The sequence below is a fragment of the Condylostylus longicornis genome, unplaced genomic scaffold (genome assembly GCF_029603195.1).
Source record: "Condylostylus longicornis isolate FDR11 unplaced genomic scaffold, ASM2960319v2 ptg000034l, whole genome shotgun sequence".
In the NCBI taxonomy this organism is placed as follows: domain Eukaryota; kingdom Metazoa; phylum Arthropoda; class Insecta; order Diptera; family Dolichopodidae; genus Condylostylus; species Condylostylus longicornis.
Genome location: NW_026578003.1, coordinates 1,882,400 through 2,026,578, shown reverse-complemented (window position 1 = coordinate 2,026,578; position 144,179 = coordinate 1,882,400). Strand labels below are relative to the sequence as shown.

The 144,179-nt window shown below is 23.7% G+C and overlaps 6 protein-coding genes across 8 annotated transcripts; 5 read left to right on the top strand and 1 right to left on the bottom strand.

The window, feature by feature from the left end:
- Positions 1-33,477: 33,477 nt before the first annotated feature.
- LOC129608728 (cadherin-related tumor suppressor) lies at positions 33,478-52,855 on the top strand. The gene is made up of 8 exons (XM_055520403.1): positions 33,478-33,671; positions 38,332-38,565; positions 38,692-38,893; positions 38,970-39,157; positions 39,216-39,835; positions 40,025-40,335; positions 44,474-49,892; positions 49,960-52,855. Exons 1-8 carry the CDS (start codon positions 33,516-33,518, stop codon positions 52,691-52,693), a joined length of 9,864 nt encoding a protein of 3,287 aa, XP_055376378.1. The 5' UTR covers positions 33,478-33,515; the 3' UTR covers positions 52,694-52,855.
- A 9,966-nt stretch (positions 52,856-62,821) lies between these two features.
- Positions 62,822-94,727, top strand: LOC129608746 (uncharacterized). The gene is made up of 12 exons (XM_055520422.1): positions 62,822-63,068; positions 63,135-64,492; positions 64,631-64,942; positions 76,723-77,070; positions 77,125-77,672; positions 77,923-77,992; positions 80,844-80,910; positions 81,654-81,786; positions 81,872-81,903; positions 82,105-82,210; positions 88,723-88,950; positions 92,808-94,727. Exons 1-12 carry the CDS (start codon positions 62,822-62,824, stop codon positions 94,720-94,722), a joined length of 5,364 nt encoding a protein of 1,787 aa, XP_055376397.1. The 3' UTR covers positions 94,723-94,727.
- A 1,067-nt stretch (positions 94,728-95,794) lies between these two features.
- LOC129608712 (RNA-binding protein 7) lies at positions 95,795-96,779 on the top strand. Its single transcript, XM_055520379.1, has 2 exons — positions 95,795-95,993; positions 96,047-96,779. Exons 1-2 carry the CDS (start codon positions 95,859-95,861, stop codon positions 96,611-96,613), a joined length of 702 nt encoding a protein of 233 aa, XP_055376354.1. The 5' UTR covers positions 95,795-95,858; the 3' UTR covers positions 96,614-96,779.
- A 98-nt stretch (positions 96,780-96,877) lies between these two features.
- On the bottom strand, positions 96,878-99,939 carry LOC129608711 (transmembrane 9 superfamily member 2). The gene is made up of 5 exons (XM_055520378.1): positions 99,663-99,939; positions 98,871-99,065; positions 97,817-98,814; positions 97,596-97,755; positions 96,878-97,531 (listed from the first exon to the last, which is right to left on the bottom strand). The coding sequence occupies exons 1-5, from the start codon at positions 99,795-99,797 to the stop codon at positions 97,028-97,030; spliced, it is 1,992 nt and encodes a 663-aa protein (XP_055376353.1). The 5' UTR covers positions 99,798-99,939; the 3' UTR covers positions 96,878-97,027.
- A 1,231-nt stretch (positions 99,940-101,170) lies between these two features.
- Positions 101,171-111,345, top strand: LOC129608751 (chondroitin sulfate proteoglycan 4). Of its 2 annotated transcripts, XM_055520445.1 has the most exons (15): positions 101,171-101,306; positions 102,336-102,532; positions 102,598-102,831; positions 102,950-103,131; positions 104,064-104,470; positions 104,541-104,692; positions 104,764-105,792; positions 105,861-106,109; positions 106,161-107,296; positions 107,356-107,509; positions 107,578-107,878; positions 107,941-108,303; positions 108,366-109,272; positions 109,375-110,038; positions 110,138-111,345. In XM_055520445.1, the coding sequence occupies exons 1-15, from the start codon at positions 101,243-101,245 to the stop codon at positions 111,077-111,079; spliced, it is 6,981 nt and encodes a 2,326-aa protein (XP_055376420.1). In that variant the 5' UTR covers positions 101,171-101,242; the 3' UTR covers positions 111,080-111,345. The 2 variants fall into 2 exon arrangements, with proteins under 2 accessions (XP_055376420.1, XP_055376421.1); XM_055520446.1 differs by lacking the exons at positions 101,171-101,306; positions 102,336-102,532; positions 102,598-102,831 and adding an exon at positions 103,888-103,921 and having other exon boundaries at positions 103,024-103,131.
- A 5,053-nt stretch (positions 111,346-116,398) lies between these two features.
- LOC129608720 (sarcoplasmic calcium-binding protein, alpha chain) lies at positions 116,399-143,057 on the top strand. 2 transcript variants are annotated; one of them, XM_055520390.1, is made up of 5 exons: positions 116,399-116,621; positions 138,861-139,027; positions 141,834-141,914; positions 142,042-142,194; positions 142,564-143,057. In XM_055520390.1, the coding sequence occupies exons 1-5, from the start codon at positions 116,570-116,572 to the stop codon at positions 142,684-142,686; spliced, it is 576 nt and encodes a 191-aa protein (XP_055376365.1). In that variant the 5' UTR covers positions 116,399-116,569; the 3' UTR covers positions 142,687-143,057. The 2 variants fall into 2 exon arrangements, with proteins under 2 accessions (XP_055376365.1, XP_055376364.1); XM_055520389.1 differs by lacking the exon at positions 116,399-116,621 and adding an exon at positions 130,147-130,259.
- The last annotated feature ends 1,122 nt before the right edge of the window (positions 143,058-144,179 follow it).

The following is a 144,179-nucleotide window of genomic DNA, read 5'->3' as shown; positions in this document are numbered from 1 at the left end:
TTGCAATTATTAAAATTTTCGAAAAAAAATTTTTAAAACTCAATCATAGAAAACAAATATATAGGAACATAAAATTCCATTCAAATTTATTATTTGTCAAAGCAAAACAATCAATGAAAACAGTTAAAAATGTCATTTCTTCTTGTAGTTAGATAATGTAATGAAACTCGAGTGACTCATACTCACATAGTACATATTTGCCTATAACTCACAAATGTTTGCCGAATTCAGTTATGTTTGATTAAATATTTGTTTAAGCCATAATTTATGCAATTTACGATAATAAAAATATTGATATTAGCAGAAACAAAGATACACTGTACAAATGTGCAAAAGATATGGAAAAAACATGTTAATATGAAATTTTAATCACAGGCGAAATAATAATAGGCAAAATCATTTTCTATATCGTAATTGATTAGAACTAAAGGTTTTTACTATTGTTTCCTATTGTATTCAATAATTTTAGTATTATTAGTCATTGATTAAAATCTATTTTTAAGAATAGGATATGAACAAATCAAATTAATTTAAAATTGAAAATTTTAACATTTTTAATTAAATTCATTTTACGATACTTTCCAAATATGACCGTATATCAAATTTTAATTTTGTTATAAATCTAAATGGCTTGTTTTAGATTAATAACAAAATAATTTCGAATCTTGAATTTTTCACTTACAATTTCTTTAAAATTACAGAATTCTTCTGTTTCTCCAGTTTTTTTTTTATTATAAATTTTTGGTTTACTGGAAATTATGATATAATGTAATTGGTTTAATCTGGTTTACTATTTACTTATTCAAAGAGTACTAACCTAATATATCTCTCTATTAACATTAATATGACCTTATTCATATGTGTATTAGTAGATTTATCATGAATGATCATAAAAAGAAAACAACAACAACAGAAAATAATAATTCGATTTTTCCGTCTTTTTTTCACTTGTTTTTATTATTAACCTTTTGTTTTCTTTTTATTATTCTGTCTTTTTTTGCTTTTTATCATTTTTGCTCATGATACTAAATGAAATCGGAAAATAAAATGAAAAAAAAAAATATCCACGGTCATCATTGGTAAAAAGGTTATTAATTCAATAAATACTCCTCGAACCACAAAATTCAAAACAAAAAAAAAAATCAAAATAAAATAAATAAGAATAAAAAAGTATAAAAACAATAAGAACAATACAAAAAAAAAAATATTGAAAAGCAGAACAAAATTTGAACTCGAAAATAATGAAAGAAAAAACAAAAAAAAACAAAAAAGTAAGACAAGAATTAAAAAAGTTTGCAGGGAGTTGGGAGTTCTTAATCACGACTTTCTTTTAATTTTCCTCTTTTATGGTTATTTTTTGTTTTTCTCTTTTTGTTTTGTTTTTATTTTTGCTCTTTTTTTCAACTCTTTGTAGTACTTTTGTTCATCTGATTTAGGAACGTTTTTTTTTCTTTTCTTGTTTTCTGTTTTTTTTTAGATTTTTTTCGTTACTAAATGCGTGTACATTACAAATTATAAAAATTGAAAAAAAAAAAAATTTTTTTTTAAAGGTTTTTTTGGATTTTTTTTTTGTTTTTGTGATCAGTTTTTGAAAAATAAAAAAATAAAACAATAAAAATGAACAAAAAAACAAACAAACAAATATTAAAAAGAAAAAAACACCATTTACATCCAATTGATGAAATGAGCTAAAGTTTTTGAGCTCATGGAACACGATTATTAATGTACAAACAATATGATGAGAGAAAAACACAAAATGAGGACCTTTAAAATACAAAAGTAAAAAATAAAAAAAAATCGAAAATAAAAACGTTTTTCAATTCATTTCATGAATATAATTTTTCATGAATTTATTTATATATTCTCTCTTATATACATATACAAACAAGCATACACAATAAATATATATATATATATATATATATATATATATATATATATATATATATATATATATATACATATACATATATAGAAAAAATAAATAATAAATGCGAATATCAACCAACATTTTTATTTATATAGTGATTATGTCCCGGGTCTTAGAGAAGAAAATTCCTCTGAGGCTTTTGCAATATAAATACGATTTCGAAAAAAAAAAAAAATATATAAAGTGGGTCAAAAGAAAAAAAAATTTTTATTTTCCTGTTTTTTATTTTATTAAAATTGCAAATAAATAATGAAATAATCGTATATGTATGAATTAAAAAAGAACTACCAAAATAAAAAAAAAATTAAGAATATTTTTAAATACCTACATTATTTGTGAGTTAATGGTTGTCCAAACGGAACTGAATTCTATTCATATAATGAATAATTTCTTATAAAATTATTGAATATTTTATAGCCGAAATTTTAAGCTAAATGTGAAATAGACTAAAACGATTAAAAGAAATTGTACTTGATTCTATAATTTTTAGGCCAAAATACAATTATTAACATGAATTGAATTAAATTTTTAAATCTAATAATTTTATTCACAATCAACAGTTATTATCCTTATGATCGTAGACTATGACTTGAAATTTAATTAAAATGACTGTGCAAAGAGCTATCATATTGCTTCCATAACACAATATCAACGAATAACTTTGGTAAATCATCATGAATAGTCTCATAATTATGAATAATTTTAAGCAATTTTCGTGTCCGATTCTTAAAATTTAAAGCCAACTTTTAATTTTTATTTCTATCGTTGAAAACAAGCTTCTCATTTGATAAAATTCAACGATAAGATTCATATTTCTCTTAATAATATTGTTAATAATAAAACTAGTTTTATTAGAAGAGAAAAAGTCACAAGAAACCCAACGGATTTTGTTATATTCAAAAAAAAATGCATATTTTTCTATGATTTACAGTGTTGCATCACCGAACATAATTTCTCGATGCGGTCCAATCAATTTTTTTTTTGAAACTGTAAATTAATCTTTATTTAAGTAATTTATAAAGATGAGATGTGGCTCTAAAAAATTCATGCAACTTGCTATCAAACGACTTACTCTACCCAAATATTTCTTGTATAAAAGATATTGAATCCCATTTTATGCATATTGTCATTGCAATTTATTGCATAACATTAATAGATACAAAATTCGAATATAATTTTTTATTTCTTTTGGACTTATGATCCATCACCCACTATACTTTATGTTTATATAATCTATAAATCTATATTATGTAATTATAATATGTACTTATATATATTTATCAAAAGGATACATAAATTTACAATGAGATTTCGTGTACTTTTAATATATTGATGAATATATAAAAATTTACGTGCTCAAAAAGAAACCAAACAAAAAAATTAAGAAAATATATTCTAGAAAAAAACAATATAGAATGACTGTGTGTGTGTGTGTATTTATAAAAACAAATTTAATCCTATTGTTTTTTCTAATTATTATTATTTTATCTGCTTACATTTTACATAAAATTTATTCTAATAATAATAAAAATATTTTTACAAAACAATAAATTGTGTTTGTAATAAAGAATTGCAATCGATGACAATTACAATTATTTAATTGCATAAAATTGTTGGCACAAAAAAAACAAATATTATTCAATTGTATTGTATTTTTATTATGCATTTTATGTAACTTCTTCTAACTGAATCACCTGATTAACTGATTGTATTCTATAAATGTTTAGAAAACAATTACTTAAGAGATTTTTTATGACCACAACATTTCTATATAATTGCGAATAGCAGTTTTCTTTATTATATAAAGGAGGAAATATTTTTAGACAACAATTGGACGGTTGCTAAAACAGTAAACATAATGAAAATTTTTTTTCGTACATATTAAAGTACTCGTACAATACCATGTTTTAAGATTAATCGAAATATGATTTAAGCGATTATACAAAAAAAAATTTATTCAAGAAATCATGTAAATTTCATGAAATGTGGGAAAAATGTAATGTTCAATGCAAAAAATTAAAAATTGGAGAAGTTAAAAAATTCATGTAATTTTTGTCAAATACCCGGTTTTTCGACAATTCGCTTTGTTGAAACTTTATAAGTCTAACATAAAACTCTTTTTTGCCTTTTTACGGGATTAAAAATGCAAAATTTATAGTACATGACTTTAAGCTTAAATCTAAATACAAAATTTTTGAATTTTAATTCCAAAAATTTTTGGAAACTGGTGCTATCATATCAAGGTCGTTAAAATAAAGAAATAATAATTGCATACATATAGGTTTTAAATGGAAAACTTGTATATTCCTTTATAGTAAAAAATTATGAGTAGATTTGCTCTTACCATTAATTTTTTTATAAAAACATGCTGTTTTTTAATTTTCTTTTATTTTGAATTCGAACTATAGATATTTTATCTCCAGTGATTTTTTTTCAATTCGAGTTTTTTTCGAATTTAAAGCCGTTCTAATAAATAAAAATAACATTGTTTAAAATATTATGAAAGTACCATGTGAATTGAACAATCCTGAAAAATTCGCTAATATCTCATTAGAAGCACTCCGCATCACAAATTAAGAAGACTTTTTTTAATAACTATTCAAAATTAATAAAAATATACAAAGTATATTCTTACCTAATATATTAAAATATTGTGCTAGAATCTTGAAATAGAATTTAAAATGTTGGGAACCGGAACGAAACTATATGACTCTATCACAATTTAAAACATAAAAAATTTTATAATGTATTCATTACATAACATTTTTATAATATATGTAATATATATATGTATGTATGTACCTACTTACACAAATCTGAAATGTTTATATAATATGAATTTCTAAATATTTTATTTAAACTTCCGAGTATGTTAATCTTCCATACATATATGTTATTTTAAGATGACAATTAACTTTTATGTTCCATATGTCATCTTATAGAATATGCAAGCGTAAAAACAAAAAACAAACTAAATAACTAAATAAAAAATGTAATAAAAACGTGAAAATTTTATTCACATACAATAAACTTGCATTTTCATTCCATTTCTATATAGGGTGAACTTGTAATGCGGTATAATCTCTCGGGCGCGGAAAGATGGGATAATTTTAGGAAAAAAGTCGTTCCTCGAGATGCGAGGCGGTAAATAGATATTACAACCAAAATCCCAGTTGAAAATTTTTAGATTCGACACGACGGTGTATCAACTTAAATGGCTATAATTTCCATAATTTATTAACCGATTTATTAAAATTTATATGCAATGGAAAACGTCGCTATTTAATTAAAAAAAGAAGAATGTGTCATTTGAGGTATTTCTCAAAAAGTTATTGAGAAAATAAGTCAAACAAAAAAAGAAAATGTCAAATTTTTCACAATGTAACCAATTACTAAAAAATTTACCCTATTAAATTTTTTTTTTTTCATAATTTAAAAAATTTTGAGTTGGCCTTTTTTTTGTGCTATGCCTCGTTTCTGAGATAACTCAATTGAAAACTGAACGATTTCTAGAAAAAACAATTTTTAAGGAATATCGTTCAGTTTACAAATCCTTCTTGTTGAAACCAAAAATTGTCAACTAAAATTTTTGGGGTTAAATATTAATTTCCATTCCCTCCGCGGCCCCCTCCAAGCCCTGGACTCACACCCGACCCCACACCCGGCCCCACACCCGGCCCCACACCCGACCTCCACGCCACCCCTCAACCAAAGGAACGATTTTTCCGTAAAATTGTCTCATATTTCTGTCCTCGAAAGATTATATCTTCGTTACAGATTCACCCTGTATTCACTTCAAAACAAAACAAATTTTCTTCCTCCATTTGTTTGTTTTTCTTTTTTCACTTAAATTTCAAAAAAATAACAAATCTAATATGATATACATAAAGTGTTGACTTTTATGATGAAGGTGTAATGTACATGGCGTCAAAATTAGCATAATTTACAATATAATATAGTTGCCATAATGTATACAAAAAAAAAAAAAAAAAGAATAAAAATCAACATTAATTGCGGAAATAATTTTTGAAAATAAATTTAAAGAAAAAACATAAAAATTAATTTTCCCTTTATACAAGGAAAAAACTATGAATTTTGTATAGTAAGAAAGCATTGCAAGAAAAAAATACCACCTAAAAATTCACCATTTTCCACCTTTCTTAAACTTCATAAATAATTCAAAAAAAAAAAAAATATTCTTTAACTTCATTTTTTAAATTTTTGTTTGTTTGTTTTTTTTTTCTTTTTCCTCTTTATGTTGCAATTCATCACAAGAAAATTTTCATAATTTTATTATTCCAATATACATATGCATATGTATATATATGAATATACGTATGTTAAAATGTGTGTAGTACAAATTTTCTATGAAATTTAGGAAAAGTGTCATAGGTATTTTTCACCTATTTCATTTGTTTTCTGTTTGTTTGTTTTTATTTTAATTTGAGTGTCTCTTTTGAAAAATATAACTCAACTATTTTTATTATGCATGTATGGTTACACCTTCTATAATTTCTTTAAGATAAAGAAAGAAATAATATTTAAAAAGAAATTTATAAAAAACCAAGGCACTTGATTTACTTACACATATCAGAGGCGCATAGAAATTTGTTTCTAATTTTTTTTTTTTTGGTTATTTCTTTCCAACTTGTAACACAACACTTCACCGGGAGGTCCTAACCTAACACCTTAAAATTTGTTTTATATATTTTAAATTTGTTGTTTTTTGTTTTTCTTTATTTTTGTATTTTAAACATACAAAAATTTTCCCATATTTGTATAAATACAAAAACACAAAAAAAAAAAAATAAAAAGAGAAATGAAGGTAAATAAAAATCAAATAAAAAAATAAATTTTGGTTTTTACCTTAAATTTTTTATTTTTTGACCAAAATTTTAAAATTTTAATTTTTTAAATAAAAAACAGTATAGATATAGACTATTTTATTTTACTCTCTAGCTTTAGATTATAAGGTTATGTTTTATGTCAACTCTATATAGATAAATGCAAAAATGGTGGAATAAAATTTGTTCAATTTGAATTATTTATAAAAAAAAAAATGGAATACCTATATGAGAGATATTATCAAGTAAATAAAGAAAAAAAAAATTATTTATTTAAAATAGTAAAGCATGAGAAGTAACTGAATTAATAAATTTAATAATATTTTTCTTTTATTATTCTAGGCTAAGCTTATTATAAAAATTTTGAAAAAATATTTAACTTTTTTTTTTACCTTTCAAAATAACACTATAGCTATGTGGAACTGATTTCCCGTCAATTCGTCTCTTTCTTTTCTTTCCTATTTATTCTTTCCTATATTTGATATTTTGAATGCGATCGTCACGTATCTCTAGCGTCTATAAATAATATTTAAAGAGAATTTTGTTATTCTATTCAGAAACGCAAAAAAAAAATACTACAGTTGCATACAAATTTTTTTTTTATATGTATAGTCGATTAAAATATAATTCCATAATTTTTTGATTTTTAATATTTTAATAATAAAATATTTTTCTTTTAATATTTCTCTGTTACTGACATTCATAAATCAAATGCCAATATACTTTATTACTCACCGCAAAACTATTTCATCTCTTTAGAGAGAAAGAGAGAGAGAGAGAGAGAGAGTATTTTGACATTTTGACTTAGAATTCCTTTAAAATTCAAATTGAAATTAATATAAAATTAAAAGTATAATAAATATTACGGACTCAGGACTATCTATTGTTTTATTCTATAATTTTAATTTAATTAAAACCCCCCAGAAATCATATGAAATTAAATTGAAAAAAAAAAAACAGTAATTTTATTATGAATATAGTTTTAAAATTAAATAAACTATTAGTTAGGAACCGTTATATTATCGTGTCTTATTTCAAATTATGCTCCTCACTCTCAAGTCTATGATTTTAATTAAAACTGTTATTTTTAGCTATTAAGAGTTTTAAAACATGACCGTTGAAAGCTCATATCATTTCATTTTTATCAAGTTTTTGTCAATTAATCTAGTTTTTTATTTTAAATTTTAATGTCATATTTACATTATGAATTTAATGTAAAATTATGCCGTATATACAAAATTAATTATTTTTTTGGTTATCAACAGCATGCTTTCATGTCAACATTTAACAAAATTTTTATTAAACTTTAAACATAAAACTCTCAAATTTTTTTTAAATGTTTGAAATGACAGCGTTATTCTATAGATGCAAAATGTGTGCGTAAATGTAATAAAAATATTTTATATTATATCTTAGTACACTGTTGCATATTTAGTACATATAAACACAAGGTATATACTATATAAGTAAATGCATTCGCTTCTGTTTCATTTTATAATAATTTCCGACATTAACGATAATATAATTTTTTATTTAACCAATATTATTATAAAATGTATAATATTATATTATAAAAATATGCAAAAATTATTATAAAATGTAAAAAAAGAACTAAAAAAAAAGAATGACTAAATTGATGGTGATAACAATCGACGGCAAAGACACCCAGATTGAGAATTTTATTTACTGCAATATAATGGATTTTTTTTTTTTTTTTGCTTTTTCATAAAAAATTTTTCATCAAAATTAAAAGAAAAACAAAATATTTTAATATTTAATGTAATAATATACTCTTACATACATTTATACAAATAGATATACACACCATATATATTCATTATACGTTAGTTTCCGTGTAAGTTCGCAATAGAGTGAAATTATATTAAAAGCTATAAATACAAAAAAAAAAACAGTTAAATGAATTTTAGCACTTTTAAAAGACATATTTTATAAATTATTATTGTACGTACACTCCATTTTGAAAATAATGTCAAAATTAAGATATTCTTACCACTTATACGTAACTGGTTTATTCTTTTTAATTCTGGATGTCATAAAAATTATTTTTATATTTTTAAGGTATAAAAATAAATAAAAAGAAAAAGAAAGAAAGATTGTAATTTTATTGAAAAAAAAACTGTTTTTAAAAATTTGTATAATAAATGAAATGTCATTCAAAAGAGAGAGATAGAGGCGTTTACAAAAATGTACTCTAGGTTTTCTACGACAAAAAAGTCTGTCATGATTCCGGTAAATAAGAGACAAATCAGAGAAATTTAAAACACATTTTTAATAGATTAGAAAAGTTTTACTTTGTATGAGATTGCAAAAATTTAAATACGATGACACCCTACCAAATTCAAAATTAAAGAGAGGAGAAAATTGGAAATGATCTTTCATCTTAAAGTTTTGCCGTATAGAAGTTATGTAAATATACGTTTTAATCTCTTATAATAGAGAACACTGAATCTGTAATTTGAATATTTCTATTCAATATTAAAGGGGTGAGCAAATTCTATTCTACAATTAAACGCTATAAGTGTATAACACTTTCAACTGTTTTAACAGTACAAAAGAAAAATTGAATTAAGAAGACCAATTATGTACATTCATAATCATCATCAAAAGATGACTTAATAATTTTAGACGAAAAATAAATGCATAATTCTCTTCTTACTACTGTATAACAGAATTTCAATACAAAAAGAAAGTCATTGCATTTATTTATTATTATATTTTTTTTATTATAAATTATTATCTTTTATTTAATATTGATTAAGAATAATTAAACTTCTTATTCTCAATCAATAATGTTACTCAATTGTTATATATTAGTATAACAATAAAAATGTATATACACTATATTATATATGTATATGTATATTATAAAAATCGAATTATGTTAAAAGCAGGTCAATTTTTCTACTTTAATTACATTAACATATTTAATGATCATATAACGAATTTCCTTTAAAAATCAACTATAATAAAGATTCCCACGAAAATGGTATATGTATAACAACTCTATAATATTATTTACATGATAAAATAATAAAACACCAGAATAAACTGAATCGAATATCGTTTAGTGAACGTTTTTTATTAACGAAAACCAAACAGAAAAAAAAAAAAATTATTGTAAAACAAAATGCATTTTTTACATTTCATATTGAAATTTTTTTTCAAAAAAAAAAAAACAAAAAATAATTTTTCCTCTCTTATTTTCTTTATTTTTATAATTGTTTCTTAGCCAGAAGCTCTCCGGTGTTTATTCGCTTATTCTCAATATGAAATTCTATATTTTATTAAATGGCACCTATACACGAATATATTTGTAATATTGTTAAAATTCTCTTTTAAATAATATGGAAGCTTAAACGTTTTATCCAAAAAAAAATTTGAATAAAATTTTTTTAACATCAATATTAAATGAAAAAAAAAAAAACACTGCACTGTTAAACTTAGTTTTCATGTATAAATGTTATAGAAATTTTTGTTATGCTTCTTTTATTTTTTGTTTTTTGTATTAAAACTATATTTGATGATGAAAAATCATGTCAGTTTTAGAAGAAAAAAAAAATATATATACTAAGTATATATGAAGAAACCATAAAAAAAACATATTGCGAATTTCAAAGGAAAACGCACATTCTCTGATCTCCTCGTGATTCTTTTGAAATGTTTAACTTTCAAAACGCTTTTAAATTTAGTTTTAAATCGAACTCTTTAGTATAAACAAAGGGTTTTTCAATAATATTGGAATGTTTGAATTTTTTGTTTTTGTCTTAAAGAAACTAGGTCTTCATTTTTCAATATTTCGTTGTGCATTTTGTTTTTTCTTTTTTGGCTTTGATTGTGATTTTCGATTAAATTTCATAATATTAATGATTGTAAAATAAAATCTTCATAAATATAAAATATAAAATTGTATTGAAAATTTTTCATACTGCTATTCAATTGTATTAGAAAGCTGTAACAAAATGAATGAATAATTATGTTATGTTTAAAATTAATTTTGATAAGTTGCACGCGATCAATGCAATTATTAGTTTTTGTCTTTTTTTTTTCAAAACTTATCTATAATCAATAAATGCTATGGTAAACTGACAACAATGTTAAATATTTATGATGAAAATATTCATGACAAAAAACTTAAAGATATCAAAATTTTTAAAATATTTTATTATAGGCAGATATAATTGACCTTATTTTGGCTCTTTCATTTTCCCTATATTTGGCTTTATTTTTAAACGTGGCACCATAAGATGGAAGTATGCTTTTTGAATGGCTAAGAAAGCAAAAAAAAATTATTAAAATTAAATTGCATATTATTTGTTTGTAAGAACTTTTATTTAATTGAACCTTATACATAACGCTTAAGTTCTTCGCCAGAATATTCAAGACTCCGAAATTCACGTACAGTAGTTAGGAATAGTTCGCAAAAGGAATATTGTTTTGTTTGCAAATTTTTTTCTACTGAAATATAGAGGTTGGCGACTCGTTTTCCATATATTAAACCAGAATAAATTTACTCCTTTCAATTACTGTCCTTTATACGGCAGAACAAGTAATGAAAAATAATACAAACAAATACATATTACATATCGTACCTACATATATAAATAGTAACACTATGATGCAATACGAAATACGATAAAAATTCCAGCTTCAATATGCTTTATATTAAGCTAATCATTGAGATTTTTATAACAAATTAGTGGATGTCATTAAACGATTTGTATAATTAACTTGTATATTGTAATTTATTATGTTACAAAAGTAAACTATAATTTAATTAAGATATTGAAATAATACTCAGCAATTTTAAATTATTAGCAATCATTTTGGAAAATTAACATTCTAAAAATGATTTGTTTTAAGTAATAGAAGAACCCTCTTGTAAAATATAGCGATTTCCTTATGTCATAAAAATTAATAATTAATTTTTAAAACCGGAAATCTTTTATCACAAAACCAATTTAAAACAAAATTATAAAAAATAAATTTATAAGAGAGCAAATTTATAAAGGAGATAGCCATTTAATTTAATTAAAATTTTGAGAGAGAATACATAATATTTAATAGTAAAAGAGGGCAATGTAAAATTAAAATTTTACGCAATGCAAATGTGTTTTAAACTAAAATTAAAATTATTATACAATGCTGTATACATTTTATATACATAATATATATATAATATAAAGATCGAATGTCAAATAGTAAAATACTAAATTAAAATAATAAAATAATCTAACCTAAAAAAAAAATTCTATTTGACAAGAAAATATTCCAAATGTCATAGTTTTTAGATCCTATTGAAATACTGTCAATATTTAGTTATATATACTTATATATTCTACTATACAATATGTATACGTACATAATATGCTCGTAAATAAACACTGAAAAAAAATAATACGAGTAACACAATTTTTTAACAAAAAAAAAATTTCATCGCAGAAAATTTGAAAACTTTGACAGTATATAAAATTTTTGTTTCCTTAAAAAATAATGCTTTAGATTAAATATTTTTGCATGAAAGATAAAATTACACTTCTGATTTAAAAAAAAAATTATCAGCATCAGTCCTTCCGGTAATGTAAATCACGTCAATAATTTTCATTTGCCAATAAAATGAAGCTCATAATAAGTTAAAATGTTCATTCTTAAAAATTATTTTTACAGATATCACATAAAAGAGTAAAAAAAATGATTCAATAATTAGAAACCACTAGACTATAGTTGTTAGAACTGGAAGTCATCACACTACCGTCAAACATTTTCCAATTATCTGCAAATGACATTCTGGAGAAACGCAAAATTTTGTTTAAAATCGTTCAGATCATTTAAATTTTTGTTTTCTGATTTTAATAAAATTTTTACTTGAGTTAATTTCAATTATTTCACTTCATTAAATTAAAATTGTATAGCCTAATTGCTTATAATTACAATAAAATAATTTTTTTTCAGTGTATTAAAAATTTTACATTAGTATAAAAATGTATGAATTTTATATAACAAAATTCCATATTATATGCGTTTTATAATTTTATTTTATGCAAGTATTTTTTTTTGAAACTTCTGTTATTGTCAACTATAAATCATGTATTGGTGCATAATATACACATGCATACGTACATATATACATTATAATGTGCTTATTTAGCTAACGGGCATTATAAGCCTAAAAATATGGAATATTTTTACCCAAATATAGCATCAATTTAAAGCTTATATGTACATATACATACTAACTATTTTATTATCCATACATAAAAATATATAAAAAAAAATTATACTCTCGCAGTTGGAAGAAAAATCAGAAATGGAAAAAGAATAAATCTACCTCTTTCTTCTATAACCGAGAGAGAAAGAAAAAAAAGAAAATGGTTCGCTTTTTCTGTAAATTTTCTTTTTCTTGTTTTTCCATGAAGTTTAAATCAAAAAGATTCAATTTTTTTTGCCTTTTGTTTTTTTTTTTTGTCCACATTTAGCGCATATTGTAAGTCATTATAATCACGAAAACCTATATATGTACAATATTATTTGAAAATCATAAAATCATAATCGGATAAATGCACACAAACCTTTTGAACTATAAATATTAAAAATGTTCATGAAAACAAATATATATATAAAATACATATGTATAGATATTTTAATATAAAAATGTTGATGCGTATTTAAAAATAATAAATATATTTATGCACACATACATATATAAAAATTTTATGTATGGACATACCCACATACAATTTTTAAGATTACATTCATATTTATATTAAAAATCATATTGAAGCATATTGACAGGTTTAATCATTATCGAATAAAAAATATACACGTATGTATGTATGTATATGTATATTTTATATTAGCATGCGTATACTATAAACGGTAAATAGCTCCTGCGGACATCACGAATTTCTCTTTTGCATATGCTTTTTTTTTTTTATTTTTAGTTCTTTTCTTTCTTATTTTTTTTTTTTGACATTCTATAATAAATATCCTTTTATATTTTAATATACAAACGTTTACACATAAATATAGTATTGCGAGCATAATATAGAAAGAATTTGCATGAAAATTTTGTAAGTATTTATACATATGTGTATTTTCTTAAATGATTGCGCATTCTAAAAAATAATATTATAAATATTGCCATAATTTCCTTATGAAAAATTAAAAAAAAAAAAAAAGCAAAAAAACACAAAAACAAAAATTAATACAAAATTTTAAGAATATTGAATTTTTCACTTGCCAATTTGAACTTTCATAATAATATCATATGTGAATATATGTATGTACATAGGTTTGTACATTGATGCACTTATATAGATTATACAAACATTCATACATAGTTATTTATAAGATACAGGTATAAAAATTTCCACATTTTTTTCTTTCTTTTCATATTTTCGCTTTTTGTCACTATATGAAATTTGAATGGAGAAAATTTCATACATAATATTAAGAAACCTCTATAATGTGCAGATTATAGGAAAAACACAAAATTATTATAACTGAAAAATTCTAAAAATTTTCATCACGTCTTATTACACTAAATTATCCTTCAACAAAAACAAAAAAAAAGTTAAAATAAAATATTTTTGCTTTTAGCAAAATTTTTATCAAAAAAAAAAAAAAAATTTTTTTTTAACCTTAAGATTAACTTAAAACTTATATTTTTCATATAATTATTAAAATATATTTAAATATATACTTAAAAATATTATAATTTATTTGGTTTTTTTTTTAGAATTTGGCGGTAAAGGTTATTATAATTGTATACCACATGTAAATATCCGAAATTTACATTGGTCAACTTATTGAAAGTTTTATACTTAATTCCATTGACTTTTTCATATAAATTCAAAAAGAAAGAAAAAGAGAGAGAGAGAAGAGAAAATGATTATAGAAAAAATAGTTTGGAATGAAAAAATGTTACTTTACTACTGACTTGACCGAAGACTCTAATTCATTAAAAAGAAGCTATATAAGCCAAACGACTAAGAACCAAGCAATCAGCCATCCAACTTAGAACCATAAATTCTGCTCCAATTTATTTTTAGCACAATAATGTATTTTTAGTGTGCTTATTGCTTCAAATAAAAATCACTTACTCATAATTGAGCGGGTGCTCTTTGTAGTCATACAATAGATACAAAATTTTCATAAAAGGTTTCTTGATTTTTAATTTCATTTTGAATCCTAAGAATTGTTGTTTTAACTGGGAATTCGATTCAAATATTTCAATAGTTTTCAATGAATATTATTATGTACGTGTAGTAGTGACGCCATTTATTTTGAGCAGATTGACTCTTTATTGTACACAGTATACTCATTTAGATTCATTTGCATTATGCTCTGTTGCATCAAATGCAATCTCACTATATTAACGAATGTTACCTTTGTCACAAAATTCAAAAAGAGGATTTAAAATACTAAAAATATGCGTTTAGCTTAATAATAAAATTATTATATTTCAAATTAATTGGGAGTAATTTAAGAGCACCATGGCGATTATACTCGTCTTATTTTAATGAAAACCTCACTCTGTATATACTATAATGTCATAATGTTAAATTTTAAAATAAAACTCTAAATATAAAAAAAAAATAACATTTTTTAAAATAATTAAAAATCTTATAATCTCTATATCATAATTATTATAACATTATTAATCCCGCATCTTAAAATTCCTATATATTTATTAAAAGCAAATGTTTAATTTTTCTTAAGTCAATTATTTCATTTTTTCTTTTCTTTTTTTTTTTTTTTGAAATAATTAAAAAAATTAAATGAAAATCATTAATAAACGAACATTTTCAGTATAAAATTATATACATACATATATACATTGTTTTTTCTATATATATAATATAAGCTTAGCAATTACACCTTGCTACAAATTATAAATTGAACAATGTTAGAGAAAGTAACATTACACTGCCGTTCTATATACAATATACATTATTACTAATACATAATATTCATTATACATAAATATATTCATACATACATATTTCTACTGTACAAGATTTATTGTATTCCATAATAATTTGGAATTTTCGAATAAAATGCTTGCCACTGGAGGTCGATTTTATTTGACCTCTTGTTATGAATATGAAAAATGTAATAAAATTGTTATGAAAATGATTAATGATTCAAATTGAAGAGAAACAGAGAGAGAAAATATAAAAATTTAAAAAAAAAAAAAACAAGCACAGTAAAACTAAATTTTGATTTATTTAAAAATTATTTTAGATTTTCCTTATTGGAATTCCTTTTTGAAGTGTAATGGGTACATGAATTTTTTTCTTATTTTTTTATTTAAAAAATTAAAATAAAAAATTTTAGTAATATAATAACAGAAATTCAATTAAATCCTTACAATTGAATATTTTATTGTTAGTTTATGTGTGCACATAATCAAATCTTGCATATCTGGCATTCTTATAATGTTGTTGTTATAAAACTAATCAATTTATTATTTAAATAGTGTTATTTTTAAAATTATAATTAAATTTAATTAGTTTTGACGGTAGATTTGAAATTAAATATAAAGCACTACTAAATACAATAAAAAACTCTCTTAAATTATTTTAAAATTTATTAAATTTTATATGAATAATGAAAATTCAAAATGGAATTTGAAAAAAAATATCAAAGCATATTTTTGCTTTAAAACATATTTGGGGAAAAATAATTTCTAATGCTGAAGGTTATTTGAAAATTAAATTGTTATTTGAAAGTTTTGAATAATTTTTATAATCAAAATATTTTAAATTTTATTTAAATTTACGAGAGTAAAAATAATTTACATAGTATGCAAATATTTTTCATTCTCTTAAACTCAAACAGAAGCACATATAATGCAAATACAAAAGAAAAATGAATGAGAAGTAAAGGTGTCACGTGTCAGTTGTCATGGTTGACAAAATTCCAGTCTATGCAAATTAAAATTAGTGAAATGTAAAACAATTTTTATTTTATATCGAAATTAAAGTGATTTCAAAAAATTAATTAAAAATTTGCAATAGTCTTATATTTTGATAATCCAGTATAATTTTAGAAAAGTAACTTTTATCGCTTCTTATGAGCCGAGTTTTAACAATTTAATTTAAAACAAAAGCCCAAAATAATTCTATACTTGAGTTTTAAATTTCTTCGTAGATCGAATACATCGCAATCGTGTACCTCTTCCGAAGAAACATAAGACATTTTAATTGAAAATACACTTTAATTGTAAGTTACACCGCAAATAGGGGTAACATAAAAATTTATTAGCCTTCTAGTAATAGTAATAGATTAAAATTAGTAAAATTTTTTTTAATTTTCTTTAATATATTATATTTTTTAACACCAATAGTTATGAATCGAAAAAATAAAATCTCTTGAATAGAAAATCCTTAATATATAAATTTTTCCATTATCCTTTCTTAATATTTAAACAATTATTTTAATTTGTTATTGATCAAAATTCCTCTGAAGCTCAAAATGAATTAAATTTTTATAAATTTCAGGAATAACCAAATTATTTCAGATTTTTTTTTATACAACAATGTCTTTTACAAATTACAAATTACTACTCTCTTCTCTTTCAAAATATTCTATAAATCTCTTAATATTAAAATTGGCTAATAAAAAAAGATAATAAAAAAGAAATTAACTTTCTTATTAAATCAACCAGAACCAATGAATTCCAGCAATAAAAAAAAGAAAATGATTTCATAATTTTTAGGTCATTTAAGAACAAAAACACAAAAGAAAAACAGAAAAAAAATAACAAGAACAGAATATGTTACGCAATTTTTTAATTAAATTGCATAAAAATTGCAAGAGAGAAAAAAAAAAAGTAGTGACTACATTTTAGAACCCGTCATTACGCTTTAATGAGTTTTTTCTCATTGAATAATTAAAAAAAATATTATTTTCTCCACTTTTCTCTTTATTTTCTTTGTTTTTATTTTAATTTCTAACAGTTTTCATACTTAAAAACCAGCTCAATGCTTTTACATACATCCTGTCTGACATAACAGAAGAGAAGTTACACTTTATCATAATATGCAAGTGTTAAAATTGAATATTTTATTTAAGAGAAAACCGAAAAAAAAATAAAAAAAAAAATAAAATGAAAAATTTTTATTAGGTAAATTTTTTTTTATAACGTTCCGAAAATAACAAATTTCTTAAAGGAAATTATTCTTCAAAAAAATTTTTTTTTAACTTTTTTAACATTATAATAAATTTTGAACAGGAAATTCTTTAGAAGAAAAATAAAGAAAAACAAAACAGAAAAAAAAGGTGGCACATTTGTTTTGCGTTTTTGCTTTTTTCGTATACGCGCATTTTGGTATGAGTAGCATATTAATTAGTAATAAAAATAAAAATTCAAAAAAAAAAAAAAATGATTTTTTTCATTTCAGATTTTTTTTTTTTTCTTAATTTATTAAGAAGAGTTTTGAAAAATCAGATTAAAAGGAGCAGTTTTTTTTTTTTTAATTAAATCTTATATATGTAGAGCAATGCGTCCTACAAAATTTAATTAAATCGTTTTATTTTTTATTAATTAGGACAGTGTAGCATATTAACATAAGAATTTATAAGTATTAATACAAGAGTATATGACAAAATACTGTTATGCTGTTATAGAATTTTAATATTGCATATTGTTTGTATGTATATTAGTGTATATTTTTGTTTTTGGGTGCAAAAATTGTAAAATTATAAATTTAAAATTTAATTTGTGTTATTTTCGAATTTTTATTATATAACTTGTATTTGTGTTTAAACCAATTTTTCTATGAGCATTTTTTAATTGAAATATGTTCTCATCTCTGTATTATATAACAAGTTTAGAATTGGAAAAAAATATTAGATTTATCAATTCTTGTACATTTATAGAATATCAACAATAATTTTCTAATTTCATATCGTTTATTTCTTCGACTAAAATCAGCGCTAGTTTTGAGTATATTTTATGTCAAAATATTGTGAATTGCATTTGATAAATTTTCTAAATTTTCACAATGCATTTTAACAATATTGTAAATTGTACAGATAATATAACAGTACATACGGCGACAAAATCGATTAATTTGAAAGGTCTGGCAGACCACAGCTCCACCGGAGATATTTCGATAATATTTTGACATAAAAATTAGAAAACTACCAGTATATTTTTCTTTTATATTATAGAATTAAAATATCAAAAGAGTCTTAAGCTCTTAATACACTCCCTTTGTTTTTGTTTTTCTTCAATTTACAAATAAATAAATAAGTTCGGAATGATTCCCTTTCTGTCTATATAGTCTAAATTTTTGTTTTACTCAATTTACTGTTATATAATATAAAATGTCAATTTTGCCATATTAGTCATACTTTTTCGAAAATTCAATTCATATATAAAAATTATTATTTCTCTATTTTTTAAATAATATTTTTTTCATTTCATTTCGATAAACTTAAAAATTTATCCGTTTCCTTGAACTTCAAAAAATTCTAAACGCACAATTTGAGTTGATATATTTTGACATATAAAATGAAAAAAAAAATTAAAATAAAAGCAATCCAAAATTTATACTCATAAAATATTTTTTCACTCAAAATAAAATCATAAAAACTAATGAGTTATTTTAAGCTTTCATTTTATAATTTCTCATTTGTTTACATACACATTTAGGCAATATAACATTAATAAACATTTGACATTTTAAATTATTATTTACATTACAAAATAATTCTTTTTTTTTTATATTTTAATAATTGAGTAATGTGTGTATATATGCATATAATATACTATACAATGAATGATGCCCTATGGAAACAACTCATTTTTCTTTTTAACAAAAATTTAATATTATTTATTTATTAACTCATATACATATGTATATAATATATTAAGTGAAGTATATAATATGTACATATACAATAATTAAATATTTTTTTATAAAAAAAAAATATTTCTGAAATAAGAAAACGTACAATTTTACTAAATACCATTTATCTTGTTATTTACATACTTTTCGATATATTATATCAAATATATATACCTATTATATACGAGTATATTGAGACATACTTATATATATTATTGTCAACATTACAACAAAAATACAAAATTATATGAAATTAAAGAAAAAAAAAAAAGTAGCCCCTAGGGCAGAAAAAAAAATTTTTCTTTAAACTGCATTTTTGTTCTTCTCAACATTATTATTTTAATTCAAAAAAACAAAAGAAAACCCGAAAAAAAAAAACAAAAATATATGGAGCATTTTCCGCATTTAATGGCATAAAATTTTATAATTACAAACTAAAAGAGCATGAACGTATATATAAAGATATATGCATGTATGTAAGCAAATAAATAAATCAAAAATTTAAAAGTTCTTCGTTTTTATTTTACGATCAAAAAATAAAAACCAGTAGCAAATTCTAAAAAAAATAAAAAAAAAAGCGAAAAATAAAAAAAAAAACTAATTTATAGGTGCAAACATGACCGATTCTTTCATAAGTTAACACAATTATTAACATAAAATTAACACACATCAATGCAAATTTTTCAAAGAATTAAAAAGTAAAAATAATTTCATGTACACAATCATGCACACACACAGCATATACAGAGTAATTTATACACTTTGTGAAAATTAAAAAATTTTCTTTTGTTTTTTTTACTTTTTAACTTTCGTAAATTACAAACGTTTAAATTACATTCAAATTAAATATTTTGTCATATAAAATATTTGCAACCAATTTTTAATTTTTTATTTTATTTTTTTTTTTAATATTGTAATATGTTAATTTTTCTGTTCTCCTTACCATCGTTTTATTAGCTATATAGCAAACAAAAACCACATTAATTCTTCTTTGGAAAATTAAAATTATTGAAATCTAAAATGTGAAAAATAAATAAAATTAACATTTAAAATAAATACAAAAAAAAATCAATAACAAACATAAAAAAATAAATATTTTTATAAAGGATTTTCTTCAAATAGTATAAAAATAAAAATAATTACGCGATCCAACCATCATCATTATATAAGTATTTTAAAGTAACAAAAAAAAAAAAACAACAATAAAGAAAAAAATTCAAACTTAAAAAGAGGAAAAAATTAAAATAAAAAAAAAAAGCAAAACAGAAAAGCATAAAATAACAAAACACATTATGCTCCGGGGACGACTTTTAATTGATTTATGGAATAATTAAGATTTAATATCACCACAAATGCTTCTGTATGTTACCATATGTATACATACATCTCTCATATATATATATACATATATAGATATAGTTTTAACTAAGTTAGCGGTCTTGTAACGTCGTCATCATCGCAGGACTTGTATACATACATACATGTACAAATATAAAAGGCTTGAATATGTATCTATAAAAAACTAAAAAAAATAAAACAAAATAAATAAAAAAAAGAAAAGAAAAAAAAAACAAAAAAGTTTCACATAATATGGGTGAAAAAATTTCATTATAATTTCTATTATAGGATATTTTATGGCAATATAATTTTATACATTTGATTTCGTTCATATTTAAAATTATGTTAATAAGAGATGCAGATTTCCTAAGTAATATTATAAAAGTTATAAACTTACTTGACTAAGAAATTGTGAGCACGGTGATCCCCACAAGATTTTCTTTCTGTTAATTTTAAATTCACCAAGAAAATGGATCCCGAAGAAGTTATTTTATCAGAATATTTGAAAGTAGAATTTAAGAGGATGATATAAAATAAGTAGATTATTTTATTCGGTTGAAGTATTTTGTGATTCAAATTTCTAAATCGGCAAATAAAAAATCTATTTGCCTAAATTAAAATACTATTATCTCAATTAAAATATACCTGTACAATTAATGGTGCTAATTTTAAAATTGAAACAAAATTTATTAAACAATATTAAAGTAATTTTTTCAAGTTTATTATACTAATTATAATTTTAAAGTTTTCGTGTATGAGGATAAAATTTTTGTGGCTTGTTATAAATTTTCGGTTGCAAACATTTCAATTTCACATGTTATTATTGCATATCTGTAAAAAAAAAAAAACAGACACATTTGTTTGATTGTTCTATTACAATGCATTGGTAAGCAGGGAGTCGGATCCACATTTTTAAATAATTTTACTATTACAATCTTCAAAGTTGACATATTGCATATTTTTAGGGGAACAAAAAACAATTCTCTTTTAAATTTTAACTAACTTCATTCAGAAACCATTTTTCTGCATTATTATTATCTGTTCATAATAAACAAATATGCCACAATTCTAGTTGTTATAATATTGTTATTAGAATTGTTATCACACAATATTGCATAATTTTAGGGATATTAAAATATTTTATTTTTTTACATGCAAAACTCATAATTATAAGCAATTTTTTTTCAATTCTTTGTCTAAAATCTAATTTTCAAACAAGTCTGTCGGTTCAATTAAATGTTTCACCGACTCATAAAATAAATAAAGCTAAAGAAAATTTTTTTATAAATCATAATCTTCATATTTATGTGGATGACATACTATACAATTTTTAGAAATATTTTTAAACACATTCAAATTCAACAAGAATAAACAAACAGAATGCAACATTGTTGAATTTGATTTTGTTTTTCGATATCTTAATAAAAATTCTCATTATATTATAACAAGATATTATGACATTATAAAGGGTACAAGTAGTGAAACTTTTCCAAAAGCAAATTATAATTTAATTTTAAACTATACAAATAATTTGAAATTCTAATTTTATTTTGAAACAAAATACATTGCTTATTATATAGTTACACTGACATAAAATGATTTCAAGTTTTATAATATAATTTATTTTTTTTTGGATTCAATTTCATTATTTCTTAAAAATTGGAGAAACCAATAAATAAATTGTGTTTGTTATAATGTAAATCATTTTTATATTTAAATCATATTATTTACTTAATATGTGTATTTATACATATGGTTAATTAAGTATATACAGAAAAAAAAAACATTTTCATTCGTAATTATAAATTATAATACACATACAAAATTCTTTTCGAATAAAAAACAAAATTTTCGAAAAACAAACGCAAAAATCTCGTGCAAAAATTAATCGAAAACGAACACAGAGAACTAAAAATGCATTTAAAACCTAAACGAAACGGAGAAAAATGAAAAAAATTTCCTCACTTATTTTTTAAAAATCTGAACATTTCTCATTTCGGGATTGAATTTTTTTTTTGTTTGTTTTCATTCTTATAATTTTTATTTTTTTAAATTATTGCTATCAAAATATTTAAGAATATCTTTTTTTTTCTCTTCCTTTAATGTTGTTGTAAATTGAAAGAGAGTACCTATGAAGGTATGTATGTATGTATAGTAGAGTGTATAGTAGAGTGGTGTGCCTTCAATGCATATAAAAAAATAAAATCTTGATTTTTTCTTTTTCGTTTTTTCTTGCCATTCTGTTTTTTTTGTTTTTCCGTTAATGTTTTAGTATCCTAAACCATCTTCAGTTAAGCTGGAAGTTCGATTTTCAATTTTTGTTTTTTTAATTTTTCTTTTATTTTATTATTTTTTAACAGGTAATTAAATATTCATGGAGCGTATTTATTAAAATGAAAATTAACAAAAATGTTGCGAGTATTTTCTCGCAACACTTCAAATAAAACAAAAACTAAAAAATATCGAAATAAAAAAAACAAAACAAAAAATTACTTAAAATAAAAATTAAATAAAATTAAAACAAAAAAAAAATAAATAAAATAAATATAAGAAAAATATTTATAACAAAAAACAAAAACAAAAAATTGAAAAACAAACGCAATTTAAATATTCGACACGTATTTCATTTAAAAAGTCACAAAGTGTACGTTTTATTATGAAAAACAACAACACTATACAATCATACTATACAACAACAACAATAACAACAGCAACAACAGAAAAATGAGAAATAACAGAATTATATTTTATTTTTTTTTTTTCTGTTTTTTTCTTCTTATTATTATTATTATTTATTTTTTAATTTTTAAATACCTTTTCTTTTACCTGTTGATTTATTGTACCAATAAATGGTAATTGAAAAACTCTGTTTAATTAATCACATTTTAAATGAAAAGAGATAGTTATATAGAAATAATAATAATATGAGAAAAAGAGAGAGGGATACAATATAATTGTACATAATATGTATGTATGTACAAGTAGAGTAACTTAACTGTACATATATGCATATAGATATAGAAGGATTGTATAATATTTGCTTTTATTGAAAAGTAGCTGCAATACTCTTAAGAATGACAAAAGTAAATGAAATTGCAATATAACAAAAATAACAACAACAATTCGAATTTACATTTAAACGGCGAATCTGCATTTCTTTTTTAAGGTTTCTGATTTTTTTGTTTTTTTTTTTTTTGTTTTTCTCCTTTTATAAATGTTTTTATTGTTTTATGTTTTTTTTTTTTGTAAATTATACAAGAAGAAGAACAAAATACAAATACAAAAAATGAAATATAAGTAAGCAAAAAAAACATTGTAACGCGTTTTTAATTAAGTCACAATAATCGGCTTTCCAATGAAACAACAGTCACACACGGCAATTATTATCATTTTTGTATTTTTACATATATATATGTATATATTAATGTATAAATGAATGTGAATCTTTATACAATGTTTGTGTAAGTATTTTACATACTATATTATTTTATATAGTATACGAATATGTATATAAGTATATTAGGGTTGTCAATTGTTTTTTATTTTAAAATTTTAATTATCTAGAAATGCTACTATATTAATGGTTACAATTTGGCACGTATAAATAATTGAAAACTATATTAGAATATTTAAAAAAAGGTAGTAAAAGACACAATTGCATTCTTAATTCAACATTTAATGTTTTTTTACATATGCAAATTTTCATAAAATGCAGTTAATACCAAACAAATATTTTCATTAATAATTCGGAAACCACGTGATAATCTACTATTATTTTTGGTTATCATTTTTACTTTTTCATTAAGAGTAAAAACTTTATATCGTAATTTTTTAAGCACAAATATTAAAAACAATTTGTATAATAAATAATATTATAATTAAATATTATAAGGAAATTATGTGCATTGTCATTAATTTCAAAAAATTCAGAATTTCATTTTTCGATTCAAAATACAATAGCATTTTCGGAAATTTTGAAATTTTCCAATCAAAATCTCAGTTTGGAGATTAAATTGTCAAATAACCTTAGAATTTTCAAAGAAATTAAAAAAAAAAAATTTATACTATATTTATACTATTTACAATTTTAATATAACATATTTTTGACAGTTTTTAAATTTCTTTATAATCAAACGATTTAGTAATTGAATATATAAATACTATATGTTCTTGCTATTACGATTAATCGACTACCCTTTAATATAGGCTTTAAAATGTGCATATAAAATGAAATATGCTACCAAAAACGGAATTCGTATAATAACTAAAATAACTATAATATTTTTTTTTTTATTACTTGTACATACATTTTTAATGTCCATTAGTAATTCATATGCATATTATAAATACTCGTATATACCTATACCTATTATACAACGTAAATAAGTTTTATAGCCATGCGCTTCATATAAACACTACACGTTCACTTCATAAATATAAATCCGTACAATAATATTTTATATCCATATAAATAATAATGATATAAAGCAATATACACATATTTAAAGTGATTTCAAATGCAAATTAATAAATTGGTTTAAATAATTTTCATTTAATAAAATAAATAAAAGAAAAATAAAATAAAAGATTTACAGATGGATATAACAAAAAAAAACAAAAATTGTGATAATTACAACATAGATGTGTACATAAAATATATATAAATATCGATATGCATTCATATTGTGTACATATTTATACAGTTGAACCTGAATAAGAGAAATTCGAAAGCATCAAGATTATTAGTCGCACTATAACTTGAAGTACAATCGCAAACGGAAATTTCTTCTGCTGTAGATAGCAACATTCTATATTGTTAGGTAGATTTATAGTCAAAAAATGTTTTGCCAAGCCATTTGAAGCAATCTCTCCGTACTTTCTTCTGTTGTAGGGAGCAGCATGTTGTTGTAAGGTAGATTTATAATCAAATACTGTTTTGACGAGCCATTTGAAGCAATCTCTCCGGGCTTAATTTCTTCTGCTGTAGGGAGCAGCCTTCTGTTGTAAGTTAGATTTATAGTCAAATACTGTTTTAAAGTAATCTCTTGAAATAAAGTCAGTTTAAAATGCTACGATAAGCTAGTAGCGGAGAGAAGAATATACTCAGCGAATCGAACCGGTTAATGTAAAAATTAATCGCAATTGCAAGGACGGATGAAAATTTCGTTGAGCCTGAGTCTTTTTTTTTGTTTTTTTTTTTGTATTCCTACTTCGGAGCATAGGGTTGATGCACGGTATTGTAGATAACCATGAATACTAGTTTCTTACGTCATGGAGTTTACTAGGTTGGTGATGAGCCTACCGTAGTTTTTATATTAAATATTTAAGGTTATTGATATTTATTATTTTATTCTCCTGGTATTTTTAATGTTGGATATGTAATGTGTATAAAGTTATACTACATGTACTTCAGAAGATACATCTGATTTAAAGGGAATGCACAATCAGCCGCTTTAAATAGTAGTAGTACAAACCGATTCAGTTCTATCTTTTGTCTAATGACAAATAAAGAATGTTGCCAGTAGTCATCGCAAACATAATTATCCGCACCCATATTGTATGCGCTTGTTAAGATCTCTACTTGACATTAATACATTTTATCCAGATGCTACTGTACGTGAATGAAATATTTTAATAAATAAACAAAATATACATAAATTTAAAGGAAAAGCAAAATAATAAAATATCATTGTGAAATTAATTTATTAACTTTGTAGGTGCAGTTCTTGTTTTAGGCCTTCTTTTCTTTTAATCTTTAGAAATTTTTTCCTTATATTTTTCGATTTATTTTGAATTTTATTATTATTGATTTTTTTTTTTCTAGAATTAATTTTCTACTCCGCTTACGTTTTTATTAATATTTAAATAAATAACTGATAAACTTTTCTTATTTTAATTTTAAAAAGTCATGAAATAATGTTTTATTATAATCCTTTTTAAATAAACATGTACACATATTATATACATATATACTTATGCATACATAATATTATATTATGTTATAATATTTTTATATACGTTTATTTATTTTATCATTTGATTATTATCTATAAAAGAAAAGGATTTAACATAAAACGCTTTTAATAAATTAAAAAATAACATTAACAAAATGCATGATATTTTTATTTAAATACCTACATACAATGTAAGCATGATAAAAGAATTATTTTTATCGAACTTTTAGAATCGAATATTTCAATACATACATACATATATATACGTATATATGATATATGGATTTTTCAAATGTAAATGTTTGGTTTTTTTTTTTTTTTTGTTAAGAAATTCTTTAACATCAAATTTAAGATTTTTAACAAAAATTATTCTCTCAATATAAAATAATTTTATGTAGCTAGTGAATAAAAATATGATAAAGTACAAAAGAATTAAAAATATGTATGCATGTATGTATATGTATTGTGCATATACATACCTACCTCGATTACTTATAGTGTGCTATAAAGTAAATCTAGTAAAAATTCACGTGACTTTCAAAATATTTTCTATAATATACAATAGAATTTAAAGAGATTTAAATGCCCAAATACAAGTTTTATTAAAAAAATGAAAGAAAAAAAAAAAGAGTTTTATTTAAATTTATAGAAAATTATTTTTACCTACATGATTTGGCTTAAAAATTTTTGATCTTATCTTCTGGAATTTATACTTTTTTCTACACTTATAAAATATGTACGTATGTATTAATATGAAAATTGTATATTTTGATTATAATTACGCATAATATTTATAGGCACGCACTATTAATAACAATAATAGCAATAATAAATTCTGATATAGAAAATTTATTAGAAAAAAAAATTTTTTAATTTTATAATCATAAAACTGTAAATGCACAACTTGCAGTTTTCTCAATAATTCTCAAAATACAATTATACAGATTTAGATTAATATCATTTATAATATTTTAACTGCATATACACAAGAGTCATTGACATTATAAGTAAAATGTAAAATATTTCTAATAAAGTTTTAATTTTGCGTTTATTGTATAAAATAATAAATTTAATAATATTTTAATTTTATTTAAACAAACATGTAATTAGTTATGCAAAAATTTTAATTTACAAAATATTTAGTGCATTCTTATTTTTGCTCTCGGAATGATACGAAATGATCGTTTTTATATTAAAAATCAGTCAAAAAATAGATCCGTGTACGCTTTTTTATCTCAGGCGTTCAAAACAAAAAAATTCGCTCTTTCTTTTACGATCAAAGCATTCTTAGATCTTTATGTACGCACCCGAAAAAATTTTTTCATTTCAAAATTTCACACAGTTCATATATTATTTTGACGTCTCATATTTGACAAACTATAGATTGACAGAATAAGCTGTGTCGTGTTCTCTTTTCAAATCAAATCTTTCAAATTACTATTTTTGTTTTTTTTTTTTATCAAAACGTGCTCTTACATTTCTAAATCTGATCAGGTTTTAACATGCCAGTTAAAAAAACAAAAACGTTCAATATGTCAAAATTTCAAAAAATTTTTAATGTTTTGTCATTAAAAAAATTATTATATCCCTTCAAGAAAGCTTTGTAAACAAATACTAATAATATTTTTTTATAACATAATTTATAATTAATTTTATTAAATCAATAACTATTATTAGTTAAGTTATGTAAATGAAAATGTACATAACAAATAGAATATACGGGAACGACCTTAAAATAATAAAGGCTTCCCGCTAATGACAAACAAACATACTAACAATATATTATAGTCTATGCCATTGTTGCCTTATATAGTCTATGCCATTTTAGATATAATCAAATTATAACAATATATTTACAAATAATATTGTTATACTTGTATACACGAATCAATTTTGAAATTAGCTTTAAAATTCTCTATTACTTTATGCATTTGGATAGATAAAAAAAAAATTATAAAATTATAATATTTCCATTAATTAAAAAACTATAACAACACAATTGACCACAAGAAAAAATATTTATAATACTTTGGCATTCAAAGCAAAAGTAAATTTGACAATAAAATAAGATTGTAAAATGAGCAATGAAAACCCTCGTATTTTTTTTTTGTGAAAGTCATAATTTTAATTATCGAAAGTGATTAAATTTTAAGTAATTTATTCCCTAAACGAAAAAATTTCTTAATTTTAAATTAATTTTCAAAAATAATTTGAATTTTTTAAATAAAAAAATATTCATAGTAACTTTACTTTCATAACACGTGTATGAACATACATATTTATATATGTACATTATATAGAGCTATGTTTATATAAAAAACAAATCTAGCAATATTAAAAAGTTCAACAATTCAAAAAAAAAAAAAAATATTTTTTGTCTTCTTCTTTATCATAAAATTTCTCATGAATTTTAAATTTATAAAATAATAAAAAACCAAACCAACCAAACTAAAAAAACAAAATTAAAAATTTCACACGTTATTTGCATAATAATGATGAAAATTCTGATATCGACATTTTTACATTAAATTAAAAACAAAAACAAAATTTATAAAAAATAAAAACAAAATGAATGAGAGAAAAAGGACAATCATTATAAAAAATAATCGTAAATTACTTATATAAATAAACATTTATTTTCAAAGATAATTTTAACGGTTAATTTTCGACAGTTATTTTTATCGCTTTATTAAACCTAACTGATTATCAGTTAAGTTTGTTTTATACAATTTTTTTTTTATTTTTTTTTTCAATTTTATATTTTTTATTTCATTTTATTATACGTGTGCCTTCAAAATATATTATTTCTGGTTTAAATGAAGACAACAATTATTTTCGATTTTAAAAAAAATATATATATATGTGTATCAAAAGGTATAAAATAAAAAATAAAAATAAAAAATTTTAAAATTTTAGCCAACTTATCTACCAAACCAACCAACCAACCAGCTATAGTAATAATAATCATAAAAAAAGGAAACAAAAAAAAAACTGAAAAAAAATGATAATTTCACATCCATTGTCGCTAATTTAATTAATAAGAAATTCATTAATAAAATCAAAATCGAAACTAAAAAACAAAAAAACGAAATAAAAAATAACAAATTAAAAGAATAACCAGAAAAATCAAAGCTCAATGCTGATAATAAAAATGAAAAACAAGAAAAAATAAAATTAAAAATGTAAAAAAATGCAAAGGATAATCACAAAATAACATTCGAAAAGAAAAGGAAAAACAAAACGCACGAGAAAACTGTAAGGTGCCGGCCGTTTTAATTTTAATAATTTCATATTTATTGTATGTTTTTATGCCATCTCTGCAGCATACAATTTTTTCAATTCAATGATTTTTTTTTTTTTTTGTTGAAACCTTAAGTACCCTACATTCTTGTATAATTTTTTGTAAAGTTCATCGATGCACAGAAAATCAAAACGAAATAAATATCTAAAAAATCTTAATACACTAATTTTAAATTTTATTTTTTTTTTTTGCTTCTTAACTTAAAAGCTAATGGAATGAAAAAATAAAATTTATAATAAAAATACGCCAAAAAAAAAAGTTCAACAATAATCACTAAAAAAAACTACAACAACAACAAAAGAGTCATGATATAAGTAAAAATATAAAAAAAAAACGCTTAAAAAATAAAACAAAAATACTAAAAAAAAAAAACCATTATGAAGACAATAATAAAAATGTAATTTTTATTTCACGGCTTTAAAATGATGTTTATGGCTCATGATGTCAATTTAATTATGACTAAAGAGTTTTGTTTTTCAATTTGTAAATTACTTAACTTAATAAATTACTTTTTTTTTTCCATATACACAACTTACATTATCCGCTATAAGTATTTACATATACAGTAGAGTCTCGGTTAGTATCACATCGCATAAAATTCTCAAAATTTAGTGATGTTAATCGAGTTGTGAAAATAAAAACAAATGATCCGTTTTTATATCACATTTTGTGAAAATAGATGAAGTTTTTTTTAAGAGCCTGATCGTGTTATCTCATTATTTTACTCACTAAATGAGAAGACAGTGAATATACAAAATTTATTCATTTTGTTTTCAAAAGTGAGACGTTTATTTCATAATTTGAGAAAAAATGCAAATATCCAATTAAAGAAATAACTTACGTTATTGGGAAAATTAAATATGTGTTACGATTAGGGCCTAATTTTCCAATACTTAAAAAAATTAATTGGAGTCAAAATAATTTTTACAATTATTATTCATATATACAATAAATTTTATATTTTATAATATAACTTGAGTTTATTAAATATTTGGCTGAAAAGAAAAGAAATGGATACTGAACATAAATGTAGTCTAAAGAGTTGACATTAAATTAAATATGACAATATATATTAAAATTGAGATTACATAGAAAAAAGAAAAATGCAGATAAAATTATTTGATTGGCAAAAATATTAAAATTATTTAACAATTTTCAATAAATATGATTTTAAACGACAACGACATTTTACTCTAAACAAAAAAAATTGAACATTTCCAAAAAAAAGAATCAACGATTTTAGGCGAATTTGTAAAAATAAAAGAGTTACCATTATCCGATTACAAACAAATATAGCACTATATATAGAAATTTTTGAGTCATGACATTTATTTAAAAATGAGCGGATTGTGATGCTAGTCGATGTAATTTTATGCGGATTCTACTGTTTGTGTATGTATACATATTAAAGATAAAGAAATAATAAACAAGAAAGCAAATTGGTATAGGCAAACAAATAATCAAAATAAAGAAAAAATAGTAATAACGAAAACAACAATAAAAAAAAAATTGTCAAAAATAAAATTGTATAAAAATAAAAAATACCATGTAAGCAAACATACTCGCGCACACGACATTTATAATTTTCTAATAAAGCGGTTGGTAATTTTTGTTTACCATATTTTTATGTACTTATATTTAAAATAAAAAAGATTAAAGCTTTTAACTGATTTGTAACATTTTGCTTACAAAAAAAAAATTTTAGTTTATGATAATTGAAATTTTTTTTTACAATACAAATAATTTCCATTTAAAAATTCATAACGGTTTAAAAAAATTTGCAATTAGGTTATAAATGGAACGTTAATTTTTTAATACTTCAAGGAAAAAAAATTAGAGCCATCTATCGGTCGGTATAAATAAATTCATTGTTATTGCATATATGCATTGATATTTTGCATAAATGTCAAATAAACTTTTCCGTATCAGCATTATATAAATTCCCAATTTTTTATAGAAAATATTAACGAAAGGATGAAATTATTCTTTCGTATCATTCTATGATTTAGATTATACATTACTCTGTCTTTATGATTCGGTGATAGCAATAAGTTTCAGTATTGATACGAGCGATACTGTAGTAAAATTTTTGGAATACAATAAGATTGTATTGCAAACTCTTAAAATCTCTATATATCCGTGTCTATTATTCGAAATTATTCAAATTTAAAACTGTATGACGTTAAGCATTGAATTAATTTTCCGAATTTTGACGTATTCGTTTCAAAAAAATGAACATTTCTGATGTTTGTTAGCTGTAGGGTTATATTGGCCATATATTCCCTAAATGTATTAACTAAAAGGTTAATTTCATATTAAAATTAAATTAATAATATCAGTATCATTTCATTTTAGTGTTACGCCGTTTGGTAACACAAGAATATTTCGTTACGAAATAAGGAAATGGAAAAAAAAAATCATTTTCTGACATAAAAAACAATGTATAACCTTAAATTTACGATTTGTAACGCTAATAATGCACAAATATACATACATACATACATTATGGGCTAACAAATAAGTGTGTATAAATTGAAAACTTATTTTGGCCCAAAAACGGCGTCCAAATTCTTTTTTAAAATTTCAAAAAAAAAAAAAATTATTTTTACGTTAAATTTCCATTTAGCAAATTTTTTCGATTTCTTTTCTTATCAATGAAAAGGAAAAAATAAATTTATTTTTATTTTTTTTTTTTTGTTAGTCATTTGCAAAGAATTTTATATTTATTTGATTAAGAATGAATAAAAGATAAATTCAAATTTTTGATTGCGAAAATTATATTCCCTTTTAAACATGACGTGTACAAATGAAAGAAATTCGACAACGACTCGACAATGAAACAACAGAATGTTAAAGAACGTTATAAAGAAATTATTTCAGCTTTATAATAAAATTGTAGAATATATTGCAGCCTATGAACTTAAAATTAAGCATTAGAAGTATCTACAATTTGTAGTTATCTAGTAGTAGGGAGTTCCAATGAAAAAATTATCTACCGTTTAGGCAATTAATTTTATGTAATTCATTATTTTCTGTGTTGGAATATATTAATTTTTTTACAAAATCAAATAAAATCATAGCTAAATTTAATTAATTTTTTCTTTTATTATTTTTCAGGTAAAAGTCACTGTTTTAGATAAAAATGATAGTCCACCAATTTTTCGTGATATACCATTGATTTATAATGTTAGTGAAGATTCTGGTGTTGGACATTCAGTTGCAACAATAAGAGCATATGATCCAGATATTAAAGGAACTTTAACATATACAATGATTGATGGAGATGATGGAAAATTTATTTTAGAACCAGATACTGGAAAATTAATATTACGTGATGCATTAGATAGAGAATCAAAAGAAATTTATAAAATAAAAATTCGTGTAACAGATGGTATTCAAAGTTCTGAAACAATAGTTAATGTTCAGGTAATTAAATTATTAATTAGAAACTATTATTAAAGTATTAATTAAGTACCCATTTCATTTTGCATATTTATTTGTTATTATTTATGAAAGTTCCTGACCAAAAAAAATTTTATTTGAATAAAATTTCTAAATATTTTGAATATGCTCAATCAAAGAATAGCTAATCAAGACTCTAAAAATTTCAATTATTGACAGTAAACCATGCTACTAAAACTATAAAGAGTTTTTGAATTACACATGGTAAATTATTTTTTTTTAATTACTTAAATTTTTCTTCTTTTATTAATTTCCCAAAAATAAATTGATCAAAAGTAAATAATTTTATGTAATAAAATCTGTACATTTTTTAATGTTGTGAATTTCTCACTCAAATTACAGAAGCAAGATATGCCATTTCACAAATCGTTGCTATGATCGATTGTAAAGTTTTGTAACAAAAGATGTCCACGCACTAATTTTTGTAAGAGAGAAAATTAACGCTCAAAAAACAAGAGTTTCTTTGTTTAAATTCTCTTCTTTTAAAATTAAGTTTAAATTCTCTTCTTTTAAAATAAGTTTTCATTCGATATTGTTTAACAAATATACCTTTTCAGACTGAATCATACCCTATATTACAAGTTCATCCCCTAACATCTTCTGATATTAAAGATTTTTCGTAGATTTTTTAATAATCTTTTGTTGACAGGCCAATTAACTACTGGAGAAAGCCAGGCTACCCATGTAAACGTCTAGAATAAAATTACAAAGCTACGCTTAATTTTCTAAAAAATTGATTTAAATTTTATTCTTTCAATTTTTTTTTTAAAATAAAATTCATACTAAATGAAGAATTCATTATTTTTGAAAAGCATTGCCAAAAAAAAAACGCATTCTCATCAATGCAATAAAAAATCTTTAGAAAACGTCAACTTACATAAAGTTTTTTTTTATTTTTATCAGATATTTTGTATCTCTGTACTTTTATCCTTTAGCAAAATTGAAATTATTCTCCTTAATCGGTATAATATCAAAAATCCAAGAAATTTACATATTTAAAACGTTATTTTTAATTTATTTTTTATGTAAATTTTTTTTTTTTTTTGCTTATTATTTTCAATGTAAAATAATTTTTATTAAGTACTTTTAATGTAAACTTACAAAATATGTTTTTTGTAAAATCAAATTTGTTGGACATATACAAAATTCTAAACACGTTTAAACGATTTTCTTTTCTTATCTTAATATCCCTAGTATTATCAAAAAAAAAATTAATGCTCAATTTCCTTGTATGCATATTATCAACAACAAAAAAAAAATTTATTTAATATCTTATAAATATAATTAATAACGTTAATTTAAGAATGAATGATGAAAAAATAAAAAATTATTTGCATATATGGTACATTCCCAAAAAAAAAAAAATTTAAAGAAAAATGTGTCTATTAGTTTTACTCTGTTTGTTTGCCTGTACATCTTTTCATGAATCTTTAGAAAGATTAAATTACAAATACATTTAATGAATCTTCCGTGTTACAGCTTTTAAAAATTATGGAATTGCAAATTTTTGACAAACTACTTTGTTTAAAGCTAAAGAAATTTAAATATTCTGTATGAAAATCAAAAATTATGTGTAATTTTTCTATTAAAATTTACTATAAGGAAATGTCACATTTTCTTATTGACACTCAAAATTAACCGTTATCTCAAACAGATTTTTCGATAATTTCTTGAGCAATGTTTCTCTTACTCAGCAACTTAGATGTTTCTAAAATTTCAACAGCTTTTAGATATCAAATCCATCAATATTATATTAGAACAAAATTGCTTTACATCTTCGAAATTTATACAAAATTATACGGTAAGAAGAGAATTATTTCAATAGATTCTCTTCAATACATATGTAGCTCTAAAGCTATGCAAAAATACAATTTCTAAACTGAAATTTTCAAAAGCAAATGTGCTAGTTTACAAATCATGGGTTTGATTGACTATACATTTTTTATTTTCTTTCTTACTTTTTAAATTAGCTACACATATGTTTAATAAAGATTCTTAAATTTCATTCATATAAATCTGTTAAATTATAAATTATATACAAAATATTTATAAAATATATTGAGAAAAAATATGAAAGAAAAAACAAAATAATTTTTCTTCTTCTTCTTTTTTTGTTCTCTCTCTTAAATCTAATACAGATCCCTAATTTTGATAAATTAAACATGTTTATTAATTATATATTTTATAAATTTTCTTTTCAACTGACTTAAGGGTAACAATTTAACAAAGATCTTTATAATAAATAATTGTACACCAATATAACTCTAATATATTTTTTATATATACCCATCATACAGATATGTATAAGTTTGTATAAAATGTTTATATATAGTTACATTTTGATTGACTCGTTTAAGCTTCAGCTCTTTTCTTTTTTATTTTTTAAATTCTTATGTTATTTTCATTTTAAAGCTTTAGGCGATTAATAATGGTTTTTAAGAAAAAACATTTTTTTTTTTTTATAAAAATTTCTATACATTATTTTACATAAACTCTACAGTATACTTAAATATAATATTTATAGTAATATTTTTAAATGTACATTATCGGACAAAAATAAATGGATATTTTTTGAATAAAAAAAAAAATTGTTAAAATAGCACTGTTAATCAAATTCGTTTTAAATCAATATTGTGAATTGAATAAGCTGCCGATTTCATCAAGAAATCTTTATTGAAACTTTATTAAAATCGGGAATGTGAAAATTTTATATTTAAAATTTATAAAAATTATTCTCCTTTCTTTCAAAAAATTAATTCAAAAATTATATTATAATCATTAATTATTTCAAATCTTCATAATGCCGATTTGAAAATAATATAATGAACTATTGATTTACGACATCTACATTAAAAAATTAAAAATTTGTTAGTACGCTGTTGTTGCGCAAAATATCAGCTAAATTAAAACTTTTTATATAACAAGAAATAATTTTAGATGATTCGCCAATATTATAAATTTTCCATTTGCAAAAAATTCCATTTAAGCTCAAAAAAAATACCATTTTAATTAAATGCAGTAATTTCACCCAGTAAGACAATGTGACCAACAAAATTCAATTTATTTACATAATCTATTTTTGAATTATTAATTAAATTAGTCTCTAAATGATGCTTTTCAGTTTTTATGTTTGAAAAATTCTCCAAATCCTTCAAATATTTCGTAAATTCTCCAAATTCCTTTCGTTGTGATTTTTTTATCACTGAAAATTAATTCTCTCTTTAATTTAATACATATAACACTAGCTAAAGTACTAACTGCGAAGTACAATAAAATTATTCTACTCAAAATTTTGCCTATTATTTTATACAAACTCTTAAATCGCGATTCATGCGTGCAGTTAAAAATAAAATATCAATTAAAATGGAGTGAAACCATCTGGGGCTTTACTGTATGTATTGAATATATTGTCTCTAAATTATAAATATGTCAAAAAAATTTAAATTTACTTTTTCTACTTCTCACTATAAAAATTTTTCAAAAAATTAACTTTACTCCATGTAATTTTATAATTTAATTAAAAATTTTTATTTTATGCAAGTGCATACATAAATATAAAATATAAAGAAGTGCATATAAGAACTGAAACGGAGAATATGTAAATTGTAAAGAAGCATGTATATATATGTAATTATATATGTATGTATAAATGAATGTATATAATAATACTTCATTAAAGTAACATTTTCATCAAAATTTATTTTTTTTTTTTAAAGTTTCTTTGTTCACATATTGCTCTAATTTTCCTTTCAAGACAATATTTTTTATAGCCTTGGGATATGACATTTTTCTTCTTTTAAAATTCAAGAAAAAAAAATAAAATATAAGAAAATGTATAGAATAATCTAATTAATCTTCGAAAGAAGCACTATTGAATTATAACAGATTTAAAAATAAATTTAGTTTTGAAAGAACAGGTTTCTTTAAATTAATTATAGGAAGCTTAACTATACCAAGACCACATAGTTAAGCTTCCAAAACATCATCATATACAGAAAGATGGTTTTTTCACACAAAAAAGAACAGCAACAAACAACAACAACGATAATTTTGCATTCTTTTTAAGTTCCGTTTTGAAAAAAAAATTTCTTTCATGAATATTGATTGATGAGCACTTATGTAAATTTATGTATACGTACAAAAATACATACATATGTATATATACTTTTAAGAATTATAGTTCGATAACATGAATGCAAGAATAAAACAGAAAAGCAGTTTTCTCAACTTATCTTTTATAACAAAAATTTTTATTTTTCACAAACATGAAACTTTAAAATTTTGTAACATGTGTCAAATTCATTTTGGTCTTCTTATAATGCAACAACAACAAAAATGAAAAATGTCAATAAATAATTTTCAGGTCAGCAACAATTATTTTAATTGTTATTGCATTATTGCTATATTCTATATACTTTTATACATACTTATATAATATTGTAATATTCGAAAAACTGGGAAGGACAAAAAACCCAAATGAAATATTTTATAAATCAAAATTCCTCTTAATAAATTAATATTTTAGAATCATATACCCAGTCATAAACCAAAAAAACAGAAAAAAACTTCTGTCAAATTATCATTGTGGTATTAACGCCTTTTTTTTTTGTTATTCAAATTTTAGGTTACAGATACTAACGATAACCCACCAACATTCTCTGAAGCTGTATATTCATTTGATGTACCAGAAAATGCAGTACGTGGTTATCAAGTTGGTAAAATTATTGCAACTGATCGTGATCTTGGTGATAATGCAATTATAACTTATTCTGTAATATCGGATTGGGCTAATGATGTATTCAATTTACATCCTCAAACTGGAGTTTTCACATTAACTGCAAGATTAGACTATGAAGAGGTAATTATTTTTTATGATATTATTATTTAAAATTGTAACTTTAAGAAATATTAATGTAATTATAATGATAAATTAAATTTCTGTTAAGATACAAGCCAATAAAATCAAAAATCATACTGTTTTTAGGTTCAACATTATATTTTAGTAGTTCAAGCACAAGATAATGGTCATCCAAGTTTATCTACGACAATAACAGTTTATTGTAATACAGTTGATTTAAACGATAATGCACCAATTTTTGATCCTATGAGTTATTCGAACGAAATTTTCGAGAACGTTCCGATTGGTACGAATGTTATTACAGTTACTGCAACAGATATTGATTCAGGTATACGATATAAATAATTTAATTTTTGATTTTGTCATCAAATTTTCGCTGTTATTAAATAATGTTTTTTATACAGGCTTTAATGGGCAAATTGAATATTCGATCATTGCGGGTGATGATAAAAATGATTTCGATATCGATCAAAACGGCACAATACGAACAAAACGTACTTTAGATCGGGAAACTAAAAATTCCTATAATATGATAATAGCCGCGAAAGATTGCCCCTTGGAACCACAACAACGTCTTTCTTCTACAGTTCAAGTAAGTTTAATTTTTGTTTTGGCTTGCGAAATTTTCATTAAATTGCAATATTTTATAGGTAACGGTAATAATTAAAGATATTAACGATGAATCACCAGTATTTATTTCATCGAATGAAACAAGTATAATTGAAAATACACCATTAAATACTATAGTTATGGCATTAAAAGCAATCGATCATGATGAAGGACGCAATGGATACATTGAATATCAGTTAGTTAATCCAGAATCTAATATACCATTTAGTTTAGGAGCTGTTGATGGTCTTCTTAGAGTATCAGGACATTTAGATCGTGAATTAAAATCAAAGTATATAATTGATGTTAGAGCAAAAGATCGTGGTGAACCACCAAAATCAACACAAACACAAATCATAATAAAAATTCTTGACGAAAACGATAATAGTCCAGTATTTGATCCAAAATTATATAGTGCATCTGTTGCTGAAAATGCTAGTATTGGAGCAATGGTATTACAAGTTTCAGCAACTGATATAGATGAAGATGCTAACGGACGTGTACGTTTTATGATTGCATCAGGTGATGAAAATCGTGATTTTAGTATAAGTGAAGATTCTGGTGTTATACGTGTTGCAAAAAATTTAAATTATGAAAGAAAATCACGTTATGTATTAACGGTTCGAGCAGAAGATTGTGCAACAGAAGCATTAGAAAATGAATTGAATGCATGGAGTAAAAATGGTGGTAAAAATAATGTTGGTAATAGCAATACAAATAATAAATTAAATAATAAAATTTCAAATAAAAGAAATGAAAATAATAAAATATCAAATAAAAATATTTTACCAAATGGTGAAAATGTTGGTAATAATAATGATAATAATGATAATAATGGTAATATTCTAAGAAGATATGATACTGCAGAATTAACAATTGTTATTACCGATATTAATGATAATCCACCAACATTTTTAGATTCACCATATTTAGCTAAAGTTATGGAAAATATAATACCACCAAATGATGGTTATGTTATAAAAGTTAAAGCATTTGATGCTGATACACCACCATTTAATAATCAAGTTCGATATTTTTTAAAGGAAGGTGATGCTGATCTATTCCGAATTAATTCATCAACTGGTGAAATTTATTTACAAAGATCATTAGATCGTGAAATGCAATCCGAATATATTTTAACTATTGTTGCAATGGATACTGGTAAGTAGAAAAATTATTTTTCATAACATTTATATCTCATACATTACAAAACTTATAGAAAAAAAAACGTAGTACATAATAATAAATTGTGTTGTAAATGTCTTTGACTTGTAGTCTTGTAGTCTATTCATAAACCGGTTTGATTTCTATACATTCAATTTTTGCCAATAAAATTCTCTAATAATTAATTACAAAACTATTATGTTAAAGTAAAATTTTACAGTTATAAACTTATATAAAATTATATGACATTTCCAATGAATTTCAATGAATTTTAGTTTCAAATAATATTTAATAATTATATTGAAATTTAACAAAATACAAATAATTATAAACTAATGTAAAATATTGCATAAAAGTCGGTTTATTCCAAAATAAAATAATAACATTTTGTTAATAATTAAAAATTGTGAATTATATATTATTTTCATTCACGTTAGCATTGTGAACTTCAACTCTTAATGAACTTTAAATGCCTCATATAATTTAAAAAAGAGAATTTTTCGTATAGCTAGCTCGAAAAAAAGCAATTCTTACTTGAATAAAATTTTAAAAAATCAAAAAACAATTAATAATAATTTGACTGATTTTTATCTTAATCGGAAATTAAAGAAATTTTCTCTTTTAATTACAATATTTTAATTTTAATTTTAAATTATTTTAAATACAGATTTTTTTGTGATTAATAAGAAATTACAACAAAAACAAAAGGAGAAATGAAAATTTTATAAGATTTTAAAATTCCATGCTGAGAGTGTCATTCAATTAGTATTTTATATAATTATTATGATAATTTGTATGTCATAACCATTAAATATTATTAATATTTCGAATAATTTATTTTTATTTAATTTAAACAAAAAAAAATTTCTCTTTCAAAATCAAGATTTTCATTATAACTTTTTTTTTATTCTACATTTAATTTTTTTTTTGTTAATTTTTGTTTTTATTTTTACTAATAAATGTAAATTTTTGTTTTAAATAAAATAGAAAGGTAGTTGTGAAATACTCGTAAGCATTTTGTATGAGTATTGCCATGCAGTTACATAAAAATACATGCTAAAACTTAAAATATTTAAATGACAATGTAAAAAATATACTTATGTATTATAAAAAAAAAAGAAAGAAAATTCAAAATTTGAAATTTTTCTTTATTTTTTTTTATTATTCTATAACAATTTGGCTTATCATATCAAAAAGAAAAATTCCTTTCGAATTTAGTAACAACAACAAAAATATAAATGGAAAACCTCATTCTACTGTTGTAATCATTTTTCGTACTGATAATCTTCATTTTCCACTATATGTCCAAAAAGAATTTAGTTTATTTCGACCCGGAAATAAGGCCTATTAATTTTAATTTTAATTTTTTTTTTTTTGTACATTTATTTCTGCTTTCTTTTTTTTTTTTATTACAAACAATAGCAAAAATTTTCCAGCTCTTAACAATTTCTATATAATTTAAAGGTTTCCCACCATTAGAAACGCAAAACTTATGTATACATTTTTGTTCATACATTTTGTATGTATGTTAACAAAAAAAAAAAAAAGCAAAAATAATAAGAAAAAATGCCATAAGCCTAGATAGAAAATATGAAGCGATACAGAAAAAATAAAATAATAAAAAGAAACGGCAAACGCTTCTTTAATACTTTGAACAATACTTGTAATGCATTCCATTGCAAAATGGACCTTACCAATACCATAACACGAAAAAAAAATAAAGAGAAATGAACAAAAAAAAAAGACAAGAAATTGTTACTAAAATGAAATGGCATTATTAATCTCTATTGTTTTAAGTGCAGTTTTTACATAACGCAAAAACAATTTAACGCATTTTTTTTCTCTGTTACAACAAGGGATACCAGATTCACCGTGTTCCAATTGCCATATTAATTCATATGCATAATATCAACCCCAATTTTTTTTTTTTTCATACTTTTTTTCGTATTTTCTTCTTATTTATTTTTAATTTATTTTTCTGTAAAATGCATTCAAGTTTCTATTTATAATCGGTAACTCTTGCAGCTACTTACGGCGATTTATATGGAATCCAATCAACAAATAAACAAAAACAATAGTTTTATGACCATGATTTATTTGACGAACCTGAACATTGAGCTTTTATTTATTTTATAAAATTCTAAAATAATCATGAAAATCACACACAACGACTTTTGTCTTTGAATTAGGAAGTGAAACAAGTATATTGAATCATCGTAGCATTAATTAAAACTAAATTTCCAAATCCCTTGCATTCCTTTTACATGTTATAGTATATTATAACATTGATTGAACACCACACCTTAGCCTTGCTCACTTACTTGATAATTTCAATTTAAAAGAAAATAACACTAATTTTTTTTCTTTTTGAAGAAATCAATCTGGCAACTTTTATAATAATATCGGTAAATTCTTTAACGTTTTTATTTTTGTTTCTCTTTAAATATTTTTATTAATTTTTTTTTTCCTGTTTTTCTGCGATTTTACCAATTTACTTGGGTTTGATCTATACACATAACTAAAAAGACCAGTGGCGCATTGCATCTCATCTCATCTATTTCTTAAAATGTTCTAGAAATAACACCAAAAACATATGTACATATTTTACAAGGCATTGAAATAGTAGCATCCACCTTAACAGCTAAAATACAGTTGTGTTTATCAATGTTGTTGACCAATTCAAAAAAAAAAGAAACTGAAAAAAAAAAACGAAACAACAACAACAAAATAGAATATTCATTTTTTTTTATCTTTTTTTGAATTTGTTTTATTTCTCTTTCTATCTTCCTTTTTATGCTGCATTTGGTATGCACATTATGTACATATATGTGTCTCTTTTCTTCATTTTTGAAGAGTTGATGTTGAAAGTTTTTCGCATTTTCTTCATATTCGTAAAATGTTATCTTGATTACACGCGGTTATATTACATAAAAATAGAAAGAAATGCATAAAAATACAAAAAAAAAGTTTAACAACAGAAACTTTTGCGCACATTTTCTTCTTATTTCATTTCTGTATGCTGCTGTTGCTCACTAACAAGCTAAAAAGATGCTTTTTATAGCGCAAAGTTAACTGAAATCAACTTTCTGTTGTATTTTCTTCTCTGATCATATCAGTTGAACTGAAATTGTCTTTTTGTCTTTTCTACGCGGAAATGAAAAAACTAAACGAACGAAAAAAATAAAATTTATTTCTACTAAAAAAAAATTTAAAAAAAAAAGCAAAAACAAAAAAATTATAGCATTTTTACTTGAACTATAAATTTCAAAAAGAACAAACAACAACTAAAAAATAATAACAGCAATAAGCCAAACCAAAAACAAAATCGTTTGTTTCGCATTCTGCTGTGCACTATTTGATTTTATGCTATGTTATTTCAGAGATAAATCATATACCAATAAATTGTATGTCCACTCTGTTTATATATTATCCTCATCTAAAAAAAAAAATTCTTAAAGGGCGGTAATAGACAACAAAACAAAAACAAAAACCAAAACCTTCATAAGAAAAACAAAAGCCATCACTATCAAAATAAAACAATACAAAAAATTAACAGCAAAATAATAAGATAAAATGCTAGAATAAGAGATAAAAAGCTTAAACATTGTAGGCGCTTTTAACCTCACGAAATTAATGTTATTAACGACAATAAACTCTCATGAAAGTTAAAATTTTGTAGGCGATTTACACGCTTATTAAGAGCTCGTTAATTTCCTAAAAAATGCAATAACAACGACAATATTCTATTATTAGAGATCAGAAATAATGTGAAACCATCATCGCATCAGCGATATGATATGGCGATACTTGAATTTAATATTTCCTTCAAAATTAGTTACAATACATGCGATATACGAACGTTCTTTTACCCATATTTATACAAAAAAAAAAAATAACAATGACTTTAAAGATAATGTCATGTCAAACTTTTAAATAATAACCAACAAAAAAAAAATTTTATTTGCTAGTAAAAGAAAGAACATTCATTATTTTTGTATTTTCCTATTGCACATGGAAAATACAAAAGTACTGATTTAAGATAGCTATTTGCTTTCCTAACATATGCACATACGTAAAGAATATATATATATTGATAAATATAATATAAACCATATTTTTTCTTTTAAAATTTTAGGATCACCCCCATTAACTGGTACTGGAATTGTTAAAATAATTGTGCAAGATATGAATGACCATAGTCCAGAATTCGAGAGACAATCATATTACGTGACAGTACGAGAAAATTCACCTATAAATTTAAAAATTTTGCAACCACTTGCAATTGATAAAGATTCCGGATTAAATGCAAAACTCAAATATTATCTTAAAGGTGATAAAGTTGACCGTTTTAAAATAAATTCAAATACAGGGGAAATAACAACAGCAGCAGTATTGGATCGAGAAGAAAAATCAATATACTATTTAACGTTAATAGCACAAGATAGTTCACCAATTGAACAACGTTCAACATCCATAAATATTACAATTAAAATTGATGATGTTAACGATAATTCACCACAATTTAGCAAGAAGAAATTCGAAATTAATTTACCAGACCGTATAAAGGCGAATGAATTTGTTTTTGGAGCTGAAGCTACAGATATTGATACAGGTGACAATAGTAAAATAACGTACTCAATAAGTGGTCGTGATGCTAACATATTTACAATTAATAAATTAAATGGTGTTATCAAAACAAATATACAACTTTCATCAGATACACTTGGATTTAATTTCAATTTAATGATACATGCTGAAGATCAAGGTATTGAAAGGAAAACAGCAACAGCAGAATTAGCACTTTTATTGCAACCAGCAAATTTATTTCCACGTTTTTCCTATATATCAAATATACAATTTGTTTTATCAGAAGATGTTGTAGAAGGTCACACAATAACAAAAGTTACAGCAACATCACCCAAAACTGGTAGTGCAAGTAACATAAAATATTCGTTTGCTGGTGGTAACGTTGGTAATGCACTAAATATTGACACAAACACAGGTACTGTATCGGTGGGATCAACTGGTTTGGATTATGAAGAAATGCATCAATATGAGATATGGGTACAAGCTGCTGATTCTGATGAGCCTGCCCTAAGAAGTGTTATGTTAATAATTGTAAATGTAACTGATACAAATGACAATCCACCAATAATGGAAAAAATGCTTTACAATACTGAGGTATTAGAAGAAGAAACTCCGCCACAATTTATTATTAAAATAAAAGCATCTGACAAAGATTCTGGAGTTAATAGTGAACTAACTTATCGTTTAATTGATGATCATGAAGGAATTTTCGAAATAGATGCCGATACTGGTGAAATTTATACAACAACAAAATTAGATCGAGAAGATATTGCCATGTATGAACTAGATGTAGAAGCAGTTGATCAAGGAATGCCACAACTAATCGGAAAATCTACTGTTATTGTTAAAGTTTTAGACAAAAATGATAATCCACCGAGATTTACACGATTATTTAGCGTTAACGTTACAGAAAATGCTGAGATTGGTAGTTTTGTTATTAAAGTTACTTCATCCGATCTTGACGTTGGCATAAATGCTAATGTGTCATATACATTTGCTCAAAATCCTGGAAATAAATTTTCTATTGATTCAATATCTGGAAACGTGACTGTTTCTGGAAATCTAGATCGAGAAATACAAGATGAATATATATTGAAAGTTACAGCGTCTGACGGTGCATGGAGAGCAGATACTCCAATAACAATTACAATACAAGATCAAAATGATAACGCACCTGAATTTGAACATAACTATTATAGTTTTAGTTTCCCTGAATTACAAACAGCGACATCATTTGTTGGACAAGTGATCGCAACAGATCGTGATAAACAGGGCCCGAACTCCGTCATATCATACTCTTTTAAACAGCCATCAGATTTCTTTATTATCGATCCGGCAACTGGAGAAATATTTACGAAACGATCAATTCAATTTAAACATTCTCAGATAAAATCATCCCCCGAAAATACATATTCATTGAATGTTTTAGCAACAGATAATGGAAAGCCACCAATGTATTCTGAATGCTTAGTCAATTTAAATGTTGTTGATGCCAACAATAACCAACCAAAATTCACTAAAAATAAATATTTATCACCAGTACCTGAAAACGCTAAAGTTGGTCAAAAAGTTAGCCGTGTTGAAGCTACTGACGACTTAGATTATGGTGTAAATGCTGAAATCGATTATATGATAACTGGTGGAAATGGCTCCTCATGGTTCTCTATTAACAAACATGATGGTTGGATTACCGTTTCCAGAAATATTATTGCAATGGACAATACTCTCTATGTTATCAATGTTCGTGCTACAGATCATGGTGTACCACCCAAATATGATGAAATTTCTGTTGAATTAATTGTTTCTGGAGAAAATTTATATACACCTCAATTTACAGCTCTCAGTTATCAAGTAATAGTTCCAGAAAACGAACCCATAAACTCAACAATATTAACCGTAAGTGCATCAGATCAGGACCACGGCCCTAATGGCATAATACGTTATTCAATATTAAGTGGGAATGAGAAGAAAGAATTCTCAATTAATTCGGAAACTGGAGCAGTTACAATATCACAAGCTTTGGATTATGACACTGTTCAGGAATACCATTTAAATATTACTGCTAAAGATTTAGGATTCCGTCCAAAAGAAGCAATCGCGATGTTGACTGTGATATTGACGGATGTTAATGATAATGCACCACAATTTGACGCAGTTGAATATCATGCATATATAGAAGAAAATAAACCACGAAACAGCTTTGTCTTCAAAGCTAAAGCCACAGATAAAGATTCACCAAAAAATGCAGTAATTCTTTATTCTATAACTGGTGGAACAGGAAGAGATATATTTGCAATAGATTCGAAAACAGGTGTTATCACTTCATTAGTCAGCTTCGATTATGAGGAACAAAAATTGTATTCTTTGCAAATACGAGCAGTTAATCCTGATTCGCCAATGTCGAATTCAACCAAAATAACGGTTCATATAGTTGGTGTAAACGAATATTTTCCCAGATTTATTCAACCCGTTTTTCATTTTGATGTTTCAGAATCTTCTGAAATAGGATCATTTGTTGGAACCATTCAAGCGGTCGACAAAGACGCTGGTGACGACGGCAAAGTATATTACCTTCTAGTGGGCTCTTCCAATGACAAAGGATTCAGCATCAACCCAGTTAGCGGAAAAATTACAGTTTCACGTATTTTAGACAGAGAAACTCAAAGTAGAGTAGTATTAACAGTAATGGCGAAAAATCAAGGTGGAATTCGTGGGAACGACACTGATGAAGCCCAGGTCATTATTACAATTCAAGACGGAAACGATCCGCCAGAATTCACACAACCAGAATACACAGCAAAAGTATCTGAATCTGTGTCGATTGGTACTAAAATTGTACAAGTTAAAGCTATTGACAAAGATATTCGGCCACAAAACAATCAATTCAGTTACTCCATTATCAATGGAAACATAAATCAAGCTTTTAAAATTGAGCCTCAGACAGGCGAAATTGAAACAGCTAATCAATTGGACAGAGAAAAAACCGATACATATAACTTAATTATTGGAGCAATAGATACTGGACTTCCACCGCAAACTGGTACAGCAATGGTAAAAGTACAAGTTCAGGACGTCAACGATAATGGCCCTATTTTTGAACCAAATAATTTAATAGGATATATATCTGAAAATGAACCTACTGGAACATCAGTTATGACTCTTCAGGCTAGTGATCCAGATCTCCCTCCAAATGGTGGCCCATTTACATATTATTTGACCGGAGGTAAACATAGATCGTTTGTGAATGTGGACAAATATACTGGCTTAGTGAGAACTCTACAAAGTGTCGACAGAGAAACAACGCCAAAACTTGAATTTAAAATCGAAGTTGAGGATAATGGCACTCCTAAAATGAGATCTCAACATATAGTTAACGTTAATGTTTTAGATCAAAACGACAACCCATCTTCACCAAGATCCGTAACTGTAATGGTGATGATTTTAAATAGAAATGTTCCAAATACTAAAATTGCAGATATACATCCAAATGATCCTGATATAGTTGGAGATTATAAATGTCGTCTTAATTCAAACAATGGAAGTCCAAATTTTCATAACTATTTTACAATACCAAGTAAATGTGATTTATATTCAACGTCAAAAATAAATCCTGATGTCAGTTATACGTATTCCATTCTTGGAAACGATGGACTACATGGCGATGTTTCATCAACTGTAAGCATAGAATTCAGTTCATTCGACAATGGTACCATTGCAAATTCTGTAACAATTCGTATAGAAAACGTAACAGCTGAGAGTTTTCTATCAATGCATTATCACAATTTCATTGAATTAATTAAATCTTCCTTAGAATATGGGGATCAATTAGTGCTTTACAATATAAGAAAACTTGACAATACCACCAGTTTTGAAGTTTATATAGCTGTAAGAGCAGCCAATTTGAATTATCGCCCCAAATCTTATGTTGTAGAACGACTAAACATTAAGCATGACTCATTGGTAAAATTACTCCAATTGCAACCCGAAAATGTTATCATTGGTTATTCCCCGTGCTCTGGAAAAAGTTCCAACACTTGTAGTAATAATGGTGTGTGTACAGAATCGATGCGTTATAATGACAGTCCCGAAATGTTTTACAACATCATTGATAGCAAAAAATTAATTTTTTCTGCACCGCCAATAGCTCATGATTTTATTTGCAAATGCCCTGAGGGCTTTGTCGGACAACAATGCGAACAAAAGCAAGATCCATGCTCACCAAACCCTTGTCAAGCCAATGCCGAATGCCGTAAGCAAGGAAGAGAATTTCAATGTATATGTCCGGTAAATCGAGAAGGTCGTTATTGCCACCTGGAAAAAGGAGATTTATGTAAACAGAATCCTTGCAAAAACGGCGGGTCATGCCAAGCAAGCCCTGATGGCGTGTCGTACTTTTGTTTGTGCAGACCAGGCTATAGAGGAAATAATTGTGAATACTTAACCGACTCATGCAGACCAAACCCATGCATGCATGATGGTTTATGTGTCAATTTAAAACCTGGTTATAAATGCAACTGCGTCGATGGGCGTTATGGTCGACATTGCGAAAAAACAACATTTGGTTTTCAAGAACTTTCTTATATGAGCTTTCCATCGCTTGATACAGGTACTAATGATATCAGCATTATTTTCGCCACTACAAAACAAGATGCCTTATTGCTGTACAATTATGGTCAACAAAGTGGTGGAAGATCTGACTTTATTGCATTAGAACTAGTGAAGGGAAAAGCAACATTTTCCCTTGGTGGATCGAGAACAGCCATAACTTCTGTTACTATTGGTGATGAAAATCGGAGGTCTGATTGGAATAAAAATTTGGCAGATGGAAGTTGGCATAAAATTACTGCTACGAGAAACGGAAAATTAATTTCGCTCAGCGTTTCAAAATGTATAGAAAACGGTGATGTTTGTCAAGAATGTAAACCAGGAGATAGTCAGTGCTATGCTGATGATATTGGACCTACAGGGTAAGTAAATTGATTACTAATTTAACAATATGGAAAATAGATTTCTACAAAAAAATTTTTGTTTTAGGACTTTAAATTTCAACAAACAGCCTCTTCTAGTTGGAGGTCTCATAACAGCGGATCCTGTATTAGAAAGGCCTGGTCAAATTCATTCAGATGATCTAGTTGGGTGTGTTCATAGTGTTTCAATTAACGGTCGCACCCTTAACTTAAGTAATCCAATTCAATCACGGGGTATTCTTTCTACTTGCAACAGAAAAAATAGTGGAGGCCCTTGTGCACAAGGTCTGCCTGATGATCCAACCCAATCAGTTTGTGGCTCATTCGGAACATGCATTGATCGCTGGAACACAGCTTTATGTCGATGTGGTGCTCATCTATTATCTCCAGATTGTTTTAACTCATTAGAACCAATTTCATTAAGTGACGGAGGATTTTTGGAGTTTAAAATCTCAGAAAAGCATCGAAGAATGCAGCTTTTAGATAATTTATACCATACAAATAATATTTGGTCTTATGATGTAGAAGTGGCTCAGCGTCGTAGGCGTTTTACAATAGATAATAGTAATATTACTGCTTTATCGCAAGTCTACGATCCACCAAAAAGTATGAGTTTACTTTTCAAAACTGTTAGATCAAATGGCTTACTACTTTTCGCTGCTACAAATAAATATTTTACTTCAGTTGAAATTAGAAATGGAAAATTATTCTACAATTCTAAGCAAACAACTGCAGTCAATATGACTATTAATAACCCAGAAACAATATCAGATGGAAAATGGCATAACGTTACTTTATTTGTTGAAAATAGAGTTCTAAGAATTTTAATTGATAACTCAGAAGTTGGCGAAGAATTAGACGCGGCAGGTGTACATGATTTCTTAGACCCATACTTAACAATGCTTTCAATTGGAGGTGTTCGAAGAGAATATATTAACTCAGAAAGTTCTATGGTGCAAACATTTCAAGGTTGTTTAGCTAATTTTACAATTAATAACGAAATTCAACCATTTAATGGATCTGGAAGTGTATTTTTTGAACGATTAACAAGGGGAAGTGTTTTTCAAGGTTGCTTAGACATTGCTGGTGTTGATGTAGCTCAAGTTTCAGATCCCCTAAGCATTGGAATAACTTTAGTTATTGTTTTTTTCATAATATTATTAGTTGCAATTTTAGTTTCTTTTGTGGTTTTTCGTGTTAGAAAACAACAAAAAGAAAAATGTGGTGGACCTGGTGGTGGGCATGTATTACAAGCAAAAACAAGTCACGGTTCAACTCATATAACAAATGGAATTATGTCATCTGGGGTTGACTGTGTCATAACAAGAAATATACACAGTGGTGATGTTAATGTCGGATACCACGTAGAAAATAATGACATCATACGAAGAGGCGGCGAAGGTCATCACTTGGTAGGCCCTGAACTAATATCAAAGAAATTTAAGGAGAGAGATATTAATTCGGGAGAACATCAACGAACTCAACGTCCAGACATAATTGAGAGGGAAGTTGTAAGTAAAAATCCACCTCATAGAGATGAACATCATCAGCCTATACCGCCACCAAATCAACAACTACATCCACGTGATTTACAAAATGGAGCTGTTGATTTAAATTCTGAATATCCAGAACATTATGATCTGGAAAACGCAAGTTCTATAGCTCCTTCGGATATAGATATTGTTTATCACTATAAAGGTTATAGAGAAGGTGGCGGGGTACGTAAATATAAAACAACAACTCCACCGATTGCATCTTTTGCTCACCATAAGCATCAATCAGCAACACAGCAGCAACACCGTCATTCACCACATCATGCTGCTCCATTTGTTCCTAGAGTGCCACCTCAGGGCAATAAATCAGCATCAAGTACACCACGACAACATCAAAGTACACCATTAGCACGATTATCTCCTAGTTCTGAATTAAGTTCACAACAACCTAGAATTTTAACACTGCACGATATATCTGGGAAACCTCTTCAAACCGCTTTATTAGCGACTACATCCAGTTCAGGTGGTGTAGGTAAAGATGTTTTACATAGTAATAGTGAAAGAAGTTTAAATAGTCCCGTAATGTCACAATTATCTGGTCAAAGTTCAAGCGCAAGTCGCAAAAATCCTAGCGTTCCAACTGTAAATTCACAAGAAACAATGGGTTTAACTGCTGACGAAATTGATAGATTAAATGCAAGACCAAGAACATCTAGTTTAGTTTCAACACTTGATGCAGTATCGAGTAGTAGTGAAGCACCACGTGTACCAAATGCTGGACATCATTTATCTTTAAGTGTACATCATTCAACTGTTGATGTAGATGAACATAGTTCAACTTCAACTGATGAAAGCGGTAACGATAGTTTTACATGTTCTGAAATTGAATATGATAATAATAGTTTAAATGGTAATAAATATAATAAAAAAACAACAGAAGATGAACGACGACAAATAAATAGTACAAATGGTTCAAATAAAACACCAATACCACAAGCTCCATCATCATCTTACGGTGGTTTTGATTCATCATTTCGTGGCTCATTAAGTACTCTTGTAGCTAGTGATGATGATATATCAACACATATGGGACGAATATATAATCGTAAACAAAATAATGGTGCACCATCATCTTCAGCAACAACTTTAGGATGGGATTATTTATTAAATTGGGGTCCTAATTATGAAAGTATTGTTGGAGTGTTTAAAGCACAACTACCAGATTCTGTCGTTGATGAACATTTAGCAACATCATTAAGATCACCACCAAATAATGTTACACAGAAACCATCTGAAGAGTATGTTTGAAAAAAATTAATTTTAGGAAATTTATAAAAAAAAATACATATATATACATATATACTAGTACATAAAACAAAAATTTTTTATTTCAATTTTGTTTGAAAAAAAAAAAGATTTCAACAATTGAAATTTTAGTCAATATTTTTGTTAACTTTATAACATAACAAAAAAAAACATAATAATTATATAATATTGTAAATACCATAGTTACTAAAAAATTTTGCATTTTTTTTTTCTTATAAGTTTTATATAAATTTATTTTTTTTCCCATGATTTATATAAATGAAAAAATATGATTTTTATATAAGTAGGATAAAAAATTATTAATACTCAGATAAATTATGATCACCTTGTATCAAGGTTATATTGTTTTTTTTTTTTATATAAACTCTTAAATTAACTTAGCAAAGTAACTAAATTTTACAAGTTTGTAATAAAGTAAATAAAAAAAATAAAAAATTTAAAAATGGTTGATATCTTATGTACAAATAATAATAATTTAATGTTTTCAAAATCATCTCTAAAATATAAAATTATTAGAATTTTGTAGTCTTTTCGCATTCGATTTATTTAAAACACTACTTTGTTATCTAAATTTATATTTATTTTCTATAATTATGTTCTTTACATAAAAGCTCTAAATTATTATAATATTAAATTTATTCTCTTTATAATAATTTTAAATTATACTAATTCTTTATAAATATTTCATCAATTTACTTATTAAATAGCAATTTTATTGTACTTGCAGCAATAAAAATATTACAATTGGTCATTTGAATTTAAGTAAACTTAAAATTATCGGTTTAGATTATGTATTCTAAAAATTTTCTCTAAAAACAATTTTAATTTATCATACATATAATGTACATTAAAAATAACTTGAAACAAATACAATCGTCTAATAAATAGAGCACTGCTTTTTTTTTTGCGAAATGCCAAAGGTGCTTAATTTTTTCATTACCACTTACTTCTTCTATATATGCTACTTTTCAGATATCTATATATTGTAAAAATTTTAATGCTATTTCTTAAAGAATAAGGATAAATTCCTAAATTCAGTAATATTGGTTAGGTATTTAATTTTTCTTCATTTTTAATTACCGAATTTTTCAAATCCTTATTATTAAAATAAAATGTGTTATTAAAGTGAATAGTCTAGACAAAAAAAAATCAATTTATCACAAAGTAAAAGAAAATTTTAAATATTTATGTATTTAAAAAAAAAATTTAGATTATACTTAAAATTAATAAAAAAAAATTATCTAAATTAAAATTATTAATAACAATAAAGAAAAAAATATACAAAAAATGAAGTGAAACTAAATGTATAAAACGAAATCTTTACATAAATGTATTTTGTATTTAATGTTATTTTAAGTAAAAAATTTTCTTATACTTTAATAAAATATTATAATTATATAATTACAAAGAGAACAAAAACAAATATTTTAAAGTGCTATACATACATATATATATATATATATATATATATAATTTACACATATTATGTAAACATAAAAAAAATTATTTTTTCAAAAAAAAAAAAAAACAAAATCCTTTTTCGCCATTACGATAATTTAGTAATGAAAAAAATTAATTTTAACACTACTGAAAATCGTCTTACTTTAAAATAATCTACACTATTACATCAAAAAATAATTATAATGAAAAATTTACAAATTCTTTACATTATCGTACATTAACCTTATATCGTAATTTTAATTCAAAATTGCATTTACCTTTATTATACAAAAGTTTTGTATTAAAAAGTTCATTTTATTAATTAATTTTAATATTAATAAATTGAATTATTTAATACAATTTAATTTTAATTTACTGCCTACGAATATGTATTTTCAAAGAAAACAAAATTGTGACCGTATTTTTTTTATAAGCCTTATATAATTTAAATTAATTAATATCAAAATTATTTCATTTAAAATCATACAATTTAATGGAAATTGCTAAAATGAAAGATATCGTTTAAAAAATGCTATTTTGATTGCTTATAAGCTTATTTCTTGAATACATCCACAATAATTCATTTGCACATTGATTTTTTTCTGAAATATTAACTTCGTTTTATCTTAAACGACTAAAAAATATAAATTTTAATGAGCTAAAAATCATGAGCTTTTCCGTTAAAAATCATGAGCAAAATTTTAAGTTTCTAATTCAAGTTAAATCTATCAAAAGTTTACTTTACCGGCTCCGTATAAAATTATTTGACAAAAACAATAATTCAATAAATAATTTTTTTCATATTTTATTCTTTATCAATACGAGCTCAATTTTATACGTTATAAATACTTGTATACTTCCATAAACGATATTGTAAGTACTACTTGTATAGAAGAGAAATATTTTTACTATATATTACTTATGCAATTATTAAAGGAACGATATATAGGAAAGAATTATCAAATATTTATACAAATTGCTGTTTTTTATAAAAAAAAAAAATATTATAAAGTATAAAAACGAAGCCATAAAAGAATCCGTAAAAACATAAAAAAATATTTTAATTCACTTGCCATATAAAATAAAAGAGGGAAGACTGAATAGTATTAGAATTTTATATAAAAGAATATTAAATGCCCACAATTTCATTTTAATAATTTTAAATTAAATACTGTTTTTGGTTTTCTAGAATATAAATATTCCCCATAAACATAAAAAAGAACTGTAAACAATTTTAATAAAAATAGAATTTTCATAATTAAATTTATATAAAAGGATTTTCAGTAAGTGTATGAATTAAAAGTGAAAAAAAAAAATAATTTAAAATAAAATTTAGTATTTATAAAAAATCGGCTTTTTTCTGTAAAAATCAAATTAAATATTATATTTTAAGTTTTAATTTTGTAAGTAAAATAAATTCATTATTATTAAAAATTATTAAATATTGGCGTTTTTTTTCCAAAATAAGAAAATTATTAAAGTACAACATCAGAACTAAAAATATTTTGATTATTATCCGAAAACTACGATACAGCAATATTGGCAGTGATGAATGAACAAAAAAATTACAGGAAGCAAGTGACAATACGAGTACTAGTAAATGCGAACAAATACATGGAAAATAAGGCTAAATGAAAGTAAATCTGTACATGTAAATTTCACAAACAAAAATTTATTGTAGTAGACATGAAAGATAGGACGCGTCTGGTACAGCATACAAATGTCGAGGCCTCTCAACTTACAGAGGAGAGTTTTTGGACAAAAAGACTGAAACGAACAAGACCTCTCGAGCTAGCCAGAGGATTATGACAGCACTTCCGTGCCTTCCCTCAGTAAATATAGACACAAAATCTCAGATAGGGCACAACTAATGGTTAGTCAATTTGACTAGTTTTGGGAGTTTATGACCAACCACGTGCGTTTTAGGTTGGGTTTAAAGTATATCAACAAACCCATCACTATTGATATGTTTGTTGACAGTTTGGGTAAGCCTATCTTTGTCTTTGGATGATTTTTAATATCTATATTAAGAAAAAAACTATAAAATTCTCCGAAAAAATTAAAAAATCTTATGTAGTCAACCTATAACCGAAGCCAACGTATATCGTCTAGTTTAACGAAAATGTTGCACAATATTATGTCTTGATATTATGACAAAAAATTTTTAAGTTCATTCTGAATTTATATATTAAATTTTAAGAAAATTAATTTGATTATTTCTCTTTATGTGGGCAAAAATATGTAAAATCGACCCGTAACATATCCCGTAATTTGATCAATCTGTTGCACACCCGAAATAAAATTATATATTAAAAATTTCGTCAAAATCATATACGAAATCACCAAATTAAGGTGACCACATAAACTTTCTTATTCAAATGTAATTTTATCGGCAAAAATTTAAAACTTGATTAATTTGCTATATGCTCATTGTATAGACTTGCATATTATTTGCCTTTTTCGTTTATTATATCACAAAACCCCTGATTATAATTTTCTTCTGTGAGCTAGTGTAATAAAACTGATTTTTTCTCAATAAATTTTTATTATTTATACAATTTTAAAAATTAACTAATCTGACCACCCTGTAAAATACAATCACTAAATGATAAATAAATTTAATAAACTACAATTATCTAGTCTATTTAGTTTTTGATATAGATATTCATAGTCGAGGTTTAAATGGGCGTCCTTATAATTCATATAGAATATATGAATTTTTTATACAATTTTATTAAAATACAAAACAATCTCTCTTAAAAACTACTTTAGACTGATTTTAGGTATATTTGCCATTGTAGTTACTTAAAAGAAATTTCTTTACTCGATTTCTCATTCCATTTTCACATATTTTCCGTTCCCAATTTTCCCTAAAAATCTACTTTAAACCATAAGGGTATGGGTACTATTTATTGTATTTTTACTTTTTTTCTTTTGTAACTTTAAAAACATTTTTATTACTTTATCAGCAATTTATTTCAATTTAGGTCATTTTATTTTATCATATATGGTCTTTAACCTATAATATCCTGAAATCACACTATTCCAAATGTATAAACAAGAAACTAAACATAAAAACAAAAAAACGCTAAATAATTTTGAAATTATGACATTTTGCATTACAACTTATTTTATGAAATTCAAAAAACAAAAATATATATAAAAAATTTTTGCCTTATTTTCACTTCTTTTTTTTCTTGTTTTTGAATTTTTCAAATTCTTTTATGTTTTACCCTTCAGTAAGGACTTTAATATTATACACTAAGTTCAATGAAAAGGATATTCTATACTATTAAAACAGAAAGTTTTTTTTTCGCGGTATTTTTGCGTGTAAAAAATTTATGTTTTTCTTTTTCTTTTTTTTTTTTTTTGCTTTAGAACAATGATATTTTTTTCACAATTTTATAATATTTAATATTTTTGTTGTTTTTTGCTCCAATTTGTGTTTTTTTTTTCGACCAATAAAAACTGAAAATATTTGTTTTAATGCATAGTATAGGTTTTTTTCTTTTATAGTTCAAGTAATTACAAGGCATGCAAATGAAATTATTTATGTGTGAAATGTGTTACTTCTTCTATAATACAATTTTATTAACTGAATCTCGATATAAAATATCAAAAACAAAAAAAATTATATTTTAAGTAAATTGTGAAATTTGGCACTTTTATTATAATTATGCATAAAATATTTTTTTATATTAAATAAATTATTTTATTAGAAAATATGAAAAAATTTGAGGCTTTCTTTCCTTAGTCGCCTATATTTGCCTGTGAGTAAAACAAAATTAGGTACATAATATAATAATTTATGATTTATTTCTCTTTGATTTTATAATATAATAAAAACATATTTTAATTAAACATATTATATGAGAATGTTTATTTTTATAGAAAAAATTATTTGACCTGAATTTTTTTAGGAAAGTATGAGAAATTCAAAAATTTTCTTTTTCAAACAGAATTCATTTAGCTAGCTCATAAATGAAATATGGACTACATTTGAGTATTTTGAGTGTATGGGTTTTCGCCCTTTAAAAATTTACAAGTGTTTATTGAAACTAAAGATGTATATTGTACATAAATATCAGTAAAATTTAAAATAATAAGATTACTTTCGACAAACGCAATTTCTGCTCACACCATATTTTCAAAATAATTTCATTTTTTCAATAATTTTCCATTATAATGTTCCTCTATCATTAAAAATCACTGACTTAAATTAAAAATACGTTACCAATTTTTTATACCCATCTACATATCTAATATGTAGGGGACAGATATCAGGGCACCAAATGCTCAAAATTTTCAATTTAAAAAAAATGTTTTTAATAAGAAAGTATTTGTGAACTCATTGCCATCGTCTGTTCGCCTGCTGTGCGTCTTAAAATAGAATAGCTATAATAGACGAACGTTTCAATTTCGGAAAAGGCCAAATTTAATTTTATTTACTTCTTAAAAATTCTAAATGAATAAAATAATAAAAAATCGATTGACTGTTAGTACAAGTTATTTAAAATCTATAACAACAAATTATATCATATTACTATAAAAAAAAATTTGCCATTTATAATGTTTGAATATTGGGTGTCGGTAATGTTCATGTATGTACTTAACTATTATATTATTTTACACATTTACCATTTTAATTATAGTGCATTTTTAATAAATTAAAATGCTCGTAACACTAATTGAAATTTTGCTTAAGAACAAGTGATATAATGAATTTTCAAATTTAATAATAAAAGTAAAACTAACTTTAATTACCTAGAATTCGAGTTAATAAACTTTTATAGAAGACATGCACGTATGTACGTTCCAATTAACTATATGTACTAACAAAATACTCTATATTGTATTAATTCAAATACATATGTATTCGCAATATATTGTATACATGTTTAATTAGTCTAGACATTGTTAAACGATTTATCGTAATTATTAATTGCTTTATAAATTTTTTGTTTCTTGTAATTAACACTTTAATTTATTTATTTCTTTAATCAAAAATCAAATTGCAAAATAATTTAACTCGGATATTAATAAGTCTATTGATCACAATCATTTAGACAAAGCTGATTCCATTTTAACCTAAGAACTGATTCCATTTTTCTTTAACGATAATGAGATAGAATCGAAATCAAATTAAAAGAACATCCTATTTTCTTAAAATAGTAGTGATTTTACTACCATTTGAGAGCGAAATCAAAAGAAAAAAAATCAGAACCACCAATGAATAAGCGTTCGTCTCATTTGGTCGAGAAAATCGTAATATACAATTTTCTATAACTTCAACTAATTCAATCTAATATGTATGAATGTTTTAAATTCTTAAGCATTAAATATCAAATTAAACTTATTTAACCTGCTTTTTTGGGACGCATTATTGTTGCATGTCTAGCTTTTATATATGTACATACATCCTTGCAATATTCATTAATATAACAATTTATTGACAGTTGAGTTCGATTTTCAATTATTTGTCCGACCCCCGCCCCCTCTTCCTTTGTATTATAAAAGACCTGTCGAACGTATGTAGTACAACTCATTGTATAAACTTTGAAACATTAAAAAAAATCAATAAAGTATATATGCATATACTTAGTCAGTTATTTATGAATATTCTTAAAATATACTTTAAAAAAGGAATTTATTTAACTAAAATTTTCTTTTAAAATTGGCATGAAAAGATCCTTACAAATAATTTCTATTAAGTATCGAACAATTAGCATACTGTTCGAAGCTCTAAAATATATACGTATACGTACATATAAGGCTCTCAAATACAAAGTGGTCGATACCAAAAATTTTCGATTTCTAGATAATTACGTAAAACCATTAGGAAGTATGTTAATACATATAGAACGTTTCTATTAGTAAAAATAATCTTAAAAACAAAAGTTTTACACCTTTTTCCTTTTTAAGTCAAGTTAGAACATTTTTAAAAGAAATATTTAGAGAAATCCGCTAAGAAATTTTTAGTAAAATATTTAATAAACGTACCCAATTTGAGCCGGAAAAATATGATCTGACCTTAGTTAGGAGGTATAGATCATATTTTTATATCCATAAAGGACGCTACCTCCGTAAATGTCGTATAACATAAAGTTATATGTCCTTTATACGCTCATAATTATACGGACATGCAAATTATGTTAATGTTCTACTTATAAAATTGTGTTCAAAGGTAGGAATAATGTGTAGGAAAAAATTTTTTCTAAAAATTAAAAATGAATTTGTCTCCAAATGATATTTTTCGAATTGGACAACTTTGCTTTTGAATGTTTCATGAATATTATACCCAATATTATACCCACACGAACGTATATTCGGACGGTATACTAAATTTGCCTTACGGTTTGTAACACTAAGAAATAAACGTCTGAGATATAGACTCAAGCACATGTTTTTCATCAGCGTCGAATTCTGAGTCGATTTAGCTTTGTGTGTCTGTAGCTGTCATACAACTTCAAAAGTTATTTGGTTATATCTCAGAAACTATAAAAGCTGTGGTATTAAAATTTCACACTAGCGAATATATTAGTAGGGCCAATGTGTTTGATAAAAGTCGTTGAAATTGCCATACATCTTCAATACTCGTAGTAGTTTGGCCATATCTTAGAAAATACTGAAAACACATTACTGAAATTTTGAATAAATTAATATAATTATACGACATATGCGTATGGCATATTTATTCGCAGATAGGATGAAAAGTTCGTACGGGTATCACAGAATTGACACGTTCAACTCTATTTTTTCTTATTCACATTATTTTTCAATTCAAGTAATCTAAAATTTCAATATTCTATAATTTTAAATTCATGCAAAAGGATTGCATGTTTCTTTTATTAAAAATGTCTTCAATAATTCAATTTCTACCAATTCTTCTTTATATTAAGTTGACCATCATATCTCAGATTTTTCGGAACAATAATAAATAAATAAATAATCTATTAATACACCAGAGTGCCTGTTATTATCTTTAATTATATTATTACATAAGGTTTCGATTCCATTTTCTTACTTAAATACTCTTTCGCAGCTAAGATTCTTTACTATTGCTATATATTGACAGAATTGTTTGCGTGCAGCAAGTGAATATTTTTACATAATATATCCCGGATTATGTTACTACAGAAATGGTTAGCCTAATTTAGCTTATAACAAGTTATACATATATAAATCAATATACTTTTTAAATTTTTACTGTTTTATTTACCTATTTCATATTACATGTATGCCAATATTTGTTTACAAAATTTATTCGTGAATTTTCATTGAAATACTTGAATGACTAATTTTAAAGTTTTTAATAAAATTATTTTCTAAATGTTCATGTTAAGAATTAGGTATTAAACCCTTCAAAATTTAATTGTTTTTGCCTATAAATAAGGTGGAGAAACGCTAACCTCTGACGAATACAATTTTAAGGGCAGTGGGATTACCGATTTAAATTCCTTCGAGAATGAGAACTTTTGAACTATATAAACCAGACACAACAATCATTTTATGCGTGTATCCCAGCATAATCCTACATAGAGCTTCATAAGGTTATCATTGGAGTTGGTGTCGCTTTAGATCTAACGGTGTTCTATGCGAAGTATGCTACACTATTTTATCTAATTTTCTATATTAGATTAAGCACTCCAACAAGTTTAATAAAAAACCGATCAGCATTTTGAAAAACTTTAATTTTTAATTGAAATATTCTACTTAAAAAATTCTTCATTTTCTACAAGTGAATTTGAATTCTATTCCAAAAGCATTACTACACTTATATTTAGGGAAACTCGAAAAATGAATGAAACAAACACGTGTATTGTTAATATTTTCTCTTTATTTCATAATAATTTTCGATACACACATATTTACATATATATCTACTAAACATATTGACATTATATTTCAAGTTTCTTTTAAAATCGCACTCTTTTTTACCCACACAAAAATGAAGCAAATTTGAAAAATCGCACCTACTTTAAAAAAAAGTTTTCTCTTATAAAATAAAGGTACTTTACAGTTACATGCAATATAAAAATTTTATCATACATATATCTATATGTAAATATTTAGATATAAAAATAAAGAGGTATATTTTTACATTTGCGCAATCAATTCTTTAAGAAAATTTTCCTACCTTCTTATAATGAAAAGTGAACGAAAGAATAAAGAAAAACAAAAAACCATTTGACCACCCCATTCCATACATTATTACCTAATGTATTTGTATTACAATTGTAAAAGAGAACCTACTTGTGTGTATACATTATGTTAGTACATACTGGACATTTTAGATCGTATATGCTACATGTTAAATAAACACACAAAAGCAAAATGAATTTTAAAATCAAAGGATATGTAAAAAGCTTAATAACTTTCTTTTAAAGTTTTGTAACAAAATTTATTTTAGTTATGAGTTTACTTCGGTTAAGTGCGGCGGGTTTATTATAATTCCATTTTTTTTTATTTTTATTCAATAAACTATATAAAATTTAATCGGCTAAATATAAAAATATTTACTTTTGAATTTAAATTATTGTGAAAGTAATTATTACACAATTATAAATAAGGAGAAAAGTAGAAGGACCATTAGAAGGAAGGAAAATATATAAAAAAAATTCAAATTTTATAAGAAATTCTTTCATCCTCTTATTATTTATCAAAATTACTATGTCGATATTTCGACGAATGTTTAATCGAAAGGATAATACAGCAACACAAACGATATCAAATACAACAGGAGTAATAACAACAACAGCAACAACAACACAACAATATAATGGTACTAAAAATGGAATTAATGGTAAAATTAGTACATCGTTATCGTCATCAATGAGTAGTTCAACTACATTGGATAATAATAATAGCAATAATTATCGACAAATATTAAAGCATGACAATGAAATAAAAAATAATAGCAACAATAATAATAGTAAATTTGGTAATTTTTTACCAAAATCACCAAAAAAATCATTACGCCGAGACGATAATACCAAACGTAATTTATCCGTCTTACAATTAACACCACTTTGGGAGCATATTATAAATACGCGTACTTTACCCGATAATATTAATTTAAATATAATGTTTAATGAATTTTTAGAACGTTTACGTGATCCTGAATGGCAAGTAAGACAACATGCTTTACGTGTACTCGTTGATGTATTATTGGTTATTGGTAATAAAGCTGATTCATATTTTAATTTATTATTACCACAATTAATTGAAAATCTTGGACATTCAGCACCAACTGTACGTAAAGGTGCATTAGATTGTTTAAGAGTTTATTTAAATGAAACATCAATGCCAGAATCTGTTTTATTACAAATACTGGATATTGGTTTAAATCAACGTATTACAAATGAACCATTTGGAGGACGTTTAACATGTGGTGTTATGCTATCCTTACCGTCATTGGTTCAAGCAACAATGGGTTCAACAAAACGTAATTTTATATTAAAAACAACAATTGATATGTTAATTAATAAAATGACACAAATTACACATCAAGAAATAACATTAAAAGTTTTATTAAAATTTAAAGAACTTTTGGGTGAAAATGAATTTATACAATATATAACACCATCTGAATATCGTGAATTTGAATTACTTTGTAGTGTTTATGGTATAACTGGTAGTAATCATATTAATTATCAAGTAAATGGTAATGATTTTAAAAAATCATGGCAAATAATACCATCATTCGATTCAGATGATAGAAATTTTTTATTAACACAAGATTTATTATGGAAATCATCTGATGATGAAGATAATAAAGGAATTGATTTACCAATACAAAATGATACATCATCATTATTTTCATTTACTCCAATACCATCATCAGAGATTTTACATAAAGATGAACCAAAAATTATATTAGAAACTGAAATAAAAATTAATAATGAATCAGTAACAATGAGAATTCTTGAAGCAAAAGATGATAGTTTTCTTCATGATTGCCCATATCATGATGATAATAAACCACTTGCTATTTGTGAAACAAGTACTAATCCAACAATAAAAGAAGATTTAACAACTTTGGATGAAAAATCAGGATTAATGCACATTTTAACTGATAGTGAATTGGATGAAATTAATAAAAATGTTAAGGATGCTGACCCAAATGTTTTAGGTACACCAAAACGTGTTACATTTGGTGGTGAAATCGTTAAAATGAGAACTCCTGATAGTGATGGAACAACAATAGCCAGTGATATTGATGTAATTGATTTAAGTCAAATAAGAAATGATAATAGTTTTAATGTAACACAAAATATGGTTAATAAAAGTCAATCTATACAAGATGTTCAAAATTTCGATACAAATTCTGTTAATAGACCGGTATCAGGCGTATCACATAAACAAGAAAAAATTAAAACTGCTTTTGAAATTGAAGAAAAAATTGAAAAAACTGTGGCACCTGCAAATACTGCAATCCCTTCTAATAATAATAGTAATTCACCAATTAAAAATAATATAACGGATGATGGAAAATTAAAACCAACTTCACCTAGATCACCATTTAAAAGAATGACAATAAGTCCAGTTGATAAAATATTAAGTCCGAAATCTGAACATAAAGAAATCGAAGTTTTACATAATTTACAACGTGAATTATCACCAAATCGAACAAAAGATATTAAACCGAAAATTATTGATATAACACCGAATGAAAACGAACAGATAAGTGATATGAAAGAATGTGAAACAAAAGCTCAAAATACAAATGTAAATTCATGGGAAGATCTTGGTTTAGTAGATAATCAAACATTACAAAATTTACGATCAGGGGTGAGTATATACAATCAAAAGAAATTTATTAATTAAATATTATAGTTTTAAACGAAATATTGCAATTTAATTAATATTAGTGTTTGATGCCACAAACATGCCATGACATTTCCATGGCATGTTTGTGGCATCCATGCAACAAACACTCAAACTCCTATAAGCTCCCACCAAAAAACACAGAGATTTCATAATATTCAAGAGAGTTTTCTAAACAAAATTAAAATTGTGCTGCGAAGATTCTTCTGTATTACATGAGCATTTACAACGTAGTTAAATCATTATTAAATAATTCTTTACTTTAACTATTAAAATCACTTAACTTAACAGCAATAAAATTTTTATAAGATTTTGTTAAAAAGTCAATGACTTGAAATAATTTCAATTTCATATTAAGAAACACGTTCTTTATTCCCATTACAGTGTTACAATAATTATGATGAAAATATTATCCTTGACTCTATTAAATTTAATGTAATAATTTCAACTTAAAAATTATTGAGACTTTTTTTTTTCCTCCTTTAATAATTATTTAAAATTAACCTACTTGAATTTCAAAAAATATTAACAATAAAAAAAAAGTGAACTATTATAATCTATCATAATTTCTACATAGTCTGACACCGTTTCATAAGTATATTAAGTATTGCATTCACGCACTGACCTTATTTCTGTCATATTTTAAAAGCTTTTTTTTTTATATTAGAATTAATAAAGAAGAAAAATTTGTCCTTTAGTATAATATTGTACTAAGTCATTTAAAATTATGGAAAATAAAAGTATATTTAGTCCTCCATTCATATCACTCTTTATATATACTATATTCTTTTGGATAATATTATATTTCATGACACAATAATGATTATCCATACTCCAAAAATTTATTTTTAATTAAATCAAATCAAAAATAAAAGTGTTTACATAATCAAGTACCCATCTACACCTTTAATTTAAAGAAATTACTATAAATTGTAATTTATATAATCGAAATTAATTTTCCCATGAATATTTGATTGTGTCCTTTAATATGCCAATTTACAAATATTTTTTGATATTTCATTTTATACTATATAAGAGTTTTGGTGTTTAAAGAAAATTTATATATATAATGCAAATATAAAATATCATGAAAATTATAACAAATAAGAGTTAACGATTCAATTAAAGGGCTAATTCGATAACCAAAAATTTCAACTTTTTTGTATAACTTTTCTACTCCTCCTCATTTAGGGCATTCACAAAACTTTGCGGTTGTTATTGTATTCCGGACCATATCTCTTGTACACTGGCCATAGGTCTATCTATACAGATCTGTGCCATATTTTTTTGTTTAGTCTTACAACTTTTTATGCTTTTCGATCCCACTAAAAGAATCTCCGTTGCAAATATTGTTTATTCGCCTTCGGAAGATGTGGTTCACTCATCTTCCCATTTTTTTTTTAATAGGGCCCAAATAGGCTCTTGATCTCTTATTTCCCTGAAATTCTTTATTATTAATTATTGTTGACCAAAAAATGCCGCATATTATTCGTATACCCCAATACTTCCTATCTATTAAAATATTCTAATATCGATCATTATATTTTAAAATTCAAAATTTTTTAAATTAATCAATAATCTTATTGATTTCAATTAAATGATTTGATTTCAATTTTGCATTTAATATTTATGAACTTGTTATTAAATTATAATATTAAAGAAATTTAAATTTTTTTTAAATAAAATAAAAATTATACTATTATGGAGTATATGAAGGAGTGCCCATAATATAGAAAAACGAATTATAACTATAAAATTTTAAACTCTAAAATAGTTTCAAGGCCATAATCTAACACTAAACTTTATAATTCTGCAAACTGTTATATTCAATTATAATTTATAGAAACATGAATTTTATTGCTTTCAAAAAAAAAATTTAACATGCACTAAAATAATTTTTTCCAAAAAAAAAAAAAAAAAAAACTAAATTTTAATTTAGAAAAAAGTTTAAAATCCTACAGTGTCCTTCAAAAAATTTTCAACAAAAAAAAAACAATAAGTGGGTTGTTTTTTTCATTTTTATAATTTTCAATTATTGGTTCATAAATTTTTTGTTTCTCCATTTTTTAATAAATTAAATGCAAAATTCTAAACGTTTTTATGCATTTGTAAATAATTATAATGAGTAATTGAATTCATAAAAGTAAAATTTTATTTACATGATGATTGTACAGTAAAATGATGTAGATATGATTGTATAATAAAAATTTTCAAATTAATAAAAAGCATTGGGCTATCTAGACAACAAATACATGTATGTATGTGCACTCTTATATAAAAACTTATAAAAGATCATTATATAAGTATAATACTATTATGGAATTGTGAATAAATCTAAAATTTGCGAAGTAATTGCTTTTATATTATGGTCAACTACTTTTTCAAACAATTTCTTTGATTTTACGATAAAAGAAAAAACAAAATCACGAATATAAAAGGAAAAAAAAAATCTGATGTGGTCAGCACATAACCGACCGCATTGTGTATTGTCTAGTTAAATGAAAGTGTTACAGAATATTACAAAAATGTCTGTTAAATACTTTTTTCCAATTTTTAGGACATTAGTAAGCTTATAGTTAACATACCTAGAAAAATGTAAATATGAATTTTAGTAGAGTTTCGCTTTGTGCTACCCGAATTCCCTGGAATGCTCGCCAGTTAGTTTTGGTAACAACCAGAACTCAAATATCAAATTTCAAGAAATTCCATCAATTCGTTCCGTAGATATGGTGAAAAATGTAGAATCGACCCGCAGATCGGTTTTCGAGCCTTGATGTTTCCAAAAAATTTACATGTTCATTGTTTTAATATGAGGAAGTCACATATTAAATTTCAATGAAATCGGTTGATTATTTCTCTTTATATACACAAAAATGTATATTTGGCCCGTAGTAAACGTCTACTTGCCGATGCCTGATTTCTTCCAAAACATAGGAATTTTCGCGGACGGTCGAGCTCAGCTTATATACAAGATTTCAAGTAAATCGGTTGAATATTTTCTTCAAAATGTACAAAAATGTAAAACAGGCCCGCTAAAAAGTGCAGTTCCCGAGGCCTGATATATACCAAAAGTTGATCAATCCGTGCCATGGTGGAATTAAACTCACATATAAAATTTCATCAAAATCGGTTCAGCCGAACTTGAGATACACGCATGCACACACAGACCGACAGACCGACAGGTTGCTAAAAATAGTTTATTTACACTTCCCTACTATGGAAAAGTACGTTCCCACTGAAAACTCGATATGCAAAATTTGTTGCCATCACATAACCTACCTATTGTTTACACAATACGGTCGGTAAAAACAAATTAAGTAGGAAGTTTTAATGACAGGGGAAAGACCGCTTAAAATAATTTTGAAATTCAAATGAATCATCCTTTGAATGGCAAAAAAAAAGGATATTTTATATTATTATATACATATGAAAGCTAAAAAGAATTGAACATTTAGAAATAATCAGACATGTAACGTATCTAAGAAATATTCGAATTTGTTAGGTACTCGTATTTTTGCAAAAAAAACGTTATCTCGTAAGCAATACCGGGTGCTTTTTAATCCCAACAGAATTTTATAATTACACATTAGTTAGAAAAGTTTTCACATTTTCAAGTTATTTCAGAAATAGGGAGCCATCGCATGACGATTCTTATAGAAAAAAAAATCGGCAACTCCAATTTTTGACTTATTTATCCAAACACTATATTGACCGCATTCCACGAATAACCAAATTGAGATAGAAAAATCACACAACCTTAGTGGCTAATTTACAGACTGGTTTTGGTACAATACAAATATGAGTATATTTTCAATTTAATAATTGATGATCTTTGTACAATAACGAACCGGTAAATTTAATCATAACTTGAGCTCAAACCGTATTTTTAAAGTAATATGGTTTAAATGATGCCAAGATCACGTAAATTACAAGAACTACTTCGAGTGGTTAAAAAGTTTTATATTCCTACTTAGTGGGTGCATTTTTGGCCCTTGCAGCGCTTGTAATAATAAATTCGAATCAATCCTGGTTTTCTTACACTAAACGCGTTTCAACAAATTTTCATTAATGATTTTTAGAAACTTTAATTATTCATAGTGTTGCTATATTTATTTGAAAAATTCTAAAATATTTTTCGATATTGAAGAGCATTTATGTAAAAATAGAATATTTTTGTTAAATATTAAATATCTTACCAAAAACACCATTTCAAGCTTCCATATTTCTGATTGTAACTTGTATATATTGCATATAATATGATTATTTTTGAAATTAACATCTGAAATGAAATATTAAATTTATAGGATATTAATCGACTTAATGTTTTATCAATACTATTCTTTTTGAATACTACAAGTGACAATTTGTTTACTTTCTCTTATACAATTTCATTTTATTTTATTTATACTGAAATATAATTACTTAACTCAATAGATTATGAATAAAGAAATATTCTAGAAAGTGTCGTATATAACTATGTGTGTATAGTTATTTTTGGTCATGGTCATGGTTAAAAATAATATTTTTACCCCATACTTTTAATTTTTGTTATACATTTTTCCAATCAATTTTCCAATAAAATTCATTAAAAGAACGAAATTATATGATATGTGAGTGCAGGTTTATAAATTCGAAAATAATAAAAAGCGGCATTGTAACAATTACATAATGTATGCGTGAATGTACTTATAAAAGAATAAAATAATATTGAAACTTTCTCAACAAATTTTGACCTTACATGTTATAGAATGATGATTACGAGAATTTTTTTTTTAATTCAAGTAATATAAAATGTTTATATAACAGAAAAAATACGAGACTGGTTGACATTTTTCGATGAAATTGTCTGCACAAAAACGTAAAGAAATTAAATTTTAACAGAATTTTAAAATTCGAATATTTAAAATTCGTGTTTTCTATTGTACTCATATGTAGAATAAATACAAGTATATGTAGAAAGAAAATTAAAGTTACGAACAAACAGTCTGCTCCCCTGCACTCCACAATATTATATTTTTACTGACCGCATTGCTTGACCTTATGTTGTAGGTTATGCGATGGCACCAAATTTTTGATACCAAGTTTTTGGAAATTAGTATGCCGAGTTAGAGAAACATCGGTTTGTCGAACTGCCGATCTGTTTGGCGCTCGTATACTATAGCATATTTCTGCCACTCTTTTTGTTTTTTTTTTATCTCTGTCACTCATTCGTTTGTTGCATGGCAATGCAACAATAGTTTTACATAGAGTTGCCGTTTTAGAATATTTCTTCTAAAATTCAGTTATTTTTCAATACCTGGAGCAAGACAAAAATTTTTCCCAGTTTCGTTTATTTTATAGAAAATTTTTTTACCATATTTCATTATCGACTGCATTAAATACAATAAGGAGTTTATGTGATTGCATCAAATTTCGGATGTCGAGTTCTCTGTTTCAATATGCGTTGCCATAATAAGGAAGCGTAAATTAACTACTTTTAGAGAAATATCAGTCTGTCTGTCTGTCTGTCTCTCTGTCTGGTCTTGTTTGCACTTGTGTATCTCGACTTCGGTTGAATTGATTTTAATGAAATTTTATATGCGTTTGGCTATGTCACGGATTAATTAATTATTTTGAAATAAATCGGGTTTCGGGAACGGGAACTTTTGCGGTCCGATTTTACTTTTTTACTAACTAATTTTACTCCGATTTAACATTTTTATTAACTAACAACTTAATAGAGTCCTTAAAATTGGAAAGAAATGTTTAAAAGGCATTTTCATAATTTTGTATGTAACATTTTCACTAAACTAGCCAATATGCATTGCGGTCGGTTATATGCTGATCAAGTCAAATTTTTTAATATTCGTACACATATCTCAATATTTTTATAATCTATATTGTAAGTGGCAGCTTGACAAACAATTTATACAATAAAACAGGTAATTTAATATGACAACACCTAACCAGAAATTTCAATATTCGCGTTTCGCAAATTATCGGAACCAATAATTAGATTATCGGCCGCGTTTAATTAATTCGAAAACAATTTAATAATTAAAAGAATAATAAAAATTTAAAATTGTCACTAGTATTTAAAAAATTTAAAAATTCCAAATCTTAATCCAACATTAATAAAAAATCTCTACAAAATTGGAAATAAAAAAAATTTAAAAATATACTTAAATTATGGTAACATTATTAGAGTCTATAATGATTGCGTGTCAAAAATAATACATATACATACACATACAATATATACGTATAACATAAATATAATACAAAAAACAAATGTTCTATAGGACAATTTAGGACTTTTAGAATTGTAACCATTTTCACCTCATATTACTATTTTATTATTCACCTACTACACACATACTATACCACTTAATAAAATGTACAATAAAACATACACGCATACATATAATAAACAAAAGAATTTATGATTTTTCCTTCCTACTCTTCTCTTTTATTTTTTCTAATTTCATATACCATAAAAACTGTGATTTTTCTCAAAAAAGTAAAACTCATTTTTAAGTTACAAATGCTAAACAAAAAAAAAAACAGGAGGGAAAACCAATTTTCAATTGTTATTGTAATATACCGGGTTATGGGGCATAATTTAGTGAAAAGAAAATAAAAAAAAAAATCAGAACACCACATTGAAGGAAACAATTTTTAGTCAAGATAAGAAAAATTGGGTCAAAGCACCGGCGGCTATAAAAAATTGTTTTGATTTTGTTTTACTTCATTTTACAATATTACTTAAACCTTTACACCTTTAAGGTGCCACTAAGGCAAAATATCTGTGCAAAAAAAATATTAAATATTGAATACTAATAGTATCCATAGTTTTGAAAATGAATACTATCAAAGTTTTTTTTGAGTGTTTTTTTAATTATTGGAATCTATACTTATGAATTGAACATGCTCTCAATTCCTCGTACTCAAATTTATATAATAGCAATTATGTATTTGGTTTGATGGTGTATATGTCCAAACTCTGCCAGCTCGATTTTTTTTTCAAATTCGTAATTATACTCTATTTGAGCTCGATTTCACCTCATTGCCCCTGAAATTAATCACTTATTTTATTAAATATAAAATTTTCAAATGCCCCAAAATCAAACGAATTTTTCAATTTTGTGTTTAACATAATTCCAACTAGAGTTCACGAATTTACAACTAGATGAATCTTTGAATTGCTCAACTATATACAAATAGAAGAACTCAAAACCAAGCATTTATTCCAATTGTATTGTAAAATTAAACAAATAGAATTTTAATAGAATTTTCAATTTCATAATACCACTCTAAACAATAATTTTGATGTGAGTATTAAAAAAGAATTAAAATGACAAATAATTAAATGAATAAAAATATTTTTTTTTCTCATAAAAAAACAAATTAACAAAATAAAAAACCATTTTTTTTAAAGAAATTTGATTGTTTAAAGACCTAAATATAGGACCATAGGACTACAAAATAATTTTTTTCTTTGTTTTCTTTAAATATGATGGTAATATTGATTCCATTCCAACATTTATTGCCAGATTTATATAGCTATTTAGTGTGTTTGTATTATTATAAAGAAATTAACATTAGAATTACAGTCAAAAAAAAAAGGGACGAGAAGGGCCAAGACGACAAAGAATTAGTAAAAAAAAGATGTAGAAGTTTTGGTATATGTAGATTTATAAAAAATGTTTTGAACTAATTTTGTTCTTTCACTTTTATTTAACACGAGTACCTATATATTATTACAAAATGTGGGTAAGAACAATTAGGCTTGTAATTTAAATCTAATTGTTTATAAAAATTTACCGTGAAATAAAATAGAAAAAGTGAAAATTTCATTTTAATAATATGTAATCAGAAAATCTTATTGTTTGTAACTGTCACACTAAATACAATACACATATACTTACATACATTTTTGATTTGTAATCACAATTATAAAAACTCAATAATTTTATAAATTAAATGAAGTAAATAGATCATTTTTCAGTGTTTATAGTATGAGATTAAAAAAGAAAATTTTATTATAATTAAATAGAAAATTAGAGCAACAAATTTATTGTTCAAACAATAAAAATTAAATGAAATGAGTACACTATAAATACGACTATAAGAGACTGTCATGTAAAAGAGCCCATCACTACTATAAAATTCAATAAAATTATTGAATTCAATAAAATTAAGTATATCAAATTGTAAGCTGCTTGTGAGGTAAATTTATAATTTATTGGTTTACTCTCTCTCTTAACTTCTGTCATTAATCAAATTAAATTCATTCTAAATGGGTCTTTTGAGGGTATACATTACATTTTATATAAATGGTCCCCCACTCTGTATTAAATTAAATTTAAATTTAATTTTCATATATCTAAGAATACACTATTTCAAGCAGTTGGACAGTTAGAATGACCTTTATCCTAACATTAAGAAAAAATTCACATGAAAATGCTGAAGACTGATCATTTCTATTTTCTCTGTTACATATATAAATGTAATAGAGAAAATCTTGGAACTAAAAGTGCTATAAACAAAATTAAAGATATCCAGTTATCGAATTTTAATACCAACAGGTAATGTATCCCATATCCATTAGATGGTTCGAGTGGTACAGTATTTTATTTATTAGTGGCAGAGTATTAGTATAAACTTGCTGATCTCTTTTACGATAAACTTATAACGATTGCTAAAACGAAACACTATATGTATATGTAAAGCAAAAGATGGCACGACATAAGCGATATTAGTGACTACATTAACGAAGGGTAGTGATTTAAACAGGCAACCTACAACTACACAAAATAAAATGTTAAGCGGAACCCCGGAATAACAACCTAGTTTCATGATATCGTGGTAGCATAATAGTTCTTCATTTTTTTGTAAAAGGACCATAACCATATATATATATATATTAATTTTATTTTTAATTAATTTCAATATATTGTATTAATGCCATCCCTATATATTTTTGAGAGAAGGGCAACTTTACAAACCAGTGAACAAATTTTTACAAAGAAGAATGATGAATAAATTTTTATTAACAAATAAAAAAAAAATTAAAAATTGATTGCAATCATTTTAAACGGTCAATATCCTTTTCAGTCTATATACTCTATAAGAAGTATAGAAATATTTTGAACTCTATCGATCTCTATTGAATGGTTATTAACGCATGATACACAACTTTAAATTTAGTTATAATTATATTTCATGTCTTTCATTTCAAGGGTATTATTGTTTGTTATCCTATAATTGTCATGATTGTACGAATGGTTTGAAATGAAATTTGTTAATAAAATGTTTTAAGTGTAAATGTTAAAATCGATTTTAAGTGTAAATGTTAAAATCGAATATTGTATACAAATTACATGTACATACACACACATTTACCTTCATAATGTTATTAAATTTAGGAAAAATTAAAATAAGAAAAAATATAAAGGATTCTAAGTGTTATTAATTTGACATTGATTGATCCTTTTTTACTAAATACGAATGCGATACCATGAGTTTTTGTAGGCTTTTGATTAGTTTTTCTTTTTCTATGGAAGTTTGTCATATTTGTTTTTATATATCAACAATATTTTTAAAAAACAAATATTTTCTCTTTTTGGAACCAGGAAATAGTTATGATTTTTTCAAATATGAGAGGTATTTGATTATTGTCAATGACTAATCAATTAATAGTAATTTGGAAATTATTATAAATCTTAAAATCATGAATCAATGAGCACTTGCTAACTCACATTTATTACTATACGACGAATGGCTGCACATTCTTATATGAAACACAAACATCAAAATATAATTGCTTTCGTAGTGGTGGCCTCTTACATTTTTGTAGATTCATAAGAGTATTTCTATACAAAACAGGATCCCATTTATAACCTACTTCCAACTACACCGTAGTACTTTTTAACGTTATGTTTATACGGAAATGAAACCAAATTAATAAGTATTTGTTGCTCCAAATAATCGTACTTTTTTCCTTCATTTGAATAGTTGATCATTTGAAAAGCCATCTGCATCGCAAAAAGAGAAATATAATAGTTCTTATATTATTACAGTGTCTTATAAATACCTATACTGCGTATTACTACGGCGCTTATTGTAAATTATAGTAACAATTTTCATATATGAATGAAATTACACAAGTAGTTAGTTATACACATAAACCATTTTTCGAAACAAGACACAATCAACGTTAAGAGTTTCCTTTTAACAAACAAATTTTAATTCTAATTAACAATAAAAAATTTTATATACACACATATAAAATATTTCCATGCATGTATACCTAAGTATATTCATGTACAATTTACGTATATTTAGAAAACCCCAACCTTGTTATCAATTTCATAATCCAGTAACATTTTATACAAATACATATAAAACTTACAAACTATATTTTATTGCGTGAAATATTTGTAGACATTTTAATTTACCTTAGTCTTGATTTCATGTAAAAGATGTCCTCATTTCGGGTTTTCCTTTACAATTGTGTTACTTTTAATTTTTCTATTACATTTTTTATTATTTCATTTCATTTGCACTTTTCATGTAGGGTTTTAAATCATTCCTTATATTTTACAAAAAAAAAACTTCTCTCAAATTATGTTTTTATATAATTATTTAATAAAAATATTGACAAAGAAAATTTTTTAGACATGAGTCCAAAAAAAAATTATTCTTATACAATTTCAAGTGTACCTATGCTATAAAAAATTAAATATGTAATAACAAAATCTTAGGGATTGGGATAATTCTAGATTAACCAGATTTATTAACAAAATAAACCACATGCCTGTTTCGAGAAAATATTAGGAATGGAGTCCTTTTTCATAAATTTTATTTTGTTTTTTTTTTTTATATTTTGATTTATATGTGGTTGAGAGTGGTTAATGGGGTCAGATATGTTAAAATTTAATTGAACAATTTTAACACGCAATCAGATTTTGGGTTAATAGTCTTTATATTTTGACACAGACTTACTATAAATTTAAAATAAATATTTTAATTAAATCATACATACATATTTAGTACCTATATACATGATTTATGTTTTAATTGTTGATTATTATTGTGAAAAAATTGTGTCAGACAAATTATAAATGTCTAAGCATGATTTTATCGAATAGAAAAAAAAAAACATTGGCTATATAAAGTGCAACAATTGTAAAATGCATAACCACAGAATAACTAAATTAATTGTGATTTTTTTTTTTTATTTGATTAAAACAAAAATGAACATTGAATTAACCTGTGTCTGGGTATACACATAAAACAGTAGTAATCATACACAAGTGCATTATACAAGCAAAGGAAACCAAGAAAAATGTATGAAAATTTAATTATAATGCTGAAAATTTAATTATAAGTCTTTTCCGTATAAAGATGCTAATAACGTTTCACTCTGAGCTACTTGTACTATTATTAAACATAAGGCTTAATGTTTCTAGGTCTTTATAATAATTAAAACCAATTTTATAGGTTTCATAGATAATGTAGAGCTCACTGATTTTCCACTCTGTTTTTTCGAATGTTTCTTATGTATAGGTGAACGAACAACCAGAAAATTGTCTCTCCAAAAAAAAAAACAAAGCATGCGGTTTAAAACTGAAATCTGACATAGTTATGATTTCTTAATATCAAAAATAATCAAAATGAAATTCAATTAAATTTGAAATAAATTTAAAATAAATTTGAAATATTTACAATTTTCTTTTATTTTTTTTTCAAATAAATTGTAGGATTGGCAACGCCGTTCATATGCAATACAAATGATAGAAGAATCACTTAAACCTCCAGAAAATCTTGTTCTAGTTCAACCATATTTAGAATCATTATTGAGAGCTTTATTATCGTCGGAGAGGCATGCATCTGTTAGTGAAGATAAAAAACGTGTTCTAATGAATTTGATGTCACGGCTACCATTAGATAATCTAGAAAAGCAAACAGTTCAAATATTAACAGGTATTTGCCGTCAAGGAGGACCTGGAAGTAATCGTGTAGCAAAACTTCTGATGCAAAGATTATCACCATCAGCTATTGTTCTAAAATTATTATCAAATGAATTTTTATATACGAGAAGTTCCAAGGTAAAATTTTAGTTTCGTTAATTAAAATATTAAATTATCAAATTTATATTTTAGTTTCGTGAAAATGCTTTACAAATTGTAATGTATGCATTAATGACATTTCCAAGTACATCATTTGATACTTCCACTTGTGTTATTGGAGCAACTTATGCTGCTTTAGATAATAAAAAACGTGTCCGTCAAGCGGCATTAGATATTTTAGCAATATTAGGACAAGTTTCATCACCAAGAATTGTAATGGAAATTGTACAACGTGTTACCGATGTACATAACAATAGTATCGATAAAGGAAAAATAGATAATCGATTAAATACTATTGATTTTATGGCAGCAGTTAAAGCGAGACTTTCACGCAAACAATTACCAAATATAACTTCTGATGATTGTGTTATATATGCTTTAAGAGTTCCATCACCCGGTTATATAAATAATCTTGAAAATTCTCAAAAAATGGCAGCTGATGTTAGATGGATTGCATCTGGAATTGGTAGTGTTTCACCAACTTCAATCAAAAAACGTTCACAAAAAGTCTTAAGACAACAACATTATCTACCAGAAACATCTGGAAATTTTAGGAATAACAATGATCTTATATTTAAAAAGTTTGTTAATTTCAAAGCTTTAGATTTTAAATTCATATTCATAATTATAATTTACAAAAAATGAAGGAGCTAATAAAAAAAAAGAAAAGTGATGATTTTGTTTTGACAAAAATTGAATTATGGCACCATCGCTTGTGTTATTTATTAACCCCTTCAATTCATAATTGAATTAAAATCACAAAATTATTTTAATGTTAAATTTATTTTACAATAAAATTTCAATTAATTTTAATGTATAAATTATTTTTAGAAAAGTTTATGGAAATTCAGGACCACATGAAGTGCAAAACTATGGAATTGGAAATGATTATATTAAAATCGTAAGTGGGTCAACATTCGAACTGTATTTAAGATTAAGATTCAAGTAACAGGTTAAGATTAATTTAGTTTATAGAATTTAATAAGATTTTCAAGACAAAAATTCGAATACAAAACAAATATTTTACTACACAATTTCGCTATTGCACTAAAATGCATTTATATACACAATATATCAAATACATTGAAAATATGTTTACATGAAATACAATATATATATTTCCTCTATTTATTACTAAAATTAACATAAATATACATTTAGTTAATTACATCCTTCCAATCATAACTAAAATATGCCCTCTATTGTAAACTGCATTTCACTTATAACACAATACACTATATAGGCATATATATTGATTACGTAGTTAGATACATATATAAGCTTACGATATTAACTAAGTACATGCATATACATAATACCAGTTAAAAAATTTTCAGTTTCATAGTAATTTTCAGTGATAAAACGGTATTTAAAACGCTATTCCGGTACAAAATATAAATATTTGATACTAAAATTATAAACTCCCTAACGTATAAATCTAGTCCACACTAGTACGACCCGGACAAACATCATACATATTTCATTTTAATCACTCTTTTGAGTGAAATTCTAAATTTTGGGAAACACTTTAAACTGTGCTAATTTAATATAATATTTTCAACAGAATTTGGTAGCTAATTTATTTAATAAAATCTTCACTTTTAAATAAATTTTATCCCTACTTTAATGAATCGAATATTAATATTTAATACGTTAATCAAAAATGTCTGTCATATGTATCTGACGCTAAGAAGTTCTACATGAGCCATGTCAGACATGTCTGACGTACGCGAATTGGTACGTCAATCACAGATATCCGAAGCAAACGATACATTTACATTATGTTGCTTGTATCTTGTTGTATCTTGTTTGGGTGCGTCAGACATACGAGTATAAGACTGACATGGCTTGTCGAGAAAAAAGATTTTAATATAGCGCCATGTCATAATCATATACATATGTGTAACATAAAAAATAGTATTTTTCCGGGAATTTTGGCAAAAAAAAAATTTTTCTGTGATAGTTAAAAATGTATCAATTTTTAACTAAATTATCTAATAAAGTTATAATGGCCCATGTGAAATTTTTTCTAAAATTATCATAACGATTAACGTGTTATACACAATTTCTATTTAAAACACAAATTTACAGTTAAAAATCAAATTCAATGATAAGTTGTTTATAATTTTTTTTTAAAAAAGCGACTAAAGACAAACGCGTGCGTTTTCAAGCTAAAGTGGATGGTAAACAAGCTAAAACTTATATCCCTATAGTACAGTTTTATAATTATACTAATATATTATTATTAAATTAATTTAAAATTAATACAAAATTCTATTTTTATATAAAATTATAATTTAAGTTTTATTTAGAATAGTTTAGAAAACGCAAACACAATTAAAAAATCAATTTAAATAAATAATTTTTATTATAAATAGGCTTTTCAATTAAGATAAAATAGGTTACTTAAATTGTTTTTATATAATTTTATGCTTTGTAATAAGATAATTTCCTATTTTTATTATGCATTTTTATTAATATGCATTTTTATGATTAAATGAGGCAAAATGTCTCTATCCCTTATTAAATATCTATAGAAGTAGGAAGCGAACGATTTATTATTTTGTTTTTTTTTTATTTATTACAAAATGTCCTAATTTTATTTTAAGAAAAATGTTATATTTTATTTTTCATATACATACATACATATATATTTTTATATACATAATTATACATACATTATATACTAGAATGTATGCAAGTCCAATTTGTTTGTTTCTATTTTATTTGCGTGTTTACACAATCTGGGCGCTGCAATCAAAATTCTATCATAAAATAATTTTACAAAATAATTAATTCGATATAATGTATATGTATACATACGAGTATATATGTATAATGTAACTGGACTATATTTTGTGCTATACCGAATTGACATTATAAATAAAAATTTCTTTTTGCATTTTTTTTCTATTTTTTTTTTTTCTATAGTAATCATTCATTTTTTTTTTTCTTACTCATTTTTTAAGTAATTTTATCATAATTTATTCATATGAAAAAATAATTGAAATGCATCACGAAATTTTTATCGATTTTGTCACTTACATACCATATTACGTAGAGTATACCTATAGTATACAAGTATTTAGGTAGTTTATTATTTAAATTAAAAGAAATTTATTAAATGCATATTGTGTATATAAAATTAATAAAGAATAATTCTATTAAAAAATATTTCAGTTGAAATTAAATTGCTGTAGAGTAATCAATTGCAATTTAATTATGCAAATATGTAAAATCTATATTTTCTTCATTATTCTTAAATTATAAAAAGTACTTGGAAAATTATTGTAATCATTACAATTAAAATTGTTAATAATTTGAATTTTAATAAATTATAATACAATAATTTTCAATTAAATAATAGTTAAATAATAAAATAAAATTGAACAATCGTTTTCATTCTTCTTTATTGATGATTTGAAATTGTCAATCAATCGATTTGTTATATAGATTTTTTTTTTATAATAAGTGCACATAAAATGGTTGAATTCATGATTATATATCAATTAATTGGATACGTTCGAGTTCCAATAAAATTTGAATTAAAGGTTATTAATTTTATTGTATATACTTATGTAATTATTGTATTTATTATTTTGTACATTTAATTAAATAATTTATTTTTTTTTAAATTGTATTTCATTTATTTTACGTTCTATTAATTACTTCATATTATTGAAAATTTAGCATTAAAAATTAATTTTATTTAATAATAATAATAATATATAAAATAACTTTATTTATTGTAGGATGAAAGGAATCATCGATATAGAGAGATGACAACTACAGGGAACAAATATTCAACTGATTATAGAGGTAACAAAGATTTTTATCAAAAATTTCATTAAACCATTTAAAAATTACTGATCTTGTATTTTCTAATTAGAATTCAAAAATAGAGTTAAATTGGGTTAAATAGAACTTAATTAAGCGGGCGCTGGTTTACATTAAGCAATTGTAAATATTAATTTCCAAATAGTTCAAAAACCTGTGCCGTAATTTGTACATATTTTTCAAATTATATTTACATTAATACTAGTACTCGTAAGCCCATTTTTGTGTATATATACGAAAGAGTAAAAAATTGTTGTATCACTTTAATTTAAATTTAAAAATAAATTATTAAATTACCTTAGTGATTTTCATGTTTCCTGGTCCTCACTTTATCACAAATAATTATACTTTTAAAAATTTAAAGCAGTTCTTTAATATAAGCTCCAGTTTCAATCGATATCTAGTAAAAAGAAAAAAAAAAACATGTTAATATATTATATTAAAGTAAATTAAGCTAAAACATAAGATTTAAAATTACTGCCAACGTAGCGGCAAGTCGCAACAGTGCTACTCTTATGTATTTTACATTATAATAGTATATTTAAATACATACATAAATAAGCTTCTTAAACAGATTTTCCTAAGTATAGTCAACGTGCTGTATAAATTCATTTTTTGAAAATGCATGTACATTTCCTTTCTCAAATTAAATTAATTTACCCCAACAGTTTTAATAACAATATATTTTATAACATCATTATCCTAAAATTTTTCATTATTTTAAGATGAAGCAATCGGAAACAACCCTAGAAGAAATGTCTTTGTTCAATCTTTTTCGGATTCATCACAAGACGATAGAAGTTCTGATAGTACATTTTATGCTTATGAAAGCGGTTTCAAAAATTCAATGCAATCAAGGTAAAGAATTAATTTTAACATTAATTTTAAAAATATTTACCAAAATATCAGAATACCTACATTAATTAAATTTCTTCTTTTGTAGATTTCCTTCAATGGAAAAACAAGATGCAATTGGTATATCAAAAGATGATCAATTTTATAATAAACAATATGATGTAAATAATCATGTTTCATTTTATAATAAAAAATCAAAATTTATTCCGAGAAAATTAAATAAAATCAATAATCAAAGTCAACCATCAGGTATTTAATTTTAAAAATTAATTTAATTTGTTATTCTAACTGTATATTATATAAATTTTAATTAATTTTTAGTTAACACAATGACTGATAACTCATATGAATCAACATATTCATCGAATTTTGGAAAACGATCTCAAGTACCAAGAAGATTTGCTAGTTTTGAGAAACTTAATTCAAGGTTTGTATTAAAAAATCACAAGAATTCTTTCGCAATCTATAACTGTTTCCCACTGTTTCCCCATGTTCATGTTATTTTAATTGTTTTCTCATTGTTATAAAGAATTTATGAATAGATATTTATTTATTTTTAAGATCTAAATTGTTTTACAAAATAACTCTTCTCTGCTTTTAAGTTATTGACGCATACATATTTTTTAATCAAATCTTATTACAAATCTTAAAATGTTTGACAAAAGTTCTTACTTCTATTTGCCATTTTCTTTTAATATTAACGTAGTCATTCAATCAATATTTTCTTAAATTCGAAATTCTGGGAACCTTTAAAAATTTTGAAGAAATCTCAGAAAAAATCCTCAAATTTCATTTTAGGTTGAATTGAAATGTGTAACGTAGAGTCCAGCAGCTTAACGTTACACGTTGAATCTAGAAGTTAATCCTTAACACTTTTATCGAACACTTTGGTCGAATTAATTTGAATTGTGAATTTTCTTATTGAGTGAGCCAAAGACGCTGTTATTTAAATGGCACAGAAACAATTCTATAGGTCAAAAAAATTATTTTAAATTTTTGTAGATTTTGGAAACAGAAACAATTGTGCATTTGGTCACGCTTCAAAATGTAGTCTATAAAATTTAAAGTTCGGGATCCGGGCTGTACCAGAAAAAATCGAGTAATGAATAACATAAGCTATAGAGAAATTTGAATAAAAAAAATTTTTACGGAATTTTAAAAAATTTTTTGCAAATTCAAAAAATTTGCATTAGGCTCTTGGAAAAATATATTACTTCGTTTATTACATTTATTTTACTTTTTGCATGTCTGTTACCATCGCCAATCACTCGGGCTGGCAAACCAATTATTTATTAGTTTGCAAGAAATATTGCAAATGTGAGTCGTCTCATTGTAACTCTTTTTAATTATTATATTCAATTTTCTTTGGAAATGGCAAGGAAATTTATTTCTTTTCACATAAAAACCGTAAATGAATGCAATCAATAAATATGGTTAAACGTTAACTGTGTTAGGATAATATTTTCTAACTATAAAATTTGATTATGATTATCTTGATCTATCGATTTTTAATTTTTAAAATCGTTTACACCGAAAAATTGTTCTATCCCCCAATAACAAATACATTTTCAATTAATATATGAAAATCTTATATTCATGGTAGTTGAATGATTATATTTTAGTTATCTTTACCAACTATTGAGAGCTGAATTGCAGAAGAAATCAGAATCATGTAATCACTTCCATCATCGATACTAAAGGATCAATTCATAAAGTTCAAATTATAATATAGTGCAAAATATCATCTTTTGCTAAATGTTTAGCAATCATAGGTACATATAGCATTTAGTGATTATTTATGTTGCATGATACAAACAATTTTCTTTAAATGCACACTCAAAAAATCACCCTTGAAATACACAATAACGCAATATAGGTATAAAATTCTGATGGCTTTGTTATTGTTGATAGTATCTTTATTATGATTGACTAACTGTAAATCTCTCATATAACAAAAGAAGCATAGCTTTTTCCCCGAAAAGTATGCAATAATTTTTGACTGATAATAAAATAATTTTGTAATAATGATAGAATAGAATTAATTTAAGTAGTTTTTCAAAAAAAAAAAATATTTCCACTTATTCAAAGGCTATTTCACAAATATTTAATTTGATTCGAATTTATTTTAGAAGCCTTTTCAGTTGAAGGAAAATGTGTAATTTTACAAATCATTGCTTTAATCCAAGTTTATTTTTTATTTTTTTCTGGCCAATTTAAAGTTGCAGGTTAAAAGAGTAATTAACTCCTGTAAAACAGAATGTCCATACGATTTGCAATGCACTTATAAATTACTCCCAATTATTCTAGAGTAGTCGAAACTGTTATACATATTACTTAAATTAAACGCAGTAAATGGCGAGTTCTAGTATAGTAGTTAATACACTTGTATCTATGAAAATACAAAAAATTATTGAATTATTTTTTTTTTACATACCCACCATCAATCTAAAAATTAACCATGTTTGAGGTTCGTGCAATAATGAAATTATTAATTTAATTACTTAGAGCATGGTTGCACCCCTAACGCTTTTTTCCATGAATGTAACATTATCATAAAGGTAAAAAAAAATGTCCTTTGTGGTTTTTCCATATTCCGACATTTCCCCATATTCCAATTTTTATTCCGACAAATTTTGTAACATTTGTTTTAAAATTTAATAAACTACTTAGTACACCAAAATATAATAAAAATCTCAAAAATTATCAAGTAAAAGGGTTAAGAGTAAAAGATTAATTTTATATATTCAGATTTACATATTTGTTTACGAAATATTATGACCTACATAAATTCCTGAATCACAATCATTTATTTTTATTTTTAAAAAATTGTAAACGAAAACCTTTTTTTTTCGGAAATCTGTTAATTACTTATGTATACCACTGTATATTTTGAAGTCAAAATATAATATTAAACTTACGAGACATCTTAGCATGGTTTCTTCTCATAAAATAAAAAAAGAAAATAAGACCGGAAATATCATAAAACATTGAAACTTAACCTACTTTTTCCTGCACACATACAAACACATTTAACCTATTTTTTTATATTAAAATATATTATTATATATGTATGTGCACGCATGTATTACTACACATAACAATAATAATAGAATTTACACGCGTACATACTTTAGTTCGGTGACCGGTAGACTGGGTTTCTAAACATAAATATATGTATGTATATTACGTATCAAATGTATTTATATATGTATGTATATGTCATATAGGTATTCACTCAAACAATAAAAACTAATAATAATTTATGTCCTTTTTAATTCTTATAACTGGAAAGTCCTAATTTTTCATTTTTTAGAATTTATACATAATTCGATTTTTATGTAGTCCTATATATGATTTTTAAAGTCAGTATATTTTCCTCGACTAATATTCTTAAGCCCCTTTAATTTCTCTTCATTAAGTTAAATTACAAATTCTTTTTTTCGAAAGTTGTAAAATTTTTGTCTTATGTAAATTTAAATTTTTTCCTTTTCGACCCGAATCAACATTAAATTCGACAATGTCTATGAAAAATTTTATGTCCTTGGTATGTAATCACAATCTTAGCCTAATAAGTCTCAAACTCTATTTTTATTATAATTTAAAAAAAAAAGAAAAGAATAAAATATTCTGTTATATAAGGTTTATTTTAAAATCGATATAAAAAGGAATAAATATATACTAGCGTCATCTGTTTTAAAGGCGCAGAACTTACACAATATATAGGGATGAGAAAATTGATTCATAAATTAATTTAAATTTTTGAATAAAGCTAGTGATAATTGAAATTTTAGGTCTTTCTGAAAATGCAGTTCTAACTTAGTACTAAATTGCAGCACATTTGTTTAATAAGAACTGCTTCAACTACAAAGCAGTGTTTTTAAAAATTCAGAACTGCAGTAGCAGCCATTTTGAAAACTACAACTGCAATTAAGATATTTCAGAAACTTCACGCAACATCGCATTTTTAATTTTCTAACTGCGCTAACTTAAATTGAATATTAAGCAAGATGGACGATGATGATATAGAAGATTTATTAGCGTAAGTTTAAACTCTTATCTCGATTTGCTTCTGTAAGATATTCGAATTTATAATTTTTAATTAATTTTTTCCTTAAATCCATTTTTTATGTCTAAAAAATAACAACTTCAATTTTGTACTATTGGTAGAACTGCATTTTCAAATATGACTTAGATAAAGATTTGCAAGAACTTTTTTACTACGACAAAACAAATGACAATTTTTTGCAGTTGTCAATCAATGCGAAAAAGTTTTTTTAGTTTTAAGTTAGAAATGCGTACGCATACTGCGTTTTCAGAAGAACCTTTTTTAAATCTACATATGCTATGGTGTAGAATTCATACATAATTTTCATAATTATGTATGTAAATTAATCACATTAATAAATAAGATTTAGGACGATTTTTAAATTAAATTTAATAAATTTAATATTAAATGCTATTGATATTATTATGAAGCTCATAGAACATTTACAGAGTTCATAATAATATCATATATTATATGAACTCTATAAAATTTAATAGACTCAACCAAAATTTAACAAAATTTATTAAAACATTAAGCAATAAAAATTTTTATATTTGCATATAATTATATTTGCCATCTAAGTTAAAGTTATTGAACCAATTGTCGTTGTTTTTCTAACGATAACCTGTAACGAAGGTTCCATTTTATTTTTATGAAAAAGTACATTGACATGAAAAGTAATTATAAATTTTATCAATTCTAATTAATAAACAAATAACAAATAGATATTTTTCAGTAATCTAATGAATTAACAATTTATTAAAATTAATTCAATGTTGAACTCTTAAAATTATTAATAAATAGACATATACCATATAATACAAAGTAATTGTTACTTAAAATTGTAAAACTGTATTCAATCGATATGAAATGTTAATAATCAATTTCGAAATTTCGAAATAGTTTATTCACCGTTTTACGTGTTTTACGTCTAATTATTAAATTTTTTTTAGGTAATACTAAAGTACAAATAAATGAACTAATGTACCAAAGAACAAAGAAGTTCTTTTTCAATTTGGAAAATAAACTTATTTACATTATTTTTCTCTATGTCATGCTATCGCTTTCATTTATAACGTTTATTTTTTGAAAAACTCTAAAAAAAAATATTTTGTTTTGAATAGAGGTTTTCTTAATGGCCGTTATAAATAGAAGTGATAGAATGTTAAATTTTATTTTGATTAATTTATAAAAATAAAATTTAATTAAAAGTTACACTGTAAATAAAAGTTAATTTTTTTCTGAGTTTAAAAATTTTTACCGCTGTCTTAAAAATCTTAAATTTTTTATTTACTTATTTTTTTATTCTTACTCTTCAAAACTGTTTATTTTTAATTCATGACCAAATTCTTTCTCAAACTTTAAGTACTAAAAATTGAATAAATTTACTTTACAATTATGACAAATATAGTTTTAGTTAATACAACAACCATAATTGTTATAACTAAAAAAAAAAATTTGGAATGATAAAGCTAATAGCATGCAATAAAATTTTTTACTACGGTTGGCTTAAAAGTTTTAATATTTATAAAATAAGCGATTTTCAGAAAGGCAATATTGCAAAACAGTAACGTGATTGATATGTAATTAATAGATTTATGGCAATTTTATTAAAAGCAAAGCAATTCATCTGATTTGACTGTATTATTTAATAACAATTTCACTAAGTTAATAAGTTATAAATGAGTTAAATTGGCTTGATACATTTATTTATCAACATTAATAAAGGCTATATAACGCGAAATATTGTGTTTACGAAAGCGCCTATACTTATATGGGTAACAACAACATAAATAAAGTAAAAAAAAATTAATAAAATGAATGCCAAATAAAATTTTTACATTGTTTAAAAGAAAATTGTAAAAAAATCCTGTAAATTCCCCCACATCATAAGAATTGTTAAAGCTTTATTATAAAATAAAAATTAAAATTTAAATAATATTAAATAATAAACAATATCTCAAGAACAAAAAAACTAAGTACATAGTTATATGAAATTTGATACTTTACAAAATTTACACTGATTAATAAAATTTACAATTTTTATTAAATTTAACAATAAATTTTATTATATTAAACATGCACATCACGTACTTGACTAATTTATAAATTACAAAAAAAAAAATTGTAAATAATTGCATTCTCATACTTTTATTTTTACTAAAAAAACAAATACTTTTCAATCTTCCCGCGTTAATCTAATATAGAAACTTAAATACTTTGACTTATAATATAATCGGTTATAAATATTATAATGTACTATTTAAAACAGGTGAGTATTTTCACCTCACGGACTCCTTATTGCACATACATATACATTGTATATATGACTCCTTATTTATTTATATAATTCTTATAGGTCTAAGGGCCATTCAAGTAAAAAAGAACAAAATAAAATAATAGTAAAAATTAAAAATAATAATAAAAAAAAAAACAAAAACGATTAACGAATATGCGCCAACGAAATGGTCAATAATTTTTTTTCTTTTCATTTTTATTATTTTTGCGATTCAAAATATGAAAAGAAAACATTATCCTTTATAAATTTTCAAATAAAATAAAATGTTAACTAATCCAAAATTAGTTTGTTGTGGTCAGTCCATTATGATGTTGCATAGGCGACATTTGCTTTACAAATATTATAAAAATCGCATGTACTATCGTGATTTAAAAGAATTTTTCTTTCGTTTTTGTTAAGATTAAAGAAATTGCATTTACTCATAGTTTGTTTAGTCCTTTTATTTTATACATACAAAAAGCATAATTTTTGTTTTAATTAAATTTTTGTAATTAATTAATTAAAAAATACAAAGAATTTTATGACCATAATACAAAATACAAAAAAAAATAGAAATTATGAAAAGTTTTTGCAATCGAACAAATAATTATTTAAGAGGTGCTGGTGAAAATATAAAAAAGGCGCAAGAATATGCTGTCGATAAAGCGATAACACAATTTGAAAGAATACCAAATGTATTTGAATATTGTTATAATAATATAAAATGTTGTCAAAAGTTAAATTGTACAAAGGCTGAAAAAGATGATTTAGTAAATAATGATGATTTAAAAACAAATAATAATGGAACACCCTTAATACTTCTTGGAAATTCTGAAGAAATAATGTGAGTTATAAAAAGAAATTTTTTTTTTTCTTTTTCTGGCAAATTTTTTGACTCAGACACATCGCATTATGGTATATGTGCATGACTAATTAAAATTTTTAATTAATAAATTATCAGATTAATAATATAAAAATAAAAACATGATAATGGTTTTATATATCATGTTTTAAATCCATATACATGTTATACATAAATAAACAAGAGTATTGCATTAATTCCAATTAAAATTAAAAATGTAAAATCAAGCTTAATTTTTAAAGAACAATAAACTTAAATGTATAGTTTTAATATTAAATTTGGTAATAATTCAATAACAATTTTCTTTTAATTAAAAAATGTTATCCAAAAAAAATTTCCATTTTTCCATTTTCAATAACATTTTCACCCACGTATAGATTTCCCTTCCAATATATAGCTTAAACAAAAAATATAATAATATATAATATAATTGTATAATTATAGGCGACATTAATAAAAGTTCAAATAAATATTAAATACATAACGATATAATAATATATAGGTGCCGTATAAAATATATATATATATATATATATATATATATATATATGTATATATTTGTACACATTATTATTAAAAAATTGGGTTAATTTAAACTCACTTCCAGTTCAAATTAATAAAAATAAAATAATAAAAAAAAATTGTTTATTGATATTTTTCTTTTTTTTTTTTTTGAAAAAGAGTAAACAATTTTACATGGTATGCCTATATTACACAAAAATTTCGTGATAGATTCTAGACGTATTAAAAATATATATTTATGTACATAAAGTAAACAAATGATTTTTATCATAATTTTTTGTGTTACATAGAAATAATTGTCCATTTAAAATTAGTTTTTTTTTTATCTATGATTGTATATATATATAGTAAAATTTCAATTTTATAAACATTTCAATAATATTTCATATTTTGTAATAAGTACATAATACATTTTAATCTGCTATTTTTCAAATAAAAATTTATTAAATTACATTACTGGCTAGTTACAGAAGATACTTATATACATACATATACAAAATTTTACTAAATTTAAGCTATTGTTTCGAGACTAATGATGTATAATTGTAATTAACACTAACAAATGATTTTGTCTCAAGTGCGTATGCCAATTCAAAATTATGTTTAACGTGAACTACAGCAAAAGGTCAGCTAAATTCCTACTTAGGTCTAATAAATTTTTTCAACAACAGAATTCATTGCATTTCCGAAAAGATCTAAAATATTTTATACATATTTTTAAAATAAGTAATAAAACAGTCCTGTGTTATAACAATAAATAACAATTTTGAGTAAGACGGCTCAAAAATTTTGATATAAATTGTAAAAAACTTTTAAATTATTTTAACTTTTAAATTAACATTTAAAGTTTTAATTAATTTACATAATGTAATCTTTCTTATACATTTCCTTTAGACATCCTGTTTACTTTATGGCCTGCCAAGTTTTGATGCTTTTATCAGCATGGCAAGCAATTTTTTTTAGGTTTTTTAATAAACATAATGCTGCACATTGTGTATCTTAAGTACAATATTTTTGGGAAATTCGAATTTTAAATTAGAAAATAACGAATTCTACTACATAAATTTTTTAATTCTTTTTTAATTTTGTATCTTAAAGTAGAAATCTGAAAATTAAATGTTTTTCAAAATATTTATTCCATGTCAGTTTTTTAAATACAATCTATACTCGTTTAATTTTTTTACTAGTATATAAAGTTATTTTTTTTATACATAATATTATGTAAGTAAATTATTAAATAAACGAAAGAAAAAATATCATGATATATCTATTAACTATGTATTGGTGTAGAATACACCTTTTCAGAAAAATAAATTTCAATAAGAGTTTTATATCAAAAATTTCAAATTTTTATATAAAAACTACAGGTTTTCAACTATTGCATTTAACAAAACATTTAGATAATAGACTTAATTGAAATATTTATCCATTCAGTACATTACTTGTTTTAAATAAGTTCTTATGTAATTTTACTTAATAATTATTTATTTACAATACTGTTGAAGAACCATAATTTAAATATATCTTGTTTATTAAATCGCTTAAATATTTTAAGCAAAAATTATCTAATACATATTTGAAACTAGGAACGTTTTAAGCAAAACCTATCACATATTTATATATTAGGTATAATTTTTTAATTTGAAAATCTTAAGTTTAAATCGGAATATAAAATTCAATTTATAAAGTTCAAATATAACTCGACAAACTCCTTTAATCACATTTCACGTCAAATTTACAATATTGTATACATAATAATAAAATGTATACAATATTGTAGAAACATAACCCTGTAGGGTTAATTCAAGAATCACTTATAGAGTAAAATACCCATTTTTTAAAAATAACAAATCAATATAATGAAAAACTTATAGAATATAACATTAATACTTAACAGTAAGCAATTAAATTAATAAATGATAAAGTAACGTTGAAAGAAGTGTGAAAATAACGTGTGGAATTAACTGAAATTACATGACAAATCCCAAAATTAATATATTCCGAACTCAAAACTTTGAATTACACTTTAAAACAAAAAATAAAATATCATACATATACAATTAAAAATTTCATACCAACTAAATTTGAACCTCTACAAAAATACAAAATTTAATCATTTTCATAGAAAAATATCATTAAGTCATTCTTATAAATTATATTATTTCTTGCTATAAAAACTCAATTTTAATTTTATATAATGATAAAATCTATTTGCGTTCTTGGCCTCTATTACGATTACCATTAGCATAACAATAAAATATATGAAACAAAAAAAAAATCTAAATATTCTCGTTCCATCTACTTAATTTGTTTTTGGATGATTGTTTTTTTTTTTCTCATTATTCACTAAAAATTTTCCTTTATAATATACTGAATTTTTTTCTTAGAAAACTTATACACTATACTAATAAATAACTATAATAATTAAACTATGCAACTATTAAAAAATGTTACTAAAATATAAATTAAATTGTATAATAACAAAAAGTGGTATAGATTAAAATTATTATACACGTTAAAATGATGTGGAATAATTTTTCGTCCTTTGTCCAACATTTATAAGATTAATAGGTAGCCTATGGTGCGTTCTTGTATCGATCTAAAAATAAACTTGTACGCAAATATATAAGTTTATGTAGAATTAAGAATATTTTTTGCTAAAATTTCTTTACGTGTACAACACATTAATAATAATGACCTTGTTATTTTATTTTTTTAATATAGATAAAAAGGTAAAATTTCTTTATATATATGTAAACAATTAATACTTACCTATACACTTTGTATTACACGTTTTTGAATTATACACCATACTATCACAATTGAATCCTTTATATCGTATATAAAAAATTCCGTGAATTAATTAAAATTGCGTTTTCCATACAAAAAGTAAGCTATCTCCTGCTCCTAATATCATAAAATGTACATGTATATAAGTAGGTTTTCTAAATTTTATCCTTCGATGAGTATTGTGATGTCAAAAACTCTGATTGATTAAATCCTGAAAATAAATTTTTGGACACAAAAAGCGTTATAATGAAAATTATAACATCAAAATTATTTTTCAATTTTTTGACTTAATCACTTTTCTATATACATATGTATGTACATATATTGTATGTTATTTGTAACAAGTGACCATTAAACTAAAAATATGAATATTTTATATTCATATTTTTTTAACTACTTATTACATTTATAAGCGATTCATTAATTTAATAAAGATATTGTATGCTCAAATTAAACTTGCTTTGTTGGAAAACCAAAATCTTAATATTTTCGAATTTAAAATTTTAATTTATTTTATTTCATTTCAGCAATAAACCACCTCAACAACCATTTATAATTTCAAATAATGTTTACAAAAATACAGCAGCAATCGATGATTTAAATACAAATCATGAAAATCACAATATAATTGAAACACAAAAATCTCCAAAAAATTCTATTCAAAAATTAAATCCAGCAACTTTAACCCCAACAGCAACAAAAAAATCACCATCAATAAGTACAATTAGTCACGAAATACCTATAGCAGCGGTATCACAAGATAATTTACAAATTCTTAATTTTGAAAACGAAGAATACACCGAAGAATCCAGTGAACTTTCATCAGATGATAGATTAAACAGTTCAGGGCATTCCACCCCAACAAGAATCCTAACTGATCGAATAACTCCTTTAAGCGTAAAAGAATCACCATATAGAATAACTGAAAATGTTCATAAAAATGATACAATGCAACAAAGTGAAAATAACAAAAGTAATTCAGCAAAGAGTAAAGTTCAATCGAGACCTCAGTCATCATATTCAAATAAAACTTTTAAATCAGTTGTTGTAGAAGAAAAAATTAATAAAGTAGATTCGATGGAATCTATTAATAAAATTGAAAGTGATATCGAAATTGATAATACTGATGGCCCAAATGGTGATTTTGAAATTTTTGAGAACATTGAAAATTTCGATAGAAGTATTACGCCTTTAAAAGATTTAAAATCCGAAGAGAACTCATTTGATGCAAAAAGTATTGGAACAGAATCACGAACCGAAACTGAACAATTTTCTATAGAAACTGTAATAATGACGAATTTAAAAGAAGATGATGTTCATACTCATACAGTGGTAGAGATAGAAATGAAAGAGGTTGAATTACAATCCGAAAATGATCCCGAAAAGTTTTCAATGAATGATATTGAAGTAAAAACTGAACCGGCCAGCATTCCCCCTTTAACTCCAAAATCTTCAAAATCTCCTTCTAACATTAGACCAAAATCACCAACTTACAGTCATACAGAATCAGAGCAAAAAGATACGGAAATTGATATAAGAAGTAGTACAAGTACTGAAACAAGTTCAGATTATCAACAGAGCACAGCAAGTGCTGATTTTCTTTTAAATCATCAACAAAATTTCTCACCAGTTAAAACAATGATGCGAAAATCTAAAACTACTATTTTCAGTCGAAAGAATAGGCGTGTTTCTCCCGTTAAACATTCTCTAAAACTTACAAGAATGGATGTGTACCCGCAAACTCTCAGTAAATTTGATAAACCAAAAGAAGCTTTAAGTCTAACATTTCATCAATTAGAATCACCAAATTGGGAAATTGTAATGGATGGATTGGTAGATATTGTAAGATTGATAAGACATCATCCACATATTTTAGAGCCGCATTGTCATTTAGTTTGTATGCATTTAGCAAAATCAGTTAAAAATTTGCGTTCTCAAGTAAGCAGAGCGGCATGTCAAGCTTCCACTGAATATTTTACTGTTCGTAATAAATTTATAGAACAGGAATGTGACGATTTAGTTGGAAATCTTTTACATAGAACTGCAGATACTAACAGATTTTTAAGAGCAGATGCAGGTCGTGCTTTAGAATCAATGTGTGATAATTTAACACCTCCAAAGGTTTTAAATCTTTTGACATTAAGAGGCGTAACACATCAAAACGCTATTGTTAAAACTGCAACAGCTAAATTATTAAATCATTTAGTTGACCGTGTAGGATGTGATAAGGTATATCAAATGCCTCGAGATCAAAAAGAAAAAATTTTTGTTACTGCCTGTACTTTACTTATGGAAGGTAGTTTGGAAACACGTGGCTATGCTAAAACTTTATTAAAAACATTATCAGATCATCCTTTATACAACCGATCAATATTGGATTATATCCCTCCCAGAATGTATAGAAATATTGAAAAATCACTAAAAAGTATCAAACCATTATAAACCATTAAAAAAAGCAATATTATCTATACTACTTTTCTATGTTTATAAATTTTATTCAAGAATTTAATTAATAAAGACATATTATATTGTAATACTTACAAACTAATATACATAAGTACATTTTATTGTATTGTTAAAACTTAAAAAAATTTTTTAAATATAAAAATAATATATGTAATTGTTTAACTTTTTGTTTAATTTACAAAACACTTGCAAAAATTAAAATTCCATTTACTCATAAAAAAAATTTAAGCCATAACAGTTATTTCGTTATTGATTGATTGACATTAGTTTGATCCAGTAGCGCTATTCAGTGATTTATTTTTATTCAGAACACAATCAAAATGTTTAGATCGATCAAAAACAAATAATAATTTTCAATCACTGCTGTACTTCTTTATGTACGTAAAATACTGATTTTTTCCCTTTGAGAAAATCCTTTTTAGTTTAAAATATTAAAATTTGAAATTATTAAAAAAATCAGTTATCATTTTTCAACTATTTTTCTTTCATCATAAATAGGTTCGTTTAACCATTGAATACTGTTCAACTGCCACTCAGCTACAACTATCTCTAATATCCATTATTTTCTATCAATGGATTGTTCTAATGAATGTGAAATTTTCTAGCAAATATCAAATTTTAATTAAATAAACGCATTTTATGTCTAATTTGTGGCGCTTCGAAAACAATTTCAATTATCAATTTATTAAAAACTACCTATCAAAAATATATCAAAGGTAAAGACACATACTATCAACTATCAAAAATTGCAGTATCTCTCTTTTTGTCTACTTATTAGCTCAATTTTTCTTTTAAATTTATTTTGTTTGAAAAGAAATTTTAAAAACTTCCGCCCGCAAAATGCAACTGTTAATATTTTTCTTATGTCATGTTTCAAACAGTCAGATATGTGCACAGAAAATCTCATTGCAACTTATTATCTGAAATCTTATATGCTCATTGGTAAAGAAATGTTTAGAGCCACTGAATTAATCCAAAATTTCTAACAAAAAAAAAAACAAGCAAAGCAACCAAAATGTCATACTTGCTGCTACACTAAATATTTGTTTGCAAATAGGTGATATTTTAATTTAGAAAAAAAATTATAAAATATAAATTATAATTACAAAAAAATGGGATCGAGAAAAAGACAAAAATCTTCAGCTTCATCTTCTGAAAGTGAAGATGATGAAGATAAAAGAACTTTATTCATAGCGCATTTAGATACAAAAACTACAGAAGAAATTTTATTTGAATTGTTTTTACAAGTAAATTGAATTATAAAGTCTTCAAATTGCTCTAATTTCATTTTATTTTTAAGGCTGGACCTATCGAGAGTGTTAGAATACCTAAAGACAAGGAAACGCAACGCCAAAAAACATTTGGTTTTGTTACTTATAAATATTCTTGTGCGATACCCTACGCGCTTCGTTTATATGACGGAATTAAATTATTTGGTCAAAGGCTTGTAATCAAAGGTCGTGATGTAAAAGAAAGTAATAATTCACGTGACTCCAAAAATTACGATAGAAAACATACGGAAAACTCTTCCTTACGATATGGCTTTAAAGACAAGGCACCAGAAATTGCGCCAAATTTAAATGACAAAAATAAAGATCTCAAGCAAATAAGAACTTTTGATATAGAGCACCTCAAAAGGTTTGCTCCCGAACTAGTTCAAGGAGTTAACGAATCTTTTGAAAATCCCTTTAAAGCTACTGGGAGTAAACATGTTGAAAATTTTCGGAATGATTTCAAACACCACTCTCGAAATGATTCTCGTTTTGACAGGAGAGAGAAGCCATACCAAAAACCAAATCGCGACGACAGACAAAGGAATTATTCACACAGAGATGGTAGAAGATCAGAACAAAGAAAAAATAGATAGTCTTTGGAGAAAAGGCTTACTTATCAACACAAAACTTTTCACAAACTTTTGTTTTCTTTTCAAAATCGTACAGTACAGAAATTTTCAAATTGTGTTTAATTTAAATTATATTCTTAATAAATCTTCATTTTATTACTAGAGTGCTTTGATTCAACAAGCATAATTAAACAAAACTTGTATGTATTTTTCTTCATGATTTCTCCAATTTAGTTTGATTAATTTTGAAATTTAAGAAAACCAAACTTTTTAGTTTTTCCTGTTAAATTTATTACTCACTAATTTATCGCAATTTCTTATAGCTAATTTTTTATAAACAAAATAAATTGATTATTAATAGTAGAAATTATTTTGTTTGTGATTCAATCAAACATAAGTTAATTTTTCATGTAAATTAAATTATACTTCTTATTTTCTTTAATCAACTTTGACAACGCTATAAATTTTTCGGATAAACCAAAAGCATGCGAAGAATCCAATTGTCCCAGTCAACAAAAAGAATAAAAATACCATAATTGATGTGTAGCCGAAATACAGAAATACAGATGCAGCATCTTTTATAGACAATTTTGTAGCAAAATAGTGACAGCAATACATAAATAAATAAACTGATGTAAAACCTGACGTTAAGAATGATCGCCACCACCAGTGATAATCCTCTGCACACAAGTGAAAATAGCAAAGTAAAATAGTTGTCTCAGAACATGTAATTACAAGTATTAGAAAAACCAAAAATAGGAATCCAAACATGTAATACATTTGACTAGACCAAATTGAATTTAAAATGAAAAATAATTGAATAAAAATACAACCAAAAGGTAATACACCACCCATTATTACACCGGGTATTGCTTTGGTATATATTGACTGATCAGGTATCTGACGTGGTATCTGATTCGTTCTAACAGGATGTTCAAAAGGCTAGAATGAAAGGTTAAAATGCAAAATGCATACCTTTGTAGATTAAATTCTTTAAAGCGCTTACCCTTTTTCTAAAGCCAAAATAAGCCCCAATAAATGTAAGAGGGACAGATACGCCAAACCACAAAGCTAAAAGTGCAATTAATGTACTAAATGGGACAGCTCCAGAACTTCCTTTGCCCCAAAGAACAAGGTTCATAATAAAGAACAGACTGAACACCACCCTAAAAGATTTTAATACTTTTAACCATTATGTACAATATTAAAAAATTAAATGCTTTTTACCCTGGACACAACATAGATGTTAAAATTACGTTGCTTTTCCATTTGATCCCACCAAAACTCTTATATATTCGTGAAGATACATATCCAGCAGGTGTGCCTAAGGAAACATATAAAACCATTGAACAAGTCATAAGTGCTCCTCTATTTGCTGGTGACAGAAATCCAAGACAAGCAAATGCCAAAGTAATCAAAGTCATACAGAAAACTTGAACCCCGGAACCTAAAAATACAGCTAAAATCATTCCTTTTCTTGGAGGTCTGAAAACATCTCCATGAACTAGTTTCCATCCAAATTCTTCTTGCACATCTTCTCCACATTCCATTTGATTATAACGCGCAATATCCTTATGCAAAGTTCTAAGCATAATCATAGCAACCATTCCTGATAAGAACAATACAATTACTAAGGAATTTAAAATACTAAACCACTGAATATTTGTATGCGGCATTGATTCCAATATATAGTCCCATCGAGAAGACCATTTCACCAAATTATTTTCAACAAATTTCACTGAATAAGAATACGTTATAAATAATCTTTGACCAGCTCCTAAAGCACTAGATGGTATTTCCACTGGATCAGACTTTAAAGAACAGTTTACACGATCTGGATCTCTATGATTAATAGAGTATGGTATAACTTTAACCGAAATTATCCTGCCTCCATTTTCACCAAATTTCACGCCCCATTCTTCTTCTTTTCCACTGTGATAAGTAATTGTCAAATCAACATGATTAAATGGATAATATACACCAGGTTTATCATATTTTGGATTAATAGCACAACTTTCATCGCCATCAGGTAATTGACGCACTAAACAGCCCATCGGGAATCCTGTACTACAATATTGCTTTTCATTATCAGATGGGAAACACCATGTTACTGGCATATTATCAACAATCCAATGATGTTGATAGTTAAGACTTATGCCTTTCTTCAGAACCATTAATCTTCTGTCAGAGTCTGGATTTCCGCCGATATATTCTTTCGTACAAACCTAAAATAACATTTTTAAAATACAACTACCGTTTGTTTGTCTACTGTAAAAGATACCTTTTGGCATTCAACATTCTTCAAAAATTCAATTTTGTAAGGTCCCGGACGGATACGTTCGCCAAACACCACCTGACCCAAATTTTCTGCTGGCGAATTTTGCTCATCAATAGCACAAAAATCAAAATGGTGATATTCGTAAGGTATCACAGATTCTTCTGTGTTTAAGCGATTTACATATAGTATAACATCGGACTAAAATTAAAATTTTATTTTGTTAAAATACATATGTAGAAAAAATTAAAGAAAACGAAGCAGTTTTTCATATTTTTTCATAGCTTAGGTAAAACCGAATTCTATAAGCTGCTAAAACAAAGAAAATTCTCGACAAATAATTAAAGTTTTGATAATTTTTTACTCAAATCAGAAATATTTGGTTTAATAAATCAGAAATAGTTGGTAAATTAAAAATTACATACATACAGTGAAAATATGGAGAGTCCAAATCTTCATCTTGTACATATTTATCTAAAAGCACATTTCTTGAAGAGAGAAGAGGATGTTTAAAAGGAAAAGGGGAACTCTCCATTTCCGCGTTTAAGAAATATTAACGATTAAACAAAATTGCAAATTATAACACGATTGCATGAAATGTTATCAATTTAATCTTATTAAACAATTTTTTATTTTCAATTTTACAGATAAGTAGTTTGACTTCCCGTGTGTACACATACATATCTGCAGGCTACATGGCATTATGTGTATTTGACACAATATCGAAATTTTCACTAATTTCAAAAAATTTTGGTTTCATTTTTATATATTTTAATCTAATATTTTCTTTTTACTTACTTTACAAGAACTAGGTGAACTGAATTCACCTTTTTTACAATAATTAACTGGTGCCAATCCTGGCAAATAAAATTGGATACTTTGTTGAGCTACTAAGCTTAAAATATATATACTTATTAACAATCGAAAATGCATTTTCTACTTCAAAGTTAATATGTTTAATAGTCACAAATTAATCATTTAACAATTTCTATTATACATCCTTTTTCTTTTTTTACATCAATGAAAAATATCCAACGTCGGCAATCGAAAATTTGTCTAAGAAAAGTGAAGGATGTAAAATCTAAACATTTATCTACAAAAGAATATGTCAATGTCAAATTGCGGTAGTGTTTCTCATTCATTTTTTCTCTTACCGCAGTTGCGACTAAAATTTTTTCAAAAAAAGTATTGCCGTACAGATCATAAATAAAATTGCTGTATTATGCGGGACTAAATGCATAATTACATATTAGTTAATTTTTGCACTTAATATGGATCTTTCGTTTTTATTAAATATTTAGTTAAATATAAATTAAATATTTAGTTTAGGTATATTCGTCAAAAAAAATGTCAAAATAGATAAAAACATATTATGCACAAAAAAATATTTAAATTATTGTATGTAATAGAGTTTAGCCCGTATATGCGTGTCTACCAAAATGAAAAAGTATAGTACTTTTTACTGATCGTTTCGGAGAACAAAATTATTTTCCAATATCCAAAGCTACTCTTGTTTTACATTTTGGCAACCAAAAAAGGTATCTCTACAAATAGGTTCGGGTCGAGCAAATTCTTGTTTAGGAAAAAATATTGGTGAATATTGTTTATATGACTGTAAAAATTTTCATTTAAATTCTGCATTTTAATATCTTTTAAATGAAGTTTTAAAGATGCTCTTTAGAAATTATTATTTGTTATTATCTGTACTTTTCATTCGACTTATTCGAGTTCTGATTTCTCCTGATTCTATTTCAATCCGACTACTCTTAATGCGAATAGTTTATAATAACATTTCAAACTAAAATTTGGAATTGAATTTGTATTATCTTCTTGTTGATTACTTGCATTTATAAAACTAAGATTTTTTTGTAGTGAAATAAATAATGCATAGTGCTTATACATATTATATTGAAATTTTTACAATTTGATTTTGGTTGCAAATACATTTTTTTCTGTTTCTTTGATTGTTTTTTTTTTAAAGTCAAATCATTTTACTTATGTGGCAGTATAAACTTTTTTGGAAAAGGATTTTAAATTTTAGAAACTTCGCACTGTGCACTACGCACCCAATGAGACTAAATTCTGAGACTCATTGAGGCTAAATTCCGATTATGGTCAAAAAAATAATGCGAAATAGTTTAAAATTGTTGATTTATTATGATCGTGTATTGTATGAATCTTTGCTACGTGTTGAAAACAGTTTGATTTCTTGTCAAAATTGAAAATTGATTGTCGATCGTACAAAAACACACCGTTAATTTTTTTTTATTTGACATTTAGTTATTTTTAACTTTCGTATTTATTAAATTTTAATGAAAGGAGTTTTTATTTTGATTTGTTTAATTTTTTTTAAATGTAGAATAAGTACTTAAATTAAAATGAAATTAATTTTGTTGATATTTCTACAAATTAATTTCGCTATTCATATATTGGCGATGAAAGGTAAGAAACAAAATAATTTCTCAGCACAGACAATGTGTTGTGTCCCTACCCACAATCAAAATGAAGATCAATAAAAATTTTCCAATTTTAATATAATTTTGTAAATAATATATTTTGAAGATTAAATCTTAGTTCTTCAAAAACAAAATCATATTATTTAACATTATTGGAAAAAAAATATATCAAAATTTACACTTTAGAGGTAGATATACACATATTTTGGCATTTTAACCAAATAATTTGTTAAAAACTATGTTTTTTAATGTGCTAAATAATGTATGTAGATATATACAATATAAATAAACATATGTACATAAATATAATATTTAAATTCAAAGGCTAATGAAAAAACATGTAAAACACTTACATAGCTATATAAGTTAAGTGTGTACATTAACAAAAAAGAGATACTTATCTACCTTTGCAAAGAGATCTAATAGGTACATCGGTACAATTTAAAAATAAATGTCATAATTTGCAGAGTTCATGGAATCAATGGATTTCTAAAAATAAAAAACATGTACGTTCAAAGTTATATATGTAGTTAGCTATATGTATTATATGACATACATATATGTATGAGTTAATATTCTTATATATTTATTTTTGTTTTTTGTTTATATTATATTCCTATATACATACAGTATCTATATAGAGAATATTAAAAAAGTATTGCTATAGTCAATTTTATGCCGGAAAAAATATTTTTTGCTTTTTTTATAATTTGTTTTGTTTTTGCATCGGATAAATAAATTGTTCAAATAAAAACAAAACAAAGAAATGTTTGTAATTAATTAATGTATAAAACTTAATATTGCAAATCTTGAAGTATGTTCCTATTCCATAGCTCCTTATCATTTATTAATTAATATTTAAACGACCAAATAAATTAAGAATGGCTTAGAAATAAATAAAAACGAAAGTACAAAAGAGTACTTTTGGACAAAATCTTAATGTACTCTTTGGACGGTTCCTATTAACCTTAATATGCACAACATTTCTTATAACCAAAAATTTATAAAATTTCAGTTTCATTTTTTGGATCCGGTCATATTAATATTCCACTACAAGAATCTAAAACATCAACCAATATAAGACTGAGATTTCGCACGTTTCAGGAAAGAGCTTTACTTTTCTTAGCAGCTGGAAGGACTGACTATTGTCTTTTAAAATTAGACGAAGGAAGAATAGTTTATATCTATTATATTAATCGCAATAAATTAGAGGTTTGTATTTGTATTTTTGTTAGTCAATTCCTCATCTAACATATACATATGTATATTTATTTAAGTTGAGATCACAAGAAAAACTAATTTTAAACGACTTCCATTGGCATGATGTATCAATTCAACGCTATGATTCTAATATTACTTTTCAAGTTGATAATACATTTGAAAAGAGATATTTGCCAGCGGCGAATGGAGCAAAACTAATTATTCATTTTGGGGCATTTGTTGGTGGTACTGGAGATTTTACTGACGAATATGTAGATCAGATAGAGCCTTTCAGAGGTTGTATGTCTGATGTAAGTTAAATTATGTGTTTTATTATAATTAATTACAATGAAATAATTTTATAAATAATGCTTAAGTTTTCTAAATTAAAACGTATCTATCTAATTTTTTCTTCAATTACGTTTTTAGGTATTTTACAATAATATAAATATATTGAAAAGGGCAAGAGAGCGAGCTGGACATGCTTTAAGCGTTGGTGTGTCTTGGAATTGTAGTGAAGAATTCAGTGCTTCTGTATCAGATGTTATTAGTTTCAATAAAGAAAAATCCTTTGCTTTTTTTCCAATGATATCCATGAGCAATGGCGACACGTAAGTAAAAAAAAAATGGTTTTTCTTGTATCCCCGCAGTATTTTGATTTTTTTATATGCATTGCCCACAATTAAATGATTTGTTTCTAAAACTTTTGCTTGATAACAAATTGCACTCAAATTCAGAATTAAAAATATAACAAAAAAGCACTTATTATATTTTATAAAATAATTTTTTAAAAAATCTATCTTATTCAGAGTATTTCAAAATATGAATACGTTTGTGCATATACATACATACATAATTATATAAATACATTATGTATCGCAATTTGTATAATTAAAAAAATATAATATATAAATACAATATGTATCGCAACACTACTGCGATCGTCCAGAACATTATCAAAAGATAATATGCACTTGCTATAATTTATTAAACCATAATTATTGTTGAATATTTTAACCGAATTATTACCTTAATTTTTTTTCAATAATTCAATATATTTTCTTAAAAAATACTTTAATGAGATATTCCGACCAACTTTCATTTGAACATTCATTTTCAAAAACATCATTAAAATTATAAATTCAAGTTTTTAGAAGTTTTATAAAAATTTCCGTCAATTTTGCATTTATAAATCTTCGAACTATTATCTATCTATCCGAAAATAAATAAATTATTTAACATAAACATACATATTCTATTAAAACAAAAAATTTTATAGAATTATATGAAATGAATTTTATCTAATTGTTTTCATGTAGTATACTAACATTAACTAAAATAAAACCAATTTAAATTTCAATTTATAGGAAACGTACAAGATAAGAAGCTATCATCTATATGGTAAGTAAATGCATGTTAGCAAAAATTTTTATATTTTTTGTATTTTAATATTGTATTTATTTTTATTTTTTGATTAACATTTATTTTCTTATAAATACGAAGAAAAAAATTTGTATTAAAATGAATCCATTGTAAATTTTAGATGGGAATTTGAAATTCGTACAATTGAGGAAGAAGCATTGTTATTGTACAATCGGAAAATAGATTTTATAATGACAATAATAAAAGACAAAAATTTTTATTTAATTATATCAAAAGACTCTGAAATTTTAAAATTGAAATCAGAAACTATGATTGGAGATGGTAAATGGCATAAAATACTATTTAGGTACAATGCAGCAGCAGCTGAAATAATTGTTGATGATATAGAAAGAATAACATCTTATTTCAATGAGAGCAAAATTACGATCGATCTAGATGAAGGGTTCAATTTTGGATTTTCACCACACGTTAAATCTTTACCAATTGCACCCCATTTTCATGGTTGCGTTAAGAATATGAAATTCAATAATGAACCGACAGGATTCCCAAATATAACTGTATCGAATGGTAAAAACCAAAATCTATAAATAAATGTAAAGTAATGAAATATTTAATTTGAATTAATTTTCCATTTTAGGTTTGGCAGTAAATTGTTCATGGAGCTATCCATGCTTTGAAAATTTTCCTTGCTTACCTAGCTCAAGATGTAGTCAGTATAATTTTGAAGATTTTATATGCAACTGTGATCAAGCTTTCTGCATGAGATCTGATTATGCATTACCATATAAAGTAAGTAAACAAATGTTTTGGGTTGCCCTTCGTTGTTTTTATATTTGTATTTACATTCTTTGATATTTTAGTTATTTAATCCAGATCATAATCTAGAATTGGTTCAAATCAGCCCAATGAAAGTCCCAGAAGGCGAAACAATTTATTTAAGCGATGAATTTATTAGGGTATCATTCGAATCGCATAACCAGTTGTATAATAGCTCCAATATTGTTTTCAGTGTTGTACATCAACCGAAACACGGAAAGTTGATCAGATTACATTCACCAAACATTGGCGAAGTAATAGAGAGCAAAAATTTTACATTATTAGATTTGAAAACAAATAAAATTGCATATGTTCATGACGGGTCTGAAACATTAAATGATCATTGCTTCATAGATTTACAAGTATTACACGACAAGAAATTTCAATCGAAATATCTTAAACGTAAATTAAGATTTGTTATTCACTTTGATATTGTACCAGTGAATGATAGTCCAACATTGCAAATCGAAGAAAGAATTTTAACCGTTGTTCAAAATGTCCCAAAGCAGTTAAACACAGATTTTATAAAAGTCAAAGATCCAGATAGTCCAGCGAAATCACTAGTATTTTCAATTGTTGAATTGGAAGATCAAAAATCGATAAGCCAATATGGAAGATTTTTAGTTAATGCTCGTCCGGTAAATATATTTACAGCTGAAGAATTACAAGAAGGCAAAGTTCAATACATTTACAATACTTTGGATCTAAATGAAACAATATTCGAAATAAATTTACAAGTTTCCGATGGCATTGAAGCGAGTTATCCTGTGCCAATCCGAATACAAGTTTACCCTCTCGAACTGAAATTAATTAACAACACGGGAATTATTATGGTTCACAAATCCTCAATTATAATAACCAATCAAAATTTGGCATTTGCAACAAATTCCGATGAAGGCGATTCGGAAATTAAATACAGTATTGTTAAATCCCCTCAATTTGGTTTAATTGAAAGGTTTCGAAACGTTGATGGACTTTGGACAGCAACTGATTCTTTTACAAGAAATCAATTATTTATGAATCATATTAGATACACCCACATGAAGGACTCACCATTCCAAGATGAATTTAAAGTGCAATTTTTTAAAATATTTTGCTTATATTTTTATATTAATTTTAATTAATTCAATTTTTATTCTAGTTGACAGCATCTTGTGGATCAATTACTTCAAAAATATTCGATTTTCGAATTACATTTACGCGGTTAAGAATAATACAGAAAGATAGAAAAGAATTAGCCATTAATGGAACTAGAGATGAGGTAATTACTAACGAAGTTTTAAGTTTCGATACGACACCAATTTTAACTACTCCAAGAAATATTATATATCAAATAAAAAAAGAAACCATGTATGGAAAAATATATTTTAATAATACTAAATATGCAAAGGTATGCACTTTGATATGAAATTTAAAAAAATAGTGATTTAAACTTTTTTAGGAAATGGATTCATTCACGCAACAAGATATTGATAAAAAACTTTTAACATACCAGACGCATAGGAAATCTTATTCTAGTTTTATTGATTATCTAGAGTTTGCAGTTATGGTATCAGAATGCGACATAGTTTTTGGAAAATTGAAAATAATATTTAACCCACTTAAAGAGGATATGAATATGTTAACCTACCAAAATAAAATGATATTTACTGTCAATGAAGGAGAAGCTGCACCAATAGAAACTTATCATTTTGATTTGGCGTTTGATAGATTTTATGAGCTTTGTTATTCATTAACCATTCTACCAAAACATGGTTGGTTATTACGGTATGATGATTTTGAAGGAAAAGAAGTTCCTACGAATAATTTTACTTTGCACGATCTTGGGGAAAGTCGTATTCTTTATCAGCATGATGATACTGAGTCCGAGATTGATCAATTTGAATTACTAATTATGTCACCCATACAGGAAGATTTTCAATATGTCAGTAAAATAAATGTAAAAATTGATTTGGTGAATGATAATTCTCCTCAAAGGGAACTAAACATTCCGTTTTATGTAGTCAGGAATACTCAAAAATTAGTAAAAAAAAGAAATTTAAATTATTTTGACAATGATTCAAACTCTAGTCCTCAAACCATTATGTTTACTCATGTTTCGTGCCTTAACGGAGAATTTCTAATGGACGGAAAAAAAGTTAATAAATTTAGTCAGGAAGATATAAATGAGAAGAGAATTTATTTTCAACATCTTGGACCTGATATTGGAACAGCTTCTTTTATAGTAACTGATGGCATTCATGAAGTTGCAGGAACTTTAGATATAAAGGCTTCTGATCCATATGTAATGGTATTACCTAATAATGCATCAATTGTACAAGAAGGCAAATTTATTTTATTAAACACGTTGAATTTTAACATTGAGACAAATGTTAATGTAGAATCAGCAGAAATAATTTTTAATATAATTGGTCCCCCAATGTATGGTTTACTAACATTTCTAAAAAACAAATCAAATAATTTGATGGAACATAAAATGAATAAAAGTCATTCTGCAGAAAATTTTACATTACACGATCTTGAGCAAAACCAGTTAATTTATTGGAACACTGAATCTTCTCCAATGGATAAAATTAGGTAATTAAAAGCGTTATTAGATATAATATAGTTTATTATAAATTTCATGATTTTTGAAGATATAAAGTAATTGTTGGCGATATTTTTGCGGAAGGTGAAGTTATTATTAAAATTTTTCCAGCAGTTTTTTGGGAGCCATTAAAGGTTGAAAATAATAAAACTATTTATGTTGAAGAGTCAACCAGCAAACTTATAACAAAAGATAACCTGCAGGTTTGACAAAATTTGGATATATATATATATATATATAAAACTTTCAACAATTTTGGATTTATTTTCAGATAACTCATCCTAATATCTCACCAAATGACATCACTTACATTATAAAATCGTCACCATTATACGGTTACTTAGAAGTTCAAGCTATGGCTTTAGAAGATGAATATAACATAAAAGTTTTTGATCAAGCTGCAATTAATTCTGAAAAAGTGTATTACATTCAGGCAGGAGTAAATCAATCAAAAGATTTTTTCGTTTTCGATGTAACAAATGGCATCACTTGGTTAAAAGACTTGCAAATGGAAATAATTATTATTCCCGATCATTTTTACGTGAAAACTGTACCTCTTGAAGTTGTTGAAGGTAAACTTTTAAAATGCTTTATATTTTCAAACATAATTAAGTTTACCACCAATAAATGTTAGGAAAAATTATGGAACTTACTCCAAATAATTTTGTACCCATTGCTGAGTACTACAAATCAAAAATATTAGAATACAAAATAGTTGAGCAACCAAAATTTGGGTCAATACTAGTTGGAAAATTTAAAGTCAATCGTTTCACTCAAAAGCAATTGGATAGTTTGAGCGTTTTTTATGCTCATGATGGTGGTGATGAAGTTTTTGATTCAATAAGTTTTATGGCTGTTGTTAAGAATAAAGAAAGTCACATTTTTCAATTAAATGTTACTATAACACCTGTAAATGATGAACGACCTTATATAGCAATTAACAATGGAATAGCAGTTTGGCAGGGTGGAAAATGTATCATAAAAAATACTGATATTTGTAAGTTATTTAAAATTATAACTTTATGGTTTGCTCAAATTTTCAATTAATTTCATTTTCAGTGGCTAAGGACAAAGATAGCCCTTCTGATGAATTAGTATATGTAGTAGAATATATACTTGGTGGATATTTAATTAATAAATTAGATAAATTTTCAAAGATCCATTCGTTCACTCAATATGAAATCGATTCAAATGAAATTGTATTTATTCACGATAACATCTCAACTCATGCTATGATATCATTTATTCTAACTGACGGAACGTTTAATACAACAAAAACTGAGCTAAATGCAACAATCCAGCCAATTTATATTACTACGGTGATAAATAAAAAAATGCAAATTTTCCCACATACTAAAAGTGCAATAACTAAAGAAAACTTGTATTACATTTGTTCAGATGGAGAGCGGGAAGTGACATACATGTTGACTTCCTATCCGAAATACGGTAATATCATATACTTTGACGCTGAAAATAATATTTTGAAAAATGTGACAGAATTTATGCAAGACGACATTCATAACAATTTTATATATTATGAAAATACAATTTTCCTTTCTGAATTACAAGCGGAAGATTCATTCAGTTTTAGTGCGGTGATTGAACCTTTTATAGAAATTAGTAATCAAAAATTTGATATAGAGTTATCAGTGTCGGCTGGTGGGCTTTTAAAATTTTTAAATATTGTTCCAGTTAAAGTTACTGAAGGTGAATTTAGCGCAATTGATTTGAACTTTACAAACATGTCAAAATACTTACAAAACAAAGGTGGTATAAATAATGCAGTTTTATATGCAAAATGTAAATCACAACCATTACATGGAACCGTAAAGTATTTAGGAAGCAGTAAAAGAAATCCCAATACATTCTATGCTGACGATTTTTTAAAGAAAAATGTAATTTACGAGCATGATCATTCCGATACCATCGATGACTTAATCGACATGACAGTATTTTTGGAAGAACGGTAATTTTACAAAACATTAATTTTTATGAAAATATTATTCATATTCTACTATAATGTTAATATTTGTTTTTTTTGTTTGTTTCTATCCTATTTTAAAAATAGAAATCTTTTGTTATGTAACATTACGATACCAGTGGAAATTGCTCCAGTAAATGATAGACCTTTCACTTTGATCACCAAGCATCCCCAAATATCTCTTGTCGAGGGTGAGAATGCAACAATCACTAAAACAATATTATATACCGAAGATAGTGACACACCACCTGAAGAAATTATCTACGAAATAATAAGTGGTCCTAAGTATGGTTACCTTTTTAAGGAAAATTGCAAAAGCACAAGCACACATCCAATGCATCACATAAAATATTTCACCCAAGAAGAAATTAATGATGAATGTATCCATTACGCTCATAGTGGTTCAGCCGAGTCGACATCCTTTTATTTTAAAGTTTCAGATGGAAAATTCTTGCCTATCTTTGAAATCTTTAATATTAACATTGAGCCAATATACTTTAGGGAAACAAATGAGTCTTACAGGATTATTCTACCACAAGGTGTTTTTACAGCATTCTTGGAAATACCAGATATTTCATTCAAAACAAATGTTAAAAAGAGTAGACTTCTTTATAATGTTACCAATTCTCCTGAGCATGGGATTATATTATTGAATAATCAACCCACTCTATACTTTTCGCAAACTGATATTGAAAATAAAAAAATTGTATACATGCAAACGGATATAAATAAATCGTTAGATACTTTTCAGGTTAGTTGAATTTTGATAATTGAATATCTTGCCCTCTAAATATTTTTTGCCTTTTGTTTTAACAACGTTTATATATCTGTTTTTTAATATTTTCAATAGGTAAATACTTATATAACGGACTCTTCTCTTCAAGGCGTTATTATAAATGCTACTGTCTTAGTCGAACCATTAGCTAAAATAGAATCATTACAAATTCTACCAGAACAAAGTATATATAAATTAAATTTAGATAAAGAACATTCCAATGATGTATCAAGTAAAATCAATGCAAAATTCTTCATAACATTTATGCCTAAAACTGGTTCGATAAAAAAAATTATACGAAGTTCCGAAAATACCCAACATGATAAAGAAAGAGATGTGAACACCTTTTCATTAAACGAACTTAAAAGTGGAATAATTTATTTTGCATTTAACAAAACACTAAAAGAGCATTTATTACATGACTTTTTTGAATACATTCTACTCGTTCCTGCAGCTCAGCCGGCCAAATATAAAGTTAGTATTGATATTATACGAGAAGAAGAATATCATGCTAAATGGAAATATAAAATTATATTAATTATTGTGTTCTTAATATTAACAATCGTTGCTGTATTTTTAATAATTTTAATTAAAAACCTAAAGAAGAAAAAAGTAATGACAAAAATGCTGCATCACCGCCATGATGAACATCCACCAGCATTACCGATTCCCCCAGAATTTTCAAAATCTCGAACAAAGAGTTTTTCAACAACTGATACCGAAAAATACTCACCAAGTATAGCAACCTTAAAACCTGGAATGAGTAATATACCAAATTGTCGTATTATAAATATTGACAAAAGAAAAAATTTACTTGATTCGGGATCTGAGCAACAAAGCGACTATCAATTCGATTTTAAAAAAGATAATATAAATGATGATCAATACGAATATTATAAGAATTCTGACGATTGGAGTATATCTAATAATGAAATTGGTGACACTTCTATGCCTACTTGCCAATCACCACAGATAAACATTAATCCTTTATTACGTCGTAATCAATATTGGGTTTAAAAGTGGGCATTTAAGATATTTTTATTTTAATATAAATATATTTTTTTTTCAATATTTTTTATTTCATTACTTTAGATTTTTTTCGCGTGTTATATTTTTTGACTATTCCTCAATAATTATACATAATTTAATTTTAGTAATAATTTTGTACTTAAGTAAAAATAACAATTATTATTACACATCTATTTTAAAAATTACTAATACTATTAAATATACTTAATTATTTTATATATTTAAGATTTTTTAATAAAAGTCAAAATTTTAAATTTTAAAAAAAAACCTTAAAATATGTTTTATAGCCCTTTGAATAAAATATTTAGGGAATAAGAAAATTATTTCATTTTTAAATGAATTAACCTTTTTTTATTTAGAAATAAATAGCGGAATAGTTCTGAACTGGAATGAGTCAAAATGAATCTAAAGGTTTAAAATTTGAACATTTCTTGAATAATAGCGTCCTAAGATTAATGAAGCAGAATTTTGCGTAATTTGAAATACATTCGAAGCATGTTCGGTTTTCGTCTTTTCTATGCTATCAACTATAATTATATTTCAACTATATTATCGTGGAAAAAATTAAAAACCGGAAGTTAAAAATTATATAACTAGAGAAAACAAGAAAATCTTTAAATGTAGCAAATACTCGAAAAAAAATCTTATATAAGCGGATATAACTAGCATAAATTAATTGTTGCATTTTCATGTAAGTATGTGTTTCTCATTGAAAAAAACAACATCCTATTGCTTAAAATGAAATTATTTATAAATAAACATGAAAATATTTATACACATTATTGTACTTTTAATATTAAATCTCGAACATCAAATATGTAAAAACAAACAAAATAAAATTTTGTTTTAATATAAATAATAAAATTTAAAAATAATATAAATTATTTAAATACACAATTATTTATATATATTTTATACAATTTAAATTAGTAATGATATTTTATAAATTACGCATTTTCCTTTTGTTATATGCCTACAATAATTATAGTAATTCATATATATATAATAAATCAACATATCTATATCTAAAACTTACAATATATTTTATTAAAATTATAACAAAACATAAAAAAAAAAAAACATAAAACATAGCCAAAAAGATACATAGATTTATGGATCACTGCGTACCGGAACTACGTACAAATACAAATTTAAAGGATGTCTATGTTTACATAAATAAATTAATAAAAAATTAAATTATTTGTATTAAAAAGTGTTTGTACAACAATTATAACAAATCAAGGAAAATTATAAATACCTTATTTTAAAATGTATAAAAGCAAAGCAAGGGCGAAAATATAAAAATGTAGAATGACCGCCAATTTACTATATTCAACAATGCCATTTCAGGTTTATTCATAAAGATTAATAAAAAAAATAAAATAATTATTATTTAACGTTTTAAATTATTCCCTTAAATTAGGAAACAAAATTACATTGTATAATATATAAGATTTTGTAGAAAATTAAAAGAGATAATAATAGGAGTATTTTTATTAAGATTTAATTTTATTCTAAACTCTTTTAAAACTTTTAATATTTCACTTAATAAATATACACTTTGTAAAATTAACACTTTTCCTTAGCAATACAATTAAAAGAAATATTAGCCTGTTATTTTTAATATCAATATAATAAATAATAAATTTTTTTTTCAATTTTAATAAAATTTATAAATATTGTTCTTTGACTCTTTTAATTATTAATCTTTTATTTTCCAAGAAGTTAAATTGTAATTGTTTTAGACGATAACTAATTTAAGTTGCTAATTAAAAAAACACATACATTTCATCATTTTAATTCTCTTATACATGTAAATAATATTTAGAAATGTATGAAAATCTATGGTAGGGATCTGATTATAGGGTAGATCTATGATATTTTAAATAGACCTTATGTTTAAAGTCTATTTTATTACAAGTATATTTACAGATACTTGTGTAGATGTTTAAGATATTAAAAAACGTTTTAACAATTGTTGATCATCATAAATATATGAAAGATAACCTTTTAAAAATACATAAAATTAAAAGAATAATTTCCGATATTTTTTAAACGGATTCATCTGAAACATGAAACAAAATTACTGTAGTTTCAAAATATTTTTATTTTTTATTTTTTTTTTTAAATGTTATTTTTTTTTAATTAAGTATAAAAGCAATTACAATTTGAATATCAAGTTTAAGCAGAAACATAAGGGAATTAATAAAAAATAAATAAAAATTCAAAATCAAATAATTGCCTCTCAGGTACAAATAATTTGTTTTTGGATTAGCTTTCACTAGAATAATCAGAGAAAGACTATTTTGAGAGTAAATTAAGGTACTATAATTTTGAAGCTAGAAACCAATGCTTTTCTAGATAAAATATGAAAAATTTAAATGAAAATCAATTTTATGTTTTCCAGATTAAGAAAATTATAATATTTTAATCTGGGTAATATTAATTATTTATATAATAATTTTTAGTTTAAAAAAAAATAATATATTTATAATATTTGTTTTTTAAGAACTGTAATTTAAATTTGAATTTTTAGCGAATTATTTAATAATTAATAAAGTTTTTTTTTTTAATAATTAATAAAGAAAATTCGAGTAAAATTATTAGTCCAATTAAATATTCCCTAAATTTTACTTATTTTGTATTATAAATATTATGGGATTACACTTAAATTTTTCCCATCTCATACAACATCCTTAAAACTTATTACTTAAAAATATGTCTAATAATTTTATATGCCAAATTATATAAAAAAAAAAAAAAATAAGAAAATCCAAATCGAATATTTCCTAGATTGATTCGAAGCGGAACTAAATTTTTGTCTAATATATTTATTATTTGTTTATATTTCTACATTATTATTATATTCTTTTTTCTATTTTTATTGAACAACCACTTTTTAAAATTCCTAATATTAGGGCAAATAACAATAATAATAAGAAAAAGAAAAAAGTGCATAAATTGTTTTTGCATTTGTATTAATTTTCTTTCTTTTTTTTTATATTCTTATTATTTTTATTAACATTTTTAAATATACTTTATATATATTACATGTAATTTTATTGCATATTGTTTATTATTATATAAAAATATATAAATATATATGTATATGCAAATGTTTTATAATATTTTCTATGTACCTACAAACAACAAACAAAAACTAAAATCTATGAGCATTGGCATAAAAATTGACAAAAATTCATTGTATTTGTAATTATTGTCATTATATAAAAATATATATGTAATTTTAATATTATACAAATGTACTTTACAACTTTACTAATATACAGGGTTTTGTGCATAAGTTTGCAAATTATTTCAGTGATGATTCTTTCATTAATATCCAATAAAAAATAGTATTTGTGGGGTGGGGGGGCAAAGGAAGGAGAACAAATATACTCGTTTTCGACCAGCAATCTGTTGAGAAAAAAATCGGTCCCAAATTTTTCCTTCATACAAATAATAGGTAATAACTTCGTAATCATGCAACATAAAGTAATCACTTTGTCACTTTAAGGCACCTTATTTTAAAGACACCTTATTTTAAAGGAACCTTATTTTAAAGGCACCTTATTTTAAAGGCATCTTATTTAACAAATAATTGATAAATATTTATTTTTGTTCCTACAATGAATTATATCTGACACACTGTCTGACCTATAGTCTTCCAGGGAAAAGACTACGACTAATGTGAGAATTTTTGATTTATTTTTTTTTAATGTTTTTTTTTTTGTTTTTTAAACACAAAATTTCTTGGAAATTTTTGTTATTATTTTTATTATTTATATTTTTTTGACACGTTACAATGAGAAGTAAAAATTCTCCATACAATGAAGAAATTTCCAGTTGCATGAAGAAATTTCCATTAAGATAAATTAGTAGTGTAATAAGCACATTCTTATTAATTCCGCAACTATGATGTTGTATTAGTAAAATTCATAATTTAATTAGTGCAATAGGCACAATCCTATAAATATATATGTTCTTATTATTGTGTGTTTCAATAGTAGATTGTATGTAGCAATCAATGTAAACAAAACAAATACTTAGTAATCTTGTGAATTACAGTATAAGGAATGTAGAGAACATTTCGTCGGCAATTTCTTCATGCCTCTGTAGCTCAGTTGGTAGAGCGTCCGCCTAGAAAGCGGTAGGTCACTGGTTCGAGTCCAGTTCGAGAAGAAAAATTTTTTTAATGAATTTTTCTGCCTTTAACTCGTTCCTTTGATTACGTTATCCATCTGTTCTGCAGTTGCATGAAGAAATTTCCATTAAGATAAATCTCCATACAATATTTTTTTCAATCTCTCAATTATCCCTAAAATTATTTGCAAACTTTCACCACCTTGCGAAACACCCTGTTAATTAAACAAAATTAATATTGTATACAATATTATTATTACAATAAGATGTAAATAAACAACATATTATAATATGTACACATTATAATATGTACATAATTATTTTTATATATTAAAAAAAAAATAAAAATGAAGAAAAACATGTACCTACATATTTATTGCGACATTACATAAAAATTAAAATTTTTTATTTAATTTTTCTTATTTTTATTATTGTACAAGTACCTGTTGTGTTTTACTCTCGTTGTATATTTTATTTGCTTTACAAGTTGTTCCTTTTTTAATTTTTAATTTAACTTCATATATAATTTTTCTTTTTATTTTGATATTCTTGCATTTATGTATGTATAGGTGGTGACATTATAGGGGAGCCATCATCATCTTCTATCTATCTATTAAATTTTTTTTTGATTTTTTGTTTTTCTAATGAGTATGCGCAATCTTATTAACCCCATTTTTAATATATCTTAATGTTTAAAAGTATGACAAAGTAACAATTAATTTTATATTATGTTTGTTTTTTTTTTTTTTTGTTTCTTTTAGAAATATTAACAACTATGTTATATATGCAAAATAAAAAAAGAGAGAATAAAAACAAAATGTATATATATGTAGGTACATAAATGTAATAAGGAATAAAATTAACATAATAAAATTATTTGTATTTGTAAAATTGAAAAAAAAAAATAAAAAAATAAATAAAAAATAAAATAATGTTTTTATAAAGTATGAATTTAAATTAAATAATATTGTATACAATAAATATAGATCGTTATTGGTATTATTATTACCTATATGTATATATATATATATATATATTGTATATATATATATATATATATATATATACAATAAGTAAGAGAAATCATTATTTGAAACACCGATAACTTTATTAGCTAGACAATAGTTTAACATTCATTATTTTATTGTCAGAGTGATATGAAGGAATAAGTCTTCTAAAAAAAAAAAAAATTATATTAAAAAAAAATATTTAAATTTTTTTTTTTTGCCAATAAGTATATAGTAATAAATTTTTTTTTTAAAGTTAATTCTTTAAAATCAAATAAAAAAAAAAGATTTTCTTATACTCATCACTATAGCAATAAAATAATAAATCATGGCTTACGAATGGGGAAATCGTGTTAATTTTGTAGTTAAATACATGTATGGTATGTATTTAAAGTGTTTTCAAAAATTATTTAATTAAAATTAATTTGTTAATACAAAAACATCAAAACCAAAAAAAAAATAAATATTAAAATTAATTTATATATTTTTTTTTGAAAATTTTATATGCAAATAAAATTATTACAATATTAAAATTAATATTTGTAAAATATTAAAAAAATAAAAATATTCGAATTTAAAAAATTAAATTTAAATATTTTATACAATAATAATTAAAAATTGCAATATAATGTGAACAAAAAAAAAAAATAAATAAAAGACAACTTAAAAAAATCAAAAATTGTTAAAGAAAAACGAACAATCAAAACAAATTAAATTAAAAATATTTATAAAGTAAAAGTAAAATAACAAAAAAAAAAAAAAAATTAATTAGAACATTCTTTAAAATTTAGAAAATTGAACAAAACCAAAAAAAAAAAAAAATATTACAAATAAAATAAATTTAAAAATAATTTTAAATTATAAAGTATACGTAAGTAGGTAAAAATGTGCAATTTAAATTTATTATAATAATGTTAAAATATATTTATATTTATATATATATTATACATAGTACAATATACTTAATAATAATATAATTTAATATTTACATGCAATTATTTTGCATTATAGTACTATTGTATACATACCATATATCAGTGATTTCCAAAATGGTCTATATAAATCCCCAAGGGTTCATGAAGACCTGCTAGAAGTCTACGAAAAAATTTGAATTTAATTAAATAAGTTTTTTATTTAATTTTCTCACATCAAAGGTGGGATGTACCTTGCTATTGTTAAAAATTTACATTTATTAAAGAAAGTAGCAAGACGATGTACAAAAAATTGAAAATCACGATAAGGGGTCTACGAGAGAAAAAAGTTCAGGAATCTCTGCTATATATCATATATATATACAAAAGTACTATTTGGAAAAAAAAAAATGCGCTATCAAACAATTAATTTAAATATAATTTTAAATTGAATTTTACAAAATAAATTATAATTTATAATAATTATAATTATAAATATTTTATAAACATATGCATCATATATATATGTATGTATATACAAATTATCTATTAAAATTAAAATAAAATTAAAAAAAAAAATAATCAGTCAGTATAAATCTTTTATAAAATGTTTTTAATAAAAATATTTTTACATCGAAATTTATACCAAATAATTGAAAAATGAAAAGAAAACAAAGACAAGAAAAAAAGCAAATGTTTTTATAAAAATACTTTTTAGCTGGGGACCAATTGGTATAAATGAATCTTTTTTTTTTCTTTTGTTTTGTTATTTTTCTTTTTGATTCTCATTGCTTATTTGTTTTAAAATCCTATATTGCATATATTCAATATAATATATATTTATTTCAAAAAAAAAAAAAAAAAAAAAAAAAAAGAGGTGACCTTCTGCAAAAATACAAAATATATAAAACACAACATAATATGGTGTAAAAATAATTATAATTTTATAGATATACTTACAGACATATAATATATTAGAACAAAACACAAAAACAAAAAGCGACAAACAAAAATATGTACTTACAATTTTAGAAAATTTCATTTTGAAGGTGAAATGGCCCTAGTAATAACTAAACACACACATATACGTACGTAGATACATGCAATATAAAAAGAAAATCGCATAATTATGAAAAATTCAAAATTCAGCATTTTTGTGGTAGATATTTTTTTATACCAATTTTGGTGTTATTAATTCATAAATACCTACATACACATATAAAATAATATGAAATTCAAATTATTTAATTTTAATTATTATAATAAATTAGCATAAATTATTATTGAAATAAAAAAATTTAACAAAAAAAAAAGTAGAAACGAAGGAAAAACAAATTTTTCAAATATTCAAAATAAATAAATATTTTTTTAAATAAAATTGTTTTAATTAAGTATGCAAAATTTTTACAATTTATTGTGGTAATTTCAAGAATTTTTTTTTTGCATAAAAAAATAATTAATTATTAATTATAAAATATTAATATCAAATTAATTTATTTATATTTTTTTTATATGATAAAATTTATTTGTAATTATAGTGGAATTTTTAAATTGAATAGAGCTGCTTGTTTTAATTTTCCTAATACATTTTTGTTTTTCTACATATATAAATTTTAAATCAACTTTATTCATTTTTAAAATTATTTAACTTTTTATATAAAATTATGAATTTATAATTTTTATTTAGAATTCAAAAAGTATACATATAAAATTTATTTTATTATACATAATTTAATTTTTTCACTATTTTCTTGAGGGATAGCTATTTTAATAAACGGATTAAATTATTATATAGTTTGACTTCTTTAATTTTTGTACACAAAATTTAATTTTAATTTATATATTTTAATTTTAAAGTAATGTTTTTTTTAATATACATAATAAATAGCTACTCAGCCTGATCGTGTGTATAAATTTATTAGAAAATACAGAATTCTCAGTATTTTCTAATGGATATTTAATTTTTCCATAAGATTACTCATTTTTTCAATTGGATTTTTGCATTTTTTCTCAAATTATCAACTGAACGAACGTCTCACTCTTAAAAACAAAGTGAATAAATTTTGTATGCATTTTTGTGTTGTGCGCCTAAATGGTATGCAAAAAAATTTATTATTTTCAAATTAATATTTTTTGAAAAAATTTTAGAATGAAAAATGTGGAATAGTAACTAGGTAGTAATTAAAATCAAGCAAGAATAATAAAAAATTCTAAGAATATCAAAAAAAAAAATTAATTCTTAATTTAACTGCATGCTAATTTTTAATCGAATTAATAAATCAATGAAATTGCCAGCACGTTTTAGGTTAGAACCTTTGAAGGATCAATTTTTAAATTATTGTCAATTTTAATTCTCTATTTTGAAGCAGTGATCTGTAAAGGACGGTCAAAATAAAAAAAAATTTCCCAAAGAAAATAGTTTGAAGGCGTAAAAATCAGACAATTTCTGCGGTTAATTGACAGGCTCAAAACATGAAAATAATTACAAACAGAACCTTTAATAAGCAATTTCCTGTTTCGTTTACCGAGGTTTGGCTATTTATGATTCATTCTCTTACAACACTTAATTAACGTGAAAAATTATTATAATAACCTCGTATATATATAATCACATTTTTGTTTGATAATAATATTAGAAATATACCTACATAAAATTAGCAAATTTTATAACAAATTCATTTTGTTTATACAATTGAAATATTAAAAAAAAAATAAAAAATGCTTAAGTATAATTTAAATTTTTTTCTCTTTTATCTCTTTCAATTTTTTTATATTTCAATCTTTATCACTATTATATTTCATCTTTATATTGTTATATATATATGTATATATATTAAGAATGGTATGCGCCATACAAAAAATATTAATTTATTATTAAACAAAAATTATAAATAATTTATTAAACATTAAATCTAAAAAAAAAATTATAATTATAATTTCTTAAAATAAATAACTGAAATTTGGCTAACCCCAATATAAATTTTCCTATATTTTATTTAAAAAAAAATTCAATATGATTTTTTTACTTTAAATTGTTTATATTAAAAAGAAGAAGAAACAAAAGCGTTTATCAATCATATTTTATAGGAAAAAATTTGAGAAAAAAAAGTGAAATTTTAATTTTTATTTAATTATACAAAAAAAAAAAAAACACATATGAAATATTTCAATTGAAAATTTTTTCTCACTCATTTTATACCCACATTTTAAAAGAATGCATGTGCGTCTTCAAAATGAATTCAATGAAGTATAAAATAAGAAAAAAAAAAAAAATTTGCTATAAAATATTTGAAAGAATTACAATTTGTTTAGGTCACGATTTTTGGTTTTTCTTATTGAAATCATAAATTTTGCAAAGAATTAAAATTTTTCATCATTAATTAATTAAAAAAAAATTTTTTTTTCATATTATTATTTTATTTATACAGCGATTTATTTATTTCTCCTGTATATATGTTGGGAAATTTATTATTGCATTTATTATAGTTTAATTATAATATTAAATCAATGGTATATACATATTATATGTTTACCATGTATGTATGTATGAATATAAATAAATTATAGAAATTAGAATTTCTATTTATATTAGACATGCAGAATATTTAATATAGATATGGTTATTTTTAATAAAAAATTTAGAAAATGAGTTGAATGACCAAAAATAGTTAAAAAAATTTGAATTCATTTATAAAAAAAATTCAATTTTATTTTACATACTTATATAATATATACGTGTATATATGTAAGTATGTATAATGAGATTATGAGTTGTCGTAGTTTATGATTTTTTCAACTTATTTAACATTGGTTTTATTTTTAATTTTATATTATGAATTATTTATTTTTTGAATAAATGAAGCCGAACATAATTTTTAACATTATACAGATGATATAAATGGTATTATACCAATACGTTCGAACAAGTGCCAATTAATGCCTTCATTAACAACTTATAGGTGATAACATTTATTGAAATGAATCGTAAAATCATATGTCCGATGTTGTCGTAACAATTAAATTTTTCATAGATTTTGTTTGTTCAGAATTTTCTTAATTTATGTTTACATTTTTAATGTTATTTTATTTTTCTTAATTAAAGCGATTTTATATATATTTATAACTTATTGATTCTTATATATTGTACATTTAAAATTTTTTCACGTTTTTTATTATTTTACCTTGCAATATTTTCATTTGTCTCAGTCATTTGGCTTATAACATCTAAGAGTTGATATAACATAATCGGAAGGTACTTTCTTGCTTTCAAAATTTGCGTCCATATTAGTATTCAGAGTCGAGTTCCCATAGAACAAACAATTTGCAAAGGGAATGAAATTCAATATTTTTTGACGCTAGCGTCATGAATTGCAATTAATGTTGTTGTTTCTAACGCAAATATTTTTTTTTTTGCATTTATTCATGTGCTATTGCATTTACAAAAATTACTAATTTTCGCTTTACAATACTCGCTTCAATCCTACTCAGCAAATCTGGCAATATTCACAATTTTTATAGTATTATTTTTGAATATTTAATTTTGTAATTGATTAATTTTTTCTTAATTTTCATTTTGCTAAAATATCTGTTAAAACATGCAAAAATTTATTCATTTTTTTTTTCACTTAATAAAATGACTAATGAGTATTCCGAAAACATGTCACCATATCAAATAATTATAAATCATTCAAATAATTATTTCAAGGATTATTTCACTTTAAATTTAATTATAATTTATTGGTTGACATTTTTAACAAAAATTTTTAGCTGTTTATTATTCGCGTAAAATATGAAGTTTACAATTAATAAAATTATGCCATATACAAGTTACAATTTGAAATTAAATTGTAAAATTTTGCCAGTTTTTGGTTTTTTATGAATTTTTCATTTTTTAGTTTTGCTAGTAACCTTTTTAAAAAATTGTAAGTCGAGAGCAATTTTTATTTAAATATTATAAAATTTTATTTAAATTATCAATACATTCAATTGGATTCAGTTGTAGATATCATCTCATATGTTTTCGAATTTAGTTCATATTTTTCGGAAAAGGGAAGTAATCGGAGCATGTTTAGTTTTAATTCTTTAGTTCGCTTCTATATAAACTAAATACTCTGTTGATCAATCAACTTGACTCTTTTTACAAATTAAACTGATTTTCCATTCAAATTAATTTAATTAGTTTTTGTCATGATTAATTTAATTTATTTGTAGGTATGGTACAGAAACAATTAACACCATAAAAAAAAGTGGCAATATATATAATAATTTCTTAACATTCACTATTATTTTTCAATGACAATTTCTTGATATGCAGTATTAATGTAGTACTAAATTGTATTTGTATTCCATATTGTAAAATAAAAAATTAATTGTAACAAATGATCCAAATTGCTAAATATGAACTTTAAGTCATATTTAGACAGAAAAAAAAAATCAAACAGCATAGTGAAAGAATCGAAACTACTTTTTTACCATATGTCAAAACAGTGTTGTCAAGGTTATTCAATTAGAAAATTTGGCCAAATCAAACAAAATTGTTTAACACTTTAATGCCAGATTTAACATTTTAATAGCTAATCAACTAATATATTTTTTGAAGTATTTGGTAATATAAGATTTGTTCATTTGACATTCATTTTTCAACTGCCGATATAGTGATCCAATGAAATGTTGTTGTTTTTAAAGTTTTACTACAATATTAATAATTCAATAAAATTGTAGCACAATTTTCTTCACTGTATATTGCATGCCACGGATTCTTTACAAAATTATTTCATTGCCTTCCAGTCAACTGAAAATATAATGGTGATTAATCCCGAAACTATATTCGAAATTTGAAAACCAAATAAAAAATGCCGACTTTTTTAATTATAATTTATATATATATATATATATATATATATATATATACAGGGTGTCCGGGACTCAATGGTATTCCCGAAGCAGGGTGATAGAATACATGCAGACGAACAAAAAACACCTAGTGACATTTTCCTTTTTGGGCCCTTGTTCTCGAGTTATGGGGCCTCAAAGTTGGAACATCCAAAAACCGGCTTATTTTCACATTTTTATTTATAACTCGGGGAATGTGACAGGTAAATCCAATCTTGTACACTCGTTTTAAAGCTAATGAAATACTCATTCTAACGGTTTACCAGCGGTTGCAAATACTTTTTTAGTTTCAGAGATATTTAAGTGCAAAGTCAAAATTTGTTAAAAATTTTTTTTTTAAATTTTCGTTTAACCGTCATTTACTCATAATTCCTCGTTATCAACCTATCATTTTTTTTACAGGAAGACGAGCCCTATATTCTGACCTTCATTTTGATATGACATAATGTGGGAAAAATTTTAGAAATAACATGTCTATCAGGCGAAAACTGAGGCCAAAACCTTAGAAAATTAACTAAAACAACGTATTTTTCAAACAAAAACAAATTTTTTTAATCTTTATTACGCAGTATTATGCATTATTAACTTGTACTTTTTCTTTTCCAAAACGAAAGACATTTGCATTACCTTTTTTTCTCCACAAAATATTTCCAAAAGTTTCAGGAATATCGTGTCTACGAGGATCAAATTTATAAAAAACAACAAAAGCGAGATTTTTCACGATAAATTAGTTATAATTCAAGAAACGTTCACCCTTTAACCTTCTTTGTGTTTTATTATTATTCAAAAAATGTAATTAGTGATCTTCACCTGTAGGTAATATAGAAAATTTTAATTTTCTTGTTACTTACAAGAGTGTTTTTTATTAGGAAAGCCAAATTAAAGTGATCAAAATTAACTAAAATGCTATTTATACAAATTTTTCTATTTCATATCCTTAATAATAGTTTAAATAATATGAATCAAAATTAAAAGTACTTTTTTTAGGTGAAGTTCATTAGTGTTTTAAATCTTGATGAAACAGAAATTTTCCAATTTTTTTGATACTTAAGTTGATTTAAATAAAAGCGAAAAGTGGTTGGAGCAATAGGGTCCAATGTAGTTATGATAAAAAGTATTTAATTTTTTTTTCTGATTAAGAATACTTTATAATTTTACTTTTCTATTTAAAACAACATCCCTTCTACATATAAATTATTGTAGAGAAACGAAAATTAATAATAAAATTACATTATAATTAGAGTATAATAATTATTTATTTTTTATTCTTGTTTATATTATTCATACACGCCATTATATTCATACACACATCTAAATAATTTTTGGTTTTAGGAAATTTGTAAAAAGCAAATTTCCTTAAATAAATTTTTGGTAAATTAATGCAAATGTATGAACTGTGATTGCATACGTATTACCATATAAATTATGGAATATAAGACGATGACAATTAATTAACATAATTTTTTTTCAATTTTTCATAAATTGGACAATCATTGTTTTTAATTTCAAAATCTTAATGATTATGCATTACTACAAATACAACACAGTACAATACAGAAGTTGAAATTATAAGGTGAATAAATACTCAGCGGCTAATTCATAATAATTCAGCAGTTAGAATCAATGATCACAACGGGCTTTGGTGGCCTAGATGTACCCTTCGGAGGGCCGTGCAATCTAACCTAACCTAACTTAGAATCAATGATACATTGATGTATTTTTTTGCATTTACAACCTGCAATTATAATTTTTTATATTTATGTTGCATTGTATACAGCGTATTATTGCAATTCCCATGTCGCTTGTTCAAAGAACTAATTTTTAAATCATAAAATACACATGTATAATAGATTTTTTATTAAAAAAAAATTATTTGCTACTGTTTTCCATCATTTATTTTAAAAATATACTTATGTACAAAATGTAAATATTAAAAGGAACTCATATATACATAAGTATATAGTAAATAATGGTATATTTCATAAATAATGGTATATATAAATTCTAAATGGTATATTTTATAATTTAGAAAAAAAAATTAAACAATTAAAATGTTCTTGTTCGCTGCAAATTTTCAAATAAGACAGAAAATTTATTTATTCCTACAATGAAAAATAAAAAATTTCACTATTTTTTATTTCCCATTTATTTCGTATATTTGAATATTAAATTCTAAATGTTTCTAAATTCTAAATTAGGAAAATTTAATTCTATAATTAAATAATTTTCAATTAATTATGTTAAAAATTAAAAAGTTTTGGCTTACAATAAATTTTTGTGTCTTGAGTAATTGCATTTTTCATATTACTCTAGCATATAATTGAATATTCTTACTAAATGTGCTGTTCTATAAATTAACTATACTAACTCCCGTAAAATATAAAACACAATGCATTTAGCAAGGCTTTCATTTTAATCTTTAATTTTTGAGTTGATTAATCGTTAACTTTTTGAATAAAATTATATACTGTTGTATAACATTATATAATGCGCTAATGTTATAATGTTGCACAACATTATACGTGGCATATGGATGATCGAATAAAATAGAGACAGGAAGAGAGAGATTGAGAGAAAAATATTAGTATGTTATTTATGTTACCAGTAGCATACTAGTATATTACCTAGCATTCTTAACTTAAGTAGAAAATATATTGAGAAAATAAATAATTTCAACTTAACCTATAAGTATGCAATGAGATTATCAAAAATTTATAACAGAAATTTTATTTAATTTAATATTCAATTTAACATATTAAGCTTTATTATACTATTTATTTTAGAATTTGCTCTTAATTTTGCTCTATTCTCTTAAGTAATAAAATTTAGAACAAAACTAATAGGAAATATAAAAATATAATTATTTGTACTGTATAAGTAAGAATAAAAATACAAAATAAATAATTTACACATAATAATTAAATTGTAAGTACAACGTGAAATAGGAAACTGATTTGTAAAAGTAAAATTATCGGAAAATTTATTTGTTTACACTTCTTTATTTTTCAAAAAGCTCTAACAATCATAAATAATGTTTGTATAACAATTTTTTTTTAATTTTTTTTTTAAAGTTTAAAAAATATAATAAAAATGTTTGTTTAAAATTATTATAATTATATTATTGTATAAACAATTTGTCCCACTGCTTACATTTTTCTTATTAATAAATAAATGATATACACGCAGTTTTACGCGGGAGAGAGAAAAAAACTAAAAAAATAAGAAAAAGCACATATAGTAAAATGTTTGTATTTTCGAAAAAAAAAAACCTATTAATTATAATTTTTGTTATTTACACACATAATATTGCTTGGGAAAAAAATATTTACAAATGATATTAAATTATTTATTTTTAGATCTCGCACTATAATTGAGAATATTTTACAATAAGAAATTATTTACGAAATTAGATTACGGTAAAAACTAGAATAGAACAGAATTAATATGGTAAACATTGCACTATGTTCATATATAAATGTTGCAAATTAAGTTGTTCATAAACATTGCTAAACTAACACTGACATAATACAGTGGGATATTGTTATGTGTAGCATAGCTAAATCATATGAGCTGTTTTACTTTTTTTATAAAATAGTTACGAGTATAAGCATATTAAATCTTTAATCACTCTTATTATGAATCTTACTCGTAGAATTCTACGAATTTCAAGTAAAGTTACGTACGCAGACTTTTAAATAATTATAAATTTCTTTCGCAGTGATTATGAATCTGCAATGCAACATTATTTTTCGGAGTGTGAAAATCGATATTTTATTTTACAGCCGTCAAGCGCCAATATTTACATTTCTTAAATTTCATTCTAGACATTTAAAAAAAACAATAGACAATCAAGAAATATTTGAAAATACTTGCATTTTTCTTTTTTGCATAAAAAAAAATTAACAAATAGACACAAATTTAAAAAAATTTAGCGATCACTCTTGAACACTGGCATAAGTAGAATTTTAATATTTACTTTCATTACGAATGTGATTAATAATATTACTCTATTACGAATTTCGGAATACAATTCTTCTACTACGGAATTCACAATACGAAATTCGAGTGAAATTTACAATAAGGGTGAATGTTTTAATTTTTCAGTTTACTGGAATATATTTTTCGCTTTTAAATTAGTTATGTTTCTTAATTGTATGAAAAAAATGCACTTAATTCTTTAATTTTAATGTTATAATTTTTCATATAATCTACAAATTATCTAAATAATAAGTCAATTTTATACCAGTATAATATTATATATAGGTACCAGAGAAGATGGTGTAAAATTAATGGAAAAAATTGAGTTTGACCCAACTATATCATATGAAAAAAGAATATGTTTGTCAACAAAAAACAATTCATACTTATCATAGGATTTATAGCACTTAACATTATACAATTTTAATTTTGAATATTTTCTTAATTCTAACTATAACAAATCACATATACTTACTTATAAACAACATATTATATGATTAGATCATCATTACTAAAATTAAAAACAATTTTCATTGTTAAATTTAGAGTTCTCTAATAATCTTGTATTGCTTTTATTTATTTTATTGTATGTTGTTTCTTATTTTAATTTTTTTAAAGGAAATTATAATAATAATATGCAAAACAATAATATTAGAAAAGTGTTAGCTTTTCACATAAATTCAAACAGAAAACAAAAATAAATAAACCTCTTAATATTAAATATAAAATTTTTATATTTGTGCACTTTTAAAATTTATAAATTAAAAAAAATTGGCAAAAATAAACACAAGAAAAAAAATTTTTCTATTTTTCAATTTCCTAACAATCATTGGCAGCTACTTGTCTAAGTTGTTACAAAAACTTCTAATAATAATAACAATAATAATAACAATAGGAAAATTAAATTAGGAAAAAATAAGTAAACTAAAAAACAAGAAAAAAAAATAAAAAAAAATTAAAACAAGAAAAAAATTTTTTTTTTTTATTTTTTTGCTACTTTTTTTTTTCTTGCGTGTTCTTAAAAATCAACGAACCATTTAAATGTATAGAAAATGCCGGTTCGTCGGCAACCGAAAAAAAAAACATACGTAAATTTTAACTATACATACATTTTATTATTGTATGTATAAGTACTAGGGTTGCCAAATAAAAAATTTAAAATTACTCAAAAAAAAAAAATCTAAATTACCCAAATTTTTTTATAACTCTTATGCTGTATTTTTTTCTATATAACTTTGCTCTTCAACACACAGAGTTTTCAGCACTTTTGAATTTAATTAATTAAATTGACCCTTAAATAAAACTTAAGTTTAAATAAACTTTAAATGTATACGAGTGACTATGTTTATCAACATAATGCGTTTTCAACATTATTAAAGAACCAAATTCAATAACAGATACAAAGCAAACTTTGTTGAGGGTATAACTCAACATTAATATATATTACATCCATTTATTTTAAGAAAAGTTTTCTGCTTACGAAAATTTATAAGAATAAACAGTGAGTCGTTTACGCATGATGACTGAAAATATTTAATTACATACGATTAAAAAATTTGCAATCAATATGAAATTTTTAAATTTTCAAAATTATGAAAACTATGGATTTTTTTCTGATTACCATTAAATTTATAATTTTTAAACAGAAATTCATTAAATATAAAAATTACCCCTAAATTACCCAAAATTACCCACAACAAAATAATGAATGAAGTTTTAACCGATAACATCAAAATTACCTAAACGAGAATTTATCCAATAGCAAAAAAAAAAAAAACTTCAATTTCGGATAATTATTAATGGTTTGGCAACCCTAATAAGAACATTCTTTATATATGTACATATATATATACATATATACAAATATATATGTATATTCAAAATATAAAAATGAAAAGCTGTATACAATTTAAGTTTATACCCAAATTTCAACTACGGTAATTTCATTTTATAAAAGAAAATTTTGGCATTTAAAAAACTTTAAAATAAGAAAATTTAAATAAATTAAAAAAAAAAAAAAACAAATATACGAAAACAAAAATTTAAAATAATTTTCATTCTTTATTTTTTTTTTTTTTAATTTTTTTGTTTTTCCTAATTTTCCTCACATTTTTATAAAAGTATAACAAAAGATCATTTTCACACCTCATCAGTTTGTATTTAGATAGTGCGTGTATCGGGTGTATAAAATTTTCTTTCTATTAAATTTCCTCCTTAAAGTATTTTCTTTCGTATTATACCGAAAAAAAAAAAATATATAAAAACAAGAATAATAAAAGAAGAAAATTTTAATTTATTTAGTCGCTTCAATTTTCAAAAAATTTTCTTGTTTCCAATACAACGTTTTGTTTGTTTTAATTTAATTTTTTTTCTTCCAATTTTCTATAATTTATAATTTTTTTTTTCTTTATTTCCCTCAATTTTCTCGCATATATAGTATAACTAAAGTACCTGTTTTTTACTTAAAAAAAAAAAGTAAAACAAAATAAAATTTTAAGAAAAAATTAAAAAAAAAAAATTATTAGGACATTATAAAATTCACACAATTTTTTATATACCTACGTGCATAATATTTATCAAATAGATATATACATATTCTACATATATATATATAATAACATAAAAACAATTTATTTAAAAAAAAACACTAAAATACTAAATTAAATATAATATATAAGAAAAACAAAAAATAAGAAAGATAAGAGGGAAAAATTCTATTTTAGTGAAGAGTGTGTTAATGAAATTTTTGTATAAATAAAATAAATTTAAAAAAAAAAAAAAAATTGATATATTTTCTTTCACATATACTTATTATAATATATTTAGACTGAGCACTTTTTCTTTTCACTTATATTTAATTTTTATATATGCACGATTAATATATATATATATATACACTATATATAATTATTAATTATAATTATAATTAATTATTTACTATAAGAAATCAAGAAATTGTCAATAAAAATATTTTCATCGACATTTCATTTCAAAATATTTTAATTGAATATTTTCTATACACACATAGATACATTAATATTTAATATTAATTAATCTTAACGTCTACATTAAATATTATACGTAATCCTATATATTTTAAAAATTATTTGTTTAATAAATAAAAGTATTAATTAATTTTAAAAGAAAAAAATAATTTTAAAAAATAAATAAAAATGCCATACATTTTGGATTATTCATGGGATAAACGTGTTGAATATGTTATTCATCACTTTTATGGTATGTTATAAATATAATATTTATTATTTATATAAAATATTATTAAATACCCGTAATATTTTTTAGTAATTTAATTTAAATTACAAAACAAAATTATAATTAAAAGATAAATTATATATTTTTTCTACATCTATGTATAGATTTTTAATTGAAAAATTTAAAATATTATAATTAATAATATTAAACTTTCACTTTTTATATTATATTATTTAAAATAAAACTTTGTATAAATTATAAAATTATAATAGATTTAGAAAAGTAATAATATTAATTAAAATTCATCATATATAACTCCATATATAACCATAATTTTTAAATTATATACTAATCGGTTAAAAGTGTTTTTCTTACAATGCTTAAACTCTCAGTATATATAACATGTTCCTAAAAATTCTTAATCACGCTTAAATTGTATTACAAATTTTTTTTACAATATAAGCTATTTGCCCAAAAAAAGATCCTCTTATTTGAACTATACAAGCATAGCATTTAAAAATTAAGCAAAAATATTCATTTTTAAGCTATATTTAATTATTTTTAACACGAAACAATTCGATTTTCTAATAAAATATTTATTTACTTAATTTATTTGCTTATACAATACATGTATGTATGTATAATAAATTTCCATTTTGTATATACATAAATTTTTTGTATATAATTTTTGATATAAAAGTACTAAAACAAATTTTAAAAATATAAGTTCCTATAAACATATCATAAAATAATAATTGATCAATTTTACGATATTGTTAACAAATTTTCCGTTTTACCGTAATAATGTTTTCTTCAAAAAAGTAAATTAATTTTTTATTATTAAAATTTACAAATTTATAATATTATTATTAATAATTAATATTAATAATTATTTTTACAAATGTTCATATGTAAACATATAAGGTATTTTTCGATAAAAAAATTTTTTTTTTAATAATTATAATTAATAATAAAATTAATAAAATAATAATAAAAAAAAATGGAAATTCAAAAATATTATCAGAATAATTTTAATTTATTACTTATCATTAATTCATAATTTATTAATATTCAAGTAATTTTAAATTTTCATTAATGTATGTGTATATCGAGAAACAAGAATTAAAATTTAATAAGTCCGAAATAACCTTAAGTTCTTATATGCTTTCACATTTTGAATATTCATATATACATATACAAAATACAATAAGTCACATGATTTCATATATAGATAGGATCACCTGTTACCATAAAGATGTACATACTCAACACACGAGTACACACATAATAAGCTCTAATTTTGTATAAATACATGAGTATGTAGATTACGTAAATATTAATTTGAAAGTTAACAGGTAGACGCATTTATATATATATTTTATATATATATATGTGTGTGTGTATATACTTTAAAATTTATAATTCACTTTTTTCACCTTGCTAATTTTGTCTTCCTTTTTTTTTTATTTATCATTTTGTTCAAATTAATTTAACACAACTTTCTTTTAATTCCTTTAACAATCACTATATATATTCAAGTGATTTACTGTATATCTGTGATATACCGTATATACCATATTATATTGAAATTTTGAAACGGTATAAAAAGGAAAAGAAAAAATTTTTTATAAAATTTTATCACATAAAATTGTTTTTTTTTTTTGTATTTTTATTTTATTTTTTTTGTGAAAAAATTTATACAATTGGTATTAAGTAACTCAATTTTAAAACTACTTTCAAATTGACTAGGTGCACTACAATATTAGTATTGAAATTTTAATTTAAAAATATTATCATTTTCGAACAACAAAAAATTAGCAGCTTATGTAATATAATTTATTAATTAATTTTCTTTTATAATTTTAGAATTGAAAATTTGAGTTGAGGATTTACAATTCTTAATTAATAATATTCCACTTATTGAATTTTGATTTCTAGCAATCAAAATTTTAATGATTTTTCCATAATTTCGGTGAATTAAGTAAATAAATTAATTTAAATCGATTAATTTCTTATTGTTGTAAAATTATTATAGAGCATAATTTTCTAAAATTTTTTTTTTTGATTTGTTAAAGAAATTCGATTCTTATCGGACTCAATACCTTCTATGACTAAAATTCATCCTCAATAATGTTTAAAATATTTTCATCTCTAAGTTGAAATTGCATTTATATGCACATATATTAAATTAGCTTTCCATAAACTACTTGTAGTTACTTTATTTTACAAAATGTGAAAAATCTCTATTTTATAAAAAAATCTTGTGGTCCTAATCAAACTTTAATGATTGTTTCTTTTGTTTAAATTGTTCTAAATAAGTATACATATATATTTTCTTTTATATCCAAAAAATAATATTATGTTTCAATAAAATTTCGTATATAAGATAATAAATTAGAGCAAGAAACAAAAAAACTAAATTAGAACAAAAAATATATAAATTTGCCGGTTTAAAAAATTAAAATAAAACTAAAAAAAAGCAAAATTAAGAAAATATAAAAACAAATTTTATTTTTTACATGTTTTTTTTTTTTTCTTTTTGGAGGAATACGTAACAGGTGGTTTTCCGTGGTTAACCATGAATTTTTAATAGTGTTCCATTGACATTGAAAATCTATATTTTTTTTCACATTTTATTACTTATTTACATATTATGTACATATATATATACATACAGCTAATTTGTACATTATAGTTTATAAATATATATATATATATAAATATATATATATATAGATTTTTACCTATATATATAAATTATTTTTAACATTTTTAACCTATTAATACAATTAAAAATATTTTATATGTTTTCATTTATATTATATATTTTTGTTTTTATAGTGTATATATACATAAAAAATTATATATATTTTAATATATATATATATATTTATTTATTTTTTATATAAAAACATTAAAAATTAAGTATAGTCTATTTTATTTTATACATGTGAGAATTTAAATGTGAACACAATTTCTTGCAACATTAACTTTTCATATAAATTTATAAATGGTATATAAATAAAATTGAAAAATTATATTTATATATACAAAAAAAAGTTATTTATAACATATTATTATTATGAATTTGTTATATTTTTATATTTATAGAAAATAAATTATTTTAATACAAAATTATTTATGTTGCATTTAAATAATTAAAATGTATATATAGATGGGGGAACTGTGCGTCAATCATTAATATTCAATTTGCTCAATTAATAATATGATTTCAATTATGGAACATGTTAGTGATTAATTAATATTTTAAGACATTTGTTAATTAATATGTTTTCTTTTATATTAGATCAGATTTAGATTTTTCAAAAAAAAAATATTTGATTTTTGTTTCATATACCTCAAAGCGTTCAGTGTTAAAAATTCGAACTCCTTTTTATTAATGATCACAGAGAATGCGGTCAGATCATGCTCAAAAAAAAAAAAAATTTCAGATTTGACAAAACTTATATAATACATTTGTATGTACATATATTATTATGACATTTTAAATATTAAAAATCTTTTAATTGACAGAATAAAGTCAATCGTGTTATTTTTCAAAATGAGAACTCTCAAATTTTACAATACAGATTATTTCATCTGATTCTATGATCAAATAATATAGATTCAAACTCTGAGCTAAAAAAACGAAAACAATCTCTTAAACATTTCTATGTACATAATATTTTGTATACACCTAATCATCATACAATTTCAAATTTTTGAAAATTATACAATAAAACATTGTAAATTATAATATATGTATATTTAAAAAAAAATAATAAATGAAATATTGTATTGTTATACAATAGACATAAATACCGTGCGGAATGAAAAACCATATTAGTACAAGTATATATATATAGAGTCTTTCAAGCAGATAAAACTAAAAAAAATTGAACAGTTTTATCATATAAAATTCTACAATATATATAAAGTTCTTTAAGAATATTATTTAATTGTTATACAATTTGAAAATGATATAATTGTATTATATATGTTATAATTTCTGTTATACAATTCAATAATTACTAATTACTTATATATATTAATATTTCTTATCTTTTTTATTTTAATATTTCTTCTTATTTTGGAATTAGATTTCTATTATATTCTTCTAACATTTAAATAACAATGCTATATATTGTATTTAGTAGTTCTTTATTTCCTTGTAAATTTGGTTTGACATAAATAGAGAAATTCTGTAAAAATTTTAGTATATATTAAATACTTATGTACCCTTATGATTATGAACAAAAATGTGAATATAGTTAGAATTTAGTAAATTAAAGCTATACTTTGAACCTAAATAAAACACATAAAATGTAGTAGAATTTTGCTTAATTTTATTCCGAAATAATAGATTCAAGAAAATTCCAATTTAACATCAATTTTATCAATTATTGTCATTTGAAAAATTTAATTTAATTAATCTACAATTACATTAGAATTTAATTTATATTTATTTAAATTATTTATAAAATTTAAAAATAAATGAAAAATTTACGCTTAGCATTACGTTATATACGCGTTATAATAAAAAAAAAAACAAAAGCAAAAATCGCTTATATCCGCATATTTGTATAAAATTTTTTAATTACAAAAATTAAATTTAAAATTAGAAGAAAAAAATTTTATTACTTAATTAATTAAAAAAATTTTTTTTAATTTACAGATTATTTTAAATACTTTAAGAATAGAAAATACAAAATTTCGATGTTTTCCAATTTTTTTGAAAAATTTTTAATTAATTGTAACTAAAGTTGAAAATTTTTTTTAAAAACTTTATGTTTGCCAAAATACTTTAGTCTCGTTTTTATTTTTATTCTAATTTACATTCATGTGCATATATACACACACATATATACTTTATTATAGAAATATAATATTGGTGTTTAACCGGATTTTAAAATAAATATATTAAAAATTTTTCAAAATTACAAGAAAATAATGAAAAAAAAAAATTCACAGTTAATAATATTTCTCATTTAATTTAAATAAAATTTAATATTAAACATAAAAATATTTAAAATTTAGTTCAAGGGAATTGAAAAAAAAAAAAATTTAATAAAAATTATTTTGGCTAAGATTATTTTAATCACTGACAACAAAAAATTGGTTGATTTGATGTAATTTTTTTAAATTACCTAAAAATATATTTTTTAATTTATTTAAATAGAAAAAAGAGCACATCAGAATTGTTTGCATTTGCCATTTTATATTTTATAATTCTTATTTTAATTAAGATTTTAAAAATTATCAACAATTAAATTCAAATTATTCTAATTAAAAATAACTTTAATCATCCCAAAGAGATCAATGAAATTTTAATTTTTTGAAAAAAAAAAAAAATTCAAAATTTATAATATTTTTTTTTTTTAATTATAATTACCTTTCATGACCCGAATATAGTACAGAATATATTCACACATAATTATTATACTACTGTATATATTAATTTAAATACATAATAATAAAAATAATTAAAAAAAAAAAATAAATATAAAAAATTAAGAAATAGATTTCCTAATAGATTTTGACAGAATGTCATTCTAAATTTATAATATATACCTATATATATATATACATATATAAATTATTTATATGAAAAAAAAATATATTTTTCCCCAACATTTAACATAATTTATATTTTATAGTTTTAAAATTATGCAGGTGGTTTAATTGCCAATCTATATATATAAAAATTATTTATATTTGTTTTCCTAAACATTGTATATAATATATACATATTATGTTATATATCATTTTATGTGTATATACTAAATTTTTTATTTTTTTTTTTTATTTTCTCTTATTTGTAAATTTATATTCATAACAAAATTTACAAAATTTCTTAACTTGAATACTTTCATAATATTATTTTAGAGCAAAATTTCTGTACATAGTATATATACGTAAAATGTATATATATGTACAATATGTAAATATACAATAATTAAGAAATATATATATATATATGTATATGTAACAAATTTTATCATTAGTTCAAAAATGTATATATGTATGTATTTTTAAAATTGTTTATGTGAAATTGTTTATATATATTTAAAAACACAATGTTATTAAAAAATTGTATAAAAATAATGTAAGCTGCCACAATTGATGAATGTAAACATAATATACATATGTACATACATAATAATATTTTGCATATATTGAACAAAAATTAATAATCAAATATGTACATATGTATGTATTTAAAATATTTTTTTGAATGAAACTATAATTTTGTTTATACGTTTCTGTTAAAGAAAAATAAATATGTATATAGATTTTCTATAGAAAATTATGGATGTATAAGAATATGTATAGGGATGAATTTTACATTTTCATATATAAAATAATAGAAATTTCAACAATAATATTTAAATTTCGATTATATATATGAAGATATTTTAATGATGTCTTCTTATAGTTTTGTAATTTCGAAATGAAATTTAATCAAAGACAATTATACAAATGCTTTTGTATAATTAAATTTTAAACAATCAATTTCTTTCAATTCATTATTGAAGAAGCTTCAACATTAATATCCTCACTAATTAATTCGTACTTATTTACGATTATTCGTACTCGGTTTATCTATGCTTGAACAATGCGTTTAATATATTAAGTGATACCTCCTTTCGCCTTAATCACGCATTATATTCGTTTTTCCATTGAATTATAAAGATCTTCGGAGTACTCCAAATTTATTTTACACGACATTTAGAATCAGATTAATTTTAAAGTAGTATTTTTGCATTCGATTTTTTTCCTTCCTTTTTTTTTATATAAATTTTCGATCCTGTTTGGGTTGAATAATAGCTATTTAGTTGCTCAAAATTTATTGGATTTCAACCATTCGCTTTGTTTAATGGCAACTGGCAGTATTTTATTAAAAAATAAATTATGAAAATAAAAGATTTTTTTAAGCATTCACCAACCCGTCAATAAAGCATAACCGATGTACTCGTTGACAGTTCTTAAACTCCATTACACTAGTGACAAATTGTTTACGTTTGTGTCTCACAATCAAGATGGTTAGCTTTTGTGTCTCACACGGCAAGATGATTTATTACTCTTTATTAAGAATAATTCCGCCTTGCTGATCATTTTTCATAAGTATTTAAATAACAATAGTTTTTATCATCTATAAAAATAATATTGCGTGCAAGATTAACGTGTTTAGCTTAAAAACCTCCACATATAATTTAAAAAATTTAATATTATGCTTTATAAATTATATTAATATACATATATACATACCGCGTGCTATGATTTTAATTTATTTATCCCAAAAATAATTTTATATTTTTTTTTCTCTAATTACTAATTTTAAAAATAAATTTTTTTTGAAAATAAAAAATATATTTTCTACGTAAAAGAAATATCAACAGTCTGAAATAAGTGAATATAGGCATGCTTTATTATTATTGACATGCTTTCTTAAAAACTCTAAAGATAGCTATATACAGCTCGGTATATTAAAAGGAAAAAAATCGTAAAAAAAAAATTATGATATGCCCGTGAAATTGATTTTCTTTCGAAATACACTCATAAAATATAAAATGAAAAATCATTTTTCAAAAATGAAGTTTATAACAGATAATGTCAAAAGAAGAAAAATTGTTGTTATATGCTGATATTCTCATACATACATACATACATATACAAAATTAATATCTTATTTCCTGTTATTCATACATAATTTTAGTAGGAAATAAAATTTTTAGTATTTTTATTGATACAATAAGAAATTTTTGAATATTTCTTGAATTTTTTTTTTTTTGTATTCCACATTATTTTATTACACCATAAGTCTAAAAACTTTTATAAATAAAAATATACGTATATACAGTTAAAAATCGTCCATAATATTTTGATTCGCTTAACAAATTCTATGAAATGACATTGAAAATTTTCCTATTAAAATTTAATAAGGAACGGCTATAAATTGTAATATGTTTTTGAGTATTTAGACGTTCAAATTAAAATATAAGATAGCCCACTTATACCCTATTCATACTACAACGAATAACATGCTTTGCATAGACGCATAGCGTAATTACAAATTTTATATGAAAAATATCTGTCAAAATAAAACAACATGTTTTCCTGTTGTGAATGATTTGTTTTTGGGATTTTTCTTCAATCCTAAGGAAATTTTGAATGAAACTTCAAAAAATTTTTAAAAATCTATAAAAATTTTTATTAAATTAAAATTCATTGTTTTTATTTAGTTTTAATATTTTTATTATTTAAAATACAGAAATAAAGAAAATGTCAACCAAAACAAGTTTACTGTCAAATGAAAACAGCTAATCCAACTTATTTGTGTGAATTCAATTTTCTATGACATGTTAATCGAAATAGTCTGAATAGGGTAATACATATACATATATGTACAATGATTAAAAATTCAAAATGATACACTGATGTAAATGGTTAAAATTTTTTGCATATAATTTTTTCATTTTTGAAAACAATTTTTTTTTTTTTTAAAAACATACATTTAAATTAATTTTGAATAAATATTTTAGATATACAAATACAAAATATTTCATTAAATTAAACATACAAATTATAATATGAGTATAATTATTTTATATATATTTATTCTAGATATTGACAACAATGGATTCTTGGATCAAAAAGATTTTGAATGCATGGCAGTTCGTGCATGTGTCATTGAAGGTAAAGGTGACTGCAGTGCATCCAGATTATCTCAATATCAACATGTTATGAGAAGCTTGTGGGATGAAATTTCAGAACTTGCCGATTTCGATAAGGTTTGTTCAATTAAAAATAATTTAAAATACAATATTATTTATTTATGTTTACATACTTGCTATCATGCATAACATAACATTTTGTTTATTCTACTTTCTGATATTTCACTTTATTCCTATTTAATTTAAAAGTATACCTATTTATTTGTTAATTCTCTATTAATTATACAATATTAAGAGTTAATAATTTGTTATATTCAATATAAATTTATGGTAGCTAAATATACCGGGTGTCAAAAAGTCGATTTTAAATTTATAATAATCGTTTTGATTCGTTTTGATCGATTTTGAGTTATAATAATCGATATTGACTAATATTTAATAAAAATCCTATCGCGTTTATTTTTTTTTTTTAATATAATAAAATAGAAGTGACGATCTATTATTATAAATGTCACACACTTGATTCTAAAACAAAACGTGTTTAACTTAAGAAATAATAATAAAAAAAAATTCGGTTCATTGAACATTTCGACACTAAATATTGAACTACATTGAACCGCTTTTGTTTTGATTATTAATCTATATACAAACAATACAAACATAATTATTATATACATGAATATTTTAATATATTAATATATAATTTTTTAGTTTGTGATCATTCAGTAATGGCACATCGTGTCATTTTATCTTTTTGATTAATTATGCGAGCTATAAAAATTGAAAACTTTTTAGAATTTAGAATACTTAGATATAGATATACAATTTTTTCATATTCCTACATTACCAAAAAAAAAAAAAATTTCCATTTAATTTGGTGTTTGGAAAATGTCCAATATTTTATGATTTAAATGTTTTTATTTTGTCTTTTTTTTTCATTTTTTTGGTTTTTTTAACAACTAACCAAAAAAAAAATGTTGATAAATCAATTAACAAATCAAATGAACCGAAAAAATATAAGGTTAGAAAATATTGAATAAATAATGATAAATCAAATTTAATTTTATAAATATTAATTATATCATAAATTTAAAGTATATAAGCGTATCTGAATGTATTTTTGTATACGTATACTGCAATATTCTCTGCTAGTACTTACATTTCCTAATAACTTGTACAATTGGTATATCACACTTTTGATAATGTGGAATATCACACTCTTCTACTTGCATATCACACTACATTTAGTTTATAGAAAATGCTTGAATATATTCAATAATTAATATATATAATACATAATATATTAATTATTGATTAATGTTTACACAATCTGCAAATTCTGAAACTTCTAATAAATCGGTTGGTCAAAAATGATATACATAAATAACATTGTTATAAAAATTAAAATTTTTCAATTTACAAGGAAAAAAAATATCATGCAACAGTGAAAAAATGTTTACATTACATTTCCGAAATTTCTTTGTTGCAAAATGAATTTTCGTATTGAAGTTCGAATAATTTCCGAACAATATGATATTTTGTGCTGTGTATACAATTTTCAAACGTACTACAAATTAGAACTGTTTTAAAACTAAATTAAAGAAAACCTTCATAATATATAACATATATACATATTTAACTCAAATTCATACACAGTCTGTTTGGCATAAGGTGGCAAATAATTTCAGGGATTATTCTTTGATCAATTTCCAGGAAAAAATTGTATGAATGTGTGGGGGGTGCAGATATACTCATTTTCGAACTACAGCCTTTTGAAAAAAAAGTTACCGATCATTTATAACTTCGAAACCATATAAAATAGAGTTATTATTAGGAGCTTGTTTTACAGCCGATTGATTGTTGTTCATTTCTGTTCTTAAAATTTATTAGATTTGAGCCATACTTTTCGAGATACAGCTCGCTAAAGTCAGAATTTTATTTTTTTTTTTGCAAAACTCTAAATTTCTCGAAAATTTTTGTTATAACAAAATTATATATTATTTTTTTTTTTGCAAAACTCTAAATTTCTCGAAAATTTTTGTTATAACAAAATTATATATTATTTTTTTTTTTCGATGCACTACGAGATGAGATCTAAAAGTTAACCTATATAACATTATCCTCAAATATTAGCTTAGTAAATATAGTTTTCTCTCATGAGATTTTTAAGTGCTTAAATTTTTTTATATACTGATTGTTTTTGTTGTACGAGTATACATATACAATTTTATACGTATGATTTAAAATATTTAATATTATTGTTGGACATACCTATTATAATTTGATTACCATCCGATTTTTATAATTAAATTTTCAAATCGCATGATAATCGAATAATAATCGTATATGCAATTTCTTCGATCTTCTTATATATTAGAATACTTACACATTATGTATTTATGTATATAGTAAATGGAATGTTTTTTCGATTTATTTAAATTTTCACATTAATTTTTATATTAAATTTTTATTATTTTTTCATTTTAATATTACAAATTCATTAATTGCATTGTATTTATTCCAAAATTAATATCGTTTATAGAAAAGAATTAAATAATAATTCGTACATGCATAATAATAAATTGTTACTGAGAAAAAAAAAATAGAAATATCTTATATTAAAAATATAGTTATCATTATAAATTTAAAAATTAAATTTTGATTTATATCATTATTCTAATGTAATACATATTTAAAATAAAAACCTTTTAAAATTGGACCTAATTAATTTATTTTTCATTCAACATTAAGCATACAAAAATTCTTCCTGAAATTGGTCATTTACATAAAATGTTGCTAAAAAATATTATATAATGCTTACATATATTTTCCTTGTTCTATGGAAAGTTTAATCTAATATTGTTTAAATCTATTATTTATAGATTCATATTAGTTACAAAATATTTAAATTATATTTATACAGGATGGCAAAATCACAACTGAAGAATTCAAGGATGCTGTAAAACGTACTTGCATGGGCAAAAAATATGATGAATTCCCTCAAGTAAGAAATATATTTGAAATATATGTACATATCTACAAAAATAAATAATAAATATTTAATCAAAATTATATTAATATTAAATATATTTTATTTTATTTGTATATTAATATATTAAATATTTATTTAGGCAATGAAAGCCTTTATTGAAGCTACATTCAAGATGATTGATTTGAATGGTGATGGAGTTCTAAGCAACGAAGAATTCCGCTACAATTGCATTACTCGTATAGTAGTTGATGATGTTACTAGCATAGATGAAGCCTATAAAAATTTATTAAATGTAATCCAATATATTTTAAAATGTCTTTCAAAGATATAGATTAATTTTTTTTTCCTATATATTTACTTATTTATAATAGAAACAAAAACACAAAAAAAAATGAATCTATAACTTTTTTTCTTTCTAAAAATAAAAAATCTTCAAAATTACTTCAATTAAATATAATCTATCTAATTTTAACCATCAACTAACCATACTAACATTGCAATTGTTGAAATATTATTCAAGCAGCAATACAATGGAAAATTCCAGAATCTAGAAAGAAAATTGAATTTCTTAATTATTTTAAATACACTTTTTAATTTTTATATTCTATTTACTTATATTTTAAAAATAAATATATATGTAATATTTTTTTTATATTAAAAGGACGATGACAGAAAAAAGGGTGGCTTAACCCTTGCCAGATATAAGGAGCTCTATGCCCAGTATTTAGGTAATCCAGAAGATAAACATCAAGCCATTTATCTCTTTGGACCCTTAGATGCTTAAATTTTAATAGTGTTTACATACTTTTATACTTTTTATTTTGAAACTTCCTTATTGAATTTATGCAAATGAATATGAGTTTTTAATTATAATAAAAAAAAAAAAGTAAATCATTCTTATATAAAAAAAAAAATACTGTATACAGCTTCCTTTTACATTTTAAATATGTTCACATGTATGTAATAAACTAATAAAATTATAAAATAGTTGAAAAAAAAAAATAAATAAAATCTTTTAAAAAATAATTATAAATATTGGTGAAAATTACATCGCTAAAATATAATTATGTATGTAAATATAAAAAAATTTTTAAAAATACTGATTGTATTTAAAAATTATATAATATGAATAAATAAAGCTATTACATGTATAAATGTGATGTTTTTGTTGAAAAAAGAATGTTTTTATTTCAATTTAATTTTTATTTTTTCGAATTTCAGTCAAATTCACAAATATACAATTACTTACAATTTGTAACTCTAATTCAGGTTAATTCACACTGCCTTACGATTGTAATTCCAATTGTAATTTTTTGTTTGGATATGTCTTTTTTTTAATGATATTACTTTCAATTGAATTTTCGAATTTTTCCTCAAAATATTGGATAAACTCTTCCGTCTTAAAAAAAAAATGAATGAATAGTATTTAAATTTTGTAATATGTAGCTAATTTTAGGAACAATCAAATATCCAATATCAAAAATTTTTCTCACTCACGACGTACGGGAATACATAAAACGACACGGGCTTACTATCTTCTGACTCGTCGATTAAAAAAGCAATTATACACGATCAAGGTCCATGTGAATAGTAATTTACCAAAAAATTTCGTTTAGATATAGTATCAAACACTGAAGTTTGACCGAAATACACTAGACACATCCAGTATACGTAATTCATGAAATTTTCTCCAGAAAAAAATTTTTAATACATATTTTGACTGAACAAGGATTTGCATTAACTTTCGAATATTGTTCGAAATATGTATGTAAGTATCTTTTGTTTGAAATGAATCCTATGTTTAGTAGTGATTCTACATACAAAATTCCTTTCTTATATAAAATCAGGTGTCCATTTCCTCCGAAGCACATATAAATTTCGTTTTGATTATTTATTTGCTTATAACGCTTTTTCTCTTTAAACCAAAAAAAAAATAAAATAAAATTATTTTAACTTAAATACATACATATACATATACATATGTACTTTTCTTCAGTTGATCCTTTTTGGTTACCCCAGCAAGAAATTTTTATTTTTTGCGATACGAATTTGATTGGCCTTGAAAGATATCATTATGCTCCACGCTATTGCTTTTTTTATCGAAGATGATAAGATCAACGGTAACAAATGGTCCCAGTAAGCGATACTCCCAAAAGAAATTCGATTCTTCTATTTTTTCTTCTTGAATATAATATAAGCGATATTATTTTCTTATCGTCGAAAAGAGATTAATTGGTGTCGCTTTTATTTCTTAAATGAAATATACAAGCGATATCG

What these genes read in the sequence shown, in the direction of transcription:
- LOC129608720 (XM_055520389.1), top strand. Translation starts at nt 130,196, where the DNA reads ATGCCATACATTTTGGATTATTCATGGGATAAACGTGTTGAATATGTT. An exon ending in TGTTATTCATCACTTTTATG is followed by an intron (nt 130,260 to 138,860) that starts GTATGTTATAAA and finishes TATTTATTCTAG; the next exon opens with ATATTGACAACAATGGATTC. An exon ending in CCTATAAAAATTTATTAAAT is followed by an intron (nt 142,195 to 142,563) that starts GTAATCCAATAT and finishes TTATATTAAAAG; the next exon opens with GACGATGACAGAAAAAAGGG.
- LOC129608751 (XM_055520445.1), top strand. Translation starts at nt 101,243, where the DNA reads ATGAAATTAATTTTGTTGATATTTCTACAAATTAATTTCGCTATTCAT. An exon ending in CATTCCAAGATGAATTTAAA is followed by an intron (nt 105,793 to 105,860) that starts GTGCAATTTTTT and finishes TTTTTATTCTAG; the next exon opens with TTGACAGCATCTTGTGGATC. An exon ending in TCTCCAATGGATAAAATTAG is followed by an intron (nt 107,297 to 107,355) that starts GTAATTAAAAGC and finishes TGATTTTTGAAG; the next exon opens with ATATAAAGTAATTGTTGGCG.
- LOC129608712 (XM_055520379.1), top strand. Translation starts at nt 95,859, where the DNA reads ATGGGATCGAGAAAAAGACAAAAATCTTCAGCTTCATCTTCTGAAAGT. An exon ending in TATTTGAATTGTTTTTACAA is followed by an intron (nt 95,994 to 96,046) that starts GTAAATTGAATT and finishes TTTATTTTTAAG; the next exon opens with GCTGGACCTATCGAGAGTGT.
- LOC129608728 (XM_055520403.1), top strand. Translation starts at nt 33,516, where the DNA reads ATGATTGATGGAGATGATGGAAAATTTATTTTAGAACCAGATACTGGA. An exon ending in AAACAATAGTTAATGTTCAG is followed by an intron (nt 33,672 to 38,331) that starts GTAATTAAATTA and finishes TTCAAATTTTAG; the next exon opens with GTTACAGATACTAACGATAA. An exon ending in GATGATATTGGACCTACAGG is followed by an intron (nt 49,893 to 49,959) that starts GTAAGTAAATTG and finishes TTTTTGTTTTAG; the next exon opens with GACTTTAAATTTCAACAAAC.
- LOC129608711 (XM_055520378.1), bottom strand. Translation starts at nt 99,797, where the DNA reads ATGCATTTTCGATTGTTAATAAGTATATATATTTTAAGCTTAGTAGCT. An exon ending in GTTCACCTAGTTCTTGTAAA is followed by an intron (nt 99,066 to 99,662) that starts GTAAGTAAAAAG and finishes TTTTAATTTTAG; the next exon opens with TCCGATGTTATACTATATGT. An exon ending in AGAATGTTGAATGCCAAAAG is followed by an intron (nt 98,815 to 98,870) that starts GTATCTTTTACA and finishes ATGTTATTTTAG; the next exon opens with GTTTGTACGAAAGAATATAT.
- LOC129608746 (XM_055520422.1), top strand. Translation starts at nt 62,822, where the DNA reads ATGTCGATATTTCGACGAATGTTTAATCGAAAGGATAATACAGCAACA. An exon ending in AATGATCTTATATTTAAAAA is followed by an intron (nt 77,673 to 77,922) that starts GTTTGTTAATTT and finishes AATTATTTTTAG; the next exon opens with AAAAGTTTATGGAAATTCAG. An exon ending in GGAAATTCTGAAGAAATAAT is followed by an intron (nt 88,951 to 92,807) that starts GTGAGTTATAAA and finishes ATTTCATTTCAG; the next exon opens with CAATAAACCACCTCAACAAC.